A 144179-nucleotide genomic window follows, 5' to 3' on the forward strand; every position below is an offset into this window, starting at 1 on the left:
CAACTCTCTGCGTCTATCCCCAGAGGCAAAGACAAAGCCAGTCTCAACAGGCACTATCTCTAAGAGCTGCCCTGTCCGGAAGCTGGGGGAGGGAAAGTGGTTAGATTATTTTTAACATACTAGAACTTAGTAACTGCCTTGTTTTCTAGATAAAGGAATTTAATTTTAATGAAAGGAGTTACTTTTCATTTAAAAAAAAAAAAACACGATAGTGATCTTGGATTTTTCTCAGAATCACACCTGGTACGTGTGGCCTGCCCTAAAGAAATACTGATTAGAGAAGTACTGAAATCTGGCTTTCTATGATTTACGAAGGGTTGATGGTTCCACTTAGTTTTCATCTAGATTTTAGGATAGTGTGAGAGTATAATTCAGATGGTGGGTCATTCTCCTGCTACTGAGAGGCAGTGGATATTCTCATTCCCTCTAGTGTTTCTGGGCATCTGCTGCCAGTCTGGCTTCTACTCAGCCCAGCCGTCACCTGGGCAACCAGCAGCACCTCAATGGGTGGCCCCGTTAGGCTAGGAAGTGTGGTATTGGGGATCAGAAATGCTTTTTCATTTATGATGCTCTCGCTTTACGAGGGGGTTAATCCCACACAACCCCATCATAAAAGGAAGAGCAGCTGTATGATGATCATTTCTCTGTTTTTTAGTTATTTGGCAGGAGTAAAAGATGGGCTAGGCTTGAGGACCAAGTAGAAGGAGATAAGCAAGGGCGAAGTGGTCAGAAAATATTATGCTGTTATTCAAAACTTCTATAGCAATGAACATTAACTATGAGTAATTGCATAGGATACTTGGTTGCTGTATATTCACAATCTATTAATCCAATAACTCACTTCAATGAGTTATTTAAAAGAATATGTAATTCTGCAGTTAAATGATCTAAATTTTATAATATCTGAAGTTCAAAACATGAATAATATTTTAAAAATTGAAAATACTAGGAGCATCATTCCTTATCATATATAATAGAGTTCTTTATCAAAGATGATAGAAATTGTACTTGAAATCCATCAGAAGGTATTGAGGACCTTCTGATTTCCCAGTCAAGTTCTAATTTTTAAGAATTTGGGGGGCTGGGGATATAGCCTAGTGGCAAGAGTGCCTGCCTCGGATACACGAGGCCCTAGGTTCGATTCCCCAGCACCACATATACAGAAAACGGCCAGAAGCGGCGCTGTGGCTCAAGTGGCAGAGTGCTAGCCTTGAGCGGGAAGAAGCCAGGGACAGTGCTCAGGCCCTGAGTCCAAGGCCCAGGACTGGCAAAAAAAAAAAAAAAAAAAAAGAATTTGGGGCTGTAACTTGCCTAGCAAGTGCAAGGTCCTGAGTTTAAACACCAGTACTAGCAAAACAACAACAACAAAATAATTTCATACTGTTTTTCATTCCTATCACGTATTATTGCCTCATATATTATACTTACTTGTGCCTTTGGCTCTATTAGTTTTACTTTGAAGTTCTCAAATTTTCTTTTCACATGAATTTTGCCTATGTTTAATAATACTCTCACGGAGTATAATCTGGGCAATATGAAGGCTCTCTAATAACTGCATGCTTTGTTTCTAGAAAGTCGTGTTTGAAAAAGATCAGTGTAGTGGATTCTGCTGGTTATACCCAGAGAAAGCTTGTTTACTTGGCTGATCATATTTGTTCAGTCCACTACAAATGGTATCTGGAAATTACCCAAGAGTCATAAATGTGGAAATTAAGTTAAGTACTCTATGACATGCCTAGGCCAAACTTTGAGGTACTAACTTTCTTGGTCTCTTTACTTTCCCTGATAACCCCTTGTGTCATCAGCAAACCTTAGTTCTCTACCACTAAAATTTGATTCACAATCTGACTGACCTTTTTTATATTACTGGTACTTTTAACCATTTTGGTCTGAAGTACCAACCTTTTGCTAAATTACTGCTGTAGCCTTGTATAGGTAGAATGGATGGACAGTAGAAGGTAAAAATGTTCGTGAATGAGGGCTAACATTGTTTCATTTAGGGGAACAGATTGGGTCCAAATTTCTATCAGACCATCTGATTCCAAATTCAGAAACCCATTCAAACTGATTTACATGAAGAAATAAAGAAAATATAGAAGGTAGATGGTACAAGGCCTAGAAAAGTGACAAGTCAGAAATGGAGATCCTACTTTCTACCTTCCTAGAGTCACTGTAGGTCACTATTCTTTGGTCTCCGTGTGTCTACTCCTTTCTCCTATGTCTTATTTAAAAATGGTCACGCTTAGCTTCATTGAACAATAAGTAAGACTTGCTGCTCAACTCTACCTTTACGTGTTCCAATATTCTTATAGTTCAGCCCAATTAGCAACTTTATATCTCGATTTTAAATTCCCAGAATATTGATGGGCTTGGTTTATTTCAAATGTCTACCTCTGATGCAATAAGCTAGAATCTGGAAACAGAGTCACCTGATACAAATGCAGTTGCCCAGGGCCATTGCTTTAGTAAACCCAGTCAGAAAATGAACTAATTAACATGTGTACTACAACTCAGCAATCATTTAAATTCAATACTCTGTTAAATGGTACAGTGAATCAATTATTGTCATGCTCAGATCCTTTGGGATTCAATAAACTGAAATTAAGTCAATAAAAATGAATGCTAGCAATGATGTAGGTTTGGTCTACTTTCCAGAAACTTTTTGTCGATATACAATTTCTCATTAAAATATTTATTTTCAGTTTCTATTTTTAAAAGTGCATTCACTATCCAACTGCACCTGTGAGACTAAAACCAGAGCCTTCCTTAATATGATAACTTTTAAACAAGATAGTAAAGACTGGTAGATTCAGGAATTTTATGCATTTCTGATATTTTGGCCTTCCATATGTCATAATTTAGTGGGCTACCTTTCTGTGTGTGTGTGTGTGTGTGTGTGTGTGTGTATTTTGTCTTTAAAATTTGCTTTTCTTTTTTCCTTTTGCTCTATCTGTTAACAAAGTACTCTTTTGTATCACCTGACTCATCTAAATGTAATCTATCTAACTTGTCAGTGGTATATTAATACAACATCATGTTTTGGCACATTCTTCAATAAGCAAGTAAGAAAGATTCCATTTAGGAGACTATCACTTTCCCAAAGGCAAAAGCTACTAAATTCAACACAACTAAATATGAAAATTTTCCAAGATGTCATTGCAGAGGAAATTCTCTGTTAAATTTTTAAATGAATGATGTTTATTTATGCTCAATGTTTAAAATTTTTAATTAATTTTACTTTTCTTTCTTCAATTTTCAAGTTTAATTTTACGAAGTAACTGAAACTGGGAATACTGGGAATTACTGGAAATACCATGAGCTTGAGGATCTATTGTTTAATCTTTGCTATCATGAATGGATCTATTTGGGGGCATTGGTATTTTTCTTAACTACATTGATTTCTAGAAGTGCTTTACTGTCCCTGAGATCGAAAGGATATATACAGCATCCCAAATCAAAATCCATTCATTTTAAATCCTGAGCATTTTCTAAGAACTGTGTTGTGGGAATACTAAGAAAGGTCATAATCTCATGAAAATGATAAAAAAAATAATTTTAAAGGCAAAAACAGATATCTAAATTAAAAATGAAGACCAGGAATAACTTGGTGACCTCCTGAAGTTCCTGTCACCTTAAAATTCCAATACTGTGCCAGGAAATTCAATTTTTAGTACCTTTAGAATACTGAGCAATGTAGAAAGAACTTCATGCTCCACCCCTCAATCCTTTTCCCTTGGAAAAACCCGAGGTGGGAGGTAGTTTTAACCCCATTTCACACATGAGGCTTTTTACTCCTAGGAAAGTTAAGGAATTTGTCCAAGATTGCACTGATTACCCTGGCAAGGACTGAAGTTCATGTCTGACAGGTAAGCAAGTCTACGGTTTTTTCCACTACACAGCCTCTGGGCAAGACACTGTCACTTCACCAAAGTGTTGGGATTTTTGTTTGTTTAAAAATAATTCTATGATAATAAATATCAATTTATTTTAAACCTAGGTGAAAATGTAGATCATACAATTCTGAGAGTATATAATCTTCCTGTTTTGAAAATTTCCACTTGGAGTTTTTGTTTTGTTTTGTTTTGTTTTTGTCCAGTCCTGGACCTTGGAGTCAGGGCCTGAGCACTGTCCCTGGCTTCTTTTTGCTCAAGGTTAGCACTCTGCCACTTGAGCCACAGCGCCACTTCTGGCCATTTTCTATATATGTGGTGCTGGGGAGTCAAACCCAGGGATTCATGTATATGAGACAAGCACTCTTGCCACTAGGCCATATTCCCAGCCCCAACTTCAAGTTTTAAAAGGCTCTCTAGAAGCCTGGTGCTGGTGGCTCATGCCTTTGATCATCAGCTACTCAGGAGAATGAGATCTGAGGATCTGGATTCAAAGCCAGTTCTGACAGGAATGTCCATGAGACTCTTATCTCCAATTAACCACCAAAAATCTGGAAATGGAGCTGTGGCTCAAGTGGTAGAGGGCTAGCCTGGAGCAAACAAGTCTTAGAGACAGTGCTTAGGCTCTAGGCCCTGAGTTCAGGCCTCAAGGCCAACTCTCTCTTCTCTGTCTCCTCTCCCCTCTCTCCTCTCCCCTCTCCCCTCTCCCCCTCTCCCTTCTCCCTCCCCCTCTCACTCTGCCACCTTCCCTCTCCCTGCCCCCCCCCCCAGGTCATTGAAGCTCCACTTTAGACTGTGGTAAGCCCACTGAAAACAAGAATTTCATTTTTATGTACCATTTTTTATATGACACAGTACCAAGCACTGTGTCACACAGGACAAAATGTGTTGCAGAGAACTAAATTAGTAGAACAAAAATTCAGAGCCACTTGGAAAGTGTTTTGAAAAGTCTTCAAATATTACCTTAATGCTCCTTTCTCCAGCCAGTGAATTAACATTCTACTTCAATATATATTAAGCCACCCCCCCCCCCCCCCGCCCCAAAACTTGCAGGTTCCAAGTGGAAAGAATCTTCCAGGGATGCGGAAGATCGGTGTGGACTACATTTCCCGAAATGCAAGGGTTCCCGTTGCAGTGATTGGCTGCCTCTTTTTGAAGGCAAGTTATATTTACCAATAAGATAACGAGAACTCTCTGAAATGGGCTGGAGGCGGCCAATCACAAGGAAAAGGGAGAGAGCTTCTGACTTCAGTTCAGAACTCACAAACCCTGGGTAGCTTTATTACTGTCTCTGTCCTTGTCTGTCTCAGTGTGTGTGTGAGTGTGAGTGTGTGTGTCCTGTGAGGACCCTAGTGGGGAGGAGGAGGAGGAGGAGGGAAGTCACCAACCCAAGGACTGTCTTCTCCCCCACCTGCTGAATTTACTTGCTCTTTTTGCGCCTTGTTTCTTCCCATTTTTTCACATCTTCCCAAATCTGTGCCTCCTCGTCCCCGATGCCTTTTCTAGTTGAACAGAGAGGCTTTCCTCTAAGTCTCTGTCCCTCTCTCCCTCTCCCTCTCTCTGCCTTTGAAGACTTGAGCGAGTTATTTCTCATAAGCATCAGACAGGTCTGAGCAAAAACTTCACCCCAGTCTCCCGCTCCCCCCTCTACGGAGAGTGCAGAGGCGGGAGGCTCCGGGGCTGGCCGGCTGCGTGGCCGGTCAACACCGCAGAGCCTCCCGAGGGCTCGGGAGCCGGGGGCCGCTACCCCCCCCCCACAACCCCCCACCCCATCCCTACCCGTCTGGCCGGCCCACCAGATTCGGGGTGGTGTGTCACAGGCCGGATCGCGGGCCCCTTCCCCTCTGGCTGCCTACTCGGTTCTAGCAGCCACCGCTACCGACCGCCAGACTCGTTTTAAGAGCTCCGGGATCCAGAGTCTGGGCTCCCCTCTGGGGGCGTCTCGCCTCTTCTAGTACCTTTCCAGGTCTGTCTGTCATCCTGCTGTCGCTGACAGAATCCTTCTCAGTCTCTCCAATCCAAACAAATCCCCTACAAAGCCCATCAGTAACGCGATCGCAATAATGTACCACCGCAGCCCGCGGCTTCCAGACCGGGGTGAAAGCAATCGCGACACCCGCCTTCCCTCCTCCTCCCCACCCACTCCGCCTTGACGGCCGAATCCGAAGTCCAGCTTTCCCGCAGCCTGTGAGTCGTCAACATTATTATTATTTTTTTTTATTTTTTTACGATGCCAGCTGCAGGGAGAAGCAGCTGCACACTCTGGCAATGCGATCGGGGCGGGAGAAATTCTGCCCGGCGTCTGGGATTTTCGCAGAGGATAATTTAAGCCCCGGCTTCTCCCCAGGCGCCCGGGGAGAGGGGGCGGGGGGATGGGACTGGGGGAGGGGGTTGGCTGACGGGGGCGGGCTGCGGGCGCGCATGCGCACTCCCCGCAGGCTGCTCGGCGGAGGCCCAGCTGCCGCCACCGCCGCGGCCGGCGCTGTAACCGCGCTGCAGCCGCCACCGCTGCTGCTGCTCCGGCGGGGCGTCGAGTGCCGGGCGCGCCGAGTCGCCCCTGTCAGGCGAGAGGCGGAGCGGCTGAGGCGGGCGGGGAGAACCAGCGGCGGCGTCCGCCGGCGGGCAGCGAGGGCGGGCCCCGGCGGCGGAGGTAGGAGGCGGCCAGCAGCGCGGAGACCCACCCGGGCGCCCTGCGTGCGATGCCCGGCGGGCGGCGGCGCTGAGCGGCGGCCCGACGACGACGACGACGCCGACGAGGAGGAGGAGGAGGAGGAGGAGGCGGCCGCGCTGAGGGACTGCGGGCCGGGCCGGGCCGGGCCGGGGCGGGCGCGGAGCGGCGGGGGCCGCGGGGACATGGACGCGGCGGCGGCGGCGGCGCGGGCGAGCCGGGGCGGCAGCGCAGCGCGGAACCCGCGCGCGGCCAGGTGAGGCTGGGCAGAGCGGGCTCGGGGCGCCCCGCCACGGCTGCCGCCCCCCGGGGGCCGCGGGGCCCAGGCGGAAGCGGCGCCACTGCGGCCGCGGCGGCCTCGGAGGCGGCGAGGGGTCGCCGGCGGCGCCCGGTGGTGCTCGCGGCCGCCGTCGTCGCCGCTGCCGCCGCCGCCGCCGTCGTCGCAGTCTCTCCCGTGCGGATCGCCCGCGGCTCCTCCACCTCGGGGTCCTCGGGCTTCGGTTCGTCGGCCTCCCGTCCCCTCCCCAGCCTTCCGGCCCGGGGAGTCCCTACCCACCCCCGGCTCGTCGCCCGCATCCTCCCTCCCGGGGGCCGCCGGGGAGCCCCGCCGCGACCATGCGGAAATTCAACATTCGGAAGGTGCTGGACGGCCTGACCGCCGGCTCGGCCTCGGCCTCGCAGCAGCAGCCGCCGCCGGCGCAGCCGCAGCACCCGTCCGGGAACCGGGAGCCCGAGATCCAGGAGACGCTCCAGTCCGAGCACTTCCAGCTCTGCAAGGTGGGCGCCGCGCGCGCGACGCCCCCCACGGGGAGAGAAGCACACCTGGCGGGAGTTGGCGGGGGGGGGGGCGACATCCACCTCGCCACGAGTGGGGGGCCGTGCGGGCTTTCCCCGGGTGACAGGAGGTCAAGGCGCAGGGTTCCTGGACGGGCGATTTCGCAGATGGACACCCTCCTTTTTTTTTTTTTTTTTTTTTTTTTAGATTCCCTCCCTCTTCTTTTCACATGCAATCATCACAACCAGGCGGTGCCGGGCGCCTTCGCCTGTGTGTGTGTGTGTGCGTGTGTGTGTGTATTTGGCCTTTCGTTCGTACCCCGATACCGCTGTCCCCAACCGGAGAGCCTTTTCTAGAGTCAAGCGTGTTAGGATCATCCCCTAACTTCCCCAGATTTCCGTGGTGGGGGGGGGTGGGGGAGGGACACACCGGGTCCACGATGCAAGCTGTTTATCGGGGAGGCAAACCTGTTCTCCAGGTCTGAGCTCATCCCCCTGTTCGCTGCAAAGGCGATCGGGAGTTTGGAAATCTCCGGGTTCTCTCGATCATTGTGCGGGGCTGAAAAAGTTACCGCTGTGATCATTATTATGGTGATGATTATTATTTGGCCTGTTCGTGTCATCGTGATTGCTTGCCGGAGCGTTCTGTAATTCAGAAAGAATGATGCAGCGAATTAATTCAGCAGCTGCTTCAATGAGAAGTACGGGCTGGTCTTGGTTAATACCTGCCTTTCTCCGAAACGACCACAGTTCAGTTTCTTGAAAGTGTGTGGGTGCATGCGCTTGTTTTGGGGGTTTGTTTGTGTTTTTTTTAGCTCTAATGTCCCGAAATCATTATGGACTTAGTAGTGCATTGCAAAAAATAGTTTTCCTTCCTGTTAAAAATAGTAAAATGTTGCTATGTGAGGTTTGCTAAATGTTTTTGCTACATCCTTGACTAGAATAATTAATTATGTGGCAGCGACTCCTTAGAAGTAACTTGGATTTAACATTCAGATAAAGCAGTGCTGGAGTGATTACTCCTGAAATATGAGATGTGTTGCATTCTTATAAATGAATGTACGGAATTTTGGATCCCTACAAACTTCAGTAACTGGGTGTCAGACATAAGAATGTACATTGGTGAATAAGAAATTTTCATCTTTAGAGTACCAGTATTATGGAAAACAGAAATTATCTTGAAATGCATGCATAGATTGTGCAGGTCGATTTCATTATTTTTGTAAAGCAGTGTGTGCATGTGTATATGTTCTGTATGTAAAGTTCTCATCCTAATGCCTCTGTTGACATTTGTTTTGAAATTTCGCTTGCTGCCTGGTTGCTGTGATGTCACTTGTCCATCTCTAGACTGTTCGCCATGGATTCCCCTACCAGCCCTCAGCCCTGGCCTTTGATCCTGTGCAGAAGATCCTGGCAGTAGGAACTCAGACTGGTGCTTTAAGGCTGTATCCTTTAACTGTACTTTTTCTTTCATTTTATTTTTTCTAGTCTTTTTGTATTGCTAAACATTAAAAAATGTTGTTTAATCCCAAACAAATGGTGTAATCAGGTATTGTTATGAGCAATAGTGTGTTGTTGACTTTTCTCTTGATTATGCATATATTTGGTTCTCAGATCTTAGTTTATAGTACTGAAGCACCTATTAAAACATGGAGCTGAAGTTTTTTGTGGAACCTACTTTCCTGTAGAAGTTTCTAAAGGGAAATTTATCTGCCTATACTAGTGGTATGTTGAATGAGGAATGTTAGGGATGAGGTTTGAGTACAATATAGTATGGTGGGCTTTCTGATTGCTTTAAAAAATAGTGTGCATAGTAGACGCTGAACTTAAAATTTATTTAGTATCCTTATGAATTTGCGGTTGGATTCGAGTTTGAATTTTGTAGTTTTCCACACATCCACCTAAAAATTCATTAGCAGAAGGCAAATGCAGCAAATTATGAAGGGTTAATGTTTCTACAAGTTTTAGATGAAGAATTTTGTTTATAAAATGTGTAGTGATTGATTTTTATTTATTTATGAGTACATTAGTAATACATTAAAGTATTGGTACACAAAGAATTGCTTTATCATATGCATTTTTTCAAATATTCGAAAAGATTTTTTCAACAATATCCAATCTGAACAATGAAGACTTTCTACACTTCCTTTTATGTACTATTGAACTTTTGACAAAATTTGATTGTTTTTATTATGACCTTTAATCATACTAAACATGCTTACTTTCAATTTAAAATGTTTTTAAAAGAGAATACTTTGCTCATCTATGTATGTATATCTGTGTCTTACTGAGTATTTACTGTATCCACACATTTACTGAAAGATTCTAGGTCGGTAATAATCTGAAAACTACTAGATATCCTCGGGAGACTTGACAGTTTCCCAAGTGGGCTAGCAGGAGCTCTTGTTTACATTTTAGGTTTATGAACGTTTGATTTAAATATGTGCCTTACATTTTACTTAGAATTTAAAAAAATATATTTCATGCAGTATCTGGAAATGTCTTAAATTACATTCCTTCTTTAGTATGCTCTTTTCAAAATGCTATCTGGTGGGCTGTTGAACTTGGTTACTATACTAGTGAAAATGAACTCTCCTTTACATAGTAAATACCAGTAGTGCAATCCTTTCCATCTAAATGATGAAATCTGACCAGGCTCATCTGCATCTGTTAACTGCCAAGACAGTATATCTTAACTGCTCTTACCCAGAGGTTTAGATAGCTGAGACTCAAATATTTTTTGGCTTCTGTTTAGATATTTTTATTCCTGAGTCCTGTTATTTAAACTCTGCAGTTTAGACTTCCTATTTTGGTCTTATGAAGATAAGAATAGTTAATTTAGTTGATGTTCAGCAAAACTGGGTTGTATTAAGATTAGGGCGTTGTTCTAGAAGGCTTTTTGGAACTAAAAGCAATATTTTCTCCAATGGAAGAATTGCATCTAGGGAAAAAAAGGCAAACTTGAATTAACAAGTTTTTTTTTAAGGTTATTTTACTTGTAATTTATTTTACTTTTCTGTAAAATGAGTTTTTATTGTTTTTTTCATGTGTCCTTAACAGTTTCATGGTATAAAACTTTTTTTTAACATCCAACCTAGTCCTTTTATAATTTAATTATAAGTTCTATGAGCAAGGCTGAGTTTTATAAAACCAGCTGTTATTCTTCGGTACTACTTTTAACCCTTATGCACTTGAATAATTAGCAAATGTGCACAGAAGTACAGTTAAAATGCTAGGTGTCCAAAATTATCACTTGCATATGACTTTTAGTACTTACATTTTTGTAATTAGATGTTATATGAATGGAAGTGGGCTTGTAATTATAGTTTACAATTACCTTCTCATTGTTTGTTTAGAATCTCTGTACACTTAGGGTTTGAGAAATTGCTTTACTGAATCTCTGCTTTTCCTTCTTACGAGATTTGTGCAAACATTCCAGAGTGACAAATTGGCTTGCCTAGCAGTAATTCCATGTAGTCAGTTATTCCTTATGTTGGTTTAAGTAGATGAGCTTATAAGCTTTATTTGTTACGGCTCTGACTTATAGAAAATGACTAAGACCTTTTATTTTTATCTCTTTTTCCACATATTTGATTTAAGATACTCCTTAGATTCTTTGCTAATATTTGAAGCTAGACATTTAAATTTATAGGTTCTGATTTAAAGTTCCATATTGGTTTAACATGCATGTTTATGTCTGTTTGTTGATTTTTACAGTTGTATTTTTCCTTGTTGCAGCTTATTTCTTTTAATCTTCTCTCTTTTGTGCCCCTGTTAGACTCTTGCAGTCTGTAATGTATTTGCTCTAAAATATGTCTTTAGTGGAGCTACATACGTCTAGCTAAAATGTTTAAATCAAATTTACAGTAAAAAATAGGAAATGTTTTCAAAAGTACGTTTGGGCTAGCTATTAGAATTTCAAATGCATATATATTGTAGTTGCCTAATATACTTCTCTAACAGGAAGATATCTTAGCTTGATCTGCCTGTCTTGAATTCAAAACAAAATTAAATATAGCCCCCTCACAAACTAGACTATATTTGGTATTTGTTTACAGTGCTTAGTGAAATTTGAATCCTTAGAGAATACCTAACCAATAATCAGCCAAAATGGATTTAATCAGTTTACTATATTAATTTAAAGGAAATGAGTGATGGGATAATTATGTTTGGTACTCAACCTTTTTGCCTCCTGGAGAAAATATGAGGTTGGATTGTATGTCTTGATGTCAAACAGGAAAGCATTCTGGGTGCCTGCTATCCTAGCTGCTCAGGAGGCTGAGATCTGAGGACTACCTTTTGAAGCCATGCAGACCAATCTGAGAAGCTCTTAACCCCAAGAAACCAACAAAGAGCCAAAAGGGGAGGTGTGGCTCAAATGGTAGAGCTGCAGGCTTTAGTGAGAAAGCTAAGTGAGAGTGTGAGGCTCTGACTTCAAGCCCCAGTAATTGTACAGAAACTAAAAAATAGAGGAAGAAGAATCAGGAAAGCATAACTATATACCAAGTCATAAAGTGCTGATGTAATTAATTGTCCTATTTTTTGCTTTGTAGACGTACAATTTAATTTTTTAATGAATAATCTGGCAATCACCTTTGGGATAAACAAGACATTATCAATTTGTACATGGAAATAGAAAATAAAAAAAGAGTTGTATTGAAAAATGCAGGTAGCTTAGTCATGCTGTTGGTGTCTTTACCTAGACTTGTGCTTTACTAGTATAATTTCAGATTACTTCATGTTCTACATTAAAATGTGCTATCTTGCCCTTATTTTTTAATGTAAATTATTAATCTAAAATTAACAAGGAGATTTTACACATTCACATTTAAAGTAATAGGCAGCGAGAAAGAATATCTGATTTATTTAATTGGTCTAAACTTTTAAAGTTTTAAAAATCGTTAAGGAACATCATGTATTTTCTTTTTTGACTGTGCAAAATATAGACAGTGGAGTATGCAGTCTTTAATAAGATATGGACTCCTAAATTGCAAACTGTATTGCTTGATGCAAATTTATAAAATGAGTTTTATACTTGGAGTCCTTTACCAAGAACTTATTAAGAGCCACACAATGTTAGAATAAAACTGGTGGCCTGCATTTTGATTCTTGTCTTTTCATTAAGGATTTTTATGTCCTTGAATTATTTTTTTTTCTAGTTACAAAAATGAAAATGCTCTGTTAGATGATTATTTTCAGAGGCAAATCTTTGATTTCAAGTAGCTACATAGGATTCCAGGGGAGAAATGAAAATGTGATTCTTACCTCCTAAAAGTTTCCACAGGATTAGAATTAAATGGGGAAATCTGAAATTCCTGCACATCAGTGGAGGAATCAGAATGGCAGAGAGGAAGAAGTAGAAAAAATCATCTGGGCAAGCAGAAGTATATACAGTGATGAAGTCAACAAACAGGGATCCTAATTGGGTTTGGATAGAAATAGGGCTTGGTGAAGGGCCTTGAATGTTAACCTGAGTATCTACATGTTACTCGATTAGTAACCACAGTTTCATAAGCAAATACTTGATGGGCTGATAATGTGATTTTTTTTAAATGTATGATTACTGGAATAATGGTCATGGATGAAAGGATTGTAGAAGTGAAACCTCATGTTTGCTAGTCATCATGTAGGTAGTATAAAGTAGACCTTAAACAGGTGTGCTCTAATGAACTTGGAGGGTTTGATATCCTCTGTGTATAAGGTTCTCAGGAATAACTAAGGTTGATAAACATTTTTACATATAAACCATAGAGGAAATGACAACTCAGAAATGGAAAACTTGGCAAACAAGTGGCTGAGAAATGTTGAGTTTATGCCATCTTTTACTTTTATTATAATGCTGTTTTTAGACGGCGGCTTATACTTCTTACTTTGCAGAGAATTTGATACAGCCTACACTTGTGATTTCAACTACAAGCTTGTTATTGGTGATCTCCTTAATTTTGGTTTTGAATTTATGTTTAAAAACACTGTTAGCCCTTAGGTTTTGCCAGTTTATTATTCTGTGTTTCTCAATAGTTGGTAGTGTTTGGGGTAATTTAATTCTGTAAACTGTGGCAGCATATTTCTAGGTATTTAATATTTCTGGCTCCCACATTAAATGCCAGTGTTGCCTTCCCTTTCCCTGTGGCAATTGAAAGCCTCACACACTTCAAGGTGTGCCTAGTTGAGTTAAATACAGTGGACAACTCACCTCATGTGACTGTTGTTAGGAGTAAGCATCATAGAATGTGTGTTGCTTTTAAGACTATTCTCGGATATTTTGGTGAGTGCTCAGTATTATGATGAGTATTATGAGTTTTTCTCTGGCTTTAATTTTCAGGTCATTCATTCATATGTTTCTTTTTTTTTTTTTTTGGCCAGTCCTGGGCCTTGGACTCAGGGCCTGAGCACTGTCCCTGGCTTCTTCCCGCTCAAGGCTAGCACTCTGCCACTTGAGCCACAGCGCCGCTTCTGGCCGTTTTCTGTATATGTGGTGCTGGGGAATCGAACCTAGGGCCTCGTGTATCCCAGGCAGGCACTCTTGCCACTAGGCTATATCCCCAGCCCTCATTCATATGTTTCTGCAAGTACTTATTGCACTAGTTCATTTGCACTGTATAGGAAAGACTCTTGTATTTACTGCCATAGTTGATAGAGTCTTTGAAGAAAAGATTCTCAGAATTACTGTTTTCTTCTTTCGGTTTGTCTTTTAAATAGCTGTGTTGTTCTCACCCACAAGTTTACAAAACTGCTATTTAGATGCCATAAGATAATGGATATAAATTCCTTATATACAGTAATCCTCAGTAAATAATTATTTAATGGTTATTTGTACTTGGAAGATAGCATTAGATTGTTTTAACCTCTACATATTAATTCTATTTTATACAACTCGGTTTTTGCTATTGTAAAATGAATTGGAAATGACTTGTTTGACATAGTAAAAATTAGTTGAACTAGAATTTAGCTGTACTTATCCAGCCTCTTCCTCCATCATGCTTTTTGTTCCTAAGAGTTTCATCATTTGGCATTCTAACTGTAGAGAAGAAGGAAGGACCTTGAAATACTTTTAACTTCTCAACTCTTAGCTCTCCAAGAGTACTATACTAGCCGTTTAAGTTGTGCTTCTCTGCATGCAGTACTGCAGCAGAGGAACCAGCACAATGACTTCAGAACAAGTACAAGGATGAGCTTCCTGGAAGCACTTTATTTTGTAATGGGTCAAGTGGTAGAGTGCTGGCCTTGAGCAAAAAGAAGAAGCCAGGGACAGTGCTCAGGCCCTGAGTTCAAGCCCCAGCATTGGCAAAAAGAAAGCATATGGAATTGGAAAGGATATTTTAACTACTGAGGGAGTCAAAGCTGCCCTGTAAGCTTTGTTGCCTTATGTAAGATAGGTTTTATTTCCTTTTGGCATTCTGTTTCCCATTTGATTTGTAGTATAATTTGTTGGAAAATTAAAATGTGACCTTGCCATTCTGAAGTGAAGTTTTAGAGCAATTGCCCTATTAGATTTCTGTTCTAGTTTTCAGACTTTTTGTATAAATGAACTAAAAATCTCTGTGCTTCAGTTCCCCTTCCTATAACATGAGGAAACTGAGATCTTTTTTTTTTTTTTTCCCTAAGAGTTTGTCCATCTTGAGGATTTGGGAGTTCTTTGAACTATGTCTAGAGAATCTTCAGATTTCATGAGTACCTGTCAAAGGGGAGAAGTATTAGACTCCTGTCTAACTTGAATGTCACGACTGCATCACAATCTTAGTTTATTAAACAGTGCAAGGCTTTGTTTACAAAAGAGGTCAGGGAAGAGTATGTGAATACACTTTTCTTGAAACAGTAGGTTCTTATTGGATACTGCTAATCTGGTAGGTTATAGTGTTTTTATTTTCTTTCTTTTTTCAGTACTAGAGATTCAACTCAGGTCTGGGCTTGTTAGGTAATTGCTCTACCACAAGCATTTCCCTGGTATAACTGAGTCTCATGGAATAGGAAAGTAGGGTATATTTTAGTATCAGTCACAAAGCTTACCTTCCATGGGTATTAATGATTGAAATGAAAATTTAAAATATGTTCACATTATAAATAATACTGAGTTATTGATCACATGGTTTTATTAATGTTTATATAAAAGTTTAGTATAGAGACTTGCTGATGTGGTAATTCTAGTGCTGAATTTGGTATGTGTACAATAACACAAATAGTACAAACAGTACAATAGTGCTTAATTTGATATTTGTTTAATAGTGTGGAATATTTATAACTGGTAGGGTAAAAATTAATTAGTGGACTAGGATTAAGCATCACTGACTAAAAGTAAGTAAAAGATAAGCTTTTTTGTGTGTGCCAGTGGGCTTGAACTCAGCCTGGGTAGTGTCCCTTAGCTTTTTTGCTCAAAGCTATTGCTCTACCACTTGAGCCACATTTCTACTTCCGGCTTTTCAGTAGTTAATTGGAGATAAAAGTCTCCTGGATTTTTTTTGTCTAACTTGGCTGGCTTCAAGCCATGAGCCTTAGATCTCCGCTTCCTGACAGGCATGAGCCACTGGTATGCCAGGCTGAGCTTTTTATTTTTGCCATTAATGTCAAATTTAATTTTCGTGCATTGGAAGAGACACATTTCTAGGAAGGTAATAATCAGAATGTCAGTGTTGGTTTGTTTTGCAATGTTTACATGAGACTTTTCTAAATAGAGTTGGCATAGTAGTATCATCAGAAGGGATACTCAGTATCTTGGCAATGAAGATTAAAGGAGTAGCCTTTTTTATTTGTCCTATATAGATAAATACCTTGGAATGTTATGAAAAAGAGGCATTTTACTACATGCTAACTTTCAGATCTGAGTACCTTTTATTAAGATAAGGTTTTATACATGACATAGTACTATAAATCTTAGGAAGCAAACCAAAGTGATTGTTGACTGAATTTTCATGAGATAAATTTAGAGTTTATGAAATTGTTATCATAAAAGACTGCCAGAAAGTACTCGATGAATCTTTCCTTTAGGAACATGCAACTGAATTGTTCTAAGGGAGAGAAATGGCAACCTCTGATTTCTTTCTTCAGATTTCTGTAAAGACACTCAAGCATCTATATAATTGTTTTGGACTTTAGGTTAGTGATTTTTCATATAGCTACATTTTTGTTTTGTTCTTGAAGAATTTCAATGGTTAGCTTTTAGCCTGTTTAGACTTAACATTTCAAATTGCTTTAGACTCTCATTGCCCTTGTATTTTTGTTTTGTTTGTATTTTTGTTTTGTGTGGGTCATGGGGCTTGAACTCAGGGCCTAAGTGCTATTCTTGAGCTCTCTTGCTCAAGGCTAGTGCTCAAACACTTTGAGTCACAGCTCTACTTCTGGTTTTTGAGTGGTTAATTGTAGAAAAGAGTCACAAGGGTGCTTTTCTTTCCTAGACTGGCTTCTAACCACTGTCCTCAGATCTTAGCCTCCTTAGTAGCTAGGATTACAGGTGTGAGCCAGTTGTGCCCAGTGCCCTTATTTTTATTGTAAAGAACTTTTGGATACTAATTCTGTTGAGCATCTAACTTTCCAACTTTCCTTCCCGCGCTTCCCCACCCCCCCCACCCCGAACCAGGTATTGATAGAAGGTAAGCTGAGGGGAAAAGATAAGAGGTAGAATTGTTCACTAGTAACACTTGCTTGTTAAAATTATTTATTATAGTTTACTACTTGCTGCTTAATGTTCAACAGTGGGACATGTAGTTGGTGATTTCTTAGGCCTAGAATACTCTTTTCTCTCTTTTCATTAACTGTGTGTCTAAAGCCTAGTGTCCTTATGATGTATTTTCTCCTTGGTTGCATTCTGCTTCCAACTATATAGCCATTGTATTCTGAGTTACGAGTTGAAAGTCTAAATTTATACATTACCATTCTTTAAAAATAATATCATGTAAACACTTAAAAGCCTAACAATAAACCTTTTGTGAATTATATAGTATTCTGTGACATTTTCTCTTAAAAGAAATGCAGTACAGTCCAAATAATGCGCACCAGCAAAGTCACCCAGGAGTTACACAGAAGTTAGAAGTACTAATTGAGAACAACCTAGATTTTCTTAACATGGGGGACATGGGTAATATTTTTTTTGAAAAAAATTTTTGTTGTTATGAAGGCTACAGTTACATAAGTCAGATAATGAGGACACTTCTTTCCGGACCATGTCACTCCTTCCCTTACTCTCCCAAGGAACTAGTAGTTTGGGTTTTCATAATCTTTATTTGAAATGGTTTTTATTTAAGTATTTAAATAATTTTCAGTGTTGCTTCCCTTTTGAAAAGCGTAGCTTTAGGATTTTTTCTCCCCTGGCAAGTTTGTCTGCTGAGTGATTCATCCTATCCTTTCTTCAAAGTACAAATCTTTCCTTGTAAGAGCAGTAACTCTGATTTTTTTTTACGGCAGTTCTCTGCCAGAGGTCACCATAAATCTGGAGTTCTCAGCCCCTGTAGTACTTTCGGCTAAATTGCTTTCCTTTATGTGTTTTGTTTTTATTCTTTTGGTCTTTTGAAAAGGAGAGTGTTAGAACATTTTTTTCTGTCTATTGTGTCTTGATACTATATTTTTCATAGTATGTTGTACTTTTTAAAAAAATTCACTTTTACATAAAGAAATCCCTTACCTGTTGCACTATATTCCAGAGACCCCCGCCATAGGTGAAAATTTGTGAAGTAGCAGGGTTATATTTATTTTATTATTTACATATAAATGTAAAGCTTTATAAACCCTTTCCGTTCTCCTATAAACCTTCCCCACGCTCTTATTAACTTTAACATTTTTGTATAGTTTAAAAAATTTTAGGCAAAAATAATTACAATCATAGATATTATTAAAATACCTTTATGTCACAGAGTCCCATGATATAGTGAGGATGACTGTACTTGAAAAAAGAGCTTAACCATAGATATCTGAGAGTGAATGCTAGGATGAAAGACTGCTTTTACTTCTATGTGAGAACATACTTTCTTCTTGTTCATTTAACCAAAACCACTATTCGTGTTTTCATTCCATAATACACTGAATAAGTAGCTCATTTAAAAATATAAAAGTATATCAAAAGCTGTTCAAATGTCTTAGCTGTGACAAAATATAATCCATTTTGACCTCTGTAGAGATAATCATAACTGCAAAACAGTGAAGAATGAAAATGAACATATTCACCTGTTCTTAACTGGTTTATGAATTAAAAAAAAAATCTTACTCAAAATGGTAGAGGAAACTACCAGCTATTCAGGAGAGTGAGATCTGAAGATGGTGGTTCAAAGCTAGCCTGAGCCAGGAAAGTCCATAAGATTCTTATATCCAATTAGCTACAAAAACCTGGAAATAGAACTGTGACTCAAATGGTAGAGTGCTAGCCTTGAACAAGAACGACAACAAAAACATGCCAGGGACAGCGCCCAGGCCCTGAGGTAAAGCCCCATTATTGGCACAAATTAAAAAAGCGTGTTAGTGGAGAGGCAGCTAGAGGTTGCAGTAGCAGCCCTGCTACATTGTGACTGTACAACTGCATGCTGCAATTACTTTCTTGTGGCAATGCTTGTTTTATTCACATTAAAAGAAAGCACTTGACCTAATTATCAGATACTGTTGGATCTTTTCTAAATTGTTAAATTGTATTACATTAAGGAAGCCTTAAATATTTACCTATGAATCTTTCATTTCCTTTTTGGCATTATTAATTGTTTCCTGCAGAAATAATATGTTATAGCTTGACTTAAATGACAGATTAGCATGATGTTAATGTTGCGCATAAGCAGTAATTGTGAAGCTTACCCACCCTATCATCTTGAGAACGTTGTTTCTTTGCTACTTAGTGTACTATTTTTTCAACAAACTATTTTTATGAACTGTTTCAAGTTGAAAATGTCCATGTATTCCCTGCTCATGTAGTCTTTGGCATTTACCAGCATCTCTCACCAGGATGGTTTTATTACATTGAATGAACCCCCATTGCCATATCGTTTTTTTTTTCCCCAGTCCATGGTTTACATTAGGGTTTCTTCTCAGTGTTTTAGATTCTATAGGGTTTCTATAGGGTTGTAAAGAATTGCTCCAATAATGGAACAAGGGGAATGTTTTTCCATTCCTGGGGCTTGAACTCAGGGCCTAAGCACCGTCTCTGAGCTTCTTTTTGCTCAAGGCTAGCACTCTGCCACTTGAGCCACAGCGCCACTTCCGGTTTTTTCTATATATGTGGTGCTGAGGAATTGAACCCAGGGCTTCATGTATAGGAGGCGAGTACTTTACCACTAGGCCATATTCCCAGCCCCAATAGTGGAACAATTGGAATGGCAATTTGCTAGAATGATTTTCTTATTTCAAATTTGTGACAACAAGATGCATACCGTAGTGCCTGATATACCGAGAGTTCTATATGTGTTTTGCTCTTTACTCAGCATACTTACTAAGAGAGCAGTTCTGGGGATATATTGAGTAGATGCTTAGAATGCATGAGGTCCTGGGTTCAGTCCTCAACGCTGAAAAACTAAAAAACAAAAACAAAAACAGCTTCACTGGCGGCCAGTTGCTCACACCTGTAATCCTAGCAGCTCAGGAGACTGAGATGTGAGGATTGAGATTCAAAGCCAGACCCAGCAAGAAAGGCCGTGAGACTCTTCTTATTGTTTTGGGGCCTTGAACTCAGGACCTAGGCACTGTCCCTGAGCTTTTTCGCTCAAAGCAAGCACTCTACCACTTTGAGCACAGCACTACTTCCAGTTTTCTGGTAATTCATTGGAGATAAGAGTCTCATGGACTTTACTGCCTTGACTGGCTTCGAACTGTGTTCCTCAGATCTCTGCCTCCTGAGGAGCTAGGATTAAGGCACAGGTGTCTGTGTAACTCTTATCTCCAATTAACCACCAGAAAAATGGAAGTAGATCTGTAGCTTAAAGTGGTAGAGTGCTAGCCTTGAGCAAAAAGCTCAGGAACAAAGTGTAGGCCTTGAGTTCAAGCCCCACAACCCACAAAAACACCCAAAACGGGAGTGGATTCTGGAGCCAGAGTGAATGTTCAACTTCATCTTTGCTACTGGGAATAATAACATTCTTCATAGAGTTTGAGGACTGAGTTGATTTATACCACACATTTATAATGGTGCCTGACTCATGGAGAGGCTATGTGATTATTTGGTATTAATTGATAGTAAGGCCTGTTTAACACCTTGAAACGTTGCTTGTTTCTCTTCATTATATTGTTAGCTTATTTTAAAATATACTGTAAGAGTGTAAAGTGACAAAACGGCTTTCTAAAAACAATATTCTGAAATGACATTTGCCTATTCCTTGAGTTTGTTTACTGACATGTACAAAATTAGGTGCTCTGTAGATCAGCTACCTTTTTTCCCTTTTAAGAGGCAAACCAGTTGGGTCACAGTACAGTATATTAACTCTGAACAAAGTGAAAGTTTTAACAGTATATTAAATGATTTCTACCTCCAGTTGTGTTGCTTATTGATTCAAGTCATTGATGCCTTTACTTTTGCTAAGTGTGTGAAGTAGACTGTGCTAGAGGAAACATCATTTTATTAGCATAGAGTACCCTGCTTACTTTGGGCCAAAGTAAAGTATATGTTACCCTCCTTTCATGTATTGCTGATTTTAATATTTTAGTTTTTGTAGGAAGAATGGATTTTGTCTTTTAGACTTGTCATCTGTGAGATACTAGCTTTCATTAATGTGTAAGAGATCTAACTAAATTTCAGCTTGAGTAAGTGTTGTGAACTGAGTATCATATCACTGGAATATTTACTCTTTACATAACTTACAAGTTTCTTTAATGAAATACCCATACATACCATAAACTCCTTAATGGAACTCTAACAGCTTTGGTCGTCCAGGAGTAGAATGTTACTGCCAGCATGACAGTGGAGCTGCAGTGATCCAGCTCCAGTTCCTGATTAATGAGGTAAGCAGATTGTTTTCTTCCCTCTACTTGGAGCTGGAATTGGGCCATGTCTCCTCTCAGATTTCTCTGATGCATTCATATTTAAATATTTGAGCAAGAGTAATTATTTCTGGGTCAGAGATAATAGTAATTCATTTTAAGAATCACAGAGTTGTATTATATTTTCTCAAAACTATTGCAAATAGGATGGTATAAGTAAATATTTTTGGTACTAGATACTGCATTTAAGTTTTATTTCAGGGATACTGAAATGTATATATTCTAAGTGTATAATGTAAGATTTTATAAATTGAATTAAATATAGGTTACAGAATGCATTTTAGTAAATTGCTTTAATATACAGACAGGAAAACAGCTTCTATTAGAAAATGATTACTGCTTTCAGTTGTGATTATGGTTCAAGTCATTGATTCTTTTCTTTTTGCTAAAAGTGTGAGGTATAAACAGAGCTTGAGGAAACACCATTTTATTAGGAAACGCTGTGCTTACAGATTTAAAAAATATATACTCAGGGATAATGATGGGAGGGATGGCATTGATCAAGATGCATTTTATTCATAACCTGACTTATGGATTACAAACTCTTTGTATACCTGCTTAATAATAAATTATATATACCTATACACACATGCAACTTAGATAAATTTTTATTGTAGGTAGTGACAGGCATGGATGGTTAAGGAAGGAAGGAGGACAGAATACTCAAGAAAAAGGTTCGAAACTCTTTCTGGTTGAGGATAGCTGCAAAAAGTGATGTTTATTCCTAAATCCATAAGATTCATGGAATAAACTCATATAGGCATATGAAATAATACTGAATACTTCAGGCTTCTTAGGCACAATCAGTGTAAAATGCTAATGATGATAATAATAGGGACAAATTAAACAAAATCGTGATCCAAATAACTTTTGACATATGAGGATACTTCCTAGTGAAAAGGAGTGTGTATGTGTACTATCTATTTCTGCTCCAGTTGTTAAGCTGTATTGAAGTGGCTACACAGTAGATAGAGCAGTCCTTGTAGAACTTTGTACAACTTGGAGAGACCTTGTAAATCTTACTTTGGCAACTACTTTAATCTTCCTGGAGAGATGAACAATTATTTAAAACAGAGTTTACACATTTTTAACATTTTTTATAATAATTTAAAGGATTTTATTTTTTGAATTTTTAAATTAATGCAAATTCTTCATGCTTTAGCTCTTGTCCTATTCTTCTCTGAGTGTAGATAAAGGGTATCTGAACACTCTTGAGGAAAAACACCTAGATGTCTTACTAAGTCAACCTAAAGATACATCATCTTTGTCACAGTACCTCTTGAGATACTAAAATTTGCACCTGCATAGATCCTTGCTCTAAAAATTCTGACTTGTTGTGTCTGGTGAGACTGATTAATGATTACTCCTAATGATTTTCCATACTGCTGGCCATTTTCTTCATGAATAATAGTATTTAATTTAATTTAGTATCAGGTTTTTTTTTACTTTCTGAATTAGATATCCCAACTACTCAGACACTAAGTTACAGTATGCCAGATGCTGTCTTTGTCCTTAATACCCTCTAGTAGTTGGAAAAAAAATCTGGATATTAATCCTTAAAATTTTTTAATTGTAAAGATGATATACAGAGGGGTTACAGTTACACCAGTCAGGTAATGTGTACATTTCTGTTTGAACAGTCTCATCCCTCCTTCATTCCCTCCAAGTTTTTCCCCCACTTCCCTCCTCCGAAAGTTGTATAGTTCATTTCCAATGTAGTGTCTAGTGGGTTTCACTGCCGAATTGGTTCACCGAATTGGTTTCTGTGCTTCCCCTTCCCCTTCTCAAATCAGATAATCTTATATAGAAGACAGAGGTTACAAAAATCATAAACAGTGACAGAAGAGAATAAACCAAAGAAAAAAGGAAAGAAGAAAAGAAAAAAAAACTGCAAGCAATACAATTAAAAAAAAAAAAAACCTCTTGCTTCCATTTCTTGGAGTTCATTTTGATAATCATCATTTTATATGATCATATGTACATAGATAACTATTGAGCCCTTGCAATCCTCTCTTAAGAATAACCTCCTTCATTCACACTGTGTGAATGTTCAGACTACTGCTTAATTAATCATGTCCAGGTATAATTATTTGTCTTTTACTACCTACTGGGTTTACTTGAAGATTTATAGGCACATTCTGATGACTACAAATAAGGGAAACCATGCAGCCTGTTTCTTTGAGTATGGCTTACTTCACTTAGTATAAGTTTTTCCAAGTCTTTGCATTTCCTTATGAATAGGGCAATGCCATTCTTTCTGATGGAAAGAAATTATGATACTGTATATAAATACCACATTTTCTCGTCCATTGAGAGGTATCTGGGTTGATTCCATATCTTGGCTATGGTAAATAATATTGCAATGAACATGGTTGTGCTGGTGGCTTTAGTGTAGCCTGGTTTCTGGTCAGTTGGATGCCCAGCAGTGGGATTGCTGAGTCATAGGGAAGCTCTGTGTTTAGTCTTTTGAGGAACTTCCATACTGCTTTCCAGTGGTTGAACAAGTTACATTCTCACGAACAGTGTGGTAACACATCCTTTTGGTCACATCCCCACCAGCATCTGTTATTGTTAGTTTTCTTAATAATGGCTGTTCTAACGGGTGAAGTGGAATCTCAATGTTGTATAGATTTGAATTTCTTTTATGGCCAGAGATGTCAACATTTCTTCATGTGTCTATTGGTCATTCTTATTTCTTCAGAGACTTCTCTCTTTAAGTCTTTAGCCCACTTATTAATTGAGTTGTTTCTTTGAGAGTTTATTTTTTTGTGGGGTTAATTTTTTTGGGCTCTAAGTATGTTTTAGATGTGTGGCCCTTATCTGATGCATAGCTGGTAAAAATCTCCTCCCAGGAGCCCTAGTGTCTCCCTTATCCCTTCCTGCAATACTTTCAAGGTATCTGGTCTTACCTAGAGGTCTTTAATCCATTTGGAGTTGATTCCGGTGTCGTGTGATATATAAGGATCTGATTTCAGTTTTCTGCGTGTGTATAGTCAATGGGTATTAATATTTTTTTTTAACATTTTGTCTTAAATCAAGTACATTGGACATTATATCATTTTGCTTTAGTCAAAAATATGTGCAGTAGTGATTATGTAGTTTATGATCCTTTCTCTGGTTTTTAAATAGCTATCCCAGCCACACCATCTCACAGAGCTTAGCATACTTTTGGTTTATTAGATATCACATATTTTAGGTTTTGAAAACATTGATGCATTTTGTACATGTATAATACATTGTTCCACAGACTTTTTCAAATTTGCATAAGTGTTCTTAGAAATAAACGTATTGGCACTGACTTGAAATCTGAGATGGTGTTCTGGTAGCGAAATGAAACACCAGTGCTTGTAAACTGCGTAATGCATGCAATATCCTTTGTTTTCAAGGGAGCACTTGTGAGTGCCTTGGCTGATGACACCTTACACTTATGGAATCTACGTCAAAAAAGGCCTGCCATACTACATTCACTTAAATTTTGCAGAGAAAGGTAAGAACTATCTCAGTATTCCTCTGTATAAAATATTTTCTATTCTATTTTGATGTACTCTTTTTACTTTTTGTTTTGTTATGGGCTTCGTGTACAGTCTAAAAAATAATTACAGTATCAAAATATATAAAATGATAGCAAAATTCCTTCCTTTCCAAGCTTATGTTTTTCTTGGTTTACATGTTGCCTGAGGAAACAGATTATCTAAGAGACTTTATTTGAGTCATGTTTGTGCCTCTAGCCAGGCACATGTAAAGGTGGGATTCATAGGAGAGATGGATGGGGTAGGGAGGAAGAGTAGGTAAAAATAGGATTCAATTGTTTACCACCTCTGGGAGCCACTTAAATTTCTTTTGAATTTTCCAGAAATCACTTGTATCTGTATATAAAAACAAAAATATATAGCTCTCAGTACTTGTTTCTAAGGGAAACCATTACATGGTATTACTATATTACAGAGTAATGGTTTCAGTAAACAGAATATTCAATGAAGTTACTTTCGGGGCTGGGGATATAGCCTAGTGGCAAGAGTGCCTGCCTCGGGTACACGAAGCCCTAGGTTCGATTCCCCAGCACCACATATACAGAAAACGGCCAGAAGCGGCGCTGTGGCTCAAGTGGCAGAGTGCTAGCCTTGAGCGGGAAGAAGCCAGGGACAGTGCTCAGGCCCTGAGTCCAAGGCCCAGGACTGGCCAAAAAAAAATAAATAATTAAAATAAAGTTACTTTCACTGACATATTTAAGTTATCCTCAGTCATTTTTCACAGCTATGTACTATTCCATTGTATGCAAGAACCATAATTCATTTAGTCTTCATCAATGAACATTTATATCATTTTCTGCCATTTGTTTTGCTTTATTATGACATGTTACATGTCTATTTCCGCATGTACAAATAGATCTACAAAATAAATTTGTATGAGTGGAATAGCTTGGACAAATAAATCTCTCCTATTATGACTTGTGAACTTTTGGGTATTGATTGGAATGACTTTTTTATCCTAATTTTATTAAAACTTGTTTCACATAATTTTTCTTTGTTGTGTTTTGCTATGTTTTGTTTGTTATTTTTTACTAGGGTTTGAACTTGTTCTTCCACTTGAGCCATACCTCTAAGCTATTTTATATTTTGGAGAGTCTCATGCTTTTTGACATAGGCTTACTTACCATGGACTCTCATTCTTCTATGCCTCCTGTGTAGCTGCATTCGTGCCCAGTTTGCTTGTTGAAATGGAAACCTCTAGCTTTATGACATGGCTTATCTCAAACTGCAATCCTTCCAATTTCTGCCTTCTGAAGAGCTGGAAGTACAGGTGTGAGCCTTCTTGCCCAGCTTCCCATATGTTCTTACATTTTCATGTTGTGATGCTACACCTTTATTCATATTGGAATTTATTTGATGTGAAGTAAGAGTTAAGGATACTGTGTAGCAACCTTCCACAGCTTATGAGAGGTGTTTTTATTTTGTATATTATGTTTATATATTTAGCATTGGAGACATTTTTACTTTTGTCCAAGATCTTGCCATACTCCTGGTATGATAGCGTAAGTTAACCTGTCCAGGTATATGTACAGATTCATCAGTGATTCTCAGCTCTGCCTTCAGTGACCCTCCAAACTAGGCAAGTTAAAGAGGAAATAAATATAACAGTTCACGTTTTGTCAGTTAACTCCAGTTTCTGTCTACATTATATAGGAGTGAGTGAGCACATAGACCAGACCTGGAATGAGGGCAGTATTTGCTATGTGAGAAGATAAATTAAGGTAGTAGTAAATAAGGACTGCAGCAGGAGTGATATTGGAATAACTCCTCTGGATGAAATTTCTAGGGTGACTAGAAAGGTATGTGGCAGTAGTTGTCCTTAAAATGCCAGGGAATAGGCCCTGCTTTATGGGTGGAACTTGGTGTATATTTTCAAGGTGGAAGATTTCATCCAGTGGCCACAAGGATAGAAGAGGCATTTGGAAAATTGTAGTTTTCCTGTGTATTTGGCTGCTAGTGGTGAGGGAAGGTAGACTAAAGATTTTTTTCACACTTCTGGGGACTGGCCCACAGTAGGAGTACAACTCCCCCCAGCCCAAGCTCTGTATTAAATTACTTTTGTGTAGCCCTGGTGGAACTTTGCCAGAGCAGATTCCTTGGCAGGAGAAGGGAGAGAGTCCTGTCATTCCCGGTCCACCTTCCCATGCTTCATGTGTGGGAATCTCTCCTTTTCTTTGTACAGACACTATATCAATTGGGATATACTCTGGATTGGACTGTGGTACTATACTCAAAATCTCAATGACATTATATAATAATTTGGTCTAACCATGAATTAATATGACCAGTAGTCTTAATTTTGTTAAATTTTTCATGAGATTTTAAATAACAGTATAAAGCAATTTGAAACTGAAAACTAAATATGTGTATATGTAGACTTTCCTATTTAGTGTCTAATATTATTTTCCAAATGCTTATATCTCTTGATTATGTAGCTTTTTATTGGTTATGAAACTTTCACATAATTGTTATTTCTTCCCAGGAGTCAAAAATTTCCATATTGAAGTGTTATAGAATGTATTTATTTCCTGAGTATTGTAAACCCATCTGGTTAACTGAGTGTTGATACTGAGCTTATATATTTCTAAAGATGTTTTTATTACAGCTCTCAGATTTGTAATATATATGTATACCATATATAAAGGCACACATATGTATATAGATATGGATATAATTATATAGATGTATACACATACACAATATACAAATGGCTGTCTCATTTGGTGATTCACCCATTCTTAAAATTTTGAAAATAAACATGTATGCAGCTGAAAATAAAGGAAAATACATGGAATATATTAATAATCAAACATTTATTATATCTTAAATATCAGTAGAGCACTCTTTTCTTAAATCTTGAAAAAACAATTTGGGCCAGTAGAGTAGTACAGTAAGATAAACCAACAGTGACAGAGTGTGTTCTTGTAAGGTGATCAGGATCTGGCTTCTGTCCTAACATCAGATTTTCTTAACAACATAAATAACATAGAAACAAGAACTCATTTATTGCATTATACCATTTATTATATGATTATAATATATCTAAATACTGTGCTTTACATAGTTATAAGCTTCTAATTTGCTCAACAGGCACATGAATGGGGCAAAATTAAAATAGCAAAGAATATTTGGCCAAGTACCATTGCTAAAAATATCCATACAAATCTTCTGAAGACTTTGAATTAATTTACTGAACATATTAAGCAAGAAGAAAATCACAACATTGTAACAAATACCTGAGATTAGAGTTTGTGTCGAGATTACATCATATTCTCAAAATACCTTCCTTTGAAAACAGTATAATGAAAAGGGTACACGAATTACTGGTTTGATATGATGAATACAAAAGTAGAGGTATCCAGGGCTGGTAGGAAGACAGGACATACTCCTTTATTTGATCCGACAAAGAAAAGTGTTGACCGCTGTGGAAAGGATGAGTTATCTTGGAAATAATTTGTATTCAAATAAAATTTTAAAAGAAGAAAGAAAAAAATTAATGTTCAGAGAAAAGTCCTTGAAACTGGAAAAGAAAAGATGGTAAAGAAGTATTGGATAATTTCATGGAGTAATTGCCCATAATAACTAAAATATTTGGATATGGAAAGTGTTACTCCACATGTGGAGGCCGCTGCTGGTGAAAGCTCAGGAGCAAGTGAGGAACATGTTATTTAAAACTGGATAAAGTGCTCCCTTGCTGCGTAAGGGGCTGCATGCTAAACAGAACTTTCTCCTTCAAAATCTATGTGATTGTAGTTCAGATTTCCAAGGAAAATATTGAAGGTGTGATCTGGTATTTTTTTTCCTTTCTACGCTATGGTAAATTGCAAGAAACAGAGAGACATGACAGACAGGCAGACACAGACAGGAGAGCCAAAGAGGGAGGGAGGGAGGAAGAGAGAGAATGAAATTGAAGGAAAACTTGTGCTAGGAACCAAAACTTGATTTGGGGAATATTTTGCTATGAGGCTCTTGTCAAAAGAGAAATTACTTTTGAAAGTGTGATTTAGAAAAAAACTGTGAGAATTTTTATTAAAAATCTCTTAAAGACCATAAAGGCAGGGTATATGGTTGTACAGTAAGTCCTTTGGGTTTGCTTACATGGACCTCAACTGAAGTAGAAAGACTCTAGGAAGTTTAAAAATAGCCTACAGGCATCTCAGCAGGAGCCAAATCAGAGATTGTCCTGAAAGATTTGTGGGTGTGACTTTTGTCTAATGAAATTTTGTGTATTTATTTTAAAAACCACCAAGTTTCTTGAGAAAATGTTTCACTGACTTTAGTAGCTTCAGCCCCTCAGGGTAGAGGGAGTTCAAAAAGAAAGGAGTCTACAGCCAGAAATGTTGATAAAAAAGTACTCAGCCACCAAGTATTACTTTCCATGAAAAATAATACTCAGTTACTTTAGGCTTCATGGTTGGCAATTAATATTTTGTTTACTATTTTACTTTTAGCAGTGGTTCCCATGCCTCACATAGTAAATGCTCAAGAAAGGTTAATACATTTTTGCCTTTGAAAAAGAAGGGGATCCCTCACCTACAGAAGCCAGGGAACGGCACTGTAGTGTGGATTTCCCGGGAGACAGGTTTGGAAGAATAGCCTTCAAGCAAACAATGAAATGTATTGGCTTCAGGCCCATTCTTTATGTAACCTTCATTCCTCCAATCCAAAACTAGCTTGGTACTTGACTTTCCTTGGTTCTTGGTCCTATGATAAAGCTAATGTGTTTGTTCATTTGTTGGTTCATTCATTCATTCATTGTGTGTTTGTTTATAAAGTTAAGCTTGGAGAAAGGTTTGAGCAAAGTTTTTCTTTTTACTAATCTAGTATGTTTGGGAGGTATAACAGACTTTCATCTGGTAACAGTTTGTGGTGATTTGCAAGATGGAGATGAAAGCTTTACATATTCTTTTTTTTCCCTCTTACTGTCTTGATAAGAATTTGTAGGACAGTGTTTTTTAATATAGTTACAGATTTTAAGACTAGATTTTTTTGTATATGTAATTTTTGAAACATCTTCACTCATAGTTGTTGGTCATTTTCTTTCTTGTTTAAATTTTATAACTTCAAATGTCAATAATTTCAATAGGATTACATCATTATGTCCCATTGTATTATTGTATACTTGTGTTCAGTTTTATGCTTACTGAATTTTTTCACTCACTTTTTTACCTTATTTCCATTAATATGGTTTATCAGAGGTTGGTCCATTTATCTAAGATCAGTAGTTCATGGCTTGTTGTGGCTCATGTCTACAATCCCTACATATTCCCAGGTGGACTTTGGGAGAATCACTGCCGGAGGCCAGGATGGGTAGAAATTTAATGAGACTCATCTCAGCCAACAAACTAGGCATGGTGGTTTGCTTCTATAGTCCCAGCTACTCAGAAGCTAGAGAGAGGGTCCTGTTCTACTGTCTCCAGGCCAAATAAGCCTTTGAAAAAATAACTGAGTAAAAATGGCTAGAGGCATAGCTCAAGTGGTAGAGCACCAACCTAACAAGACAAGGCTCAGAGTTCAAACCTCCAGATCTTTCTCTCTCTCTCTCTTTCTCTCTCTCTCTCTCTCTCTCTCTCTCTCACACACACACACACACACACACACAGAGTTCAGACTTTATTAATTGTACTGTTCTTGGTACCTGTTTTTTTTTTTTTAGTGGAAACATTACTGTGTTTGAATTCAAGGCTTTTGCTTGCTACTAGGTGTTCTACCATTTGACCTATGACTCTTCCTTTGATATCAAATTTATTAATATTGATATTTACTTCTCTACTTTAAAAAAATTATAGTATTGGGGTTTGAACTCCAGACTTTATGCTTGCTGAGCAAGCTCTACAGCTTGAGCCAGACCCACAGCCCTATTTTTCTCTGGTTATTTTTAGATAGTGTTCTTTCCTGTTCAGGTGCCTAGCTGAGCCACCATCAATAATTCAGGCTCCCTATTGTTGCTGCCATGACAGGTGGGTGCTACCATATCCAGCTTTCCTCTGTTGAGATTGAGACTTGCAGAATGTTCTGTATGGACTGGTCTTAAAACATGATCCTCCAGCATTCTTCTAGGCTCACAGGCATGAGCTATGGGCACCTAGCTTACTTTTTAATTTTGACTCTGCCTTAAAATTTACTTAATTAAATTAAAATAAAAACTTTGGGGCATGGGAATGAATATGCTGAGAAAGCCAGTGGTAGAAAAGAAGGACAAATTATTTCTTCTGGATGGGGATACTTTTGGTGAGGAAAGCAGAACAATGGAGGTAAAAGTAATGATTAAAAACAAAACTGAAGACACTTTTGCAGAGCCAAGAAATCTTGACATTGAACAGGCCAATTCTTGACATTGTGTGTGTGTGTGTGCCCACAAGTGCGTGCACGCACACACACACGCAGGAGTGTGTGCTAGTAATGGAACTTGAACTGAAAGCCTGGTGCTGTCTCTGAACTCTTTTGCTCAAGGTTATAGCACTCTACCACTTGAGCCATAGCTCCACTTTGGGCTTTTTGTGGGTTAATTGGAGATAACAATCTCATGGACTTTCCTGCCTTGACTGGCTTGGAACAGCAGTTCTAGATCTAAGTCTTCTGAGTAGCTAGTGAGCCACAAGTACCCAGCAAGTTTGACATAATTTTATTGAATTAAAAAGGAACTTTACAGTTATATTCTGATTGTCATTCATTGCCAGATGCCATTGTCATCTGTGAAAGAATTTTAAGAAATATAACACATAGCTGACATTTCTGCCTTCCAATGCTCATTTTTGACCAAATGAAAGCTAAGTATATGTAAAGACATAAAAGATAATATCTAAAAGCACACACAATATGAAACAAAACCATTAGAATATGGGAAGTGAACAATGGAAAAGAAGAGTCAGTAATGATCAGGAAAGGAGTGATGGGACTCAATGTGCTCAACAGATGGAAAAAGCACCATTGGTAAACTGAATTGTGCCACATGTCTTTACTAAACGCTGAACATTTTCAGATTACACTGAAAGATGCTCCGCAGAATACACCATTTATTATAGTATCCTAAAATACATTTTCATAAAGTTAGAAGCAAATGGGAAGAAAAGATTGAAAAAAGGCAGATCATACAGAAGAATAAATATATTGGCTTACGTGGAGAAAATACTAAATGTTTATTGAGCAGTGAAAGAATATTTAAGCAATTAGTACTTTATATGAAAGAATAGTAAAAAATTTAATATCACCTCTCTACAGATTAATCTATAAGTTGAATAGTATTTCAGTCAAAAACTTGAAAAAGGTTCTTCACGGTTCTAAAATTTACATGACATATAGAAAGGCCTAATGTATCCAGGACAGTTTTGAAAAGAATGTGAGATTGTGTCACTAGTTTTATTGGCTATCAAAAAGTTTTGTGAAGCTGTAGAAATAAAAGTGATAATAGTAATTGCTAAGGGAAGAGGAAAAGACTAAAGTACAGTATGTGATATACACATCTGTGAAGAGAGCCACACCCTTGATGGAAGACAAAGCAGAGGGGCAGCTGGTCAAAGACCAGCTCCTATAAATGAGGAGTGAGAGCTATAGCACAACTAAAACTGTTCATCGTTTATCAACTTTATGGTGAAAACCCCACACAATAATGAAAAATAAAACTTGGAAAAGTGTTGCGGTGACAAGGAATGCTTAATTGGCAGGTACAGGGTGCAAACTGTGATAAAATATAAATTCTGTGCCAAAATGTTAAATTTCTGTACAGCAAAATTAACCATAAAGTTAAGAGACACTAAACCAGATGCTGAAGAACACAAGATTCAGAATAAATTCTATTATCTTCATTTCTTCTCCATCTACAGTTTCTCACATGTTAATTTGTACATTTTATAAACAGATGTTATAGAAACATATTCTACTTGTTAATAAGATTCATAAAGCAGATTTTGGGGGACAGAGAGGAAAACAGACTTAATTAAAAATCATTTAACATGGAAAGTTCATTTAAGTGCACAATTAGGTCATATTTTATATTTGTCTTTGTGCACATGTGCACAAATGAGAAACCTTTTTGATAAAAACATATGCCAATAGGTCATAAGATACTGAGTACACCTATTCAATAAAGTTCAGTAAAGCACATATAATAGAAAAATGGGTGAAGGATGGCATTTTTCCCGAAAAAGTGCAAATAAATGCTACTAATAAGTACCATGTAGCTACAGTTTATCCCAGCTTTTGTTGTAATGTAATACAGGCCCATGGAGTTTTCATTCCCCAAGGCCATTAACAAAAGAGTTTCCAGGAATGCAATATGAAAAAGGACAGTTTCTTCAGAAGTTGTCATTTATTATTTCTATATTACATTCCTGTTTGATATTCAGTGTTTTACATGTTGCTGTTTTGTTACTTTGGTAGTAATTGATGTTACACTAGGGCTTGTTTTGTTGTTTTGATTGCACCAGTTCTGGAGTGTGACATCAGGCCTCATGCTCTTGCTTGGCTTTTTCACTCAAGGCTGGGGCTCTGCCATTTGAGCCACACCTCCACTTCTAACTTTTTTTGGTTAATTGGAGATGAGGTTCTCTCAGATTTGTCTTCCCAGTCTGAATTCAAACCACGATTCTCAGATCTCAGCCTTCTGAGTAGTTTGGATTACAGGAGAGATCCAGAGGTGCAAGGCCAGCGTTGTTTTTGTTTCACAAGAAAGAGTAATGTTGTGACTTTCCTGGAACCTCTAATTTTTCAGCATTAAAAGTATTGATGTGTACGTATCAATAAAGAATATCTTCAGAGTAACATAAATATGAAAGTATGATTTTGGAAGTCTCTTAAGGAGTTCTAAAGCTTATTTTGTGAAACATTTACTTTAATGCTATTGAGTTATTGATAGGATGAAGACTTTTAAAATTGTAATATATTATCAGAAAAGATATATGGTGCTGTACTAAAATGGAAATCATTTTAGCAGATTTATAAATTCTTTCAATTTGATGCTGTTGCTTTTAGTATATTTCTATGCTCATTTATGCAGATGTAAATTTTTATTTATAACAAGGATAGTCAACAAACTGTACAGTTAAAGTGTATGCCAAAGAGTATGTACTGCTCTCCTACCTCTTGAACAAGTTTATTGTCCATACAAATATCGTGATAAATTCTGGATCTACGTAGATGTAATTGTCTAGGGAAGATGAAATGGCAAACAGCCACTGGCAAACAGAGGAAAGTACGATATGAATATAATGAAATTTGTTGTGTGAGATTTTAATGATTAAATTGAAAAGTATGCATCACTGTGTTTGGGAAATTTTAGGGGAAATATTTAAAAGCCTATAATACCTGTTTGAAAGATAAGTAGGATCTTACATTGAAAAACAATAGTGGAAGTGTATAAAATCATAAAATCATAGTGTATAAAAGCATAAAATCTCAAAGTTTTGTCAGGTATTTAGGGCACTGAAGTTAAGACATGGGTATATACTACAGAAAGAAAAAAATTGACAAGGTGAGAAAGGTGTAGTTCATAAAGAAGCTTTCTGTACAAACATGAGAAAAAATCTCAACATTTTACAGCTCTACATCATTAAGTAAATATTTTAACAAGATTCATTTCAAGATGACATTTGATGGTCACTAAATACCATAATTAAGTTGTCTGAATTAGATGCATTTCTTTGCTCTGTTGAGGTTCCAGTACAGGAACAGACACGAGTGCAGGTGTAATTAGCCTAAAGGTGTTTGATACAAAGACCTGGCTGTTTACAAAATGTTTGGGAAAATGCCATGTCTGGAATCCAGGGAGGAGGAAATGCTGCTTTTACTACCTCTCATCACCTGAGAGGCTCAGGAGCAACCTGGGAATAAATAACTGTGTGTGGCTCCATTGTTGACATGCATTTCTTTTACTACTTAAATTTTGATGAACATCCTTGTCAGCAAAAGAAAAAAAAAGCAGAAGGATGGTGTTGATTGCATTTGTTTACAAATCCCAGCACATCCAATTAGTATGAACCTAATCTCATCCTCAATCTTAGCTACTCCAGAGTCTAGGAAATAAGACTTTTAGCTTTTCTGCATTTGCAGTGTAGGAGTAAGCTGAGTACCTATTGACCATATCGAACATACCATATGTATATCTCTCCAGTCTTTTCTCAGCGGTATATACAAAATAGCACTAACCTTTGCTTTAGAAATAACATGGTAGAAAATAGGAAGCCATTAGAATTTCAACAAGATCTGTCTTGTCTTTGAAAAGATAACTCTGTGACAGTTTGGAATGCATTTGACAGTCAGCAGTTATGGTTTGAATTAGGCCCAGGTCAGGAGGGAAGAGAGGAAGTAAGTTTTATTTCTTATTTAGTTCATTTTCTTCTTAAATGTTTATTGAATACTTACTAGTAGGTGTAAAGATATTGTTATGTTTACTGAGAACAAAATATGGGAATAGATTTCCTGTTGAACTGATCTGATCATAATAAATTTGCATACATAGTGTAGAAAGCATATGTAATTATATAAAAAATTCAAAATACAAATGCATAAAGCTTTAATTCTCTGTAGAAGAATGAAAACATGTAACATGAGTTACATATGTGTTTACTTCTTAAGTATTTTCATCTTGAAACTTCTGTGTAATTATGTTTATATTAATGGGGATGGCAAATATTCTTCATATTCTATCCTGCCGAGTGGTAATATTAGAATTGATAGTCTAGCAGTGATGATTTTTGTTATGTATTGTTTGTATGCTTTTACCAAGGGTAATCTGTGTATTGAAATTAAAAGCTATGGCTGAAGAGTATATTTTTGATGTGCCCATGTTTACAGAGTAGATGACATACCCAGACTTAATTTCAAAACCCTCTCCCTTTCCATTCTACCACACTGTTTACTGTAAGGTCTTCGGTTTGACTTTTAAGTTGAGTTAGCATAGTTAAGTGTTAATCACATTGGATATACAAATCTGATGGTTGTCTATTATTTTTGCCTTTCCTGAATTACTTGTATTCTGACTACTTCTCCAATGCAGTTAGCAATATTTACAAGGCATTTTTCTAACTTCCTTTTGGGATGTCCTTTTTCCCACAGGGTTACCTTTTGCCATCTGCCTTTCCAGAGTAAGTGGCTCTATGTGGGCACAGAACGAGGTAATATTCACATCGTCAATGTGGAGTCCTTCACACTCTCAGGCTACGTCATTATGTGGAATAAAGCCATTGAACTGTGAGTGTGAACAAGTATTTCATCTCTGAAACTATCAGCACCTTATTTGGTAATAATATTATATAACAGTCTATTGGTAAATCCAGATGGAATTAATATGTATCAGACCTTCTTAATATTAAACTTAGATTTGTTGGTCTTTTGTAATTATTGTCCTGTTATGGTATTTTATAAATTTAAGTGCTTTATATTCATGCATAGAGATAAGTAGCCACCATTATGTATGTATATGTTCACATAGGCATAAACTTAAGTTTCTTTTTGCTAAGTACAGAAATGCTCAATTTTCTACTTCTTTTTTTTTTGGCCAGTCCTGGGCCTTGGACTCAGGGCCTGAGCACCAATTTTTCTACTTCTTTATCTTCTAATTATCTTTCTTTTAAATGTTGGTCCTAATCCACAGTGGTCTCCACTAGTGTTTAGAAAAAACTGATCTAAGCTACCCTTTCATTGAGATGGGGTGCATTGCTATGCATCTTAGGCTGGACTCAAAATTATAATCTGGTGTCAGTCTGTTGAGTGCTGGGATTATAGACATGAAACTGCACTCTTTGGTATGTTTTAATAATTAACGAATTGTGTATATGTGTTTGTATATATACATATATATTTGTTAAAATTAAAATGCTACAGAATTAATTTTAAAACCACTTCATTTTGATACAATGATAATTAATTTTGATAGAATGATAATTTTTTAAATTAACAAAAAATGAAATCCTAAGGATCTATAGTGCTAACTTTTCACTCTTTCTTAAAATGTTGTAGTACCTTATCTCTTTCTGCAATGGCTTTTTGGGTTTTTGTTTGTTTGTTCATTTGTTTTGTTTTGCTTTGCTATTGTTTGGTACCAGTACTGAGGCTTGAACTCAGGGCTTGGGCACTGACACTTAGCTCTTTTGTTCAAGGCTGGGGCACTTGAGCCATAGCTCTCCTTCCAGCTTTTTGGTGGTTAATAGGATATAAGTGCCTGGACTCGCTTCAAACTGTGATCCTCAGATCTCAGCCTCCTGAATAGCTAGGATTACAAGGAAGAACCAACAGCTCTCAGCTCTGCAAGTTTTTGTTTTATTATTTAAGCATAAAAATAAAAGTTTAAGGATATTGGCAAGAATCTTTTTAAATATTAATTTTTAAATAAGTAGTTTTCTGTTGGATTCCACAGTTTTCACATCCTTTGACAGAATAATTTTGTGACCTCTCATGTATGTATTGGTATAGCTGTAATAGTGTGTTCCTTTCTGTGGTAGGGATGTTATTATATCTATCAGTCAATAGGTAATGGAGGTTTTCAGTTTGCTGCTGAGTTGACCACAATATCTAGTGGGTCAGGCTGGTGCAAGTGGCTGTAGTTTTACCAACAATCCTCATGAAGTGAGATTTTAGCCTGCATAGACTATGAACAAGAGTATGCTTGTTTGCCACTTCATAGGTATCATTTCAGTGATGTTATTGTCTGTGATTCTTTTCCCTACAAAGGTATAAGTGACATTGCTTTCCTAATTTTTAAGATAATAAGTTAAGAATTATGAACTATACATTTGGTGAGATATTCCAAATGAAGGCTAGTAAAGTAAGATGCTGAAATCTTAAATGCTGAGTTATTTAAAGATACTAACTTCAAGAATTGTACAATGAAAATAGATTTGCTGTGCTGAATACATTGAAGATTCTTTCCTACACAGAAAATAGAATTTTTTCCAATTATTATATTGATGTATGTTAAGAACTGTATCTGCTCATGACTAGTTACTGAAATATTTCCTTTTGTTATAAATTATTCTTTATTTTTATTTTAGTGAATATGTACCTGTATTGAAAATTTTAAGGAAGAAAATCTTAATTTCTTTTTCAGGTCATCTAAATCCCATCCAGGACCTGTTGTCCATATAAGTGATAATCCAATGGATGAAGGAAAGGTAGAAATTTTTTCCAAGTAAATGTTTGTTATTTAAATGCATAGTATTTTCATTTTCAATATTCAAACAATCCTAGGACCACACCTGAGCCAAAAAGTTGAGATTGCTAATGAAGTTGGTATATCATATGTTCTTGCTGACTTGTTATTCCTTGTGAAGAATAATGAAAAGATTAGAATGATTTGTAATTGGAAGGACAAATTATGCTGAAGCATAAGTAAACTTTAATAAATATAATGATAAGTTATGAATCTTTATTTAACTTATTCAGAATGTTTCCCCTAATTTTGTTATAGTACTGACAAAAGATTTTTTAGCACTTTATGTAAACAATTTTTTAATGCTCATCATATGTTAGAATTACCAGTATATTTCATCTTTCTTGAGATTTCTTTGTAAGTAGTCCTAGTTAATAATGTGGAAGTTTTATTTGTTTGTTTTAGTGGTATTGAGGTTTAAACTTATGTCCTTATGCTTGCTAGGCAAGCATTCTCCCACTTGAGTCCACTCCCAGTCCTTTTGCTTTTAGTTTGTTTCTCAGATAAGGATCTCATGCTAAGGTTGCCTCAGCTCATCTAGACCACAGGTATCCTTTTATCTTCTCAGGTAGCTGGGATTACCAGTGTGTACCATCATCCCTGATCCTAAAGATTTTTGAAACATCATTCAATGTTTTTGTAATGTGAAACCATTTCATAGCCAATATCTGGCTATTGTTAGCTTAAGTTTGTTAGTACCTTTAAAATCATGAATTTTATTTTCTGTGAATCTTTTATTTCCTAATCCAAACTGTCTTTTAGGGAGTTCTACTAATGAAATATTTCTTAGCTGTGCAATATTGTGATGTGAATCTAAGTAAGTACCAGGAAGCTTATTGCTGAGAAATCATGGAGTAATGCTTTATTTTGTAAAGGGATTTATCTGAAGTCTTCATTTCAGTTAGTGGGAGAGGTCAACCTTATAAATTATTTAACACTTTGTTGGCACTTAGAAAAGAATAGGATCACTGGGCTATTTGCAGTTAACTTATAATCATGAAATTATATGACTTGAAAGCAACTTTACATAAAGCAAATATACAATCACCTGAATACCCATCTTTTTTTCTTTTTTCTTATTTATTGTCAAAGTGATGTACAGAGAGGTTACAGTTTCATACGTTAGGCCTTGGGTACATTTCTTGTGCTGTTTGTTACCTCCTCCCCTAGTGGCAAGAGTGCTTGCTCCACCTTTTTTTCTTTCATAGAAGATATATTTTTTTTAAGTTAAGCATTTTTTTTTTTTTTTTGGCCAGTCCTGGGCCTTGGACTCAGGGCCTGAGCACTGTCCCTGGCTTCCTTTTTTGCTCAAGGCTAGCACTCTGCCACTTGAGCCACAGCGCCACTTCTGGCCGTTTTTTTCTGTATATGTGGTGCTGGGGAATTGAACCCAGGGCCTCAGGTATACGAGGCAAGCTCTCTTGCCACTAGGCCATATCCCCAGCCCTTAAGTTAAGCATTTTGAGTGGAATGAAAACATTTCTTCTACTTGGGATTGCTCGCCAAGACATTTCTATACATCCTGCAAGAGAGTGTCCTTTCTCTGGTCAGCCGCCCAATGACCACCATAGTTCCAGTGCTGGTTCCAGCCAGCAGATTCTGGGGCAGTAGATGAAGAAATGTCCCTGCAGTCAAATCTCATATTTAATAGTTTTATTATTATATAAGTAATAATCCAGAACCTCCAGGGATGAGGAATGGTTTAATCAGTAGAAATAGTTAAACCCCTGAAGTGTCTCCCCAACCCCTCTTTTTGTAGGCTTAGATTGTCCCTGAGTAGCTTAAGGGAGTTCTGGGCACATTCCAAGAGGTAGATAACAAGAAATCAGGAAGAACTGAGGTAGGCAGTTTCAGTGACAGAGCCAGGAGACAAAAAATCACAGAGATAAGTAAACACAGAGACTTTTCCTGTCTTCTGACAGGATGATTGCAGAAGACCAAACACTCAAACACACAACCAGAGTTTTCCACTGGAATCCAAACACTAATCAGATCTCCTTCAGCCTGACTCAAATTCAGATCTTCTCCATCACAGTCCCCATAGGATTCTAGGGCTCCCACATCCAGACATTCAGTCCATTTTCAAAGCACTTCCAGATTTCAATGTTAATCTTTAATCACTTGCCATTTCAATCTTAAAGTTGCCCTCATGAGAAGTTTCCCACCAGTCTTCAGTATCTCACAGCTTAAATGAACATTTCCTAGGATGTAGCCCTGTCTTTCCTTACCTTTCAGAACTTCTTCAACCAAGTGATATGCTGAAGCAAATAGTTGTTTCTCAGATTTGAACTACTCTTTTTTGCCTCGATGCATTTGTAGTTCTCTTTCACCAGTCTCTCTTAGCTGAATTCCTACTCAAATGTAAAGTTCAGATTAAAAAGTTCTGTGTGATGTTTTTCCTCACAATCCTGAAAGTGTTTTCTCTCATGTCTTCATTCATTAGTACTTTAGTCATGCAAGTTTCATCTCATACTTTTTTAAAATCATTGCCTTTGTGAGAAATATGTACATATGTCAGCTCCTCTGAACTTGAAAGATTCTTAGCACAGAGGAAGTTTTTATGCAGGTCTATATGTTCCATAGTAGCCAATATATTATTAAAATAGTATTATTCATTATGTACTTAATTTATGCAGTGAATAAATTATGTGTAACTATTTTATTCTCAAATTTTTAATCTAGTTTTATATGCTTAATTCTAGGAGTTATTCTCATTGAAACATTTTTGAAATATTAGGATGTTAAATATATTTTCTAGTCATCAATTTCTTTTTTTTTTTTTTGCCAGTCCTGGGCCTTGGACTCAGGGCCTGAGCACTGTCCCTGGCTTCTTCCTGCTCAAGGCTAGCACTCTGCCACTTGAGCCACAGCGCCGCTTCTGGCCGTTTTCTGTATATGTGGTGCTGGGGAATCGAACCTAGGGCCTCGTGTATCCGAGGCAGGCACTCTTGCCGCTAGGCTATATCCCCAGCCCCTAGTCATCAATTTCTTATGGAAAAGCATTTTCAAAGATCTCTCTGACATTTTCCACTGTAACTCTGGAGGATGGTTTGTCACTTTTCTCATATGTGCAATATTCACCTAGGGAGAAATATGAATATGGTACAAGGTGAGAGAACACAGTCCTTCAAAGCCTTATTTGTGCCTTTCCCCACATGAAACAAATGTCTTGGCTAAGAAAGATTGTACATTAGTAGAAAATGACTTAAAATGGTAATAATTATGTAGTGAATTAATGTATCAGACCCTGTGCTACTTTATAGTAGCACAAGTTTCTTCAAGATTTGTATTACATATATATTAGTTTTAAACAGAGAACAATTGGGTTTTATTGATTTTTATTACACACATATTTAATACATTAATTTTAAACAGAACAACTGATTCTTGTTCAGTAGTTTTCAGTAGGTTCCCTTATGCCATCTTCATACATATATACAATGTTTTGTTATTATTTATCTTCATCATTCTCTTTCTCTCTTCTTTCTTCCTTTAGTTCCCATAAACACTCCCACAGTTGCATTCATTGTGTGTGGGGGGTTGGGTGGGGGGCGTGCACGCGCACGTGAGCCTACGTGGACATGAATATTCTGCAACTAAATGAAAACATTGAGATAATTAGTTTGGCATATCTAGCTTAACATGATGATATCCACTTGTATCTACTCTACTGTAAATGACATTTCATTTTTCTTTACAGCTTGATAGTCCATGGCATACAGATATTTTCCTTGTTTATTTAAATTCTTTCAACAGATTGTAAATTAGAACTTCTAGTTTTACTAAAGGCAAATTAGCCATTTTGTGTCCCACAGGTTGCATATGTGCTGTGCACACTGACTTCTCTGATTTCACCATTATGATATTTTTCTCTAATACAACTTGATTATTGATACTGTTGACAGCTGTGTCCATATACAGTGTACCTTCTGATGCTGCTTTCATTAAACCCATCTTAAGTACTGAGGACTAACTTTAGGAGCTTCCGTATGCTATGCAAATGTTATACCACTGAACTCCATAGCTCTTTTGTTTTTTTAAACAGGGTCTTACTACATAGCTTCGACTGGTACCCAAGTCAAGGTTCTCTTGCTTTTGCCTCCCATTATTTAGATCTTCAAAATAGTACTGTCTTCTTTTTTCAATATCAATTATATATATATATATATATATTTTTTTTTTTTTTTGGCCAGTCCTGGGCCTTGGACTCAGGGCCTGAGCACTGTCCCTGGCTTCTTCCCGCTCAAGGCTAGCACTCTGCCACTTGAGCCACAGCGCAGCTTCTGGCCGTTTTCTGTATATGTGGTGCTGGGGAATCGAACCTAGGGCCTCGTGTATCTGAGGCAGGCACTCTTGCCGCTAGGCTATATCCCCAGCCCCAATATCAATTATATTTTGAGTCCCTGAATATCAAAGGCATGTAGGTATGCAGTGAAATCCTATCATTTGTAATCTATGTGGGTTGCCTATAAAATTAGTTAGAATTTTATGCTTTTATCATATGAATGATAAGAATTAGCTTTATTGTTATCAATAACATATCTTGAATAGTAGTTATATTATTCTTAGGTAATGTGCCCTTTCTTTTATTACAGCTTTTGATTGGCTTTGAATCTGGAACAGTAGCCTTATGGGACCTCAAGTCAAAGAAAGCGGACTACAGATATACATATGATGAGGTAACAGCTCATAAAAGACCTGCCATTTCTGTAATTCAAAGTACCTTCTCTAAGAACTTAATTTTTAATTTCAGTGTAGGTATAGTTGAGGTTAAGACTGCTTTTAGCTTAGTTACATAGGTTTTGTAATGGCACTAAAAAAGCTTTAGTGTTTTTGTTCCAATTAATATATTCACAGTTCTTTAATCCCTCATATTTGTTCATCTAATTTCCTTACAGGTGTTATATTTCCAGACTTGGTTTTTCCTGAGAGATCTTGTGCATTTGAAAACAGATTCATAAATATATATTTTTTCATAGAAATGAGAGTATTCTGTAGACATTTATAGTTGCTTACTTTAAGATCCAAATAAAAATTCTGATCGGTAAATCTTACAATTGAAGCTTTTTTCTTACTCCTTACTTTCTTCCTTGCCTTACCCCTTTTTGGTTACAGATTTATTGAAGACAGAATCTCCTGGATATTTCTGTCTGTCTCTAGTATCTTTCTTCCTCAGAAGGCCTATAAATAAATTGGGTAGGTTACGAAGGGTTGATGAGATAGAGGTTTATTTTTCATTTATAGGAAGACTACTTCAAGATGCTTTTTATACTCTTCTGACAAATTGAACCAATTCTTCTTTCAGCTGTTACTGACACAGCCAGTAGTGCTCAAGACCTGGGTCTTTTAAGCATAGTAGTTGCAAAATATGTTCTATCACTCGTTGTCTGTAGCTGGGACACTTTACTGAATGGAAACTTCCTATTATATGCTTTGTGGTTGTACTTTGGCTGTGCAGTAATGCAGTTCATAAGCAAAGGCCGGACAAATGCTTGATTCTTTCAGAACAGTTAATTTGAAAATCTGAAGTCTAAAATGCTCTGAAATCTGAAACTTTGATCACTATTCAAAAGGTTTGGGATTTTTTTTTTTTTGATTAAGAATGTTCCATAGGAAAAATCTATGCAGGTATTTTGAACCTGGGAGATGGTGAAATCTAAAACACTTATGAATTCAAGTATTTCAAATAAAGGATACTCAATCTGCCTTCATTTCAGATTATTCCCTAGTAGTTTCTGAGACAAACAATGTATTCTTATTTTTTTCCCTCTCTGTGTACTCAATGATTTAAGCACATTTGATCCACTAAAGTTACTTACTTTCAAATTGTCCCATCTCCCACTGGTCAGCCTCCTCTAAATTAACTCCTGAGTCCTTTGTATAACCATATATTTTGGATAGCTTTCTTGTTATGTGATATAACATAATATGCCTACTAATAGTGTATATTCTCAACCAAACTTAGAATAAGATAGTTTGTTACAGGACTATGGCTTATTTCAATGTTAAATGGAATCTAGAAACGATTATTTTGGATAGTGGTAAGGTTTATACTTTCCAGTTTAGTGACTGAAACTGTTGCTAGGAAACATGTAAATTGTTTTTCCTGTTGGTTTAAGATAACATATGCTTTCACATTGAAGAATTTGGTAACTCAAATAGAAGATGCATTAGTAATTGCAGCAATATAAGCATAGTAATCCTGATCAAAAGGAGTGTTCATTTTCACTAAGCAAGATTATTTAATTAATTTATTTATTTTTGGAGACTTAAGTACATGGTTCTCCTGCTTCAGCTAGTATTACGGGCATTTACCACATGGCCACCTTTCAGGTTGAAGGTCAGTGATAAAAATGTATATCTCTTTAGAGGAATGAAAGGCATCAGAAATGATAGTAATGTGGCATATACAAACCCTTTCTTATTTTTTGAGTCTCTTTAAGAGATTATTATTCAAACAATAATAAAATGCATTGTAAGAGCTTGTAAAAACACATAGAATTAAAACATGGATAATTGCCTAAAGGGCAAAAGAGAATACTGTTAGAAGATTATCATATGGTTTGAATCACTATAATTGTATGTGAAGGCAAAATATGGTAAGATGAAGACTCCATTGCAAATCCTAAAGTAATCATAGCAGCAATCCAAAAAGATGAAGCAAAGAGGAAATAATTGTTTTTAATACCCAAAGCAAAGAAGCAGAAGAAAAAGCCATCAAGTAGGAGTACACTGAAGAAGTAAGGAACAAAACAGAACAATTTAGATGTTATTATATCTACAATCATATTCATATATTGCTTGTCCCCAGTACAAATGATCTGATATGAGAAATCCACTTTTAAGGATACATATGTCCTGTGTAAAGATAGAAAAATCAATATTAGCACTAATCAAAAATAGCTGAAAGGGTTATATCAGTAATAGAGTATGTATCAAAGTTGTTACTAATCAGCAATGTTACTAGAGATGGAACTCTCATGTTACAATTTTCTATTTTTTTATTATTTGATATCTAATTCTAACATAGTAAAAGAACCTATTAACTCCCTCATGATTCTTCCATAATCACAATATCTGTCAGGCATGGTGTCTTTTTCAGGACTTTTTAGGATTGTATTTACCATCTCTGTGAGTATTATGCCAGTAGCTCTATTATTGTCTTTCTTTTCATTTTTTTTCTGTATTCTGAATTCATCTTGCTCGTCCAAAACTTTTTTTCTCTTAAAATATTTCTGTTTTCCATCCATTGTGCCTTTTATTTCTTTCTCTGTGTTTTCTTTCATTCATCTGTGTTGATGAATCACACATTCATTCTCCTGTTTTGCTGGTTAATTTCAAGCTATGTCTTAGAAACTTTTTGCCCAAGCTGACTTTAAACTACAATCCCACCACATTCAGCCTTCTGAATAGCCAGCATGACAGATATGAATGATTACAACCTGGCAGTTTTCAAAAATTTTAAATCAAATAACTTCAATCTCCTGAATATTTTCTATCTTCTCCTTAGAAAAATAAATATACCAACCAACATGAAATTTCTTAAACCAAATTTATGTTTTCTATTTTATATTTCATATCTTCTTTAAATTTTTGAGGTTTGCTTTTAACTTACCTTGTCTATGATTAGTGAGACATTTTATCAGTAAGTTTTATGATTTTCACTTTAGTCATGTAAATTTCGACTTCATTTTCTCAAGACTAAAGAAATCATTAGTTTTATTTGTAGCTTCTCGGCTCTTCTCATATTTTTTGGAGTTATAGGTGAAAGCGTTACTAAAGGATTATTTTTATGAGGTTAAGTTCTTTTAGTGTCATATATACACTTGTAATCAGTTTATTATTTTTAAGATACTATTTAAAGTTTTGTTAGTTATACTTTGAATTGAAAACATTATGTTAATTACTGGAATTTAGAGGTCCAGCTAATTTGTTGTGCCCATCATCATTTGAAAGTTTTCATCTGATTCATATTAAATGCTTTATTACATTTAGCTTAAGTTTATAAAAGTACAACCCTATTTACTAGAAATTGAATGGACTGAAATAAAATGTTGACTTTGTATATAGGACTTTGTATAAAATTCATGTTTCTTTTTTTTTTTTTCTTTTGGAGTTTAAAATTAGACCCTCACACTTGTTAGGCTGCTGTTCTCCCACTTGAGCCACACCTCTAGCCCTTCTAGAGAGCTCCTAAAAGTTTTAGTTCCATGGTTTATGTGCTGTGTTCTTGCAGCTATAGTAGTTCAGTAGTACAGCCTCTTTTCAAGTCAAGTAACTGTTAATAATGAAAAGCATCAATGTGACTTAAAAAGTAGTAATTCAAAGCATAGTGATTTTTTTCTTTTCTTTTTTTTTTTTTTTTTTTTTTTGCTGGTCCTGTGGCTTGAACACAGGGCCCAGGCACTGTCCCTGAAATTTTTGCTCAAGGCTAGTGCTCTACCACTTGAGCTATCCTTTTCTGAGTAGTTATTGGAGATAAGAGTCTCATGGACTTTTCTGCCTAGGCTAGCTTAGACCCTGATCCTCAGATTTCAGCCTCCTAAGTAGCTAGAATTACAGGTGTGAGCCCCCAATAATCACCTTTTTATTTTCATTTTTTTACTTTTACAGTATTGAGGTTTGAACTACTTCTGAAGCTTGCTTTATTGACTGACACTTTTACTTTTTACCATTTATGCCCCTAGTCCTGCTTTTTTGCTGGCCAATTTAGAGATTGATTTTGGTGGGCTTTTTTTGTCCCAGCTATCCATACGCACCCATCCCCCCGATGACAGCCTCCCTAGTATCTAGCATTAAAGTGGAACCACTAGTGTCCAATAGGAGTAATGATTTATAAAAACAAAATTTGAAAGACAGAAAATATTAGAGAAAAAAATGGGAAGAATAATACATGCTAGCCATATTTTTTGATATACTTTTTTTTTTTTTATTGCCAAACTGATGTGCTAGCCATATTTTTAAAGTATTTTTCAGATTGTTTTTCTTCAGTTAGCTCAGAAGTATGATATAATTTCTGGTCTTCTTATCTGTCAGTGCATCTGATTTTTTGTTCCTAATGGGATGGATATTGGCTGTAATAACCTGGCCATTTATATTTAGGTATGATTTACTTTGAAAAAAATCTGTAAACATGCATTTTTTTTCCCTGAACTTGTCAATGCGACATAGCATTGTTCTGTCCTTGTACTGGCTTAAGGAGTCATATAGTTAAAAGGAATTAAAAATGGTCTCATTATGAAAAAAAATCTCCTTTATGTTATAGAATGCAAATGTAATGTTAATTTTAGCTTGGAAAGTACCACATTTATCAATTAACATTAATGAGAAAACCATTTACGGGTAGTTTAATAATGGAATCTCTACCCTTCTTCTGTAGGCTATTCACTCTGTGGCCTGGCACCATGAAGGAAAGCAGTTTATTTGCAGTCATTCAGATGGCACTTTGACCATATGGAATGTGAGGTCACCTGCCAAACCTGTGCAGACAATCACTCCGCATGGTAAGAATCCTCCATTGTATATGTAGACCAGTTTTCATGGACTGGAGACTGTTCTGTTTAGGTTTGCATTTGGGTTTGCCTCTGTGGTTTTAATGAATGAATATTATGTTCATTTAACGTAAGGAATGTAGTTGGACACTAGTGACTGACGACACCTGTAGTCCTAGCGACTCAGGGAACTGAGATATGAGGATTACAGAAGCCAACTAGGCAGTAAAGTCTATGAGAATATCTCCAGTTAACCACTGAAAAGCTAGAAGTGTAGCTGTGGCTCAAGTGGTAGAGAGCCTTGAGCAAAAAAGCTCAAGGAAAGCACCCAGGCCCTAAGTTCAAATATATATATATGTGTATATGTATTTATACACACATATACATACATATGTGTGTAAAAATACATACATATATATTTCAAATATGCATATGTGTATGTATAAACACATATACACACACATATGCATTTGACATTTGCTGCAAGACTATTTGAAGTGAATCTAGAGGATCCCTTAGGCTAGATTTCCAGTTTTGCTGAGTGTCTTTTCTTGTTTTCTATTAGTGCCAGGGCCCCTAACCTTGTTAGTACTCCAGAAAGTTCCTACCCCTCTCTCTCTTTAACAAATCCAGTGAACCAAGAAAGTGAGAAATGATCATTGGATAAACTTTCATTGTTAATTGCATAAGAAAATACAGCTAGTTGAATGATGGTATAAATTCATCAAGTTTTACATCTTTAAGTTCATTTGCTTTTATTTATTTTTTAATTATTAAAAAATCTTAATTAAGCAGAAAGGTTATTTACTTATTTTTAAATACTAGTACCAGGACTAGAGGTAGCTCAGTGACAGAGCACTTACTTGCCTAGAATGTGTGAAACCCTGGATTTATTCGCTGGCACCTTTAGAAAAAAAAAAAGATGAAAGAAAAGATCAAGGGTGTCTTTCTTTTAAACCATATGAGAATGAGTCTTCCACATGGTGCCAGTCACAGCAGATATTCATTGTCTATTTTCTTTATACTCAGGAAAATTTTCCTGTATCGTTTAAGTTTTGCCTTCTTTGAAGTCTGCATGTGAAGAGTCTGTCTCTTGAATCCTTAAAACTGTAATAGCACCTGAGCCTTTCTTGGCTTTCATATCTGGAAAATTATAAAAATTATAGGACAAGTATTTTGTATAGTGTTGCCTGTTTCTTCATAATTAAATTCAAGTTGCACTTTCCAGCTGGCCTATCCCAAAACAACTGATGTACTCCTCTTGCATCTCCTTGAACAGAACTTGTTTTTTATTTGTCTCATACTAGTGATTAAGAATCTGTGTGCTATATATCTCTATTACAAAGTTATTCTTTCTCTTTTAAAATTAATAAGCATTAGCAATAAATTCTTTAAACTGTGGGTATATTGTTCCTTTTGAGACTTTACCTTCTAGTTTTGACATCTGTTTATGTTTCTTGGCTGAATTAATTACTACTGTGATATTTCTAAATGAGGAAATATGGCTTAATCTTAATTTCTTTTTTGTGTTATAAAATTAAAATCTTTGAGAGAGCAGACTTTATGAAGTGATATAAGTAAGTTTCTATGGTGCTTTCATTGTGTTAGCTCTTAGCAGAAAGGAGTCACAGTTAAACCAGATAGACAACAATATTTGATTTACAATATTGTCTCAAAATTAGAAATTCAAGTGACATGTAAGTAATCTATTTTCCCCAGTGGCCAGTGTTAAAAAAAATAGCATGGCTTTTACATAAAATTTAGATAGAATTTTATTGAACATTTTATTTACATAAACTAATGCACACTTCATTTTACATAAATGATTAATATGAATTCTTTCCAAGAGTTAAAATGTTTTCTACTTACTCATTAGCTCACTGTTGGTGGTAGATAACTTTACTGAAGCTAAATTTATGTTGATAACTGTGTTCCATGAAAAAGTAATCCATTTTGGCACATCAAACTACAAAAAAATATATATATATTTTGCATACAACTATGAGGTGTTATATGTACTAGACATTTTTGTGTATCTTTAATTTTATTTAAACTTACCTAATGATTGTTCAAGTACCTTAATCTTATAAACAATTACAGTATTACTTTGATAGCCAGGAATGAATTGGATATTGAGTTCTACTAGTACTTTAGAGAATGTATAGTGTTTATGCTATTTCATGTTAATGTAGATTAGTAGGTTCTTGAAAAATATATTCTGAAGACATATGAGCCTAATGTGGAATTTTAAAATCAGAACACTTGTGACGTTTGGAATAACATTGCTAACTTTATTATTTTTATCTGTAAGTGGTGATAATATTGAAACATAATCTAGCTTCCTCTTGTGGCTTTAAAGGTTATATTTATTCATTCAACAAATATTTGTCAGTTCTATTGTTATAGGTATTATCTATGCTGTGCCACAATCAGACAAACAAAATGTATGTGAAGTACTTGGAAATTATTATTACTATATATATTTGATTCTAGTAAATACAAATTTGGGGATTAGTATTTACTTGGTAGAATAGTGTTTCTTCAAGATGTATTTCACAAGTATATTTTGGGTTTTTGTGTGTGTAGTTGATACATTGTAAGTATAAGAAGAGTGATAAGGCTTAAGAAGCACATTATGGTTTAAAACAATTTTGAAAATGTTGAGATAAAGTTGAACGTATTACAGTGCTAAAAGATTTTGGGCTACTTAAAGCAATTTATATCCTTTAATGTAATTTTTATTAGTATCAACCAACCATTCCCTGCCATCAGACAAACTTGGGTTCTAATTACAACTTTATGTTTGTGAAGAACCTTCTGGTGATAATTTCTGTTTTCTGGGACTTAATTTTTATCAAATTTAAAATGACAAGATTGGATAAGATGACTTCCTAAGTATCAAGGTTTGTGAATGTGCAAATGTAGTTGGATTCCAGTCTGTTCATTAACTGTCTGAAGTCATCTATCATGATTGACTGTGTAGATTCTGTTTTTTGTGGCAAATGTAGGGTAAGTTCTGCTTTTGTCATTTGGCCATTTCTTTCCAATGCCAGATAGGTGTTCATTATTTAGCAGGGAATAATAGTGGTAGGCATTACATCGAGGGTTACTGAAAAGAAAGTCTTTATAAGTGAAAGCCAATTTAAAATAGGATGAAGCATACAAAGAATTCCGTTTGTGTGCTTTTAAGATCTACCTGAAGCATAAAAATAAAAGTATGCCTATGAAAGGACGTTCTGTACATGCATACTTAAATAAGGCTTTTTCTTAAAGGTAGAAGAAAGAAAATTCAGGGCAACATTCTAAAACATCCCACCTGCAAACTCCCCTTGGGTGGGATTGTTCTGGATCTCCAGCTGCCACCACCAGTCTCTGGCTTCTGAGGACATCCAACAGAAACTCCCAGGAACACACACGTTTAGTGATTGAGCCAATCTACTCAGCCAGTGCATGGAGGTTACCCCAGGGGAGTTTGACCTTCAACATCCATCATAAACCTACTGGCAAAGAGTCTAATCCCCAGCTGTAAATGACTCTTATCTCCAACCTCACTAAGCAAAATACACTCTTTTTCACTTCAGACTGGTATTGTTCACATCAGCACTGTGGTGTTGCAGTTTTCATTTTATTTTTGTATAAAATTACTGTCCAAACAGAATATTATGTGAATCACGTGTAATTTTAAGTTGACTCAGCCATATAAGGACAGTAAAATAAATCAGGCAAATTAATTTGAATAGTAAAATTTATTTAACCCCAGATTTCCTGTGGTCAAACATACAAACTTGAAATACTTCGCTTTTTTTTACTTCTCATTTTTTGTACTCTGAAATTCAGTATATATTTTCCTCTCACATTTCCAGACACATTTTGAGTATTCAATAAGCACATGCAACTGGTGGTTGCTGTATTGGATAATTGCTCTGTTTGGAGAACATAAATGCAGTGAGTGTACCAGCTGTATTAGTTAGAAAATTCATCCTCTATTCTAAATGGCAAAATTAAAAGCTCAAGAGAGTTTTATTAATAATCATCATTTTTCAAATGAATCCTTAATCATTCCACAGACATTTATTGAGTACCTCATGACGCTTCTAGACCAGAAATTAAATGCTGGAAATACATTGTGCTTGAAAGAATTCAGAGCTTGGTTTTACTGAAGATGATCTGTTAACTGAAAACATTGCGGTGATTATTGATAAAGGCAAGCATATTATGATATGAAAATAGAGGAGTAGTGGGCTGGGGATATAGCCTAGTGGCAAGAGTGCCTGCCTCATATACACGAGGCCCTAGGTTCGATTCCCCAGCACCACATATACAGAAAACGGCCAGAAGCGGCGCTGTGGCTCAAGTGGCAGAGTGCTAGCCTTGAGCGGGAAGAAGCCAGGGACAGTGCTCAGGCCCTGAGTCCAAGGCCCAGGACTGGCCAAAAAAAAAAAAAAAAAAAAGAAAATAGAGGAGTAGTGGTTATGGTTTCAGGTGAAGTCTATAGGATGCTCCACAAATTTAGGACATCAGAGTTAAGTCTTAAATAAAGGAGCATGGTGCTTTAGAAAAACTTAGCAGGGGATTTTAGTGAGAAGCTACAAAAAGGCACAACAATGTACTTAAAAGCAGGTGTTGGGGGAAACTGCTAGTAGTGAATAATAGAATTTACATTTACTTTGGGCAAGTGACAAGAAATTAAAGCAGAGCCATGTAGCAGAGACAAGATTATATATCAGAGTATGCAAAAAATAAAAAGTGTGAACTTCGTCCAACCAGGAAGGTCCTTGAGACTCTTATGTGCAGTAATTCCCCCCTCCCGCCCCCCCCAAAGTACCAGAAGTGGTGCTCTGGCTCAAGTAGTAGAGTGCTAGCCTTGAGCAAAAGAAGTTCAGGTACAGTACCCTGGGCCTGAGTTACAGCCCCAGGACTGGCACACACACACACACACACACACACACACACACTTCATATTGGACACCTAGTAAATGAGTTGGCCGTGAGAAACATAAACATTACATCTCAAAAATACTACCCAATAGCGGTGTATCAGATGAGCTGAGGGCAGATGAGGGTGGCCAGATAGGAAGCTATGCCATTAACAGCATATGGCAGTTTCAGTTACACTGTAAATGGGAAAAGTAGATTTGCATGAGTGAAATTCTAGAATTTGTGTCAACAGGATTTTGACCAGTTCACTAAAGCTGAATGGTTAAGAGCAATAGGAACATAGTAATAGTAAACATCACTAAGAAAGCAGATGTGGCGTAGAGGCTTATGTGATTTGTTAAGCCAGGTTTTGTCATTAGTAAGATGTTTCTCAGTAATGTGTAAAGGGTCTTGTTCTTGTAGTGGCAAAGTATGAAGAAGTAAGATGACATCTAGTGGTGAAACCTGGTGATTCTCTAAGTATTTTTTAGATGTGCTATATGAAATCATAGCTAGTGTCTTTATTACTTAGTTCTATTTAGAAAACAATTAGTATAAGCTTAAAGATGAATAATTAACCTGTATCAAGAGCAGTAATCAGTAACATTAAAACACTAAAGTTGGAAGAGTACAGAATATGCAGATCAAAAGGACTTACTGTTTCTAAGCATAATTAAGGAATCATCACTGTGAACACATCAACAATTTTTATTTTTGCAAATAAGGAAATATTCTGTTAAAATACTTGCCGGGAGCAAAAAGAAGAGAAAAACTAGCATTTTTAAATGGGATCAGCAATACTGACTTTATTTTAAGCCAGTAATGTTGCAACACAATGAAAATACTGTCAAGACTATTGAACAAGATATAAACAGGATGTCAGTGGCACACACCTGTAATCCTAGGTCCTCAGGATGCTGAGAACTGAGAGGTGTGGTTCAAAATCAGCCTTGGCAAGAAAGTCTGTGAGTTATCTCTAACTAGCCACCAAAAAAACTGAGGCAGAACTATGGTTCAAGTGGTAGAGAACTAGCTTTGAGCAAAAGAAGCTCAGGGACAGTACCCAAGCTGAGTTCAAGCTCTTCTCTAAAACAAGATAAGAGGAATTTTTTTTTTTTTTTTTTTTTTTTTTTTTTTGGCCAGTCCTGGGCCTTGGACTCAGGGCCTGAGCAGTGTCCCTGGCTTCTTCCCGCTCAAGGCTAGCACTCTGCCACTTGAGCCACAGCGCCGCTTCTGGCCGTTTTCTGTATATGTGGTGCTGGGGAATTGAACCTAGGGCCTCGTGTATCTGAGGCAGGCACTCTTGCCACTAGGCTATATCTCCAGCCCAAGAGGAATTTTTTAATTTACCAGTTCTTACGCAAGATATATTCTTGTAAAAATAAACTATCCTGTGACTTTCTTCAGAATTTGTTCCAGCCTCTGAAAGACCATCTTTAATAAAAGACTGACATAAGTTAAAGGAGTTATATCCGAATGATTGCTTTACCTCATAAAATAATGCATATAACAAAACAGAAAACTAGGATCTGTAATGCCCAATTATACCACTTTAGCACTTCCATTAATGCTGTGCATGGAAGAAGAAAGGAAGTCCTTTACTAAAAGTTCTGTTATCTCTTAACAGATTGAAAAAGGTGGAGTAATTGTTTCTTGAAAAACAGGAGATAACTTTTCAAATTTAAGCTTCCCTTTGCTTTTTTCCCCTCATTTCTCCCTTCCATGTCAACAATCCAGTCCTCCCCTGTGGCCCCCCCCCCCTTGTTTCTAATTCTTTTATCTAGCTCTACTTTCTGTACTTGGTTCTTAAAAATTGGGCTACCAAAGATTCAAGATTCCACTGTACTATCATTTCTTCATAAAGAAAAGTGATAATCTTATATGAAGACAAGATTGGATGTTCCATTACTGGTTTGTAGACATGAATTTATTTTTTAAAATTCACATAATAAAGGTCACATTTCATCTCAATAGAGAAACAACTATGGTTCCATAAATTGTGCTGGTAAATGGATAATAGCGTCAGAACCCAAACTGTGTTGTTCTTCAGTGTGTTCACTTTACTGTCCACAGTTATAACTCAAGACTGTAGAAGTCCTACTAAGGTGACAGTTTATTAAGACAAAGATACATTCCCTGCCCAAAATATTCAGCAGAAATTAACAAATGAAACCATAAAACAAGTATGAAAAACTGAAAAAGATGGCATGTGATTTGGGTGGGAAAAATCTTATAAGCCTAAAACTAATGACAAGTACTAACTAAAAAAGCTTGTGTTTCTTATATATACACACACACATAATCATCATACATAAGTTAAATCTTAATACAATCTCTTCTCCTAGGACTTTACCATATTAGAGATGTACCAATGTAAGTTAGTCCAAAATTCCTACAGTTGTTCTTTCAAAATGTATGGATTTCTAAAATTAGTGTATATTAATATGCATACATGTAAACATGAGATTTGTCTTTTATGGTCATTGTTTATAAAATTTCAAGAAATCTATTTTTCATTCTGTTCTCCTGAATCCACTGTATTTTAAGAAAATCCCTTGAAGTCCCCTGGTGTAGCTTTAATTCTGTTATTTTAATGACTTTCATAGCTGGTGACTCGTGTCACTACCTTCCTTTTCAAACTAGTGGATGTTCACTTAATCCCTGGCTTTTTATCACTGAACATTATGCTACAGCACTGTCCTTGTATATGTTCCCTAGGAATAAATCCTTTTCTTTCTGTGGAGTAAATATATAGGGGTATAGTTGCTTCTATTTCTAATACATCTTAAACCATATGTAAAAAGCTGTTTTCTTCATAACCAGCAGGATTTTCTGTGTGGGTAGTGTTTATTTTTAAAAATACTTACATCTCTTTACTAGTTATATTTCTTTTCAGATTGTCTATTTCTTCTTAAATTGGTTCAATAATAATGCCTTTCTATTAATTTGCTGTTTTCCTCGAAGGTATCCCTTTGGTTGTTGTTCGCAGAGTCTTTTGTAATTGTTTTTTCTGGTTCTGAAGTTTTGAGTCTTAGCTCCTTGTTTCCTGAGCAATCTACATAAATAAGGATTACTTACTTTTTTTGTTCCCTTTTAAAGGGTCTTCTCATTTTTCTCTTGATACTGTCTTTTAATCCACTGGCTATTTAATAATGTTTCGTGTAATTTTCACTTTTTTTTTAGCATCTCCCATTTTTTCCCACTGTGTACTTCCAACTTCATTCTGTTTTGATTAGCACATTTGTTTTTTATATATTCTTTAAATTTTATTGAGATATATGTTATGGTCTAACATATAGTCTGCCTGATATGTTTTATCTATACTAAAAAGAATAGATGTCTATTAAGTGTAGTTAAAGTTGTTGTGTTTCCTTGTGGATCTTCTGTTCAGTTTCCTACATTATTGAAATTGAAGTCTTAAAGTTTCTAGCAATTGCGGTTGCATTTTCTCCTTATATTTCATCAGTTTTTGTTTTATGTGTTTTGATGCTTTGATATTAGCTACACAAATGTTCCAGATTGTTACATTTTCCTAATGTACTAGCCCTTGGCAAATTGACCTTCTAGACTCCTGATAGAAGTTCAAAGTGGTACAACCTTTCTCAGCATTATTTCATAGAAATAGCCATTAATTTATTCACTGACTAAGTAATTATTGGGTGATACTATATGTTAAGAGTGTTTTTCCGGGGCTGGGGATATGGCCTAGTGGCAAGAGTGCTTGCCTCCCGTACATGAAGCCCTAGGTTCGGTTCCCTAGCACCACGTATACAGAAAATGGCCAGAAGTGGCGCTGTGGCTCAAGTGGTAGAGTGCTAGCCTTGAGCAAAAAGAAGCCAGGGACAGTGCTCAGGCCCTGAGTCCAAAGCCCAGGACCGGCCAAAAAAAAAGAGTGTTTTTCCATGACAGTTACAACAGAACACACAGACATGTATTCAAAAAACTTTGCTTTCCTGGAAAGCAAAGCCAAACAATAAACAAACTAACTGAGCTATGAATGCTATTTGAATGTGATATGTGCTATGGAGAAGAAATAAATCTGTGAGAGGGAACAGGTGTGTTGGAGATTCTCAAAGTATCCTCATGTGTTGTGACTTGCCAGAATAAATAAATATAACAGTATTGAGAGTAGTAAATTTCTAAAACAAGCTTTTCTTTGTTTCAGACACATGTTATAAAGGTTGGCTTATTTTAAAGTCTTTTGGATAGTAAATGGGTAGAATTTACTTTGGGAGATAATAAATATATTAACAAAGGATTTCATCTTATAGCTTGTCATTTTGGTGGAAGTGAATATAAGTTTATTGTCTCAATTTTGCTGTATTAAAGTTTTTATTCATTTAGCAAAGTGAAATTCAATTTTACTTAGCTGTAATTAAGAACATTAGGAAGATTGTCATTTGTCATAGTAAGATTTTTATCACATAAATGTTAAATTATTCAGCAGTGGATTTTAATTTTTTGATTGTTACAAAATATTTTATACTCCGTACTATTACTGAATTGCTTTAAAATGTTTGATGGTAGATTTCATTATATTTCATTTTGATTTTGTAAATTACAAATGTAAGAATTTAAAGTGACTTAATGGAATGGTGGATTTAATTTCATTTCACTTTATGTGCACTGCTGATGTAAGAATGTAGAGTGACTTGGAATTTTAGAATCTAATAGAGGAAAATCTATTTTAGGAAAACAGTTAAAAGATGGGAAGAAGCCAGAGCCATGTAAACCTATCCTCAAGGTGGAATTCAAAACGACTCGATCTGGGTAAAATTTTCTTTCATTGTTAATATTTGTTGTTTGTAATTACTCAAATGGCATTTTACTATTAGTTTTAAAGACCTACTTTAAAATAGTCTGCCCTAATCTTGAGTTCACTGTATCTTTAAATAAAATAACATAAAACAGGTAAATTTAGGATGAAATACTTTGTTCTTGTTTTTAGTAGTCTTGGAAAGTTATACTTATTTTTTTTTGGTCAAACTTCATAGGTTTTGTTTAATTTTGGAAACAATATTTTTATTGTCTGATGAAAAAATGTAGCATAAACAGTAAAGGAAAGATTTATACTTTTGTTTACCTTTTCTATATATACTATTTCTAAAAGCTTTATTCTTTAGCAAGTAAATCCCATAAGAATACTTGGTGGTAGTCACTAAAATAAATGCACTTTAATGTAACAGGATGTTTTTCAGTCATTTGAAGACACTGTCACTATATTAATTAGGCATAAGAATGAATGAGATGGTTTTTACAATATAAATAAAATATTTTGTATGTACCCAATATTCTATTTAAGTGTAAATACATAAAATGTAACTTTTTTTAATTTTTATTTTTTTGCCAGTCCTGAGGCTTGGACTCAGGGCATGAGCACTGTCCGGTTGCTTCTTTTTTTGTTGTTCAAGTCTACCACTCTACCTCTTGAGCCACAGCACCACTTCCGGCTTTTTCTGGTGCTGAGGAATCAAACCAAGGACTTCGTGCAAGCACTCACCGCCACATCCCCAGCCCTGATGTAACTTTCAAAATTCTTCTTTAAAACTTCTACATGTCTTTAATCTTCAAAGAAACTTCATTCTTTCATTTCTGTTTTTAATTACCTTGGAAAAGTCTGTGTGAATTTATGTAGTATAGGGAAGTGACTCTCAAATTATGGTCACTAGACTATATTAGCATAGAAGAATGTTTTAGTTTATCTCCCATATTTAAAATATCCTTTTTTCCTCTCCTTTAAATTAGGATTCATTTTGTTTAGCTGCTGGATTTGGTTGTTCTATTTTTATATAATGGCTCCAAAAGCCTAGTAAAAAGAATGTATTAATAATTTTGAGTTTGCTTTTCAATGTAACCAATTGTTTTAGTCAGCATTCTGTCATTGTACCAAAAATCCCTGAATAATGAAGAAATAGAAGAAAGAAATAAAGAAAAATCCCTTCTTTATAAAGAAGAAAGGTTTATCTTTCCTCACAGTGTTGAGATTTTAGCCCATAGTTAATTGACCTAATGTTTTACAGCTTATGGCCCCAAAATGTGTGTGTGTGTGTACACATGTGTGGGTCTGTACATATACACACATATGTACGTATGTGTATATACGTATATATGTATATATATCCTCACCATGTATCTTAGTGAGAATGCATTGCAGAAGAAGCTGCTCATTTCAAAAGGAAATGAAGAGGGAAGAAAAGGTGTTGTGGTCCCAGTGTGTCCTTCCAAAAACGTCCCTTGCCCCTGATTGCACTGCTTCCCACTAGGCCCCAGCGCTTGAAGGTTCCACCACTTCCTTCATGGTACTGTAAGCTGGGTACTGAGCCTTCAACACATGGGACTTGGGAGACACTTAACAAACCGTAGAATCATGTGTGCACATGCACCTATTGAACTGACATATAACCAGCAAAATAAGCTTTTATCTTTTCAACAAAATTATCCATTTGATGCCAACTATGAGGGCACAGATTTCAAATTAGTTATTAGTCATTTACATTTAAAATTTGTCAAAATTGTGTTTCCTCTGAAATTGAATTGTAATTTTCTTCTGAAAAAAAAGGTGAATGTTTAGAAGATTATTCATACATGCAATAATGTAGATACTGACATTTGCGATTTTTCAGTTTAGAGCTTAATCCTCAACTTCCATTATATGTAGAGAAAGTGAATATTAGAAATACTAACAAGGTCCCATATTCTAGCATTTTCACTGAGATCCATAAGCTTTCATCTGCTTAGATGTAGATTTAGATGTGTTTATTGATTGTAACTTTTAAGGCAAAATGTCATTTTTTGATTGGCTTTTCTTATGATCTGACTTTCTCTAGTTTTGAGTTTTGGTCCTGGTTCAAAGGATCTGTGCTATAAGTTAAGGTTTGATAGTATATCTGCAAAAATACACAGAAAAAAAAAGTTTTCAGGTTAATAGGATATTACTTTAGTGGCCCTATGATCAGTTATCAGGAGTGATCTATAGCTAGAATAATTCTTGATGTGTCATGAAAAGTCAGTGTATTACATACATTTAGTAGATGCCTGAAGACATTAAGATTTTCTTTGTGAGCTTTGTTGACTAGTCTTGGGTAGGACTAGTGTAAAAGCTATGCATTCAAATCTAGCTGCAGAAACCCAGAGAACTTTTTTTTTTTTTAATGACTATTTTCTGTAGGGAATAAAAGAAAAAGTGATAGGGACCAAAAGGAAGTCTGAGAGTCAGATTGGGTCACCTATCATTTTTATTGCTGTTTACTTTTGAAGGAATTTACTTGGCTTTTATTTAATCCAGTGAGAAATTCTATATAGGAATTCCATATTCAACTATAAGGTGTGTAAAACTTTTAGATTTAAGATTTCATTATTTCACCATATTAAATTATAATGCATCAAAAATAATCTCCTTTATGCCATTTTATAATTCTAACTGCATTTTATTTTCAGGGAACCTTTTATTATTTTATCAGGAGGTTTATCATATGATACTGTAGGAAGAAGACCTTGCTTAACAGTGATGCATGGGAAAAGTACAGCTGTGCTGGAAATGGACTATTCAATTGTTGATTTCCTAACACTTTGTGAAACTCCATACCCCAATGGTAAGCTTTGTGAATTTTAATCTCATTCTCCATTGGTATTTAAAACAAAGACCTCAGTTGCCTTAAGTATTTTCCTTGTCCTGTTGTGCTAATTCTTTTAGGACAGAGATGCTACCTTAGCCTGCAGATTTTATTTCAACAGTTGATTTTTTTTTTTTTTTTTTTGGCCAGTCCTGGGCCTTGGACTCAGGGCCTGAGCACTGTCCCTGGCTTCCTTTTGCTCAAGGCTAGCACTCTGCCACTTGAGCCACAGCGCCACTTCTGGCTGTTTTCTGTATATGTGGTGCTGGGGAATCGAACCCAGGGCCTCATGTATACGAGGCAGGCTCTCTTGCCACTAGGCCATATCCCCAGCCCCAACAATTGATTTTGATTAGTAAACTTTATGTTTAATATCACATATTAGTAAGAGTAGACTTATTTCATCAAAAACTTAAGGGGCTGGGGATATAGCCTAGTGGCAAGAGTGCCTGCCTCGGATACACGAGGTCCTAGGTTCGATTCCCCAGCACCACATATACAGAAAACGACCAGAAGCGGCGCTGTGGCTCAAGTGGCAGAGTGCTAGCCTTGAGCGGGAAGAAGCCAGGGACAGTGCTCAGGCCCTGAGTCCAAGGCCCAGGACTGGCCAAAAAAAAAAAAAGACAAAAACAAAACAAAACAAAAAAACTTAAATTATTTCAAATATAGAATCAGGATGTTAAATACTTGAGAATGAGTAAAATAAAACCCAAGTAGCAAATTTTTATTCTGTTGTCCTCTTGCATACTAAAATTTTTGTTTGTGCATCATTTCCTTTTATAGATTTCCAGGAACCATATGCTGTGGTTGTTCTTCTAGAAAAGGATTTAGTACTAATAGACCTTGCACAGAATGGGTAAGAACATTGGGTGAGCGATTCCATTAGTATATAGTGGAAAAGATTTCTTTTACTGTAGGATTAACTATTTTATTTCTTTGAAAACTGCATTTATATCCATAACCTTGCTGTCTACTAAAACTCCAGACCCAGATCCTAATTAACTGTTAAATTTTTCTGTGATATTGAATCTCATATAATTTGCATTCTTTTTGTTGTTGTTGCCAGTCCTGGTGCTTAGACTCAGGGCTTGAGCACTGTCCCTGGCATATTTTTGCTCAAGGCTAGCACTCTACCTCTTGAGCCACAGCGCCACTTCTGGACGTTTTCTATATATGTGGTGCTGGGGAATCGAACCCAGGGCTTCGTGCATGCTAGGTATGCACTCTACTACTAAGCCAATTCCCAGCTAATTTGCATTCTTTTAGTCAGTTTTTGTTAAATTTCTGAAATTTCATGCTTCATCCTCATTGGGTATTGGTTTATTGAAAACTATATAACTTGATTATTAAGAGCAAAGCTTAAATTCTTCTGCAAGTGCTTTCTGGCATGCCTTTGGCACAATACTTTCTAAGCGTTTGTCCTTCAGAAAAATGTCTATATTACTATAAGTTTGGTGAAGTAAATAAATGAGAAGGAAAGATATATATGTAGTACTTGCAGGGAGGGAACCTTTTTATCTGCCAAGGACCATTTGGATATTTATAGCATCATTCATGGTACCTACAAAATTATTGTTACAGCAGATAACCATGGGCAGCCCTTGAGAAGCATATATAGCAGCTATATCCCATCCTGTACCAAATGATTTCTCAGGCATTACATGGCCCAAAGGCCAGAGGCTTCCTACCCCTGCTAGGGTATAATATGTGGAAGATAGCTGCAACTACAGATTCTTTGTGTTATAATTGAGCATCTTTTATTATTTAAAAAACTTGCTTATTAGTCTGTTCATATAAACTAAATATTTGTAGCAGAATGTATATTCGTAAAAAGTTTCCATGTCATGTTAATTACAAGTTATTGCTCATTAAATAAATGTTTTTCTTTTTCCTGTTGTTAAAGATATCCTATATTTGAAAATCCTTACCCTTTGAGTATACATGAATCCCCTGTTACATGTTGTGAATATTTTGCTGACTGTCCTGTGGACCTTATTCCTGCACTTTATTCTGTTGGAGCTAGACAGAAACGTCAAGGTTACAGCAAAAAGGTATTAACAGTGTTTTAAATTTATAACCTTGAGGTGTGATAAAAGTGATAAATCACTTTTGGAAGTAAAACATGTTTTCTGTCTTCAGTTATATATTATATAACACATGTTACAGTACATGAAAATATGCAGAACATGTTTGCAAGTGGATTTATACAGTGTCTTTTTTTTTTTTTAAAGGAATGGCCCATTAGTGGAGGTAATTGGGGCTTGGGTGCTCAAAGTTACCCAGAAATAATTATCACAGGGTAAGTATAAGTCTATTTTCACCAAGTAACTAAACGTAATTAAGACGACATGAGGTTTAGTTGATTTGGCAGGTAGAGCTTTCTGTTTTGTTATAGCATAATAAGAAATAAATATTGCCAGGAATCTGTCCATTTACTCAATTTTTACCTTTACTCATCTTGATGAATATCTTTTTAAATAACAATATATTTGCAGAATGAAGAAAGAATATTTTTTTCCCTTCCCTTCACATTTTCAACCCCTTTGTTTTTTATAGGCATGCTGACGGGTCAGTTAAATTCTGGGATGCTTCTGCAAGTAAGTACTTTGAGTATTTGTCGCATGGTCACACTTTATCACTTTCTTATATCCTGTTTTATAATAATTAACTAGTATTTAGCTGTTTTATAGTAATTAACTAGTATATGTTTTTTGAAATTTTTAGGCTGTAAATTTAATTTACTAATTTATCAAGTTATAAGTTTCAGGTTTTTAAGAATAACGATACTTTTGAAGTTATTAGTGAGTCAAGAATATTTCTCAATGAAGATACTCCAGTACTTTCTTCAAAATATCTTCAGACCTTCTCTTCAGTATCAGAAATAGAAGAATGTGTTTCAAATCTATGGAAATTTCCATATTTGATTCTAAACATAATACAAATGTTTGCACTGTTTTTGCGAAATACATGTAGTGATTCCGTAATATCAAAAAAGAATACCTTTGATGGTGTATGTAGACCATATATGACAAATACTCATAATAGTCCATTTATTCATGATACTTTGTTTTATTGTATTGTATGTTGTATATATGATAATACCACTATATTTTCTAGAGAAAATATATAGGAAATAAAATAGTCTTTTGGCATTTTTGTTGTATTTACCTATTTTTTCCAAAGTCTTTTGTTGCTCACTTTTTTTTTAGGTTGTCTAAATCCCTCATGATGGAGGATTTATTCTTTTAATAAATGTGATGAGTACATCTTTTTTCCTCATTGAGCAAATGCATGCATTGTTTAAATGTGTAGCTATAACAAGAGAAGTAAAACTGTGATTTAGGTAAAAATAGGCTATTTTTTACATACATTACTAATCTAACTAATTGATCCTTTATGCTAAAATGTGTAACAGGATATCATCTTTTTTCTAGTAACATTACAAGTACTATATAAACTAAAAACATCTAAAGTATTTGAAAAGTCAAGAAACAAAGACGACAGACCAAGCACAGACATTGTTGATGAAGATCCATATGCCATTCAGATCATCTCCTGGTGCCCAGAGAGTAGAATGCTGTGCATAGCTGGAGTTTCAGCTCATGTCATTATTTATAGATTCAGCAAGCAGGAAGTGATTACTGAAGTCATTCCGGTATTATTAATCTTTTAAATTGCTTTCCATGTCAACAGCCTCATATTTTTTAATTTGTGAATTATGTTTTGCACAGATATTTTGTAAATATCTTGGTACTTTTATCTCTTTTTTAAAAATATACACACTAGGACTGGGAATGTGGCTTAGTGGTAGAGTGCTTGCCTAGCATGCACAAATCCCTGGGTTCAATTCCTCAGCACCACATGAAGAGAAAAAAAGCTGGAAGTGGCACTTGTGGCTCATTGGCTCAAGAGGTAGAGTGCTAGCCTTGAGCATAAAAAACCAAACATATATGTGTATATATACATATATATACACACACACACACGTGTGGAAATACCACACTGAAATCCCACTTGTATAAATAATGTATGCAAGTAAAACAGAAAGAAAAATAGCATTTGAGGTATATATTTGAAGTGACTATTTCAGTTGTTAAGTATATTTTGTTTTATTTAAGAAAAACTAATAGTAGTATGAGTATTCACTAATTTGGTGTTCTTTACCTTGTAAAATCATATTTGTGTGTGTATGCTTTATTTTATTTTATTTTACTTTTTGCCTGTCCTGTGGCTTTTACTCAGGGCCTGAGTACTGTCTTTGGCTTCTTTTTGCTCAAGGCTAGCACTCTGCCAACTTGAGCCACAGCGCCACTTCTGGCCTTTGCTATATGTGTGGTGCTGAGGAATCGAACCCAGGGTTTCATGTATATGAGGCAAGCCCTCTACCACTAGGCCATATTCCCAGCCTCCCTCCTCCTTTTTTACTTTTAACTCTAGAAATTGTTAAATTTTTATCTTTAGGAATATTTTTTCACAGAATTTTAGGTTTGTGTGTGTGAATTATAGTAAGATGACTATTAGTAATTACTTTTATGACAGATGCTTGAGGTCCGATTGTTATATGAAATAAATGACATGGAAACTCCAGAGAGTGAGCAGCCACCACCCTTGTCAACACCTGTAGGAGGGTCCAATCCCATTCCCCCTCAGTCGCATCCGTCTACCAGTAGCAGTTCATCCGATGGGCTTCGTGACAATGTTCCTTGTTTAAAGTAAGTTATAAAAGAAACAAAACTGTTTTGCATTGGTCTTTTAATTTAGATAAATCGTGAGCACTTTTAAAGCTACAGTAAAAGTTTCTTAGTTAAATTTCTTAGTTAAATGATAAGTTTGAAGTCTCCTTTTCCAACTTATGCTTACATTTTTTTCCTCCTAATTTCTGTGCTGCTGCTTATCCTCATGCTGCTCCCCACCATTATTTGCTATTTTTCACTCCTCATTTTTGTCTCTCTTTGTTTTTGTTTGTTTGTAGGGTTTAGGTTTCTTCTTTTGGCAATGCTGATATTTGAAAACAAGGCTTTGTGCTTTCTAGGTAGGCTAGTCACATCTCCAACCCTTTCTGCTGTAGTTATTTTTCAGATAGGGCCTCACATCTTCACTCAGAGCTGGCCTTAGACTTGAACCTCCTACCTTCAACCTTCCAAGTACCTGGGATTACAATGAGCCACTATACCCAACCCTCTTCCAATTTCTTTATTCTTCTCTATTGCTGCCTTCTTTTCTTATATGTTGAATTGAGTATAATTTTTATATAGAATTATATCTTCATGTACATTTTAGTCTTTCTAACTACATAAAATGTTTCTAGAGGACAGAATTTTGATTTTTTTAACCTCTTAATCTAATGTACTTTCATATATAAAATTATTCTTATATGACATGTATGGCTTTCTATAATGTAGTCAGTTAATTGAAAAATGACTTTAAAAGGTAACACATTTTCTCTTTTTCAGAGTTAAAAATTCACCACTTAAACAGTCTCCAGGCTACCAGACAGAACTAGTTATTCAGTTGGTATGGGTAGGTGGAGAACCACCACAACAAATCACGAGCCTGGCAGTCAATTCTTCCTATGGACTGTAAGTATTAGGTGTTATTTTTCCATCTCTGTAGTAGTTCATCCATTATATTGCTTAAAAACAGAAGGGATGGTTTTTGTTCTGTCATTACCCAAAATATTACTCTGACTATAATTTCAAACTAAATTTAACATTTATTTGGAACCTAATTTCTGAATAATTTACTATGGGTATATATACTCTGCTTCCTGATAAAATAGCTCACAGACTAATAATCAGTAATAACTAAATGAAATATTTGAGGTAAACTTTTAAAATCAGTATATCCTCTCTGGGATGTCTGCCCAGAAATACAAATCATGAAAGTCTTAACAGCATGGACCTAGAAAACTGTTACAAAAAGCTTCTGTAAGTAACTGATCTATAACTCTGTCATTTGTTCAACTTTTAGGAAGTGCAAAGATAGTAGTAATGTACCAAAGTATTCTTCAATATAATGTTTGTTTTAAGATTAATGTTTGCCTTCGAATATGAAATGTATGGACACATGATTTTTGTTACAGTACTTGTGTAAGGCTTTTCTTATGTTTTCTTTCTCCAAACACTGCAGTCTTTGGTACTACATGCACAATGTTCCCTCCCAGCACTGGTCATCAAGTGCTGGTCCCTCTTATTCTCCTGGGTATAACCTTAGGAACTCTTATCTTTTTCTTGATTGCTGTCTCCACTTGCTCTATCTCCTGCACTTCATCTGGTATAGACTGTTACAGTCTGAAATAGTCTATTCTGCTCTCTTTTATCTGCTGCTTGTATGTAAAACCATACAACTGTTTGTTTAAAAATGTATTTCCCCAAAACAGTAAAGAAAACAATATGAAAAAGAGCCAATAGAAAATCTCAAAATGAAGTCAGGTGCTGGTGACTCATGGTTGTAATCTTAGTTATTCAGAAGGCTAGGATCTTAAGATCATGGTTTGAAGCCAGTCCGAACAGAAAAGTCTCCATAAGACTCCTATCTCCAATTAATCACTCCAAAACAGGAAGTGGAGCTGTGGCTCAAAGTGATAGAGTGCTGGCCTTGAGTAAAATTGCTCAGAGACAGAGCCCAGGCCCTCCTTGAGTTCAAGTCCCACAAACAACAAAAGCAAAAACAAAAATCAAAATGAATTGGAAGTCAATTGATTGCAGAAGTTATTAGCTAAGAGTTGTGTTTTGTTTGGTGCTTCTGTGCATTTAAAAAATCTGAATTCATTGCCAGTATTACATAATCCGAATCGAAGGTTTTCCTCTAGATACCCATACACTTTTCAAATCATTCAAAGAACCTTGCTTCTTTTACTACTCATAATGCTCCTTTGTGTGTATTAGTTTCCAACTTCTGGCATAAGAGATCTTGAGATCTTTTATTCATAGTAAATTCATTTGTCATTGATGATCCATAATTGAGGAGATATTTTGAATATTCAAGATGATGTCTTCCAAGACTTACACTTTTTTTATTCCTGAATATATGGATCATAAAACTTCCTCCAGCATATAATTCCTTATTCTCCTAGTTAGATGGGACTGTCTTCCTTTAAGGTGCTCCATACGATACATCCAGGGCACAAGAATACATACTTCATTGCCTTCTGTGGAGAATTCATACTTTTGATCAAGTTTCAACTTCTGTGTCCATTTTTTTATAAATGATGGTGATAATTATTTATTGATGCTAGATATGTAATGTATTCAGAAGATTTAAATAGCTACATGAGAGACAGATGTAATCTTTGTTTTCCTGTCTGCCTTTTGTTTTCAAAAGTTTTTTTTCCTGGAAGACTTTTCATGCTTCTTTCTTTGACCATCTGGACTATGTTACATTCTGTTAGATCACTTGTGGTAAATGTTTTACTTCTTTCCTATTTTCAGTGTGGTTTTTGGCAACTGCAATGGCATTGCTATGGTTGACTACCTGCAGAAAACAGTCTTACTGAACCTGGGGACTATCGAGTTATATGGCTCAAATGATCCTTACCGGAGAGAACCTCGGTCTCCTCGTAAATCTCGACAACCTTCTGGAGGTAAAATAAAAAGCACATCCTGAGTATTAGGATTTCCATAAATGCTGACTTCTGTAAATGCAAGTGATTCCATTAGAGAAGTAGCTTATCCGATAGTGCTTTTTTTAATAAGCAAACATCAACAGCTATGAGTCATATTTGCTTTGTATTACTGGTTTTTTCTTCTGTTTTAATATTCTAGGATTTTATTTAATGCCAGCAAAGAACTACAGTGTCATGGTTCTTCAGCGAAGTTATAATGGAAGGAATATTTGTCTAATTATTACACAACAGTTAATTTCAAAATTTTGCTTTTTATATTATTTGATCTCTGTGAGAGTAATAATTTCATTGTTTCAACCATGTAATTCATAGGAATCATTAACTTTTTTAATGTTGAAGCAAAAAGATTATAAATGTGTTATATATATGTCACATTCTCAGACTTGAGTCCATGTAAGCTCAGGCTTATTTAAAATTGTAGCAATGTTTATGTTTGCTAGATAATTAGTTTTCATTAACTCCTCATAGGACAAATGAGTATAGTTAGATATTTGTGTATTTCTTCTTGCACATTTTTTGTCATGATTCGCAGTACATGGCACACAGGGCATGCAGTAGCTGGCATGTGGCCTCAGTTTTTCCTGGGCCTACTCTTCCTCCAAGAATGAGGAGAGCCCTGTTTGTGGCTTTAGACTCACTTATAGAATACCTCTGTGCTTTTGAAGGGGAAAATGGTGTATAGTTTATAACTCAGTCTCTCTGAGTTAACATTCTCATAGCTCAAGGTGTATAGCTTAGTGATAGAATGCTTGCCTAGCATCTGTAAGGTCCTGAGATTAATACACAGGAGTATAGGAATATATACGTTCTTAAGTAAAATTTATTACAGTTGCTTTCAGTAATACATTAGTAGCTAGTGCTACTGGTTATTAACACGTGAGACAAGAAAAAAAGATGCTACAGACCTTTCTGTCATTTTTGGCTTGACAATTGAAATTTTCTTTTCAAAGTTTGTTTTGCATTTTTATTTGTGAGTCTGATCATTTGTCATATAATATCTTCAGCAGAGATTACTATACCCAGAATTCTAGTATCTCTGTCTCCTTTGTTTCCTTCCCCTTTTCATTACTTCACTAAGGTACGCTGAATGTGACTTCTTGCATGTGCGGCCTTTCTAGCTTATATTCTGGGTCTGTGAAAAAGCTTCGTTCTTCTGTTTTAAGTAAGTCATTCATGTCTTGGCATATTTGTTCTTTGTGCATTTATTGTTATTCCTTCATTAATTTTAACAGTATATTAACTAAAATATTTTATATCTAAAACACTATACTCATTACTTAAATTCATCTCATAACATGAATGTGAAAACAACTATTTTTGTTTGTCTTTCTTTCTGTGCTGGTACTGGGGCTTGAACTCAAGGCCTCGTACTTTTGATTGTTTTTTTGTCAATTAAGCGGGCTCTGTACCACTTAAGCCACACCTCCACTTCTGGCTTTTTGCTGGATTAGAAATAAAAATTTGAAGAACTCTTCTGGCCTGCTGGCTTCAAACAAGATTTTCAGATTTGAGACTCTTGAGTAGCTAGGATTATAGGCATGAGCCCTTGGCCCTAGATTCTGTTTGTTTTGTGTGTGTTTGTGCCAATACCAAGGCTTCAACTCAGGTTCTTGCACTCTCACTCAACTTTGTCTGTCACTGCTAATGCTCTACCACTTGAGCCACAGCTCCACTTCCAGCTTACTTGTGGTTAATTGGAGATAAGAGACTCATGGACTTTACTACCCAGGCTGGATTCAAAGCATCATCCTCCCATCTCAGCTACCTGGGTAGCTAGGATTATAGATGTGAGCCACCAGCAAGCAACTGTAAAAGTGCAGTGTTTCTACCCAATTTTTATAAGGCAAAAAAAGTAATATTTAGTATTAGAACATTAGAACAGATAAGTTCGAAAACTTCAGGCGTGGGGCTGGGAATGTGGCTCAGTGGTAGAGTGCTTGTCTAGCATGCCCTGTGCCCTGGGTTCGATTCCTCAGCACCACATAAACAGAAAAAAGTTGGAAGTGACTCTGTGGTTCAAGTGGCAGAGTGCTATCCTCAAGCAAAACGAAGCCAAGGACAGTGATCAGACCCTTAGTCCAAGCCCCAGGACTGGCAAAAAACAAACAAACAAGCAAGAAAAACACAGAAAAACAACAATAAACACTTCAGGCTTTTATAAATTTGTAAAAAAAAGTATTAGTCTTAAAATTAACTAATTGCTTTCTCCATTATACTTTATAGTAGCTAACATAAAATTGCTTATCTTTAGATAAAATTTACCATGCAATTAAATTTTTTTCTTATATTTCATTTCTTAAATTTCATTATTATTTGCTTTGTTTCATGTTGGCATACTAGATGTTAAACATACAACTGTTTGAATTTTCATTAGTTTAAGGTGTTTACCCATAGTGACTGTGCCTTAATATTTTAATATTTAGGATTTCGTCAGTAAACATTAAAAGACTTAGGGCTAAAGATTGACAGAACTTGGCTAACGTGCCAAGACCTGTGTTTGGTCCTAGCACTGAAAAAGTTTTTAAATAAGCTTTAAAATAACATTAAGAATATATGAGCCTTGGATCTAGATGATACTCTTTTATTAATTAATTGTAGGATAATTCATAGTAAAATTATTTAATTTCACTGATAAATGGTAGTCTTGCTGATAGGTATATATTTTTAGATACTCTTTTTGAAATATAGTATAAGCATCAAATTGTTCTTCAAATCTTAATTAGTCTCAGTGAAGAATTTTTTTTTACTGCTTATAGATAAGATTGTATTTTCGCTATGAATTTAGTGTCACTCATGAATTAATTTTATAATGTAAGTATTTACACCTGAGCTTAAACTGATGCCTAAAATATGGCCCGTGGCTTTATCATGAAAATTCTAGAACTGTCATTTAGCTGCTACAGTTCTTGTTTCTACTGAGAATGAATTTAGGATTATAAAGGTCTTGTTTTTTTGTTCATTTTTTTTTATTCAGAAAGAGAAGGGCAAAACAAAAGACGTTTCTATTCTATCATTGTAAATAAGATGTTAGAGAGCTTGAAATAAGACTTGTGAGAAAACTTTTGTTCTTGGAAATTAACAACTTAAAGAAATAAGCTACAGAAATCTATATCTAGATTTTAGGGAAATATTTTTTTCTTTTTCAAAGTCTATGAGTAGAATGGTGTGCAAATGAAATTTTAAGATCATAATTGCAATTATTTTGAAGTCTTCAGTGTTTTTGTGTTTTTAATAAAGTAGAAAAGGATGTATCACTAAGACACCAGAAATACAAGTTAAATTTTTCTGTGTGTATATAGTGTATTATGAGAAATAGAAAATACAATACAACAGCCCCCACCTGCAGGAGGGAGGTGTGCTACAAGAATTTTAGTGGATGTCTGAAGCCATGGATTGTTCCCAATTGTATATATACACACCTTTGATGAAGTTTATTGTAGAAATTAGGCACAGAAAGACTATACACAATAACTAATGATAAAGTGAACAATAGTGTTACAGTGTACTATAGTAAAAGTTTGTATGTTGCCTCTCTTATTCTTTTTGTGAGGATATGAACTGATCTTAAAAGAACTACCTTGTGGCTTTGTTTGCATACCAGAATCACTACTCTTGTCAATTACTTGTATTATACCTGCTGCTGTAATTTGATAATAGATCCCTGAATGAGACAGCTACTGAGGCAGTTTCTTTATTATGCTGATATAATGATTTACATTTTGTGTAAAACAGTGAGAGGCTTCATCACTCTACTCAGAATGGTGCCTAATTTAAAACTAATGAATTATTTGTCAAATTTTCCCTGTAACATTTTTTAGACTATGGTTGAATAATCAAAATTATAGAAAGGGCCACCACTGGTGCCTGGCAATTTATTAATTTAAAAGTACCCTAAGTGGAAAGAGGTCAGATATTTCACTAATCAGTTAATTTGATGTACAAAATAGTCATAATTCTAAGATGAGTTGGTATGTTCTGTATGCCTGCATGCATACAGAAAAGAAACACGATCGACAGATGGCAGCAGAGTCTCACTATGAGTTTTGTGAGCATAATCAATTTTACTTTTCTAATCTCATAACTATATTAGTGGGTTATTACTACTGACATAGTAGTTCCTGGAGTTTATATTTGATTTTAAAAAATTACATAATTCTGAATCAGACAGGTGATCGTAATCTTAATACTTAGTTTGCTTTGATAATTGCAGATTAATTAAACCTTGAGTTAGCAAAATACGACCCGTGGACCAAATCTGGGTCACAGCCTGGGTTTGTTAAATACAGTCTTATTGAAGCATGCCATTTTAATTTGTTGATGGATATATTGTGTTGAATAACACGTAGTTCTATATGTTGAGTATTTAAAAAATAAATTCAGATTCCTATCTAAATGAGATGGCATCAAAATTGGCCCCATTTAAAAGTTTTTTTTTTATTACATTCCATAGCAGACTAGATTCAGAAGGTTATTTATAGATTTTTCTATGCTGGTCTAAAGTCAGTGATACTAGGGGAATATTCTTCTGAGGCTTTGCCTCATTTGTGAAATGGACATGATCTCTCCTTCATCAAGTTAGTGTGACAGCTAGTGAGGCAGCACACCAGCCTGTTTGTGACTGGAGCATTGTTGTCACTCAAGTGGTAGTTCTCTTACTATTGCCTACAATTAAGTTTGTATTAAATGTCACAAACTGCTGACTACACTAGTATGACAAGTATGATACATTTCAAATCATTTTTCTGTTGTAGTAGTAATTCCTCTTTATTTTTAAAGCGGGTTTTTTTTCTTTTAAATTATTGTTTTTCTTAAGCAGTCATACAGAGATGTTGGCATTTAACAAAGCAGCATATGAATACAATACACCTTGATCAATGGCACCCCTTTCAACTGTCTTATCTTCAGCAGCACCTGTGTGTGTGTGTGTGTGTGTGTGTGTGTGCACGCGTGCGCACGTGTGCTTATGTATGCATGGTCCATGCCAGCACTAGGGCTTGAACCTGTGGCCTTGACACTGCCCCTTAGCCAGGCCAAACAAGTTATTTTTAAGTAAAATTTTGTATAATGTGTAAAGTACTTTCCACCAGTGTTTAAACAGTCTCAGATGTAATTTAATGTTTATCCTTGTATAAGACACCTTCTTCAGTTTCTCCTGTCAAATGAAGATAATATTGTCTTCCTAATTTGTTGCTGTGGATTAAACTACTAAAGAATTTAAAAGGCACCTGGATAGCTATACTGTTAGGAATATTTGTTGAACTGATTCTGGTTGTAAGAGTAGATGGATTATATTCACTCATTCAACAAATACTTATTGAATACTTGCCTTGTACTCAATTATATGTAATACATACTTTGTATTGCTATGTAAAGTATCACTATAATTAATAAAACAGACAAAACTAGTATTTTTCAAGATATATTTATTAGAGGAAATCACTTTGGGGTTTGAGTTGAGGGCCTTTATGATGTGAAAATTATCTCAGGCTTAGTAACAAGTACTTGTTCCTTCCTTGAAAATTCAAAATGTCTTCCACACTTCCAATTTTACACAAGTCTTGCATTATGTTTAATGTTCTTTGAGAATAATAATTTTTCTAATTTGGAAATCCTGTTTCTAAACTATGTTTTCATTAATTTTTTAGCTTATTATTTTGTTAGTTTGAGATGTTTTAGTATCAAAATATTCCTATCTCAAGCCTTATATAGCATCAGTACCAATAGTCCATTTATCTGCCTCAGTTTTTTATATGGATGGTAGTAAAAAGGCAGTGGATCCCACCTTCCCTTGTATACATATGTGTGGTATGATTTGATCTTTGTTCTTTCTTGTTTTTTTAGCAGGTCTGTGCGATATTACTGAAGGGACGGTCATCCCAGAGGATCGCTGCAAATCTCCAACTTCTGGTAATCTGTTTTTCATTTCACTAATAAGTAAGATTGTTATGAAAATGAACATGACATAACTTTTTTTAGACAAACATGTAAAATAAATCTATGAGAAACTTAGGTCATATGTAATCTTAAAATCATAACTGTTTTCCATGTTGATTAAGTGAAAAGAAACATAGCAGTTCATTCGTATAATTGTTGAGCTTTCATATTTATACTCTTATAAAAAATACATCTTACTCATGATCATTGGATCCGATGTTTTAGTTACCTATAATCTTTGCTCTTAGCACTCCTGGAATTATCTAGTAGAATTGAATAAAACAAAATAAAAGTTGATGTAATCTGCTTTTTATACTACTTGAATAATATTCATTTAAATGCCATGAAAGATTTTTATTTATTTATCTTTCTGTGTGGTGCTAAGGATCAAGCCCCAGTACTTTACACATGTTAGGAAAGTGCTCTGCCATGGAGCTCCACTTCAACTCCTAAATGCTGTAAAAAGATTTTTGAAGTTTATAATCTAAGAATGATTATAGTTAGGTTTGGTTTTGGCTTTCATCAATGTAGTTTCAGATGTATTTACAGTTTTATTAAAGTAATTCCCCTTATATATTTTAATGGCTCTTTTTATAAGTATTAATATTTCAAAAGAACATTATTTCTAGGAATTCTATAACACCTTAAGATTAAAAGTATATGAATCTTATTTAAATGGGTTAAACCATTGCTATTTTTCATAAGGTTGACTTAACAGGTATAGTTATATTCATTAAACTTTTCTAGCTGTAAATTTTCATCAGGTTTCCATGAAAGACAGTTCTTAACATAATACTGTTTTTATGTTTTCGTGTGGTTTTTATTTTCATATCAGAAAGAACTGTAAGAACAGGACATATTGAGAAAGATTTCTCTTTCCTTTTTCCTTTTGCATTTTAATAGATATAAGTCTGTAAAGTCATTTGTGATTCTTTTTACAGTTGCTTTTTCCTGATTTGCACAAACTGATCAAATATATCCACATTTTTTTCATAGTCTTTAAACTTCATGCTTAAGTTTGTTCTCTATTCCATAAACAAATGTAGGCACCAGAACCACATTAGTATCCAATGATAAATCTTAACACTGATGGATCAAATTCTCTTAAACTAGAGAAACCGTCCCTCTCAAACTAGAGAAACTCAAACACGGTCTAACATCTTAAAATGCATGTTGTTTTTTTGGTCCATGAGAAAAGGTAGTACAATTTTTTTTAGCAGTACTAAGATTTGAATTCAGAGCCTGGTTTTTACTAGGCAGTCTACCACTGAGCTATGTCTCTGTCCTTTTTTTACACTGGTTATTTTTTTAGATTGGATTTCAATTCTCGCCATGGCAAGTCTGGGCCACAATCCACTTGTTTAGGCTTCCCATAGTAGCTGGAATGACAGGCACATGTCCCTGCATCCCGCTTTGGGGAATTAGATTTTCTGTTTGAAAATATAAAGTGAAATTTGTGATTTCAAAAAAAATTAGCGATGAGTCAGGAATTCTTAATTATAGAACCACTAATTTGTTTAATTTAAACTTTTATTATGCTCTGAAAGATCTATGAATTCTCTGAGGCATTATGTCTATCCTTAGGAGAGATTCATTTTTAAAGAACTCAGTTTTAAGAGGATAATTGTACCTAAAAGTTTCAAATGTCACTCAAGCATAGGTACTGTGAGTATTACTGTAGAACCTAGAATGAGGTTTGAGCAGGCTATCCAACTCATGTCAACAAATGCAAATTCCACTAATGACCAAAAAAGTGAATGGATGAGCTTAAGGTGAAAGTAAAAAGCCACAATTTTATGTTTCTAGTAACATGAAAATTATTAAGACTAATGTAGTTAGCATTGTTAAAGTTTTTATTTTTAGGAAAGGCAAAAAATATAAAAATGGGTGAGAATTATGACACCATAAATATTAAGAAAATAACGCAATAGGCATATAAAGTAGTCACATGGCTATTATCAAAAGTGTTTTGTCAAGTGTTTACTGCAACTTAATTTATAGAAATGATGAATATTTTAAATAGATTTCAAACTGCAGAATCTAGAATTGGCCACATAATTTCAATTTGGCTACATAATTAATAGGAAAACTCTACAGAAAAATGAGAAAATAGAAATAAGTAGAGCTTATCTCTTTTTCTTTTTTCTTTTGTCTTTTCTTTTATTGGTACTGGGGATCAAACTCAGGACGTTGCACTTGCTAGGCAAGTGCTTTGCCACTGAGCTATATCCCAATTACTTTAAAATAAACCGATGATCTCTAAAAAGAACTTAATTCTGCCTACTAGACATACATGTTGTAAACAAGTAACATTGGTGGCCTCCATTTATCTTCATTTCATAGAACTCAGACTGGCACTGACCATTTCAGTAATGATGGAATTTGTAGTACATCTATATGTATGTGTGTAAGTGTATGTTCATATAAAAAGTTTCTTGAACAGAAATCTGTTAGGTTATTGTAAACTGAAGGACCATGTACATACAAAGGTTGCCTTATAGAGTTTGTATGTGACTTAGGAAAATCAATGACCCATGATATTTTTAGGATTTAGTTATATCAATTTAGTGATTTTATTCAAATGGACATGTTGAAAACCCTGTTATCACATTTTTGATAAGGTGCACATGAGTTATGACAACCAATGCTTGAAAATTTTAGTTAGGATACCTTTGATGGATATTTTTATTTTGAAAATGTGAGTCATTTTATAATTTTATCATACAGATACTATTGTGTTAATCCTCTAATATGAAACTTATTGGATAAAACCAGTTTTGAATATGTGGTTATTTAGTATACATAAGGATGGTAATATTTTCAAGTGTACAAAACATATCCTGACCATTAATACTTTAAGTGAAAATTATATTTATATATATAAAAACTTACTTGTCTCCCTTCCTGGAAATATTATCAAGTTCATTGTTACTTTTGTAATGTTTTTTATGTGAGACTTGTAAATACTATGTAGGAAAAGTAATATGGATTTTCAAAGAATAATCATTTAAAGCTAAATGGAAGTGGTTGTATTCTGTCAGTGTTGAGACTTTTCTTGAGCAGAGACTGTCAAGTTATTTGCAGTCACGCTAAAAGAAGGAAGTATGATTTGGGGAAGGAAAGCAGATAAGAATAAGTCAATTTTTTAATCTAATTTATTATGTTTCATTATTGATACAAGAATTGCTCTTAAGCACAGAAAAATAGCCTATAATTAACTCCCAGTTACACTTTCTGCATTTGTTTCTAGCTAGAAAACTTTATTCATTCAGCAAATACTTTTAGATGTCTACATGAAAAACACTTCATTGACCACAAAGGGGATACAAAAATGGCTCAGTTGTCTTACCCTGGTTTTCAGACATTCATTTAGGTGAGGATAGGCATATATACATAAATTCAAAATACAGGATGTTAAGAGTTGCTATAAAATATTACAGAAATTTGAAGGTGGGAAGAAATTCACAGCTGAGAAGATTATAAAAAGTGTAATGGATTATATATAATTTTAATAGGTCTTTGTAAGTTATATCTTTCTTTCTGTGTTATTTCATATATCATATACACTAAGATTTTTGCCAAATTATTGTTCCTTAAGGAAAAGCTGTTAGTTAATATTTGCATATATTGTGTGCCATGCTAGATATTGCCATTCTGTGTAATCAGAATTGATAAGAACTATATAAATGGCCTCTCTTTGTGGCCAAATATGTGAGTGCTTACTTTTGAAGTTGCCAGATCTTTTATTTGTACTTTTTCTTGTGACACCTCAATGTTTGTGACTGACTATGTGCCTGTTCCTTCCATTGTCTTCATTTGTGTAGGTTCTTCATCACCACACAATTCAGATGATGAACAAAAAATGAATAATTTTATAGAAAAGGGTATAGTATCTTTGTTTTTAAAATATTTTTATTTATGTTTAATTTCTTTAGTTTACTTTGAATAGTTTTTGACATTCTTATATCAAAATATTATTTTCAGTGAAGACCAAAAGCAGAAAGTTTTCCAAGATGGTAGCCAGTGATATAGGTAGGAAATAGAAATTTCTATTTTGTTTCTAATCCTTGCTATATGCAATGCTAACCATCAGCAGAAAATTATCCAGTGCATTGCATCTTGTATATATTAATTTATTATTCTTATGCTAAAAAATAATCTCTTGGGCTGTATTTCTTCTTAACTCATTGGGGCAATAATTATTCAAATCAGTTAAATTGGGAATGCATTTCTTTCTCTTGACTTACAGTGTGAATTGTTCTGTTAACTTTTATTTTTTGTTTTATTTTCAAATAAGACAGGGTTCAATTTATGCTATAAATAACACAACTTTATACTCTCAAGCTTTTAAGTCATATTTTCCTTTGGGTTTTATTTGTATTTTTTTCTGTCTTTACTCCATAATCCCTCACATTAGGAAGACTCCACATTTCAATCAAATAGTTTTCCAAAAGATTGACTTTTTTACTTTGTAATTTATACCAGTTTGGGTTTAAATGAGATTTTTTTTCACTTTCCCCACATATACAAGGAAAAATATTAACTGTACTCCTTCTAGTTATTTTTATGGATATGCTTTGGAATTAATTACTCAGTACATTCTGAAAATAGTTTATGTTTATGATTCTGAAGTTTAATACCAAAGAATAAAATATATAATAAAACTTGGAGGACATTATCAAACTAGAGTTTTTGGTTACAAAATTTTGAATATATTCTGAATTTTTAATGCCTAAAAAATATTATAGAAAGAGACAATATTTTTCATTTTCCCCAGGCCCTCTATCACATATGTATTGAACCCACCTCAATTAGATCCACTTCTAGACATATAGAAAACATTCCCTTTTTTCAGCTCCCAGTGTTCAGGACATTTCTGGAGTGACATCCATGTTGTCTGTGTGCAGTAAATTGAACCCTGTGTCTCCATGTTCACAGTGGTGGCGGTAGCCCCTCCACACATTTTTTTAAATGAGATGATTTGTTCTTTGGCAAAGGGCTTTTCATTTAAAGAGAATCAATTACTTACCTTTACATATTTGTGTGTTTTGGTTTTTTTTTTTAGTGAATCTTCTTGGAATAGTTAATTCATTTCAGTTATGTACTAGAACCATAGCACAGTACTTTTCAGCCAGTTTCCCTCTTGGCATTTTCTATCCTAAGAGTATGCAAAACATTATTTTATTATGACACAATACAAAAAAGTAAGACTTTCCTGCATATTTAAATGAGTTACCTAGGAATTTTACTGTAAATAAGAGGAACTTTTAATAATTAAATTTGTAAAATGATTTTCAGCATTTGCTATTCAGGTCGTCTTTATTTAATGCATTGGCCACCTTCCCATATTAGAATTGAAGTTTTTGAAGCACTACTAACAAATTTACTACCTCTGAGGACATTATTAGAAAGTTCTTTGGTAGCTTTCTTGATTATTTTTCTATATTATCAATTTTTAGACTCTATTAGTGTTTTCAAAGTTATGATAGGGTATAGGTATGTGTAGTAATTTTTAACCAATAATTTTATTGGTTTGTGTTGAAATCTTTCAGTATTACTTTTTAGGTGTGTTTGTGCTGGTTCTTGTACTTTTTTGCTGAAGGCTAGCACTCTACCACTTGAGCTACAACTCCACTTCTGGGGTGTGTGTGTGTGTGTGTGTGTGTGTAATTGGAGCTAAGTATCTCATGGACTTCTATTCCCTAAATGGCTTCCAACTGTTATTGTCAGATCTCAGCCTCTTGAGTAGGTAGAATTACAGATATGAACCATCAATGTCCAGCCTCACTATTCTTTCCTGCCTCACTATTCTTTTAAGCCTATGATTGTGGTATATAGAAGCAGAGCTAATGTCTCAACTTAGAATGTCTCTTTTCAAATGGAGGCTGCCCTATTTTTGCACTGTCAAAGTGATTCATAAACTTACACCTTAGTTTATTTCTCTATATTAGTATCCAATTTTATAATAAAAGTTAACATATAATCTACTATTGGAAAACGTAAATTGTCAATGAAACAAAAGAAACTTCATAGATCTCCTCAAGAGATTGGTGTCAGGATTGTGATTTCTGTGTGACATTATGTTGGAAGTACTAGGACTCCTTGGGCCTTCTAAATACTGTGTTCCCATCATCCATCCAATTCATAGTTGATTAAAAAAATCCTTCCTCATCACCATGTATAGTGGCTCATGGTTGTGGTCCTACACTGCTCAGGATGCAGAAGTAGATTGGAAAGACTATACTTGAAAGCCAATCCGTCAAAATGTTTGCTGGATGCCTATCTCAACCAGTACAAGCTGAGTACAGTAGTGTGCTTCTGTCATGCCAGCTATATGGAAAGCATAATTAGGATGATCTCAGTGCAAGTTGGCCCAGAGAAAAAAATGAGACCCTATCTGAAAAATAGTGAAAGGAAATGGGACTGGTATCGTGGCTTAACTGGTAGAGACCTGCCTCGAAGCATTAGGCCAACCCCAAGTTCAAACATCAGCTATCTCCCCCAAAAAAGAACAGCCCCCCCAAAAAATCACTTTAGTCTTCTCAGCCTCACAGCAAAAGTAAAATGGAGTGTAACCCAAGTACATCATCTGCTCATCTACAAAGCTACATGAGTATAATACATTAATTTCATTTGCCTATTTATTCTTTATGATAATATTGTTGGCATTTTCCATAAATCACATAGAAAGTAGGATCCGTTTTTTATTTGCTTTATTAGCAGATTTCTAAAGTAAAATTCTAGAAATTTTTTTTCATTTATATAAGATATTTTCAAAATGTCTTGGCTAAAAATATGGAAACAACCCAGATGCCCCTCCACAGATGAATGGATCCAAAAAATATGGTACCTATACACAATGGAATACTACATAGCGATTACGAATGGTGAAATATTGTTATTCACAGGGAAATGGTAAGAACTTGAACAAATAATGTTGAGCGAGACAAGCCTAGAACACAGAAAACAAAGGGGCATGATCTCCCTGATATATGAATGTTAAGAAAGGGAGACGGAGAGACAGTAGAGACCAGGTCTGTGAAGCCAAAAACTGCTTGTCAAATGGTATTTCCCACAGGATTGGAGCAGCGACCCAATAGTATGTAACTAAAACCAAACAACTACTCAACATATAAAGGTCAAAAATCAACCTCTCAGTGGAATACAATAGCTCAAAAGCTATGTATGTACGTTCATATAAGTCTACTGTCGACATATTGTCTAATACCGACATTACATTTAAAGCCCTAGGCGAATTTTCTTGGGCTTGGCCACGTGGCTACTGTATATGTTCTTGATAAATTGTATATTGTATATATGTCTACCTGACCTAGAGAAGGGAAAGAAAAACAGGGCATATGATATCACAAGAAATGTACACACTGCCCTACTATGTAACTGTACCCTTTTTGCACAACTTGTCAAAAAATTTTGTGTTCAATTAATAAATAAATTAAAATTTTAAAATAATAATAATAAAAAGAAAATGTCTTGGCTAAAATAAATGAATAATTTTTATGATATCCTTATGAGGAAAATATGGCCCAGATGCTAGCATTATTAGGAAAATATGAAAATAAATTTCTTTTATAAAGAGTTGTAACTATTTCATTGTTTTGTTTTCATGCTGAAAGTAGACTTTTAGTTCAATTACATGACCTGTGTCCTGGCCTATGTTTGATTTCCATATAGAAGGAATGATTGGTAGATGGTTCAAATACTTGATAAAGCAACTATGTAAGTGTTATACTAAACAAAACAAAAGGAAAAAACAGTATCTTGTAAGTTCTCGATGCTATACCATATAATTTTCACATGATTTTGGTTAGTATGGGGAAGATTATGCCCCCAGAGACCATTTATCTCAGTCCTGATACTATATTAATGATTAACCTTCCTCAGCAAAAAGCAAAATAATTTTTGAAGTCAGTTTACATGAAGATAATGTAGTTCATTACTCCAAGTGCTGAATTCACTAGTTTTTCTTATATACAATTCCCAGTGATTCCTTTTTAATTTATCTATTATAAGCTAAAAATCTATATTTGTCATTTTATTCCAAATCATTAATTAAATTACACCAAGTTATAATTCTTTTGTTTTTCAAGAAAAGAAATTGAAGTTATTGAAGCACATGCACAGGAATACTCAATACAGGTAATGAATGACCTACCCTGAAATATAGTTTAGGGTTCTACTCTCATGTCACAGTAGCATGTCCTCCCCACTGTCTTGTGACCCACTCAGGACTACAGTCTGGGGTCTATTCTCACATTATAATATCCTGTCCCCTATCATGTGACCCTCAGGACTACAGTCTCAGGTCTACTCTCACGTCACAATATCCTATCCCCACTGTGAGATGATGTACCCAGAACTACAGTCTAGTATCTACTCTCACATTGCAATATCTTGTTCCCCTGTCATGTGTCATTTGACTTACTCAGGACTACAGTCTGGGGTCAATTCTCGCATCATAATATCCTGTCCCCCTGTCATGTGACATACTCAGGACTACAGTGTAGCCTCTACTCTCATGTCACAATATGCTGTCCCCACTGTCTGGTGACCTATTTTTAAGGTCTACTCTTATGTTACTATAGCCCTTGTAACTTTCATGTTCCATACCTCATTCAGGCATCCACTTTTTCTTTCTTAGGTCATCTTTTTTCTGCTACTGTCTCTTCCCAAATCTTTGTATTTACAAATTTAAAAATAAAATTACAATGGTCCATTTAAAATTTCCCCCATAAGGATATATTTCAAGTTATATAACACTTTGTTATAAAATTATGAAACTCAAAATGTACTTGTACTTTTACATTATATTCCCCAATATTTAATCCAAAATGTGGCTTTCAAAACCCTACAAGTTTGTCATTGTATTCATTCAATAATGTTTATCTTTTCTATTGTTGGTACTATGGCTTGAACTTAGTGTCTCCTGCTTGTTAGAAAGAGAGGTGCTCTACTGCGTGAGCCACACCTTAGTCTTTTTTGTTTTAGTTATTTTTTCAATAGGATCCTGAATTTTTGCCAAGAACTGGCTTCAGGCTATAATCCCTCAAATCTCTGAGGTATAAACCACTATGCTCTAGAAGCCCATCTTAAAAGATGAGTATACAGTGATAGCCTTCTTACAGGTAATCTTAATGCTTTCTCTTTGAAAGAAAATAGTCAAGTAATACAATTGGTAGATATATACTTTAGAATCATCCTACAAGTTCAACTTCTAATAATCCTCAAACTAAAATCTAGAGGGTATTATCACATATTTAAATTTAATTTCTGCATGTATTTTCTGTATTCATAATGTACTCAAGTTTCTTTTGATTTCATATTCCAGTACTTACTGTGTTTTTTACTATGTCAACAAAACTATCTTTTTTAAAATGATAGAAGAATGTACAATGATCTTCCTACAGATAGCTTACTACTTGCTTTCTAAAAAAATTAATTACAATTAACATTACATTACTGAAAAGAAGTTTTTGTGCTCCGGGCCTTTTTTTTTTTTTTCAACTATTACTTGATTAGACTATAAATGTGACAGTTTAGGTTCTGTTACTACTTAATAGTTTGCTAAATGGCCACCACAGAATATCACAAAGTAGGAGGCTTAATCAACAGACATTTATTTTCTCTCAGTTCTGGAAAGTTAGAGGTTAAGGCCAGGTCAAGATCTGTGGGTATGATTTCTTCTAGAACTTTCTCTTTTGCTTATAGATGGTTGCCCTCTCACTGTATTTTCACCTGGTCTTCCTTCTGTGTCTGTGCTTTCTCCTGGACATAGGCAAATTAAATGACAATCCAACCTAACAATTTAACTTTAATTTAATCACTCCTTTATGACCCTGACTCCAAGTACAGGTACATTCTGAGGAATTGGAGGTTAGAAATTCCCCATATGAATTTTAAGGGAGGTGCAATTTAGCACTTACATGTGTAGTATTAGTAATTATTATATTAAAAGGTTTGTAACACCTTTTATTACATAGCATATTTTCTGTGATACTGCAGATATTAATTACAGTGTTATACAAGACAGTAAATTTTTAGTGGGAAAGAATTGATAAAAGTTTGAGTAAAGAGTATTTGTGAGAACTAAATCTGTACCAGATAAACATAAATATTTCTAAAGATCTCCCTCCATATTAGATAATGGATACAGGAACTGTCAGTATTTCTGAAAATATTCCTTTTAATTTAATTTTGCCCTCATTTCTCTGTTTTGTCTGTGAGTTAATTTAGCTTTTTTCTATAAAGGTCCAGTGACAGTTCTTGTTCATTTATTATTCATTTATTCCTATGATAGTTACTGGACTTACATTAATTTCTAGATTTAAGCATAGAATTCAGTTTCTGAACTCATGAGCTTTATCTTCTGCTGTAGATTATAGACACTGGTATTATTAGATTTAATGGCTATTAAAATAATTTCAACAACAACCTCTTCCTTTCAGTCTTACTTTCCCACCCTTTGGATTTTGCCATCCCACAAGCAGATTTTAGGTTAGGCTCAATACTGGCCTGATTGTTTATTTAATATGTATAAACTTGAAAATTATCACTCAAAAAGAACATCATTGAATCTCTGCATATAGTGAGAAAAATGATATTGTCATTTTATTCTAACAATTGAGTCTCAATGTAAGCAGATTCCTTTTCATTTTTCACTGCTTGATCTTGGGGAGTTCTTTTACCTTGTCAAAGTTATGCTTTTACTGTAAATGTCACATTTTTAAAAGTAGAAGTTATGATTGTTTTTCTTTTGAGGAACTGGCTTTAGAAAAAATGAAACGTGAATGCAATGGATAGAAAACCTGAAGGAAAATGTAAAGTAACTGTTTAATATCAAAGAAACGTTGATAATTTCCATAATTGAAAATGCAATAATGTATCCAGTTGCAAAAGACTAACAAGTAACAGTCACTTGTAATATAAGGTTAAGGCTCAAACAGTCCCCCTTGCCTGGAGATTTGCTTCTCCTGGACATCATATATCATTCCTTGGTAATTGCAGGAGTTTGAGTGTTTTTCCAAAGATCTTCAATATGGCAGTGTTGAAAGGCAGTAAAACCCTTCAAAGGCAGGGCTTACTGCAAGGTAATTAGGATATCACCCTCCCAGAGGGATTAATATAATTTTCATGGAACCCTGGTTTATTCCTATAAGACTAGGTTTTATAAAATAGAGAGTCTGAGCCGGGTGCTGGTGTCTCAACGCCTGTAATCATAGCTGTTCAGGAGGCCGATAGATCTAAAGAACATGGTTCAAAGCCAAACAGGGCAGACAAGTCCCTGTGAGATTCTTATCTCTAATTAACCACACAAAAAACAAAAGTGATGATGCTGTGGCTCAAAGTGGTAGAGCACTATCCTTGAGCAAAAGAGCTCAGGGACAGCGCCCATGAACAAAATCTTTTCTCAGAGGTTATATTTTCTAGTGACACAGCATTTCAAAACAGAAAAGATAGTTAATGTCATGAGCAAGAATTGAAGAAAAGAAAAACAAAGATAGTGTGATTTCTGGGAACGCTTAAATTCCACGTGTTCAGTCTGAAGGGAAAGTACAAGATGAGCAACTTCAAGGCAGGAACATAAGTCCCTTGACAAATACTGTGAAATCAGCCAATTTGACAAGTGCCTATGACCCCTGAGAAATAAAAATATGAGTATAATAAGCTACTAGATAAAATATGATGGCTCATCATCACAAATTATAGTGGAATGTAAGTACTGAGCCAGGAAGGCTGACAATGTTAGTCAGAGATATATTTGCCTTTTATGTGATATTAATTTTTTTATACTTATTTATTGTCAGAGTGATGTACAGAGAGGTTATAGTTTCATACGTTAGGCCTTGGGTACATTTCTTGTACTGTTACCTCCTCCCTCCTCCCTCCCCTCTCCCCCCATGAGTTGTTCAGTTGTTGTACACCAAATGGTTTTGCAAGTATTGCTTTTGGAGTTGTTTGTCTTTTTATCCTTTGTCTCTCGATTTTGATATTCCCTTTCACTTCCCTAGTTCCAATACCAGTATATACAGTATCCAGTGTACTCAGATGAGATACAGTGATAGCGTGGGTACAGCCACAGGAAGGGGATACAAAAGGATCATCAAGAAAAGAAACTATGGTTTCACATGGCATGTTGAAAGTAATTACAACAGTGATGTAATACTCATTTCCAGTAGACGAATGGATCAGGAAAATGTGGTGCATATACACAATGGAATTTTATGCCTCTATCATAAAGAATGACATTGCCCCATTCGTAAGGAAGTGGAAGAACTTGGAAAAAATTATACTAAGTGAAGTGAGCCAGATCCAAAGAAACATGGACTCTATGGTTTCCCTCATAGGGAATAATTAGCACAGATTTAGGCAAGTCACAGCAGAGGATCACAAGAGCCCAATAGCTATACCTTTATGAACACATAAGATGATGCTAAGTGAAATGAACTCCATGTTATATATTTGCCTTTGTGGGACCTGCTATCAGGAAAGCTGACTAAACCAAAAGCAAGTATATTCCTCAGAAGTCACAATAATGGAAAGATACAAACTTTTAGCCTCAACATAAACCTTTGACTGGGTGTAGAATTTAGCCTTCCACAAAAAAAAAAAAAAAAGAATCTGGTCAAATGAGATTACTGTTTCCTGGAATGTAAGACAGTTTTCCTTAAGAAAAATGAGAGCCTAAGGTGAGCCCAAAAGTCTTGTTTCACCTGTCCTTTTGAAACAGGGCAGGCCAAGCCCAAGTGGAATTGAAGTCCCAGCTAAGGAGACAGACCAGAACTTGAGGCTGCTAATAACTCAAATTTGTGGTGCAGAATACTGAAGAGGAAGAAACTGCTCAGGAAGAATTTGAAGTCTTTGTGGAGATTCAAGCCACGGCCTAGGAATTGTGCAATTTAAACATTTAAGTTGGAAAGAATTGTATTAAGCCAATGGTCTTAACTCTCAGGAGATTGGGAGAGAAATCTGAACCTAGATTTAATAGAGGGAGTGCAAAATCAATGAATGCTCATCGCTCTGTATCTATACAAAAAGATCCTAAAGGAATGTTCAGCTAATCTTTCTTCTATTTGGTGGGATGTTAATGTTTTAAAACATGTGCACTGTTTAAGTTCATTTTACTAGGAATGAATTCTTTTTACAAAAACAATTTTTGAAATGTACTTAAATTTTATCAGTGACATGTCTGGTTATCAACCAGTGCCTTGTTTAGTTACTTGAGCTATTACCATAGAATGAAAGAACATTAGGTTACTTGAAAGTATAATGGCAGCTTATTTGTGTAGTGTTTTGTCATTTATAAGAACCGTCCTCATTAATATTAATAACTAACATTCATTAAATAATTATGAGTCGAGTATTGACCTCAGTCATTTGTTTACATTCTTATATAATCTTCACAGTTATCTGCCCTTATTTGGCACATGATGACATTTGAGGTCTAGAAAGTTAAGCAGTTGGCCTAAGGTTGCACATCTAGTAATTGGTTTAAATGTATGAAACCCAGATTTAATGTTTCCAAACCCAATCGTAACCAGCATACTTGATATATCTACGTTTTTATCAAGCTAGATACTGAAGCTTAGCCATAAATTTGTTTGGGGCTTACTATGTGCATGCATATACACGCACACATATATGATTTAATATATTTGTCTTGGTTCCTACTCTGTAATTACTTGTAATCTAGGGATCCCTGTCACTTAAACCATGGCCCACAGACCAGCAACACCACCATCTGCATGGAGCTTATGAGAAGTTCCTCTGAGCCCCTAGTGCAGAACAGAGTCAGAAGATCCTTCAGTTATAGGTGTGTGCACATTCAGGTTTGAGAAGAACAGGTCCCATTGGCTCAAAATCACTTAATCAAAGCTGAGTAGGGTTTGAAGAAGTGGCATCCATATCTTCTGGTTCTGTAGATTGTGCCAAGTTGATTTGCCGCTGCTGATGCCATTCATATTGTATAGTTAACTACAAACCAATCTATGTGTGTTAGATGTATGAGATTTGGCACAAACAGTTTTGAATTCTTTCCATCTGTTAATATTGCTTGATAGAGGACTGTTTAGAGATATAATTCGGTGTTTAGTTTTAAGGATATTGCTTATCGAATACAATAGCAACCACATGTATGATTGAAATCAAGCTACCATAGATTTTATTTAGCTATTTTGTGCTGAATTTTATTTTTTAACCCAAATTTACTAAGTTGATGAAAACGGGGTGATTGATGCATAAATTTGACCCATTGTTGTTGTTAAAGGATACTAATTAGGTTAATGACGCTTGAGGTAACAAAGTGGTGTCACACCCCTGCCCCCATCCCTTCCCAATCTAATGCTTCATTCCTAATGCTGCATTTGTCATTTTTTTAGATGTGGAAGTTATGTACTATGACTGGATTTCTCTTTGTTTACATGGCGCCCTTATGGACTAGCAGGGTCTGTGCTTTAAATATCTCCTAACAGTCCAAAATTTAACTAAATATATGCATCCATGTATTAACAAATACTTTTTCAAAATTTCACATAAAGAGCACTATTCTGTTACGCATGCACTACCACTAACATAATAAATATAATGGAACAACTCCTAACTTTAAATCACTTACAGATTAAGACAATAGCTGATTTTAAGGATGGAAAGTGAATTATAGTAAATTTACACAGTAGCCTTTAGTTTTTCTAGTTCTATATAAAAATACCCATAGTTTATGTAAGTACCTTAATTTTTGTATTAAGCATGACTTGGTATTTCTTTGTTTTTCACTGCATTGTAAATGGAAGTGTGAACTTTTTCAAGTGATGGTAATAGTCAGATATTTCTATGATGTAATCAAGTGATTTGTAGATGTAGGTTTGCCCTGTCTTCTAAAAATTAACTTTAAAGAACAAGCCCAAGAGCTGTGAAGATGACAAGTTGGGGAGATCCTGTTACATACCCGAGCTTGGTCTCATGCCTCTGTTGCCTTACCTGCAACTCTATCTTTCTCTGACTTTTCTCTGGGAAAAGTCTCAACACTCTCCTGTAAGCCTAACCAGTAGTTCAGTGTTAACATTAAAAGGCACCCTTGAAGTAAGAGCTTCAAGACAGAAAGAGACTAATTACATCTAGTAAGTACAACTTTTTAAAAGTTGGAAGTAAGATTTACTTTCCACTCTTAATACTATTAATCATACTTTAGTTATTCTAGAATCTAGACTTAGTATAAAAAGTTATTCACTTCTGCCTGGGAAATTAGTTGGTGTAATAAGTGTGAATTAAATGTTTTTCCAATTTTTATTAAAGTGTATTTTATTTTTCAGCAAAGATGTCGAGGAAGTTAAGTTTGCCAACTGATCTAAAGCCTGATTTAGGTAAGTAAAATAGCTAACAAAGTTAATACAGAAAGTAAATGAACTCTTTATAACATAAGAACTAGGAATTATGCAAATTATATGATTTGTGTATGTAATTGTACAATATATAATGACATATTAATAACATAACAATATATAATTTTATAAAACAAATTCAAGCAAACTAAAATAATACCTTTTTCACCTCTTTCAGACTTTTTCATGTGAACATAAGTGATAGGATTAACATTTGTGCAGATTCAGATCTTGATCAAAAATATTATGTCCCATTCAACTTCCTTAAACCTATTTTGAAGTCTATAGCTTATAGACATAATTTTATACTAACAGACTATTTTTAAACTAAAGTACTAACTTTCTCCATTGCAGCAAGTCTCTCATGTTGAAAAGCATCATTAGTGATTCTGGAGTGATCATAATATAGGAACCATTTCTTCTTCCATGGCAGTCCTTCCATGCCACTTCTCTTTATTGCTACTGGGGCTTGAACACTTGTGAGGCAAACACACTGCCATACCACAATATGCGTTTACACAACTAATTCATTATATAAACACCGTAAATATATTCACGTTCATTTTGTTTTATATCCAATATTAAACAGTTTTATTATATCATACATTAAAAAATAGCATTTCAGTAAAAATAAAATTTCATGTAATAAAGCAGTGTTTCTTTTAAAATGCATTTTTGTTTTAGAAAGTTCTATTGCTTTTAATTAAATAAGAAGTATGAATAATTAAGGATGTTTTACCCACCGCAGTCTTAGAATAACTGTTCTTGCATTTTCCCATCATACCTTCCCACTATTTATTGTCTAAAATTTTTCACTGTCTTTTGTTGTTATTGTTTTTGCTTTGTTTTGTACCAGAACTGAGTCTTCAACTCAGGACCTCATGCTCTAGCTTGGCTTTCTTGCTCACAACTGGTGCTCTACCACTTGAGCGTAGCATTTTTCTGGCTAATTGGTGAGGTGTCTTTCCAACTTTTCTGCTTGGGCTGCTTTCAAACCATAATCCTCCAGGTCTCAGCCTCCTAAGTAGCTAGCATTACAGGTCTCATCTGGTGGTACCTTTGGTCTATGAATTAAGATTTAAAATAATTTATTTTAAGCCACCTGTAATTTTTAACAAGCATCACTAAGAATGTTCCCATAGTTAAGCTTACAGAAATTTGTGTTACCTTTTTAATATGCTTTTCTTTGAATATCTCTAAGCCACAACTAAAATCATTTTATGTGTATGCTTTATTTAAAAAAATAAAATGTTTGGCACTGGAAAATGAAAGTTAAGTTTATGGGGGCTGGGGATATGGCCTAGTGGCAAGAGTGCTTGCCTCATATACATGAAGCCCTGGGTTCAATTCCCCAGCACCAAATATACAGAAAACGGCCGGAAGTGGTGCTGTGGCTCAAGTGGCAGAGTGCTAGCCTTGAGCAAAAAAAGAAGCCAGGGACAGTGCTCAGGCCCTGAGTCCAAGCCCCAGGACTGGCCAAAAAAAAAAAAAAAAGAAAAAAAGTTAAGTTTATGTTTTTTACTAAAATAACTTTGAAAATTTTAGACATTAAATAAACATCTGGAATCAATAATTCTACAAATAAATCCATTGACAAGATGTTATGAAATGTTTTACTTACACTAAGTGTTTTAATCCATTTTCTGGGACTATAACAGTACCTATAGCTTTATACTTTATAAAGAGGTCACAGTTCTGGAGATTTCAAAAACATGGCACCAACATTTGATTGGCCATGATGAGGGCCTTCTAGGTATATCACATTGTGGTAGATGACATTGTAAACGTGTAAGAGAAGAAGGGATCATTCAGCAAGACTGATTTAAGGACCAGGTGTGCTCTTGTAACAACACTTTCTTGCTGCAAGTAATCAAAGTCTCTCAAGAGCTCCATATACATCTTCCAAGGGATATACCTCAGTAACCTAGTAGCTTTTCAGTGGGCATTTCCTTTTGAAGACTCTTACCTCCTCTCAGTATTTTTAAACTGAGGACCAAACTTGTAGCTTATGAACCGTGGAGGGAAATACTGATTCATATCCAGCTCATAGCAAATCCAAATATCCAAATCATAGCTGTAAGTCTTTTTTAACATGTCATAATCTATAACAGGATATCAAGTATTGAAGACATTTTTAGAAACTATAGTAATCTACAGTACGAACTGAGTCTTGCTCTTACTAGTGCAAGTAATTTTATTGTTTTCATATACTTCCTGTAATTTATATTACCTTGTAGGAAGAATATTTTCAGTGTATACATCTCAATTTGATTGTAAATGTCTAGTTACACTTTTTTTTTTTTTTTTTTTGGCCAGTCCTGGGCCTTGGACTCAGGGCCTGAGCACTGTCCCTGGCTTCTTCCCGCTCAAGGCTAGCACTCTGCCACCTGAGCCACAGCGCCCCTTCTGGCCATTTTCCATTTATGTGGTGCTGGGGAATCGAACCAAGAGCTTCGTGTGTAGGAGGCAAGCACTCTTGCCACTAGGCCATATTCCCAGCCCACACCTTTTTTTTTATTATTATTAAAATATAGCATAGGAAACATTTTTTCATTACATTACAAAGATACATTTCTTTCATAAAAGCATTGAATGCGTGTAGTTTGGGAAGTGATTAATTAGATATGAGTTGTAGACACTCCTGAGAATTTTAATATATCTGAATGGCTCAGCAGAAACGTTGGTTTTGATACTCTTAGTTACAAGCTCTCTTTTTCAAGTATTTATTTGAATACCTTTTGCAACCAAGGTACTGTGTATAATTCCACAGGTATCAAATGACACAATCCTTGCACTGGAGACACTTAGAGCCTTAGTGAAGGGAGTAAGGCAAGTCAAAAATAATTGTAAAGGGCTGGGGATATGGCCTAGTGGCAAGAGTGCCTGCCTCATATACATGAGGCCCTGGGTTCGATTCCCCAGCACCACATATACAGAAAATGGCCAGAAGTGGCGCTGTGGCTCAAGTGGCAGAGTGCTAGCCTTGAGCAAAAAGAAGCCAGGGACAGTGCTCAGCCCTGAGTCCAAGCCCCAGGACTGGCCAAAAAAATAAAAATAATAACTGTAAAGCAAATGCAGTGTGAGTGTAATGGGAGAGGTGGAATCTTCTGTAGCTGGAGCATCAAAAGGGAGGGAAACTGTGGTTGTGGGAGTCAGGATAAACTGAAGTGGAAAATACACACAACTTGGGAAAGGTTGAGAAGGGCTGATGCAGGGAAAATCAAAAGTAAAGGCCTAAATGTAGCCAAGTTCTGGGCATGTTTAGAGAAAATCAGATGGCTCTACTGAGATTCCACAATGAAGTGAAGTAGCGTAGCATTAGGAAATAGAGCCAGCAAGCGCATTAAAGATGTTTTGTGAAGTTTCTTAAAAGCCTGAGAATGAGCATGATGAAGTAGACAAATGGAAGCCCCTGAGGACTTTTTGAACAAGTCACAAAATTTTAACTATGCCATATAAAATATAATTGGATTGTGCTAGCTGTGAGAGACTAAAGGTGTGTCAATCTAGACATATGGCAGTGAGAACCTGAACTCAGACTAATCCAAGGCAATTGTTAATGGAAGAAATAAAGCAACATTGAAATAAAACAGCATACTGCTGGGCACTCAGTAGGTAAACTGGAAGAAAAGGATCACACCTGTTTCTTAAGAGAGCAGAAGTGTCATTAATGTAGTTGTTTATTAATATAGTTATTTGACAAATTCATGAAAAGAATCTAGCGTTTTGGTTATGGAAGTGACTTGATCGTGCTTAGTGAGGAAAAAAAAAAAAAACAGGGAAAATGTCCAGTAAGCATTTGGAATGCAGCCCCTAAAGAAACAAGGCCAGGACTTGACATAGGCTTGGCATTGGCCACAGAGGAAGTAGCTAAAGGGAGATTTATTATTGTAATTTTAAAATATGCACATTGTTACAGTCAAAACTGAGTAAAGGAAATAGGCCTTGTATATTGAAGTACCAGTTATTAATTTTTTTTTTGGCCAGTCCTGGGCCTTGAACTCAGGGCCTGAGCACTGTCCCTGGCTTGTTTTTGCTCAAGGCTAGCACTCTGCCACTTGAGCCACCGCACCACTTCTGGCTATTTTCTGTATATGTGGTGCTGGGGAATCGAACCCAGGGCCTCATGTATGCAAGGCAAGCACTCTTGCCACTAGGCCATATCCCCAGCCCCACCAGTTATTAATTTTGATGAGCAGTTTATTAAATGACTGTTGATTATAGTTTGACATTGAAGAAAACTGGAAGCTATGTTTTTACTGCTTGGACATTCACATGGACAGATTGGAAAAAATAAGTCCATTATTGCAGTACTTACACAAGTGCATTTTGTAATAAGCATGTAGACAATTGCTAGGACTTTCACTTTCCTAGTATTACCTAATGAGAAAAGCGAGAAGTAGCCAGGATGCCAAAGGTCATAGTCATTGAACAGTACCCTTTTCCATTCTAAGAACTGGATTTGTGTCATACATTTAAGCAAAAGGGAAATTCTAACAACATAAAAGTAAGTTTTTCTTTTTTGTTAAAAGAAATTAAAATCTAAGTATGTCACAAATTTTCATTTTTTACAGACTCAACTACTTGACAAAGTTTATACCAGAAACTGATTTTTGTTTAACTTGAGCAATCTCACAACATTTTAAATCATTTCAGATGTAAAGGATAATTCCTTCAGCAGATCACGGAGTTCAAGTGTAACCAGCATCGACAAAGAATCCCGAGAAGCCATTTCCGCTCTTCATTTCTGTGAAACTTATACTCGAAAGGCAGACTCCGCTCCATGCCCATGTCTTTGGGTTGGAACAACACTAGGAACAGTGCTGGTCATTGCCCTGAACCTTCCCCCAGGAGGAGAACAAAGACTTCTGCAGCCAGTGATTGTGTCTCCAAGTGGTATGTATGGTTGGTGCACAGTTAAAAGTTCTACATCTGTGACTTGCTGTGAGTTAACTAGAAGCCTCTGAATTCTAAAATAAAAATAAATAGAATTCTAAAGTAAAAGTAAAGCAGTAAAATCTTACGTGTGTGTGTGTGTGTCTGTGTGTCTGTGTCTGTGTCTGTGTCTGTGTCTGTGTCTGTGTGTGTCTGTGTGTTGGTGTTGGTCCTAGGGCTTCAATGAACTCAGGGCCTAGACACTGTCCTTTAGCTTTTCACTCAAGGCTGAAGTTCTACCACTTGAGCCTGATCTAGATCTTCACTTCTGGCCTTTTGGTGGTTAGTTGGAGATACGAGTCTTAAAAACTTTCCTGCCCAGATTGGCTTCAAACTGCAATCCTCAAACCTCAGCCTTCTGAATAACTAGGGTGATAGATGTTAGCCACCAGTGCCAGCTAATCTTATGCTTTAAATAGAGCAATACTTGGATTATGATTTCAGAATATCATTTACACAGCCATTCAATTTTTACACTTTTTAAACTCTAGGATCTAATATAAGTAGAACATAAGAAAATAACGGGGGAGGGGGGAAATAGTATAGTAATATATCCTAATACCTCAAATGTTCTTTTAAGCAAAAATATGCTTTATATTTAGGGGAAAACTGAAATGTTCATTTCTAAAATTCTGTACTTAGAAGTAGTTTTTATTAAAAATTTCAAGTGTGAAATCTGAGATTCTTTCAGGAAATAGTGGCTTTATCAACCTTCATGTTAAAAATAAGACAGGATTCTATCCAATGTGTATTGAGTTTGTTAGGTGTAGAAATAACTGAGATCTCTGGTTTCCATTACTATTCACTTGTGCTCATCCAAATGAAAGTAACCATGACTATAATGGATTTTAAGTGCATTTCTATAATAGACTTTTACAGTTCTTGAATTTTGGCATTTTAAGTGCACTTCAGTTTATTCAATTAATAGTTAAGTGGATACTGCCCATTTAGCTGTTATATTGAAAAAATGAGGTTACATAATGATGGCATTCTAAAAAATCTTATTCCTTGTTAGTAAGCAACCAATACATGTATAGGAACAGGAAAACAAAAAGAAAAGGAAAACCCTGGAAAGGTGAAACTCAGAATGTTAATACAAATTATCTCTTATTTGTAGGACTTAGTAATTTTTGTTTTTCCTCTTCATTAATTTGTTTCTAAATTTTGTACAGTTGACATCTGTTAGTTTTACGTAAATGAAAGGATTAAATCAGATAATCTACTCTTAACCATGTAAGAAGTAAGCTGTTTTCCAACTTGATATAAAATCAACTATAAAGTTACTTTGATACAAAAATAATCTATATTTATCACAGCTAAATGGAACTTTATAAATTCCTTCTCAACAGTGAAAGCTTTGAGGCTTGTTTTTCATGAGATGCCTACTGAAAAGTACATCAATGGCATTCATATCACATTTTCTGTAGTGGAACTGTGAGAAGAGATGGATATCTCAAGTAGATAGCTTACGGCACTTAAGAACCTAAAACCGTCAGGCATGATGATGTATATGTATAATCCCAGCTACTCAGGAGATGGAGATAGGAGAATTGAGATTCAAGTCTTTAAGTCCAGTCTGGGTAAAGATAGCCTAAGACTCTTATCTGGAAAAGAAACTCAAAAATCAGAAGGACTTAGTGCAGATCAAGTCTTAGAGCAGTTGCTTCTACCAAATTTAGACCCTGAATTCAATTTTGCCAGTACTTGGCAAAATTAAAACAGAAATAATCTTCTTTGTCACTCTTTTTTGTGGTTGTTTTTAGATACTGCCTTTTAGTTGCCACTGGGAAACATTCTTAAAAATCTTGCCAAATGTAGGACAATCATACATTGAAGTGTCATTTGGGGCCCTTGTTAGAAAATGGACATAATAGGTACATGTATGTGCTAAATAACTAACGTGGGTAATTCAGCTTGCCTCATCAAGATTTAAAGCCAGGACTCTGAGTAAACCAAATGAAAGAAAACTAGCTTTAAAATAGTTTTCAAGATTAATACTACTAAAAACAATAAGATTAAAATTGCTCTATATGTCTCATTTTTCTACCATATGGTGTTAAAATAGTTTATCTACTTGCCAAACCTAAAGTCTGTTATTACTAGCATTTAGGTCAATAAATATATAGCATGCCCAGTCAAATTTTTGTTGCAAGTAACAGATACTTTTCAATATAAATATTTTCTACATAGTATTCAAAAATGATATATCCCAGGTATACTTTTACTAAAGATATATTTATCTGAAATTCATATTTATATATTCTTGATTTTGTCTGGAAACCTTACATTAGAGAAAACAAGTTAAAAGAAGAATTTTTTTCTCAAAAAAAAAACACAATTATGATGGCCAGGTGCTAGTGACTCATGCCTGAAATACGAGCTGCTGAGAAGGCTGAGATCTGCCCGTTGCAGTTCAAAGCCAGCCAGGAAGAAAGTCCTTGAGACTCTTATGTCCAGTTAGCCACCAAAAAGTCAGAAGTGAAGCCCAAGTGGTAGACCGCTAGCTTTGAGCAAAAAAAAAAAAAAGCTCAGGGACAACACCAGAAGCCCCAGAACTGGAACATCAACAACAACAAAAAAATGACATGAAATTAAGAGAGCACATCGGGAACATTTCCTCTTAGAAATAAAAGGAAATAATATATGGAAATGTTGGATGCTACAGCAAATATATACGTATAAATAATAAAACATCAAGAATTGTTGAACTAGAAAGTTATATCCTTTTGGTAAATTTATGTCACTTAGCTTACTTAAAAATAAGTCTACATTTTTAATCATTAAAGGTACCATTAATGAAAGCAAACAAGTAAAACTGCAGACCTATTAAAATAATACCTGAGTATATCTAATATTTATTGGTGAATATTTTACAGAGCAGTTATGATTTTAGATGAATAGTTAAGGAATATCTAGGATTGTTTTTCTCATTGTTCCTCTGTATCAATACTACAAATGTAAGGTAGAAATTAGAAATGTAAGGTAATCTACATAGAGCATTTAAATTTTTCTAGTAGCCATCTAAAAAATATATGACTAATTTTAGGCAAGACTATCTTAGCCCTCAAAATTAACTTTAATGCTTTTTAAAATTTTGTTGTAGTTAAAGTACTGTCATTTCAAAAGACAATCATTTTTAAATCAGTGAGGGACGTTACATTTCACTGTTTTTTATTGAAGTGTTCGAATATAGCATGTGTTTTGCTGTCATGGTACACCACAGTTTCTACAAAGGACAGGAACATTTCCAACACTTAGGTCTAGTTGCTGTCATACTAGACAATGCCAGATGCCATCTTCTGTCTATGCAGGCTCGTACTCCTGGCAGTACACTCGCTGGCCATGAGAGGCAGTGTAGCTCCAGATGCCAGGACTTACTCAATTTGACCCTACTTAATTAAATTACCAAGTGTCAGTCAGTGGTATTTATCTGTTATAGGCATGTAATGTTATCTTTGCACACTGATAAATACTTGGCTTGAATTTTTAATCTTATCTATGACGCGATGTTTAAATTCAATTTAAAATGCAAAGGGGGTTGTGAAGGTAGGGTGACTGATCAGGAAACATTGTACATAGCCATGTTCAATTGAAATCCCTTTTGACAACTATTTGAAGATAATTAGAAAAAATAAGCCTATGATTTATAAAAATAAATGTTTTCAACTATAGAGTCTAGATTAGTGATAAACATTTATCTGGATTAAAATATTTTAGTTATGTACTAAATTTCTATATTTAGGTACTATATTGAGACTAAAAGGTGCAATCTTGAGGATGGCCTTTCTGGATGCCACAGGCTGCTTAATACCACCTGCCTATGAACCCTGGAAAGAACACAATGTTCCTGAAGAAAAAGATGAGAAGGAGAAATTGAAAAAGCGGCGACCTGTTTCAGTATCCCCTTCCTCTTCTCAGGAAATTAGTGAAAACCAGTATGCAGTGATATGTTCTGAAAAGCAGGCAAAAGTGATCACACTGCCATCACAAAACTGTGCTTATAAGCAGAACATTACTGAAACCTCGTTCGTACTACGAGGAGATATTGTAACATTGAGCAACAGCATCTGCCTTGCGTGTTTCTGTGCAAATGGTCATATTATGACTTTCAGGTAAGAATGAGATGTTCTTAAACACACACAGGTAGCCCTTCCTCCACAGAACACACACCACTTCCTTCTCCCCCACAACACTTTCTCAGATCACATAGCACTTCCTCCTTAGGTCACACACACACACACACACACACACACACACACACACACATCACTTCCTCCTTAGATCATGCAACACTTCCTCCTCAAATAACACAAAGAATTAAATCCAACTTAAGAAATGTTCTTTTGTCATAGCCTTATACACTGAAAATTCAGTTTCCTCCACCTAATAGTGAATGCTTGCATGAGAGACATAAATCCTTTTCTCTCTTTCACTAAGATATATCAATCATCTAAATCACAAAATCCCAGACATGCAATTTTAACTTTCATTAATAATTTATTTAAAACTAAAACTTACCATGTTTATTGTTAACAACTTTTTAACATTTTTCTCAAGTTTGCCAAGTTTAAGACCTCTGTTGGATGTGTATTACTTACCCCTTACCAATATGCGGATAGCCAGAACATTCTGCTTCACCAACAATGGACAAGCATTATATCTTGTTTCACCCACGGAAATCCAGAGGCTTACGTATAGTCAGGAGACATGTGAAAATCTCCAGGTAAATAAAAAATGATTCTTTTTTCAAAAGTGAAAGTGAAATCTGTACATTTAATTTTAATTCCAGTGGCATTTTTGTTGTTGCTAAAAGTTGACTAATTTTTAGCCAGGAACTGATATCTCATACTTATGATTATAAGCTAGGAGGCAGTGATCTGGGGACTCCAGTTTGAGTATAGCCTGGGGAAAAGGTTGTTAACACCCATCTCAGCAGAAATGACTGGGCATAGAAAGACATGCCTTCATCCCATCTGAGTCAGGAAGCATAAGGAGCAGAACTGTAATCAGAACAGCTTAGCACAAAGTGAGACCTTATCTCCAAAATAACCAGAGCAGTGTGGACTGAAGGCTCAAGTGACTGAGCTTACCTAACAAGTACAAGGCCCTGAGTTCAAAGGCCATACTGAAAAAAGGAAGAAAAAAAAAAGGCAATTTTTCGGAGTTTACTCTAAACTTAATATGTAAATAGCAGAAAACTAAAATAGTCAAAACTACTGAAAAGAGACAAAATTCAAGAGCCTTATTTTAAGAATCATAGTAAATAAAGCTAAAGTAATCAAAGGAACATGGTATTGGCATCATATGGACCATTAGGTCAATGGACCAGAATAGTGTATCCAAAAATAAATTATATATATATATATATGTTTGTATAATGTTTCTATGGACAACAGATTTTTGAAAAGGCATTGCAACAGAGAAATACTGCCTTTTCAATAAATGTTTCTGGAATTAATGGATACTGAAATTTAAAAAAAGCTTTCATCCAAACCTCATAATACATACAAAAATTTTCTTACAGTGGATCATAGATTTAAAAGAAAACTATAAAACTTCTGGAAGGAAACAGAAAATCTCTTGTTCTGTTGGATTATAATAGTTTCTTAGCTGAGATGCCAAAAGTGCCATTTGTGAAAGATAAATCAATAACCTCAACAAACTTGGAAACATCTGCTGTTCGTAATCACTTTTCGAAGAGCCAGATGTGATTATGCATTCCTATAATCCCAGCTACTCAAGACAGGAGACAGGAGGAGGAGGGTAGTGTGAGGCCAGCCAGGACAAGAGGTCAGTGAAATGCTGTCCCCAAAATAAGCTGGGTATGGTGGTTCACTCCAATAATCCAACCTCCTTGGCAGGTGAATGTTGGAGGACTTAACACAAACACAAAGCAAAAACACAAGACTGTACTTCCCAAAAACAAACACACAACAACCACAAAAAATAACACTGAGAGCAAAAGGACAGGAGCATGGCTCAAGAAAAGAGAGGAGAGGGGAAGAGAGGAGAAGGAGAAAAGGAAGAAGGGGAAGAGAGAAGAAAAAGAGAAGAGAAGGGAAGGAAAAGAAAGGAGTTCATTAAGTACCTAATTAAGTAAATATGAATGATAGTTTTAAGTGGAGTGAATAAAGCTTTGTGTTTCACCATGACTATTTGTGTATCATATTACTCTGTGATTTAGCATGACTAACTCCAAAATATGGCAGTATGGAAGGAGCTCTTTCCAGCTTCCTGCCAGATTTCTGAAATCCCAGATATGTTTGTGTAATTCTCTTCCTAGTAGTACTTATGGAAAAGGAAGTTAGTGTGTCTAAAGTATTGACTTTCTGATTCAATGTAACTCTAAAACTGTACATTATCATAACTACATTGAACTACTTGACCTGCTAATACAAAATGTTCTTCTTGATGTAAGAAGACATAATCTAATTATCAATTCTTGATAAGTTATGTGAATATTTTCTTGAAAAATTTAAATCTTTGTAGGCCTAGTGCCACACATTTGTAATTAGGATTACAAGTACTCGAGAAAGAGACAATAAGATCAAGTTCCAAACTAGCCTGTGCTAAAAAAATACCAGCAACAAGAACATTGTCCTCACAGTCTAAGTAAAAGTCTGTCTTTGCCTTCACTGCAAAGAAATTCCTCCAGTGAAAGAAGAAGGCAGCAAGTTAACCCTCAATCTCAACATGTAATGTTACAAACTCACATGAAAGATTTTAGAATGGTTATTTTGTTACTGATGGATTAGTTTCCCTGCAGCTTTAACAACTACAATTTCTTTTGATTTTAAAGGAGATGTTGGGTGAACTCTTCACTCCTGTGGAAACACCTGAGGCACCCAACAGGGGGTTCTTTAAAGGCCTGTTTGGAGGTGGTGCTCAGTCTCTTGACAGAGAAGAACTATGTGAGTTCATTTATTTGATTCAACTGATATATATCTTTAAGAAAGAAACGTTCCAGTGCTGTAAACTTCTTACATGTGTAAATTTTGTTCACTTTTTTCTTCTTTGTCACAGCAAGTCACATCAAACAATTTAAAGATACCTTTATAGATACATAGGTATGTAGAAATATTCTAATACATACACAAGTACTAATATAACACATAAAATTATTTTGTCATTCTATTCCTAGTCAGGAAAGTATTTTTCTCAAGGAACCAAAAGTAAAATTACTTCAAGGAGCTTAAAAGGGAGTATTCACAACTATAAATGAATTATTTAGGAAGTATCTTCTTTGTGCTACATGTTATCTTATTATTTTTATTTCTGTGATTACCTTTAATTGATGACTATCTTAGATGTATGTCACTTTCACAGAATACCTGAGAAAACCAACCATAAAAGTAGGGAAGGTTTATTTTGGTTCTTGGCTTCAGTCAATGGTCAGTCTATGACTCTGGTTTCTGCGTCTGTGGCAAATTAGACCATTACAGGTAGGAGCACTTGATGAAGCGCAGCTGCCCCTCACGGCAGCCAGAAAGCAGAATGGGGTAGGGAAAGAACTTCTTCCCTCTCCTAGGCCCTGTGGCCTAAAAGTTCCACCAGCTTCCAAGTGTGCCATCAGCTGGGACCAAACCTGCAGCACATGACACCATAAAGGACCCCGAGAATCAAGCTATGACTTCAACTTCTCAAACATCTTCAGTACTTAATCCATCCTATGTAACCTCCAAAAATACTGGCAAGGATGTGGAGAAGTTAGAAAGCTCGTACATTACTATAAGCAATAAAAAATGGTGCATCAACCTTTCAAAACTAGCAGTTTCACTCTTGGAAATAAAAGTCCACTGTTCACACAAAATCTACAAGTGCTCATTGATACCCTTATTCATAATAGCTAAAAAGTGGAAATTAACCAAATACTTATCACCTGATGAGCTGTGACATTGTTCTCAGTGAAAATCCAGCCACATATGGCAACATGCTGTATAAATTGATTTGCATGAAATGGTCAGAATAGGCAAATTTATAGAGAAAGAATTAATTAGTGGTAGGAAGAGAATGACTGGAAAATGATTGCTAACAGGTATGCACTTCTTTTGAATTAATGAAGTGCCCTAGAATTAGACAGTGGCAGTGGTTGCACAGCTTTGTGAGTTGTTTACCTGAAGAGACAGTTTTATGGCATACTGGTTATATTGTTTTATCAAAGAAAGAAATGTAAGCTTTAAAAAAAAGGGAATGGATCAGAATAAGCTTTTAGTGAATGAAGACTTGCAGTGATCCAGCTGTTAGATACTCAGAGACTGAATTATGAAGTAAAAGGAAACAATCCTAAGGCCCGTTGAAGGGAAAGCCTGACCTATTTGGCAAGTGAAAGATAAATGGAGACAGATACCACATACCTACAGATTTTAGAGACTAATATGAAATACTTTTAACTTTGAGGATAGTATTTTCACAAAGCCAGGAGTAGGCTGGATGTATAGGTGGCATATGCCTGTAATCCCAGGACTCAGAAGGCTGAGGAAGAAGGATCCAGCCTTTGATACCTGGTGATATTTTTTCCTCAAAGAAAAGAGAGAATAAATAAATTTAAACAAATCTGTATATTTAAATTTAAATGCATATTTGAAGTAAAATGTCTTCTAAGTTAATCTTTACTTATGTAAATTTTTATTTACATGCAATTACTCACTTAAATAATTACCAGCTTGCTTTGCAGTTCAAATACTAGTTTAAAGAGAAGTCTTGGGGCTGGGGATATAGCCTAGTGGCAAGAGTGCCTGCCTCGGATACACGAGGCCCTAGGTTCGATTCCCCAGCACCACATATACAGAAAAACGGCCAGAAGCGGCGCTGTGGCTCAAGTGGCAGAGTGCTAGCCTTGAGCGGGAAGAAGCCAGGGACAGTGCTCAGGCCCTGAGTCCAAGGCCCAGGACTGGCCAAAAAAAAAAAAAAAAAAAAAGAGAAGTCTTGCTGTTTGAAGTAGTATAGAGGAAAATATTTGTTAATGGACATTGTATTTTTGTATGCTTGAAAAGTACCTAGAAATTATTAAAACCATCATGACAAAAGTATACTAATTATAAAATTAAATATATATTTTCAATTGTATTGACACTCAGTCCAAAAATTATATTTTAATACTGTCATGTAGAAGGATTTTTTTTTTATTTTTGTTAATCCTGGGTTTTGAACTCTGAGCCTGGATGCTGTCCCTGGGATTTTATTTATTTCTTATTTTTTGCTCAAAGCTAGTGCTCTATCACTTTGAGCCACAGCACCACTTTCAGCTTTTTCTCTGATTAATTGGAGCTAATAGACTCACGGACTCTCCTGTTAGAGCTGGCTTCAAACCATGATTCTCAGATCTCAGCCTCCTGAGGAGATAGAATTACAGGCGTGTGCCACCAGCACCCAGCCAGAAGGATTTTATGTAATAAAACTTTCACTTTTTCTTTTTATTTTTTTTTAATAATACTTTTGAGCTCAGGGCCTCACTCATACTTGTTACAAGGCAGGCACTCTGCCAGTTGAACCATGTTCCTTCACTCTTTGCCTTACTCTTTGGTTGTTCAAATCCTTTCAGTTGGAGAGTCATCCTCTGGGAAGGCTTCAAGGAGTCTTGCACAGCACATCCCTGGTCCTGGTGGCATAGAAGGGGTGAAAGGAGCAGCATCCGGAGTTGTCGGAGAATTAGCAAGAGCCAGGTTGGCACTGGATGAAAGAGGGCAGAAACTTAGTGACTTGGAAGAAAGAACTGCAGCTATGTTATCAAGTGCAGATTCATTTTCTAAACATGCTCATGAGGTATGTCTGTCAGCAGATTCTTAAAAGACCTTGGAAAGGCAAACATTAGAGTGGATGTATTTGTATATGGCTGTTGTATTTCTATACAGATGAACTTTCTTATGTCATTTGTACAATTGCAGATTCCTGTGTTTTGCCACCAGAGGGAACCATTACAAGGACATCTTAGTAATCCTTTGATCTTAGTAAAGTACACGTTGAAGAACCTGCTCCCCTTGAGAGTCTTTATAAACAATATTAGCAGCTTTGTAACTGTTTCTTCCAAACAGCAATGAAAATACCAATTTTCCTTAAATTCCTCAAAATTTTATCCTAGAGAAGAAAATAATCGTCCCTTTGATTCCCCCCCCCCATCAAAATAGATTAAATTGACAAGCATTTTGACTGAAATAAAGAGTAATGCTAGTCCATGTTCCAGGTTGGACTTTCACATGGAGGGTTAGAGAGTGTTCTGCAATGTGTTTGTCTTGATGGACCTCAGAAATTATGAGCTCAGAAACAGGTGCTGTAAAATAGGGATCCCTAAATAACCTGTTGACAAACATAATGCTCTTTAAAAACTGAACTCTTGAAAGCGTTTGTGTAAAATGCACATTTTTAACATGGGCACAAGTCTCCACTCCTTTATTCTTTGCACTGGCTTACTTTCCATCTTAGTTCCTAGTCTGGTCATTGAGGGAATTTTGAATTTGTTGTCTGAATCAGCCATATGAAGGTGATTTTTACACTTGAGAACCTAATTATAGCAATACTCTTTAAGTTGTTCAAACAGAAATCTCTTTACTCAAGAATTATGAAAATTGCAATTCGTGACAGAGAAAACTTTATCTGGGAGATATCCAGGGCTCCAGAGGAATTCAGAGATCCTTCTTAAATACTTGTTAAATACTTATACTGTGCCCATAGGCATCTCAGCTGAAAGGGCGGGAATTCTGTGGTTCTAACCCTGTATTTTGCTGTGTGATCCATAAGGCACATAGCACTTCATTTAATTTTGCAATGTATCTATACGCTAAGTAACAAAGAGCTTTTCCCTTCTATCAAATATTCCAGGGTCTAAGGAAAACAAGACATTGTAGCAGTAACAGTCATAGTGATGGGTAATGGAATCAGTATTCAAATGTGAAATTCTTCAGTTTACTTTAAATTAGAGACCTGAAAATTAACTTATTTGTGGATCACTATCTTAGTCACCAAATTACATCACTTCATGCTGTCATGTATTATGTCACATCTACAAAAGAATTTGGACCTGTTGACATATGTTTTGTTGGCTTGGAGTGACATAATTGTGCGTATAGTTATTTTTCCTCATAAAACTATTTTTACTTACTGTTTTCACTAAACTGATTTGAAGTAACCAGCATAGTGATTTTATAGGATATTTCAGAGTGATAGAATGTTTTGGAAAAGTATAAATGCTAGTTATAAATACTGTTGTTCTTGCATTTTCAAAACATGTTTCTTTTCTCTTTTTCTTCTTTAGATGATGTTGAAATACAAAGATAAGAAGTGGTACCAGTTCTGACCACCAGAATTCATTAAGTCCAACTCATCCATTCATTGATTTACATAGGAAAGTTAACATTCATGGGGTGTTCATCACTGAAAAGTCTTCTTTCCTAGCACAATCATGCACTGTTTTACCTCAGTCATGTGGCTTTGCCTGGGGAGTGTTCACACACACTCACACTGGAGCACTTTGTGTGTGCCAGCCATGAGCTGACAGATGAAGACACGAAGAGGGATGTTGAGGAGACGTGCAGGGACTATTTCTTGGATCATTCCTGTATTAAACTTTCATATGCCAAAAGATTTTGTGCCGTTGTATCTGCCATCAGTGTTTGACCTGTTTCAGGGGAGAGGCAATAAGTCAGAAGTCCTGAGCTGAAATGGTTAGATTTGTTTCACTGCATTGGATTATAACAGCTGTCTTGGACTCTCCTTTCCTTAAACTGACTGGGCATCAGTATCATTTGTGAAAAAGAAACAAACTTTGTTACCATATCTTTAGATTAAGCTGAATGGTGGGCTTTAAATAATCAAAACATACACATAGTTGATTTGTGTATGAGCTTCTCTTGGATTCTTGTTATTATATACTTGTGTTTAGTTTATATTTTGTCAAAAACAAAACAAAGTGATATGTCACTTTTCATTGAAAAGAAAAGTGTGGAGCATGATGGACGGAACTGGTCATCATTCTGGAAGTTTCCGTGTAGTGACCATTCAGTGTGGGAAGTGGGAAAACCTCCATTGTGGTGAGGAGACTACTTCAACATCCTTTGTTCTTTTTCTCATTCATTCAGCTAAAGGTAAATTTGACCAAAACAGTTATTGGTTAAATTTGTAGAAGAGTTGAAATTGGCTAAGTTTTTAATTTTGCTTGGATTTTTATAAAATGTTTAACCAAATGTATCTTTGCATTACTTAATTAAAATTGCTAAAACAACACGGTTTCTTTATTTCAGTGAATTGCTGAGCTCCCTCTTTAAAAATGCCCTATATTTGCTGATAGTTCTGATGATTCCCTCAGGTGATGAGCAAATTCATTCTCAGTGAACATGGGGTGGTATGGGAAATTACAACTGTTTGTTGTCAATCATTCTAGAAGATGACCCACAAATTATTTTCTATAGAAATATACTATAAATCTGTACATACCCTTTCAAGATTTTCATAAGCTGAAAGAAAGGAAAATATGTACACCTTGGTATCTAAATTATTTCTGTAATGGATTATAATGCTAATTGCTGCAGCAGTGAACAGTGCATGATTGACTACTATAATAGCAGTTCAGACAGAAAAGAAACCACTCGTAGATCTGGAAGAAGCAATCTTTCATATAGGTTATTCTGAGATAATATTTATTGGTGTTAAAACCACAAAGAAAGAGCAAAATAAAGCATTAAGATTAATGTTAATGACATTAAGTAGTCTTATGAAAAATTGCTTAAAATCATTACAAAATAATCAGCACAATTGATAGCTAACATGGTTGCTTTTCTATTCCACATGATTGTTAAAGGTATGTGTAAAACATTTTAACTTTTTCACATAATCTGTTATGCATCTTTTTCTCTTTACTCTTTTCATTAATAAAGTGTTTGTTTACATTTTATAATGTGCACTACTGGATATAAAAGTTTACATTTAAGTTTATTTTAGGAATCATTGGGTAGAGAGTAAATATATGTGATAAAGGTAATTGACTAAGCCAAAAGAAATATTTTAAAGATGAAAACCTTTTCAAAAATTTTTGAATTTGTAGAAAGTACCAATGAATAACATTTCTGTTTGTTTAATGTCAGCTTTCTGATGAGAATTGGCAGTTTACCAATTGCTTAATGTGTATATATATATATTGTCCAATAAACTCATTGTTCCATGATGTGTTTCAGGAAGTATTAGGTCCTTTTTATAAATGTGTAGTTTTTTTTAATATGAAAATCAAATTACAGATTTTTAAAGTTGAGAAATATTAAGTGAGTTAATATACTGATTGATACTGACTGATTGTAGAAGGCCATATTAGCTTCAGTTAATTCGCTGTTATTTTTTGTTATTTGTATGAAAGTTTATCTTCACTGTCGTTTTTTCCTATTGTATATAAATGGGTCAACTTGTAAATTGCTTCCAAATAGGGATATGGATACTTATGCCTGAGATGGATTTTATAAGAAAATCTGAATGTGTTAAATTATTTTATTTTGTTGTTAATCCACAAAGTGTGCTCAACTTCCTGGAGACTCTAAGACTAGAAAGCTTAAAAGTATTTTTGAGTATAACAAATAAGCTTCCTCAGGCTGGGAATATGGCCTAGTGGTCAAGTGTTCGCCTCGTATACATGAAGCCCTGGGTTCGATTCCTCAGCACCACATACACAGAAAAGGCCAGAAGTGAGTGGCACTGGGGCTCAAGTGGCAGAGTGCTAGCCTTGAGCAAAAAGAAGCCAGGGACAGTGCTCAGGCCCTGAGAGTTCAAGCCCCAGGACTGGCCAAAAAAAAAAAAAAAAAAAAAAATACCAAAAGAAATAAGCCTCCTCAGAGCTAGACTTAATTCAGTATATAAATAAGAGACAGTAACTAACCCAGGAATTTATTGTAATTTGAGAGATGACTCCCCCCGCCTCATTCTTTTGTTTGTTTGTTAAATTCAAAAAGTAATAGTCACCATTAAGACAAGACTTCAGGAAAAATAACACCCAAAATAATCCACTAAATAGCATATACCAGAAAATGTAAGATGAAAGATATGTTTTCCCCACATCATCAACATTCTTTTTTTCCCCTTTGTCTTTAACTGAAAAACTGAAGTGGAACAAGCCATGTACAATTAGGAAGTGATTTCCCCAGGTGGACCATATGCCCAGTAGAGGTCTCTTTGCAAATTAGAATCCATTTGTATTTGCTCAGAATGTTGTTTGGAAACTTACATTCTGACAAATTCTTCATGTGCATTTCAATCATGCAAAGTGTTCAAAGTGGTCATGGATTCAACTCAATTATTAGTAACTTCCTTACTTGAGGATTTTGTGGATGTGAAATAATGCTGCTCCTTGTTTATATTATTGTCTGTAAGTATAAATCCTTTCTTTTCATTGTAGAGTCCTCTGAGGTTACTTCTATAGATAGGTGAGGATTTGAAACCAGTCTGAAAGTGTTCCTTCTAGGTCACAGAGGTCAGCGGGGAGTGTACAGAGGAAAGGGAGGGCGTGGAGAAGACACCGCAGGCTTCCAAGTTCTGCCCTGAGTTCTATTTTCCACATACGTTTTGCTTATGGCATTTCTCATGTGACATCAGACAAGCTATATCCAAAGGCAAATTTTTCGGTGGCAAAGATTTATTTTACATCTAACATTGGGGTTTTGGTTTTTGCAGAATAAAGAGCACTGAACTTAAAACTTGAATTTTTCTGCACTTTTTTAGGCAATGAAAACTTTTTATGATTTAATCCACATTGTTCGGTTTAAACCAAGTGACAGACATGTGTATAACGCCAAAATCATGAATATGCTGCTAGCTGCACCTTATTCGTGTTTTAAAACTTTGCATAGGGTTTTATGTAGTATTCAAAGGTTAAAAAAATGGATTATTTGCAATATCTTTCAATGTTCTTGGTCTTAAATTATTGCAACGCTTTCAGATTTGTTTTCCAATCATGCAGTAACATGTTATATTTATAATACATACTGCTAAAAATATACTTTTAGTTTTAAAGTGGAATTTTTATAAATGTAATCATTAATTTTAAAAATGGTGAACTTGTTAAGTTATAAGTCAAAGTACTTAAAAAGTATGTATATTATCCATACAAGAAGTTATGTTTTATGCTTATAATAAGAAATACTAGTATCTCATATCGAGATACAACTAATTTTTAAAAATCATGCATCATTCAAAAGTCTTCACACACAACAGGAAAGACACCATTATTATGGTTGGGAGAAAAAAAACCTATTGAGCATTTTCAAATATTAATCTTACTTTGGGGGCAAATGCCCATAACAATTATTTCAAGCTCTTTCTTAATAGCTACAGCTTGCTGTTAGATGCCTATCTTAACTATTGTTTTAAAATATAGATATATTTAAAATAGTTTTTGAGGTATTTTCTTCTACCTTTTTTAAAAAATAAATTTCCAAAAATGAAAACAGAGTTTATGTATTTTTGTCAATGAAGGTTTTCATTTGTAATTTATAGAATTTGTTCTTCATCAGTTTGATACTTGATCAATATTCCTAGACTTTTTAACCTGTATTTCCTTTAAAAAAAAAAAAAAAGAATGCTCCTATATTTTAAATGGCCTTTTTTCTTTTCCCTTTTAGGGCATTTATTCTCTTGGATTGAAATTTATGCCCACAATTTTTTCCTTTTGAAAATGAATGTGAAGAAGGTGTTTACAGCTTTTGTTAATTGTTCTTTTCATCAGTCTGATCAACTTCCTGTACAGTGTTATGGATATTAATGATATTACTACTGCCTTAGAGGTCCTGAAGGTTCTGTGAACAGGAAATATAATTGTTGCAACCAAAAAAGCGTATTAAAGGAAAAACTTTAGCTTACCTCTCTCATCTGAATTCAGTGATTATTAATAGCTTCCCAAGTACCAGGGTTAGAGCATTGCTTTGTTCAGTCATCAATACAGACTTGAATTATTAGGCACAATTTGTTTTTAAATTGCATATAGTAGTCTGGAGGTAGTTGTAAGTGCTATCTTTTTCTCTAATGCAGAAAAATGAATGTTGGTTTTGTCAGCATTTTGCAATGAGGTTCATCATTTAAATTAGAATATTAGCATACATAAGATGTAAATAATACTGATTTATTACAGGTCATTTGACTCAGCCATTTAAAATGGGTATAGGTTAATTACAATGGGGTCTCTTTTTTTAGTGTTTGCTATTTTCTGTGGAATAAATTTTGCTTCAATTGAAGACAATGTAAAAAGTGACAAGCAGATTTAACAGAATAAATAGCAGTTACAAGCAGATTCTCAAAGAGGATAAATTATGTTTGTTTTATTTTGTAAATAATACAATGATACTTTAGGTGTGATCTCTGCCCAACATGGTAGTTAGATGAGAAAAAACATTTTGCTTTAGTTATAGTATTGGTTTGTTGTAATTGCATTACCAAAAGACAATATTTAAAAAAAAAAAAAAAAGAAGCAAGGTTTAATTTCCCTAAATGTCCGTGTCCTGAGCAAGCATGCTAGGTATAGAGCTGTAGTTTATGTATACTTTAAATTGTACCTGCAGATCTTGTTCAGGTTCTGCACTTTTTAAAATTCTTGCTCAGTCCCAGTAACTATCACAAAGTAATTGCTGGACATGCATTTGAAATGCAGTCTAATAAGAAAATGTCTGTGTGCTGTTGCAGGGCTGGGAGGGGGTGGGGAAGCACTGTTGCAAACCCTAAAAACATGTGTTCAGACTTTGTAGTTATTTTGCATCCCTGTACTTTATCAGCGAAAACCTGTTATCACAGCAAAAGGTTTAAAATTAGGTAATGAAATATTTTTGTAAATAAATACCTTAAGCTGGTATTTTTTTAAAAGTGTGTTATAAATTGTTTCTGGAAAATGTTCATATATATGTATATGAATGTCTCTTTTTGCTGAAGGGCTCTGATTGGGCAAAATAAAATACACTAATCTCTCCTGAAACTAAACAACCCCTTTTTTCTGGAAAAATTTTGTTTCACTGTTTCTGAATTGTAAAATTAACCCATTATTTTAACCTAAGAAGATATATGACTTTTTTAAAAAAATGTATTGCTTTATTTCCAAGGGGAAACACAAGTGAATTGGATGATTCAAATAAGGTCAGCTGTGTACTTACCTATCTGGAATTGTTGGTGAGGTGCCCCAGTGGTATGGGGCAGGAGCCAGGACGCAAAGTGGAGGCAAGGAGACAGGAACTGGATCTATGCACAGTCACCATATGGTCTTGCTTAAATGAGGTATCTCTAGCAAGCTTCAACTCATACAATGCTACTGGTCTTACAGAGCATACTTCAAATCGCAAGGGTTATGGTATGGGTAATTTCCATAGCTGGCTTCTTGCTAGTTGGTCCGTCAGTAGGAGTGTGCAACTACTTGTACCAAAAAAAATGGACAGCCTATTAATGAATCTATTTTAATAAAGGAGACATAGGTGCTTGTTACTGTTTCCACTGTGTTTTAGAATGAAGGATACAGCATTTCTCTTCTCAAATTGAGATAGGCCCCTACGGTGGTGTCTGTGTGTACCACATGGTGGCAGTCGTGTCTCACTATTGTGTGAGCTGAACAAGTGCCTACAGTATTCGTATTTAGGAGGGAAAAATTGGACGGGCTTACCAAGTTAATTTTTGTGAATCAGACAATTTCTGACATACTGTAATATAGATCATTTGATAGTGGTCTGGTTTACTTTCAAAAGAAATCTTTAGCACTTTTGTAGAAGTATGGGCATAAAGTGATACAATTTTGAAAACTGAAGACTGAGTTCATGTCTGGCCATGCCTTTTTAAAGATCATTACTTTTGAATATGTCCCGTGTCACTGGTACATTGCTATTCACTTCTTTACACAAAAATATCTTGTATTTTTACTTCTTAAAATGAATTTACAGATTCTGATTTTCTTCCATTAATTTGAAGATGTGTTTGTCACTATTCTTTTATGACTGTTTTGTCATAAGTACCTTAATTAAAGCTTTTAAAGTATTTATTAGACTAATATTATTTAAACAAAAAAGTTTTCTAAATCTTTTTTCCAAGTTTTATTCATCTTACCTATACTTTATGATCTAATCTCACAAAACTTAAAATAGTCTCATCTTTAATTTGGGCTACTTTGTATTTATAATCTTATGGTATTAAAAATAAAGTCCCATTTTTTAAAGAACTGATTTTTAACACTTTAAAAGTAGGATACCACACATTTAATTCATAAAAGCAAGGTTTCAGATAAGAGAACATTTGTTTCTAAGCAAAGGAAAGATGTCTGAGAATTTCATTGAAATACCAAGCTGGAGTTTTATGTAATAAGTATGCACGTCTTCCCAAGTAAGAAGTCTCTTTGTCATCTCTCTTCAGTGGGGCTTCTCTGAATTTCTCTCCCTGGTCCCAACATTTTGTTCGGTCCCAGATCAGACTTGCCTGTCACACAAGTTGCCTTCACATCAGTGCGTTTTATCTTACTCAGATACCTCCTTGCCATGGAAAAGGAAATACTGTAAATTGTTGTTTCTCAGGATCATCTAATATTAAGTAAATTTGTAAGTAGTTTTTATAAACACAGTAATGCCATCCTTATTCCTTGTACTTTTCAGACAATTTCCACAGCTAAAATAACTAAGCACACAAAAGAACTGTGCTGAAGCAGAGATGGTAAAAGGTAAGTACAGAAAGGGTGAGGGTATAGAAAGCCCCTCGCCTTGTCCTTGCCTTTAAGGTGCTGCACAGACTGCATTGGGGCTTTCAAGATAAAAGATACCAAGAAACCATAGCGTCCCATGAGTGCTAACGTTGAAAAACCAAATTTCATCTGAGTAATTCCTCTCCCTGTGCTTTAACAACTTGATATTAGATGCTATGCCATTCTGCTCAAGGGACTGGAGACATCTGTTAAATGTAGATTGCTGGTCCATTTCCCCAGAATTTCTGATAACCTGGAAGGATTTTTTTTTCCAGTTCTGGGGCTTGAACTCAGGATTTTGAACTCCCTCAATATTGCCCACAGCTGGTGCTCTACCACTTTAGCCACATTTCCAGGCTAGCAGTTTGGTAGTAAATAGGAGATGGAGTCTTTCAGACTTTTCTGCCCAGGCTGGCTTTAAGCTTTCACCCTTCGGTTCTTGGCCTCCTGAGTAAGTAGGATTGTAGGTGTGAACTATCGGGATTTATATTTTTAAGGAGTTAGGTGAGCAGATACTGCTGGTCCAGGACCACACGAGAGCCCTGATCTAGACGCATGCCCCCACTCCCATTTCTTCTCCTTACCTAGGTATTTTGGTTATCTCTACTCGTCTGGAGCTTCATAGCCAGTATCTTGTAGATGGATTTAATTTTTTTTAATTGACTTCTGAAGTAATACCAGATATACGATGGAAAAACAGTCGATTACGTATTTCAATTTGTAAATATGGAAACTACACACTACAACAAAAACAAGTCCCTACAAATTGGAAAATACTCCCAAGAGGTAACTTCCTCAGATTGCCCTCCCCCACCAGCACAAGGCCCTTCCTCCTTCCAACCCCACCCACCTCACCCTCAGACACTTGAACCTTTGTGTGAGAAAGTCCCACGATAGATCCCACCCTTTTAAAAAAGTAGGAGGTAACAAGTTGGATGAGAAATGTACTCACTACTTTACATATGTAATTGTAACCCTCTATACATTATCACCTTGACAATATTTTTTAAAAAGATATTCACGTTCAGTGATAGTATCATAAATCTTATGTTGTGACACATACCTGAAAAGTGTAGGAAAAAACTAGAATTAACTCAAAATTACTTAAATTCTAGTTTGGATTTTGCATTAATTCCTCCTACAAATTCATATTCTCTTTTTCGTTCCGTGTGGAAAATGGTTAAATAAGAGTCTGTCTTTGTATATTTGTAGCTAAAGTCCATAAATCAATTGGTGCTAGTATGTGATCTGCTTCTAACAAAAATGCTTCTTTATAAATACATCAGTGGATTTACTGTATGAAGATTCTCATAAACTTAAATCACATAACCTTATGAACATTGGAAACGTCCATATTTTCCCAATGACTAAGATTCAAATCATGATTACTAGTCAGTAAGCAAGTTAGTAGGCAAAAAGTGAGCAATATACAGAATGCATTTCAAATGACAGCACATTAGCCAGCATGCTCTTCCTACGTTTATCAGCTATATTAATAACTTTCCAAGTCATTCAACTACTCTTCTGAGTTTTGTCATTTCTAAAATTGGGATCTAAACATTGTCCTTACCTACTTCAGATGAACTATATAACCTCTGAAAAGTATTAGAACAACAATTAACATACAAATAGATGGCTTTATGATTTCACAAATAATAGTCCCATGCTGGGCACTAGTGACTCATGCCTATAATCTTAGCTACTGAGGAGGCTGAGATCTGAGGATTGCAGTTGGAAGCCAGCCCGCCCTGGCAGGAAAGTACATGAGACTCTTTTCTCCAACTAACCACCAAAAGAAAAAGCCAGAAGGGGAGCTGTGGCTTAAGTGGTAGAGCCTTGAACCTAAGGGACAGTGCTCAGGACCACCCCCACCCCCCAAAAAAGAAAGAAAAGCTCCTTAAATACGTTGTAAATCAGAAGCATATTTAAATATGGAAAGACACAAGTAGCAGGTAAGTAATTAGTGAAGATCAACGAGGTCACCTTGGTTTCAACTGAATTTCTTATTTGTTCTGTCTTACTCTAGGGAGCCAGTTGAACTGACATTTACTGTCAACTTATCAGGGTATAAAAGTGTTCTAAAATCCATATATGGTTGTTGTTGTTTAAATGGAACTGTAACAAAATCCCAGTCATTGGCAATTATTTTTTAAAAAGAAATATACTCCGTGTTATCAGTGTTGAGTTTTTGCTGTTATAGAGAACCAATACTTTTGGGTGTTTAGTCATAGGTCAGCTATCTCTAAATACCAAAGGAGTCTAGGTTTATAATGTTGCTTTAAGCGATCTTGAAGTCAGACCAAAATCAGAGGTCTTTCTAGTTAACAAACACATTAAGATTCTCAATGGAAATTGGCTGTTATGAGAAGTAGGAAATAAAACTTCCTTCTGCCTACTCAGTCGAGTGCAGTCCTAGCGTCTGCTTTGTAGAGGGGTCAGGACTGAACTCCTAAGGATTTGTGTCTTAAGTGGTTAGCTAAGTACTGGTTATTTTCCATGGGATGCCGCTAAGTCTAGCCCTCACCCGGCTATGTCTCAGGTAAGGTGGTTTGGGGAAGCGCAATTCAAAATTCATGTTGTCTTATCCTTTGTCTGTCATTTTTTTGGTAGGGGGAGAAGGGGAGCATGAGTTGATATGGGGTTGTGGTAGGTAGCCTAGGCAGGCCTGGAACTCTGGTTTCTGCCTCTAGAATGCTATCATTGCAGGCATGTTCTACCAAAGTCTCTCCAGCCCTTAGAAATGCAAAAAGGATTCCAGCGCCCAACACAGTTCTAGCCTTTTCCCTTTTGAATTTTAATTCCCAAATCCTTTCTGGAGGCTTCTCAAGTGCCCAAGGCTTCAATATGCTCCCTCCTTTTCTGCCCTTACACCGGCTTCCCAGCTGGGATCCAAGCTATCTCCTGAGTCTCAGGTAAGTGTGCTTGGGTCACTCCTGGCTAGCAGACACTCGGGGAGTTGTCAGTCCCCCTGTAGAGCCATACCATTATGATATGGGGGCCTTGTCTTGATTCCAAAATAGAATATAGCAGTATGACAAAGAAATAAGAACACTGGCAGCTTAACATTGTCTCAAAGCTAGAAACTTGCTAGGGGACTCCATCATTTCTCTGTGCTCCACGGAGCTAACCCTTGGGAAAGAAGAGGGCTCAGGCTCGGAGCCCTGTTCTCTTTCTTCACTACCTAATCTGAACAAACACAAGACAATCATCTGTATACTTCACCGCAGCTCCTGATGTTTAAACTCAAGCTGCCATTTACTGAGAAGCCATTTTTGCCTCTAAGTTGATGTATCATAAACTCTAAAATTCCATTTTAAAATTAAAAATTACTCATTTTTGTTGTTATTTTTGAGATATGAACTTGCTATAGAGCCCAAGTTGGCCTTGAAGTCATAATTCTTCTGCCTCAGCTTCCAAATTTCTGGGATAATAAGCTTATACTATCATTCTTGACCCTAAGCTAAATGTTTTAATTATATAAATATTTACTGGATATCAGGATGTTTCACACTGTCATTAGTATTGGAAATAGAAAAGTGAACAAAGCCAAGACCTACCACTGGAAGGTACATTCAGTGACAGTAACATTTTTTCTTTCTGTCCTTTTCATCAGAAAAATAAGTCCCCTCAGTACCACACAAGGGGTGAAGTGCCCTAGCCATCTGAGCAAGAGGGAAATGAGGAATCCATGTGGGGACTGGGGGAAGGTGAGGAAACACAAAACAGAAAACTCGATCCCACAGCAAGCATGGGCTAAGCATAAGGCAATGAGTCAGTTTACAATGTCAAGATCAGATAATACTGGAAGAAAGTGTCCTTTCCTATGTCTACAAGTCCTGTGAAAACTGGGAGCATCTTTATTCTGCATTTATTATTATTACCATCACCAATATCTTTATAGTGCCTTATTTCCTACATTTCATGTGTTATTTATAAAAGATTGTCTAGTGCTGGGTGCCTGTGGCTCACACCTTAAATCACAGGTACTGGGGAGGCTGAGATCTGAGGATCACAGCTCCGGCAGGAAAATATGTGAGATTTTTATCTTCAGTTAGCCATCATAAAACTGGATGTGGCACTATGGCTCAAAGTGGTAGATCTCAAGCCTTGAGCAAAAGAGCTCAGGGACCTGAGTTCAAACCTCAGAACCCACCAAAAAAAAAAAAGTAGAAGAAAATATTAGTGTTCTCAGAGGAACATTAACACACAGCTTTATAGATAAGAATTTAAAAACCCATGGGAGAATCATTTGAGTATTCTTTCTCCTATTGTCTTCATTCACCCTCATTTGTCTATAGAAATACTTAAGATCATCACTTGGGACTTCTGTGTAGGGAAATATAGAAACTATAATGATATAAACTGATAAGAACAGGATTTTGGGTATGTGGTTAAAGATAAATAGCTTTTACCTTGTCTTTAACAAGCAACTACATTCAATTGTGTCTTTGAATTGGGAAGAGAGTACTTTAATATTTGATAACTTTAGTTGACTAGAAGAATTTTCCATAATCTTAGGTATCTAAAAACTATCTAGTAAGAGTTTCCTAGGTAGATCATGCTTTGTTTCCACCTGTAATACTAAGGCTTTCTATTGAGATTATAAATGATACTAAACAAAGTTGTTTCAAGATGTGATTGCCTCTGCTGTGAAAGGAACAGATCACCGAGCAACCACATGTGAACAGAGCTCTGAGCCTCCTCCTGCAGCAGTCCCGGAGGCCCAAAGAAATCACACGAAATGTGCTCAGAATCACAGAGGCACAGAGTGGCAAGGTAAGAGCAGCACTGCTTCGTGTACATCCCAAATCTCCATGGACCGTGGGCTCCCCAGGTGATAGCCTCTTCCTACCCCATCCTTTCCCCTCAACCTTACCAATATGTCCCTGTACTTGCAGCTCCTCCCTTCATCAAGAACATTCTTTCCGGGCTGGGGATATGGCCTAGTGGCAAGACTGCTTGCCTCGTATACATGAGGCCCTGGGTTCAATTCCCCAGCACCACATATACAGAAAACGGCCAGAAGTGGCGCTGTTGGCTCAAGTGGTAGAGTGCTAGCCTTGAGCAAAAAGAAGCCAGGGACAGTGCTCAGGCCCTGAGTCCAAGCCCCAGGACTGGCCAAAAAAAAAAAGAACACTCTTTCCCTGCCCTTCACACAGCTGCCTTCTCATCTTTCAGGCCTCAGTGTAACTGGAAACCTCCTCAGAGAAGCCTTTTCTGACTTTGGTGTCTGACTGTAAGATTATAAACGGACCTCACCCACCTCCATTTATATCATATTCCTTTCTATTACAGACATTTAATTTCTTCAGACCAGTCTCACACGCATAATTATCATGTTCATTCATTTCTTTATGTGTCCCCTTTCTTAAATCCCCTGACAGCAGGAGTCTTGCCCATGTTGTTCCGTGCTATGTGTGAAAATCAAGCACAGGGTCAGACACAGGCAGTGGTCAGTGATGAGATGGACCCAAGTCTCCTGAGATCTGCTGCTCTTCCATGGGGATCGCGAAAGAATGTAGATTCGGAGTGAGAAGAAGCTTTGACTTTTAGCAAGTCACAAATGATGCAATGCCTTCTTTTGGATCAGGGAAGATAATGCCTCTTTTGAAGCTGTTGAGAGGAAAAAAATAAATAATGCACATGAAAGTACTTTATGAAATAGAAGTATATCACTTTACAAGTAAGTGGCCCAGAGAAAATAAGTCCTTGTGTCTCAATTCCCTTGACTGCAAAAATATAGTTAAATTAATAACACTGTTCTAGTTTTAAAAGTTTCTATTCTCTGGTATCTGATAGAACAACAACAACAAAAGAAAAAACCTGAGACTCTTTCCCATTGGTTTATGTGTCACTGCAAGTGCTGTCGCCTCTTCTTATTTTCTTAGCTGACATTTCTGGTTAGCTCCTTTATTCAATGGGTAATTATACAGTCATGAGAGAGGCGACAGTGCATTCAGTATATAGGAAAGAGATCTGAAAGTATTTTAAACCATACTCAAAAATAACCAAATAGGTTAGATGCACCATCCTACCAGAGCTGGCGGATCAGATCAGAAGCCAGGCATAAACACCTGTAACAGTGGTACCAACCTGCAGCCAAGTAAGCAGAAGGCAATGCTTTAGCAATATGCAGACTGAACATTCACGTCCCTCTGAATGGCACTAGCCTGAGTTGTTCACTTGTTGCAATTTGTGGGAATCCAGTTATCCCCCAAAGTTGCTTGTATTCTGAAGATCAGCCCTCTGTTGCTCCTGTCAGTGAACCTGTTTCAGGGACTCAGCCTTTAAATGTCATCCGGGAGATAGAGCTTGCCTAGTACAGCTCTAGAAGGCCGTGCTGCGTAGCTTCATGTGCAGGTGGCCATTTCCACTGCCAGAGTGTTTCACTGCTAGTGCACAAGAAGAGCAAAGTTCTGCTACTGAGGCCACAGTAGGCATCAGGACAGGTTCCTGCAATAATGGTCATTTCTCTTGACATAAGTCTTCTCTGTGTTTCTTTAATCCTCACTTCCAAATCCAGGCTCCAAGTTTCCATATGGCCCCTTTTGCCTCATGCCCACCCTCCCTCTTCCCTGAGACCTATAATGAGCATGCTCTCTCTGCTCTTCCTGAACTGCCATACTTCCATCCTCTCCTTTTCTAGCCCTTGGATTCACTCCTAGGAGAGTTAAAATAACATGTTTCCCTCCAAGAAAATCTCTAACCTAATATTCAAGATATACACTTGTCTACATAGCTGCAAAAGTACAGCATAGTCATCCTCCCCGCCCCCAGCTCTGAGCTATTAGATTTTATCCACAAAGATCATAATTATATCGGAGTAAGTTAGTACTGGGCTTAGCACACATAAGTGTTAGAAGACAAGAGATAAAAATAAGAAAATATTAACTAGGAATGATCATTTCAAAGAAGCTCTGTTTTTTTCTTTACAGTATACTAAATTAAATGCATCCACCATGACCTTGGGTTAAGTGTGGGAATTCAAATATGAGTCAGTGCTAAATGTGATGCACGGATCACTTTCTTGTATCTTTACAAAGATGATGAGAATTTGTGAACAGCCTATGAGGAAAACAAATCATGTTAAACTGGATGAAGTGATATGTAGAAAAAGTCAAGGGGAGCCAACAAAGGAGGCAAGAAACCTCCTAAATGCCCATTAACAGAAGAATGGATAAACAAAACATGGGCTATCTAAACAATGAAATGTTCTTCTCCAATAAAAATGACGTAGTGATGTGTTACAACATGGATAAACTTTGAAATCATTATGCTAAGTGGAAGGAGTTAAATATAAGGGTCACTTATTTATGTTATTCCATTTCTATCAAACATTCCAAAAAGGAAGCTCCATAGAGAACATTCTTGTTGTTTTGCAGTTGCTGGGTGGAGGAAATAATAAAAAGTGATTGCTAATGGGGACCAGGTTCCTTTGGGAGATGACTTAAATATTTTAGAATTAGATCATAGTAATGATCGGAAAATGTATAAATATACAAAAAGTCACTTAAGGAGATAAAATTTATGGTAAATTATTTTTAAAAAGTGGATCAAGGAAACTGTAGAACTACAAGAGACCTTAAATAACCAAAATAATCTTTAACAAGAAGAGCAAAGCTGGAAGCATCATGGTGTATGATTTCAACATACACAAAAGCACTACAGTAATCAGCATATTCTAGTCCTGGCATACAAGTCAACACAGAGCAATGCAAGCAAAGGTACCAAAAATAAGTCGGCCACTTTACTGCCAAGTAGTACCAACCACCCCATGTACAAAAATCCACTCAAAATGGATTAGAATTAAATCTAAGACCTAAAACTGTAAAACTTCTGGAAGAAACTTTAGACATGTATAAATTGAGGCATTTAAGGAAAGATTCAAAGGCATGGGAAGTAAACAAGTGGGGCTGAGGGGCTGGGGATATGGCCTAGTGGCTAGAGTGCTTGCCTCCTATACATGAAGCCCTGGGTTCGATTCCCCAGCACCACATATACAGAAAACGGCCAGAAGTGGCGCTGTGGCTCAAGTGGCAGAGTGCTAGCCTTGAGCAAAAAGAAGCCAGGAACAGGGCTCAGGCCCTGAGTCCAAGCCCCAGGACTGGCAAAAAAAAAAAAAAAAAAAAAAAAAACAAGTGGAGCTGAACATCTTTGTTACACTGTGCAATATGGAATTGGATGATGTGCCTGATAATTCTACAAGAAGAAATCGTGTAGGTGTAGAGAAGCTGAAAGCTGTGTACAACCTCCCATTGCTGGCTCGGTAAGTGTTAGTTTAGCAATGATAAAAATCCCACTTGGAAGATACTTGTACTGAAATATACACCATGTTCATATAGGGTTTTTATCACAAACTTACAATCACAAAAAGTTAACTGTGCCCCAGACTTGACCATCTCAAACCTGGAAAAGCAGATGTGAGGAGGAACATCATCAACCCAACCTTGGTTTATGAGAAGGGTTTTTGTTATTTTAAAGATCTGTTGGTCTAGGCAGTTTGGTGTCAACTGGCCTGGGAGATACTGATCAAAGGATTTGAATTATCAGTGATGCAGGATGAGCAAATTCTAGAGAGCTAATGTGCAGCATGATGACTTCAGTTAATAATCACATATTATGTACTTCATATCTGCTGAGAGATCTTCAACATTCTTACCACACACACCAAGTAGTAATTATGTGAAAAGGTAGTTTATCTGATGGTGGCGATTTCAGTGTTTGCATATATTGAGACATTACTATATGCACATTACATACATATAATTTTTATTTGACAGTTATGTCTCAATACACCAGAAAAGAAAACAGTCTTGAAGTAAAACAGTTGCTGCTACTTAGGAGGCAGAGACAGAAGGACTGCATTTTGAGCTCAGCACAAAGTTACCATGAGACTCTATCTCAAAAACAATGTGGTGATTCACACCTGTGGTCCCACCTACTTGGTAAGCAAAAAGTAGAAGGATCATGGTTGGAGGCCAGCTAAACAAAGTCAGCAAGAGGTCCTACCTGAAAAAACAAACTACAAGCAAAAGAACTAGGGGTGGTGAAGCACTTGGCAAACAAAAAGCCTTCAGTTCAACCCTCAGTTCTGCCACACAAAACAAGAACAGTAACACAAATAAAAACGTCTTCTGTGGGCCTTGTTAAGAGACTCCGGTCAGGAAAGCAGCCAATGAACTTAAAGATGGGTAAGTACACAGATTAGGAAAAGATCTTTACCGGCCATACAACAAACAAAGGTCTCATATCTAAAATATATGCAGAACTAAAAAAATTACATTCCTCCAAAACAAAACCGCAAAGAACCAATAGCCCCCTCAACAAGTGGGCTAAAGACTTAAAAAGAGACTTCTCTGATGAGGAAATAAGAATGGCCAAGAGACATATGAAAAAGTGCTCTACATCACTGGCCATAAAAGAAGTACAAATCAAAACAACATTGAGATTCCATCTCACCCCAATAAGAATGTCCTATATCAAGAAAACTAACAATAACAAATGTTAGAGGGGATATGGCCAAAAGGGAACCCTACTTCATGGTTGGTGGGAATGTAAACTGGTTCAGCCACTCTGGAAAGCAGTATGGAGATTCCTCAGAAAGCTAAACATAGAGCTACCCTATGACCCAGCAGCCCCACTTTTAGGCATCTACCCAAAAGACCACAAACAAGAACACACTAAAGCCACCAGCACAACAATGTTCATTGCAGCACAATTTGTCATAGCTAGAATATGGAACCAATCCAGATGCCTCTCAGTAGGCGAATGGATCAGGAAAATGTGGTATATATGTAATGGAATTTTATGCCTCTATCAGAAAGAATGACATTGCCCCATTCGTAAGGAAATGGAAGGACTTGGAAAAAATTATACTGAGTGAAGTGAGCCAGACCCAAAGAAATATGGACTCTATGGTCTCCCTCACAGTGAATAATTAGCACAGGTTTAGGCTAGTCACAGCAGAGGATCACAAGAGTCCAATATCTATACCTTTATGAACACATAAGATGATGCTAAGTGAAATGAACTCCATGTTATGGAAACGACTGTTATATTACTGTTGTAATTACTTTCAACATGTGATGTGAAACCGTAGCTTCTACTATTGATGATCTTGTATCCCCTTCCTGTGGTTGTACCTGCACTATCCCTGTATCTTATCTGAGTACATTGGAAAGCGTGTATTCTGGTATTAGAACTAGGAAACTGAAAGGGAATACTAAAATCAAGAGACACAGGGTAAAAAGACAAATGACTACAAAAGCAATACTTGCAAAACTGTTTGGTGTAAATCAACTGAACAATTCATGGGGGGAAAGGAAAGGGGGAGGGGGAGGGGGAAGAGGGAGGAGGTAACAAACAGTACAAGAAATGAATCCAATGCCTAACGTATGAAACTATAGCCTCTCTGTACATCAGTTTGATAACAAAAATTTTTGTAAAGGTGGGTAAGTAGAAATTACCAAAACAAGGAAGGGATAAACAACAGCTTCCCAATATGTAACTTTTAAATAATGAAAAATTCTCTTTAACAAAATAAAACACCAAAAAACAAAAGAAAGTCATTCCCTGAAAAATTGCACTCAACAAAAGTTTGGGTTTTTATACAAGTACATTATCTAGCCGAAAAGCACTGGAAAGAATGAAAAGACAGGTAAGTATAAATTTGTTCAACTTACATGCTGTAAGAGATGATACTGTCTTCTGACGCTAGGAAAGTGAAGTAAGTTTACCCCTCCTGTCTCTTCAATTACATAGAAACATAAACAAGGAATGAAATGTATGAACCACCAGACTATGAGAACTCTGAAAATGTAACAGTCATACCATGTAAGAAGAGAATTTAAGGTACTACCAATCTAGGCTGAATGAAGTGGAATCCTGAAAGCTGGAGTGGGCACTGGGATTAAGAGCAGAAGAGGAAAGAAAAATGCCCAGAGAACATGCAACTGTTGATTTGCTTTTCCCTGCTGTCTGGTCTCTTATCCCACAGCTTTCCAGAAACACTGTGCCAAAAAAAAAAAAATGGCTTGGACCAAATCTTCAAGGAAAGAAACCTTCTCTAATCAAAGAATCCCAATTTTTCCTTTCTCTTGCTTCCCACCACTTGACCCCAGATGTGGACATAATTGCAAAAGTTGGTGAAAGAATAAATAAGCGGGGCACCAGTGGCTCACATCTGTAATCTTAGCTACTCAGGAGGCTGAGATCTGAGGATCACAGTTCAAAGCCAGCCCAGGCAGGAAAGTCCATGCGACTCTTATCTCCCATAAACTGTTCAGATGAACGCTGGAAGTGGCACTGTGGCTCAAGTCGTCCAGTGCTCACCTTGAGCATAGAGAGGCTCAGGGACACAGCTCAGGCCCTGAGCTAAAGCCCCAGGACCAGCAGCAGCAACAACATCAAAAAGAATAATGTAAATAAAGTCCTAGCTTTCTATCTGTAAGATAGAACTAGTGGAACTCCAGAAAATCAGAAACTGCTAGAAAAGGAGAAGCCCAAAAATAAATAAATAAAACAACCCTAGAAGTTTATTTACAAACTTTTATGCTCACTCCTGAATTGTACATCCATGAATTAATTTGATCATATTCAACATAAATGCAATTCAATTCTCATGGTACTCAGACAGGGTAAAAATCTAAGAGCAATAGTGACCAGGATAACTCTCTTCCTTTGCAGATAAACTCAAAGCTACGTTCCAATCCTAATGTTTAAATCAACTATTGAGCAGGTTTACTTATTCAGCATCAGGAATTTGGTTCCTCTCAGCGATTCCATTGGAACCCAGATGCCACCTCTTGTCACCCCATCGCTCACTGGAGAGTGTTGCACCTGCATGCAAACCTAAGGCGTTTTCTCTCAGCCTTGTTCCCAATCTTCCCCAGTGGCACGACTCAGGCTGACTTGGAACTCAAGTCTGTCTCCTCCTCGGACCTCGCTTTTCACAGGGGTCACTTCAGCCTTCAGCTCTTGTACAGAGCCTGCTTCAATTTTACTTTCTGAACTGAGTTGCCATGATTTGAAAGATATGTGTATGTTTAGCTTCCTCTGCACAATTACCTCCACAATGCCTCTCCCTTCATGCTTCCCTGGGCCTATCACTCATCCTCCACCTCTGTCCTGGCCGAGCCTTGAGAGCTCCCCCCGCCCCCTTTCAACCTCATTTCAGAAGGCCCCCGTGGCTCTTTAGAAACAAACAAAAAACAACTCCTTTTGTATGGCTGGCTCTGTATTTTCAGCCTGTCTTTGTAGACTTCCATATTTACCACAGAGAAGGCAAGCAAATTCATCCTGGTTGTATTCCAAGTGCTGTCCAACGTTCTCCCTGATTTTATAGGAGGGAAATTATTGGGTGGATAAGGGATAAGGGAATGGTAGGGTTTAGGGGAAAGGATTTAGTGACAGGCCAAATGTTGTAGGGATAAAATGGACAGGATTTAGATGTGAAGACAGACCTCCACAATTCCTAAATTCCTGCAGTGTTTCCAGCACAATTCCTCCCAAACATTACCCATATGCAACCCTCTAAGTAGAAGCTAATTTCCTCCCCAGATTCCACGTCCTTAAGGGCCCAGAAAGCAAAAGGCATCCATCCTACTTAACCCTCTCACTCCCAGGAAAAGTCAATGTAACAATTAGCTAGAGTGCCCAGCTCCCCAGTGGCATACCTACACCACCACCCCCCATCCCTGGCCACCTCTTCTGCCTCCAGAGGCACATGCAGGCTCTGGCTATGTTGCTGATCCCACTGGGACTGGGTTCTGTTTCTTCATCTCCTGAAGTAAATTGTCCCCAATGTCTCCCTCTCCCTCCTCCCTCAGTATCTCTCTTTTCACACAGACTTGAGTGTCTCCTACATTTAATATAGATTCCCTCCCCACCCCAGGACACAGCTTCCATGCCTTTGATGTCTTTTTTATTTTGGGCAGTACTTGGGTTTGAACTCTGGGCTTCACTTTTGCTAGTCTGGTGCTCTACCACTTGAGCCATGTCTCCAGCCTAGATTTTGTTGGACATTTTGGAAATGGAGTTTAACAAAACTTCTTGTCCTGGCTGGCCTTGAACTATGATCTTCCACATTTCAGCCCACTGAGTAAAGGAATGATCCATAAGTGCCAACCAAAAATGTCTCTTTGTACAATGTCCTCTCAGCAATGAGTTCAGACTAACGGGTCCACTTAAAGTTGGATTTTAGTTAATCCTGAAATAATAAGCAAAATTAAATACATTAGAAAAAATGTTAAGTATATAATTGTAGAGTGGCTGAGATTTTCGTAAGCTTAAAAGAAAATTAAAGTCATTAATAGGCACTTATCTCTTTATACACATAAAATTTTCTTAGCCTAAAACAACATGAAATTTTTAAATATCTATAGAGAAAAACAAGATTTTAAAACATAACTTTTCTAGTAAGAGAAATTAAGAAAACAATGTATAGCTCAAAATAAGCAAATATTTAATATATATTTCTTACAAGAGGTGGTACTGATATTTACCTTATAAGAAGATTTCCTGTTCACCTGTATACCAGTCATTGTAAAATTTGACAGTGAATTGCTGGTTTTCACCTGTCAAGTTAATGATACTTTCAAAGATTGATCTAACTGAGAAATAAGGATTCTGCCATTGCGATTTCTGGTTGAGCTAACTACTCATCCTTTCTGGAAACGTGGCTATAGCTAAGTGACTTTCCTGACAGAATATGGATCGAGTGACTGCTTATGAATCCAAAGGCAAAGTTATAAAGTTCCTGGCATCTTTCACCGGAGCACTAAGGCTGCTGTTTTGGAAAGACTCCTTTGTTGAAGGTGACATGGAGGACTTGAGAGTTCTCAGATGGACAGATGTCTGGCCAGTCCTCAACTGTTTGTTGCCTGGCCATCCAGGTCATTCCAGCTTGGACCCAGATAGCATGTTCAGCCAAAACCAGCCAGACCCACCAAATTATGCTCCAATTACAGATTCTTGTTGATTGTTGTCTTTAGCCATTAAAGTCTTAGGGTTGTTTGTGAAGTAGCAATATGTCACCCGAACAGAAATGGATTGCTATAACCATTACCTAAAGTAACCTGATAACACTATTAAAAGAAAACACACACACACACACACACACACACACACACACACACACACACACACACACCACTCTTTAGGCCTGAAATACCACTCCTTGGATCCTGGTTGGGAAGTGAAAGCACTGGTGCACTGGATATATGAACAAAGGGGTTTACTGTGGCATTTCTATTTCAGGAAGAAAAGAGACAAAGTCAGATAGAGGTCTCCTTGCTAGAAGAATATTGAATGTAGCATGACACAAGTCAGAAAAGGATTAACTATTTGGGTATGGTAACTTAGGTCTGTAATCATAGCTACTTGAGAAGTAAAGATTAAGGAATCATGGTTCGAGGCCAGCCTGGGAAAAATCAGCTCATGAGACTCCCTTTCAACCAATAACTGGGTTTTCCTGCTATCCCAGGTATGAGGGAAGCACAATGGCTGAGTACAGTGACATTCACCTGTCATTCCCAAAGAAGGCGATCAGAGTCCCAATCTGCCTAGACATAAAATGAGATTCTACCTCAAAAATAACTAATGTAAGACAGGCTGGCAGAATGGCTCAAGTAGTAGAGCACCTGCCTAGCAAGCTCAAGAATATTCAAACCCTAGTACCACTCCAAAAAATACTTCTTAAAGCATTAATGTACAATCAGTGGTCTTGGAGAGATCTCCATAAAGAAAAGGAGAAAGTAAAATGAAGAAAATCAGCAAAAAATGCTCATTTTTATATAGCAAAGAATGAAGGAAAAGGCCCACAACATACATCTGTAGGCCATGTTTCATTTACTCAGAGTGCAGTAAAAAGTTGGATAAAAAATGTACTCACTGCCTTACATATAAAACTGTATCCCCTCTGTACTTCACTTTGACAATAAAGAAAAAATACATGTAGCAATTTCAGAGATGTTTAAGTGTATAATGTGTGGAGAGAATAAAAACAGACAAGCCAGTTGCTGGTGGCTCATGCTTGTAATCCTAGCTACTCAGGGAGCTGAGATCAGAGGATCATGGTTCAACAGCAGCTTAGGCAGGAAAGTCTGTGAGACTTTTATTACCCCTATCAAGTTAATGATACTTTCAAAGAGTGATCTAACTGAGAAATTACCCCCCAGAAAGCCATAAGTGGAGCTATGGGTCCAAGTTGTAGAGTGCTAGCCTCGAACAAAAAGAGCTCAGAGGCAGTGCCCAGGCCCTGAGTTCAAGCCTACAACTGACACACAAACACACACACACACACACACACACACACACACACACACACACACACACATACGTAGACAAAGGCACAGGTTTTTTTCCCAGACAACTTGTAATGTCTTGTGTTTGGAGTAAAGGAGAAAAAATGCAAAATGGGGAAAAGAGATTGAACTTAGAACACACAATTCCATTCCTATAGGATGTATGCATTTTCAAAGAAATTAGTCTGGGAGCAAGATCTCTGTCTAAGATTAACTTGTAGGAATGCATATGAAAATTTCTCAAGTAAAAAAATGAAATTCTAGATAATTCGTACCATAAGATTCTCTGTGGGAAAACCAAACCAAGCACCTACGAGCGTCCCTGTTTTAATGAGCATGGAAAAGGATGCAGAAAACTCTACCCCAGACCTGGTATGATAATTTTTTTATGGTATCTAACTTGTCACCAGCGTTATCACGTTATGATTAAAAAAAACACCAAACACCCCAAGCTAAAGAAAATTAAAATGAGCAAAGTTGAGAGAAGTGTCGACATAAATGAAATAAATATAATATCTTTGTTTCACTTATATTTATATGATTATGCATAGCTATTATTATCTCAGGTCCAAAATAAAGGAACAAGAAATCCACTGATTCCTTGGTGATCATTGGCAATTTTTTTTTAAAGAAAGTAGTTGTACAAAGAGGTTACAATTCCCTAAGTCAGGTTATCAGTACAATGCTTCTTGCTCAAAGTCACCCCTTCCGCTGTTCTCCTTTATTTCCCCCTTCCTATCCCTACCCTCAAGTTACGCATTGGGAAAATTCAATTCGACAGTCTACCTATCATTGATCTTACAAAAATTAAAGATTTTATTCAGATCTTACCATTGAAAAGGCAAGCACTGTGTTACCAGCCAGAAAAGATTAACATTAAGTTTGTCCCCATGTAGAGTAAACATTTTCCCCTCAGTCATGACAGATCACTAAGAGACCATTAAAACTAGAGTCAACAGAACTAGCTGACTTTCCATTGTGGCTGGCCAGTTCTATATGCAATAAACAAATTCATTGTCTGTCTGTCTGTCTCTCTCTCTCCCCCTCCCCCCACTCTCTACTTCCCTCCCTCCATCGGTCTGTCTGTCTGAAGTCCCACACCTACTTCAGGCATCATTTCAAAGACTACATGAGAAAATACATCCAACAATGTGTAGATTGTTCCTGGGACATGAGGATATTTGCTGCATCCCAGAAGTCTTATGGAAGATACAATACAGAGAAAAGGTGTGAGAATCTGCCATGGTCTTAATCAAATGACTTGAGGATTCTAGGTCACTTCTGTGAACTTCGGGTCTTTGTAAAATAAGAGGATTGGATATGGTGATCTTCTCTAGAATTTATTTTATAATATAGCAAGGTATCCACTTCTCAAATATATACACTTCGAAAATTCCTACAGAGTTATCAATCTGTAGTTCTCTTTGAGAAAAGAAGAGCTCTTAAATTCTTTAATCATCCACATAGCGCCAAATATTATTTCAGTTGAATTACTTCACGTGCAGAAAGGCATAGAAACTAGTTTTTTCTTTTTGCTAAATGATAATGAAAAGTATTTCACAAGGTCCAGATAACAAATGAAGACAAATGTGTCTATAATCCTTTTTCCATAAAAATACACAGTCTTCATTTATCTTCTGGGATGACATCTATTCCTTTAAAAATATTTCCTTTATTAGATGTGTTTTAATGTCTGACTGGGCCTTGCCACGATTCTTACATCTATTATAAACTGTCAGGCCCTCAAATCTCTCAGCTGAGACTGGGTTCTGCTGACTTCCTGCATTCCCAATGCTGATTGATGGGCTTCCCTCCTAATGGAGCTGCCAAAAGAGCAAAATGCACAAATTGTGCTTTGCCCCATTGTGATTGTGGCCCAATAGGATTCTTGTCAAATACTGTAATTCACATCTTCTCTGCCCACGGAAATGCATGATGTATTTCATAATGGTGTGTTTTAAAATAAATATAAATAAAATATAATTGCATTCAGGCAGACTTCAGAGTTTTAGGTTTGGTTTTGTTTCTAACTGATTCAACATCTTTTTAACATGGGTTTCAATATATCACTTATCTCTACCAACATAAAAGAAAAACAAAGAGATAATGGTTAGACAGAGAGCTCTGCAAGGGCTGATTTGCTGTCATTTTGGCTGCGTCATGAAGTGTCCAGGTATCTGGTCGAACATTAGTCTGCGTGCGTCTGAGGGGCTCTCCTAGACGGGACTGATGTTGGAGTTGGTAATCTGAGTAATGCAAATGGTTCCTCCTCATGTCAGTGGGCTCATCCAATCAGTTGACAACTTGAGGAAAACAAAAAGGCTGAGTTTGAGGACACCTGACCTACCTGACCACTTGAGCTGGACCGTCAGTCATCTTCTGCAGTGGGACTGGACATGACCCCCTCTGCTCTCCTTTGAACTTGGACTGGAATTCTACATCTCTAGCTCACCTGGGGCTCCAGCTTGCCGACTGCTGACCTTTGTACTGTTCAGGCTCTTAAGTCATATGACCAGTTTTATGGTAGGTTAATATGTATACATGATCACCTATTGTTTTTCTGGATCATTCCACATCTACCACATGTATCTAGATTTCAAGGCCTTCTTTAATTTGACCCCACTCTAATACCTGGTCTTACTTTTAAATAGCATTACTATGTTAACATTACAGCATACCAAGCCCTGCATTAGGAGCTTTATTTCAATTAATATAGCAATTACATTGACCTGTTTTTTTTTTTGTTTTTTTTTGCATATAAGAACTCTGATTCTGAGTAATTCTGGGAATTTAGCCTAGGTCTTTCTGAATCCTAAATCTATGTTCTTAATGAGGGGGGGGAGGGGGAGAAAGAGAAGGGAGGCAGAGAGGGAGGGAGGGAGAGAGAGAGAGAAGAGAGGGGGAATGGGGGAGAGCGAGAAGAAAGAGGAGAGGGGGGAGGGGGAGAGAGAGAAGAGGAGAGGGGGGAATGGGGGAGAGAGAGAAGAAAGAGGAGAGGGGGGAGGGGGAGAGAGAGAGAGAGACTCTTCAGTGACTCAGCAAACAACCTGTGATTGGTGCAATGTGAGGCTTTTGATTGGTGGAACTAGAAGACTTGCCCCTGCAAGGCTGTGATTGGTAGAATTGCAATCTGAGCACAAATATGCCACACCCATCCAGAGAACTGCTAAGAGTGAAGGATTCCTAATTGGTGAAGCTCTGAGCTGTTCCACACTGTTCCACAGTGTCTTGGGGCTCTCACTATAAAAGCATCACAGGAGTATTGAAAAGGCAACAGGCAGCAAGGAAGCTGAGAATACAGAAGGCTGTGAAAAGACGAAGGCGAGAGTCCAGATTATGAGTTGCCACCTATTACAGCCAAGGCTCGAAAGCTGTAACTCAAGCACTAAGTGTTGGCATTCTCAACCCAGAGCAATGAGCCTCCACCATGAGCACTAACGGCAGCCAGCCTCTAGCTTTGAAATCTTATAGACATAAAAACCTGTAGCTCTCAAGTCTTAGAGCTATATAACCTTTGTGCCTAGAAGTCCAACTTAGAAGACTCTGGAACTCAAGCATTAACAGAAGACAGCTGCTTCTTGCCGAATTGGTCCAGCTAGTGCAAAATATCCGCAGCCTGCTGGGCACCTGTCACTCATGCCTGTTATCCTAGCTACTCAGGAGGCTGAGAGGTGAGGGTCCTGATTGGAAGCCAGCTATGGCAAAAAAGGACCTGAAACTCTTATCTCCAATTAACAACCAGAAAAACAGAAGCAGTGCTATGGGTCAAAGTGGTAGCATGCTAGCCTTGAGTGAAAAAGCTCAAGGATAGCACCCAGGCCCTGGCCCTGAATTCAAGCCCCACAGCTGAAGAAGAAAAAAAAAAAAGAAAAAGAATCCATAGCCACCTGTTTCTGACACTGGAATGGCCTTGAGCTCAGAAACTTCCGGATGAGGTCAGAGGGTTGAATCAAGTCTGAGAAAATATTCACTTTCTTCTCAATTACCCCAGGAAATATTTTAGGAGCAAGCCCGCTGCCATTCCTGGCTACCACTCCCTCATCCCCCACTCTCCAGAACCTTAGCTTGGGACCAGGTATTTTAACCTTCATACCCTTATTTGATCTCATAACTGAGATTGAAATTTCTTTTTGAATAGGAACCTCAGACACTCAAAATAACTGCCAGCATTGCCAGAAATACACCTCTCACCACAGACCTATAAAAGAATTTTAATCCATTTTACAAGATATATGAACTAGTTTTGCACACATCTTACCAACACAAGTCGATCCATATTATTTCTATATATGTATACATAGAAAGCATGTATGTGTGTGTATACACAATAGCCAAACATTCAGTGCATTCATTATTCTTTGTGGTATTAGACAGAATATAGTAATCTTTCTTTCTTTCTTTCTTCTTTCTTTCTTTCTTTCTTTCTTTCTTTCTTTCTTTCTTTCTTTCTCTCTCTCTCTCTCTCTCTTTCTTTCTTTCTTTCTTTCTTTTCTTTCTTTCTTTCTTTCTTTCTTTCTTTCTTTCTTTTTGCAGGTCCTGGGACTTGAACTCTGGGCCTGGATGCTGTCCCTGAGCCTCTTTGTGCTCATGGCTAGCACTCTACTACTTGAGCCACAGCGCCACTTCTGGCTTTTTCTTGGACATAAGAGTCCTGCAGACTTTCCTGTCTGGGATGGCTTTGAACTCTGATTCTCAAATCTCAGCCTCCTGAGTAGCTAAGATTGCAGGCATGAGCCATTGGGCCCCCAGATTAAAAACTATTCTTTCAAATGGAATTAGGTGACGTAAGTTTAACTTGGGGCATTGCACATGCTAGGCAAATGCTTCATCACTAAAGCCAAGCCTCTTATCTTATTTTTCTTAACACAGCCTCAGTTTGGGGACTAATAACTATATCAAGTCATTAGATTTAGACTATGCATATTTGTATTGTCTTTCTTATTCTATAATCATGCTTTGTTTCTCTTTAGACTTAGGCATCTATTTGTTCTGTAACAGTTTTTTAATTCACGGTTTTATTATTTTCAATATGATTCTAAATTTAAGAATCTCTTTCATCATTCTCAGAATTCAGAGCCAGTAACTGAAGACTTACTAGGAAGAATTACAAACACAAATATCCGAGGTGTTCTTTGTTTTTTTTTCCATCCTCATTCCACTTGACTGTAGCAGAGATTGGATGAAGAATGACACCAGATCTCACTCATAAAATAGGCTAGGAATTCAGAGAGTGTGAATTCTAGCTTTGGCTTTGACACTCACATATTTATAACCCCAGGGAAATTACTTAAGCTTTTCTCTGGCCCACGACACACTTGTCAACTCGTATAGGATATATGAGGAATGTCATGTTTGATCTATGATAAATACTGAAACCCAAACATGGGGTTTTTCTCTGCAGCCAGATAAAGTAATTATCAAATTTATTTACTCGATTCTAAACTTTAAAAATGGAATTATCTTTTAGCTCTGTGAAAAGATTCAGATATCTGAGGTAAACCATTGATCTGCTGCACTTGATTTTGGAGTACTTCTATGCATACATTTCTGGGTCTGGAGAACTGAGAATTCTAAGTCAAACTAGAGAACCACTTTTGCAATGAAACGCCAGCCCCCATCTCTAAGGGAAATTAATCAAACTTTCATGTTCCTGTCTACTTTCTTACTAATTAATGCAAGATGATCCTGTTTCAATTATCAGAGACATGTCATGTTTGACTCCATGTAATTCACAGGAATATCTAGGCTGTAGCATCGTCTCACATATTCTCATAGAATCAGACATGAAAGGTCATTGTGTAAGGACGCTTTATTAAAAAAATAACTAACTAAGTGGAGTAGAATAGAGTCAGTGTCTCCCATTGTATACATTTGTTTTGTATTGTTTTATGTTTCAAGACCACAGAAGTTTTAGGTGTAATAAAATTTAGCAAAGCTATTACCCTAACCAAAAGGAGAACTTTTGGGGAAAAAAATTTGTAAAGGTCTTGGATGCTGTGGTAGGTTTTGTCTCAACGACAAATATTTGAGGGAAACAATTTAAAAAGGGAAAGGATTTTTTTTTGGCTTACAGTTTCAGAGGTGTCAGCCCACAGTTGGTTGAGTTCATTATTTTTAACATGTGGCAGGAAAGAAATATCATGGAGGAAGGGCATGATGGGGGCAGAGCTACTCACCTCATGGCAGCCAGGAAGCAGAGAGGAGATGCAAGAACGGTCAGGGAACAAGATATAACAGGGAACAAGATATAACAGGTCTGTTCTGGTGACTCGCTTCCTTCAACTAGGCCCACCTTCCACAATTCCCCCAGCTCCCATGATTCTAATCAAGTTTTGCATCTATCAGTGGATTAAACCATTGGTTAAGTCTCGTGATCTAATTGTCTCTGGAAACACCTGTACAGACACTCAGAAGTATGCTTTATGAATCCCTTAGATTTCTCACAATCCGCTGAAGCTGACCATCAAGATGTTTACCATAACAGGTTTGTAAGCGTACCTTTGATTACTGGCATATGATGCATCTTCTCCTCACATGTACTAGCTTGTAAGTAACTCTCTATCGCCCAAACCCAAACTGCTACTTCCTGAGCACAATTTTTTCCCCAGAAATATATATTCTAAACATTTTTCACCAGAAAGTATGATCACCCCCCCCACACACACACACACACTAGCCTCCACCTGCTATTTTCTGTGGTCATGTTTTTCCTCCCTCTCAAAGTAGTACTCCAAGTTGTTGGCCTAAAGGCCATCAATATTTTTATCTCTTTCAATGCAATAGAATCATGGATTGTGTGTGTATACACAATCATATGTATATATATCACATATATACATATAACATGCGTGTGTGTGTGTGTGTGTGTATGTATAATTTTCTGGGCTAGTCCAGGCAAGAAAATTTGGCCTGCCATATTTCAACTAATAACTGAATGTGGTAGTGTGTGCTAATCTTCCTAGCTACCCAGGGGGCTGAGATTGGAAGGATTATGTTTGGAGGCCAATCTCAGCACAAAAAGTCCATGAAGCCCTATCTCACCAGATACATCTAGGCATGGTAATATACTCCATGGTCTGGGAGAATCATGGTCCAGGCTAGCCCGTACAAAAAGTGAAATGCTATCTCAAAAATAAACAGAGATAAATGGCTAGAGGCAAGTGATAGAGTTCCTGCTTGAACAACACCAAGCTCTGGTTTCAATTACCAGTAATGCCCACTCCCAAAAAAAGTTCCACTTTGAACAATCCTTTTTTTTATAGCACTCTCTCAAAGTCTTTTCCTATACCCTTCAAGTATACATTTTTGCTCTCAATAAATCTGTGCTTCTACTGCTGCTTGCTATGTCCTGCTCAATTCTTCTATCAGAATTGAACAGATTGGGAGTCAAGATCTAAAAAGAAGACCCTCATCCTTGGGATCCGTACCCAGTAACACTAGGAGACTCTCACAATGAGACTTACTCAGGAGCAAGTAAGTTTATTGTTCTGTGATTCTGCTAAGCTTCCAAAGGCTGTAGACCATGCTGTCTCCCTTCTGCTTTCTTGCTTGTACTAAGAAAGTTTTGGCTGTTCAAAGTCATATGGGAGACTTTTAAAATTAGTGCTAGTGAAATGTAAATTCTCTGAATCATGAGAGACCCAGGAGAAGGAAATGTGTAAAGGCATCCTTTTGGAAATCCAAACAGCCATCAACCGAGTGCAGTACAGCCCGGGTATCATCTATGGTGCTGCATGTCATCTCCTCTGCTCTGTTCAAGTCCTCTCTGAAATAAGTTTAGTTTCTCAATTCCAACTATTTTAATCTGTTCCCTAGTTTCTGCTTCGGGCAGCTACACTGGGTCTTTGAAGCAACCTTGACTTGGGTTTGATGCTGGAAATCATTCTCCCAAAGACTTCCAGAAGATCAACAGAATAATTCAAGATGGGGGTTGGAGGATTTATTCTGGGATCCGGAATGGGTCTCATGTGAAGTCACTGGAGGTGTAGCAAGAAGAGGATGCACTTTGCTAGGGAATTGTTCCTTTCCCCCCAATTTTCCACCAAAATAAAGGATTTGGGAACCAGAAAATTCTAATATGAAAACTGAAGTAAAACAATGATAGCCAAAGATAAAAGAAAAGAGCTTAAACATCCTAACAGATAATGTTCAGCCCTGCCCTTACAAGCTGATTGAAATGCTTAAATTTCCCAGTAACTGCTCTGAGAGGTAGAAGTGACTTGAGCGTGATGCTGATTCAGTGTGGAGAGTGGGTACTTCTTGTTGCTCCTGATTTCTTATATTTATACCTTCTAGGTACAACTATTTGAATAGTGCTGGAAGCTAAACTTGACCTAACACCCATGTGACCACATGCAGACAAATGTGGCCTCTTCCTTTCCCAGCACAATGATATACTTCTGGAAATGACTCTGTCTGTTGAATATACTTTCCACGTCACCAGATGTTATCAGGCCCAGGGAGTGCTGGGAACTGCAGGAGCAAGTTTAATACCAGATGGCACAGGTGGTAGGTATGACAAGTGCACCTGTTAGCTGTGTTTCATTCTTTGTGATGATTGGGTCAGGAACTATGCAGCCCAGGCTTGCAAGGGCCAGGCCTCCAGCGAAAGAGGCTCTTCACAAGAGCAAACGTTGTCCTTCAGGAATCAAGATCATTTTTTTTTTGTCTTAGATTTTCATTCTAGACCTCTTAGTATGATTTCTATGAAAGACTATCACAAAAGCAATTGCCTGCCACTCAGTGAGCCAGGAAATATGTTTGGCATTGTCCATATTTAATTCAATTTAAACCTCTCAATAACTGTAGAAGGTAGGACATTATTATTCTTCGCATAGAAATGGCCCCAAACAGTCACTCAAGTTCCAACCGGATCACAGATGTGTTTACCTTACATGAAACCACAGGATATTCAGAATATGTAAGGACACCTTTATTGTGTTCAAATGTTTTCCTCTTTTATTTATTTATTTGTTTGTTTGTTTGTTTGTTTGTTTGTTTGTTTTTTGTCGGTTGTGGGGCTTGAACTCAGGTCCTGGGTGCTGTCCCTGAGCTATGTTGCTCAAGGTTTGTGCTCTGCATTGGAGCCACAGCTCTACTTCTGGTTTTTGGTGGTCATTGGAGATGAGTATCATGGACTTTCCTTCCTGGGCCAGCTTTGAACTACAACCCTCAGATTTCAGTAACGCCAGTAGATAGGATTACAGTCATGAGCCACTGGCACTCAGCTTTGTTTTTCGCCTTAATATCACCTGTTTAAACGCTTAGCTAAAATTCAGGCTAGTATTTACATTTTCATGAAGAATAGGCTTACAGTTTCTGATGTATGGGCTTTTCCTGGTTTGGTCATTTAATGACATGAAAAAGGGCTTTATTATATAACTGAGCCAAAGAACTTGTTACGGATAGAGTATTTGTCCCTTCTTTCCCCCAAAACTCATATGCAGCAACCGCAACCCCCAGTGTGTGATATTTAAATATGCAGCCTTTAGAAAGAATGAGATTTAGATGAGATGGATAGTGTGCTGCTCACATGATAGGATGAGTAGTTTTAGAGGAAGCAGAGAAGGTGGCCACCGGTAAACCCTGGAGAGAGCCCTCACCACTAGATAGGTAGGCACCTTGTTCTTGTACTGGTGGGTAATACATCCATGCTATTAAGACACCCAGCAAATGGCATTTCTTTATGGTGACTCAAACTAACTCAGACAGAATCCCAGCCTCCCAAGAGCATTTCCTAGCATTTTTCATCAGTGATGAAGATGGGATTCAAGGTTACCAGTAAACACTGGTTCTACAATTTCTGCTATGGACCAGGGCAGGCCAGCTGGGACAGGTGAGAACTGAGAATTCCTTGTGCAATTAGGAATTCCAGGGTTTCATATTTCTTCCTCAAGTGAACGTCTACTTGTTGTCATCAACTAAAAAGATGCAGCTTACTCCGTGTATCTAAAATGGCACAGTGGGTCTTCAACAAACATACTGAGAAATCTTGAAACTAGTTCCTGAAGTTTGGCTGTAGAATGCTTTTTATTTTCCCCCAGCAGGACAGATCAGTCCTTTCCTGGTTGGTGTCAGTACAGTGACGGAAGAATGCTGCCAAGGGAAGCAACTGAAAGAGGGGTTCTATTAGGTATTCATCCCTTGCTTCTTAGCAGGCTCAGATGGGTTGTGAACATCATGCTGGTCATAATCAGCTTGTCAACAGAACTTAGAAGACAGACCTTTGATAGTTGGATCAATTATGAATACACCCCATCCAGAGTCTATTTCCATCCTGCCCCTTCTGCTTCTAGAGAGTGCTTCGTATAAATAGTACAGTACACAGAGCGGCATCGGATTCTGAATCTTCTAGTGTGTGAATGATTAATATCACCTGAAACCAGAGGATTTCAGTTACTCTGACAGGCAGTACTTGGGACCATACCTGGGCTCCATCTGAATGGGAAAAAAAAAAAAAAACAGCTTAGTTCCTCAAGGAGAACTTTCTTCATCTTCAACAGCACCACCACCACCAAAAAGAAACCCCACCAGCTTGTATAGAACTCTCCACAAGGCAGGGTAGGTTTTAGAACGTGTCTAACATTTAAAACGACAATAACAGAAAGAAACTTGTAATAGTTGGGACATAGAGAATGAGGAGATTGGATGGTTTTAGTATGTTTTTCACTTTGTTTTGTGACATTGAGGATTGAGCCCAAGGCCCTGTGTGTGCTTGGCAGAAGCGTTTGAGCTGTGTCTGCAGTCCTGCGTGATTTAATAGAGGAGTTCTTACCAGCGAAAGCTCCTGGTTCCCTGGGAGAAGGTGGTGTGAATGGGGCTGGTAGTAGCGCCGACCTTGTGGACACTCGTCCAGCACCTTGGGGCTCTGTACTGAACCTTAGCCGGTATAGAATGACTACCTCATCCATCACACTGCTGCATGCTAGATTCCCATCTGCTCAGCTCTTGTAGCCAGTTTTAGACCTCAATCCCCCAAACTTGATTCTGGTGGTTTCTACATTTATCTTTCCTATACCCCTAAAACATTAATTTAGTTCATACACAGAAATGAGAACTTGGAACTCCTTGTTTTTAAAAAAAATGAGAAATCTTCAGCACAACTGAACATCACAAAACTCTACAAACTTCTAGTCATCTTCAACTAGAAAACGAACCACACAGTTCTCAGCAAGCTTTGGCTGAAGTTCTTTCAGCAAGACCTATTGAGAAGAAACGTTGAGTGGTCAGGAAAGAAAACAATATAGAAGAGTGGAGAGGGAATGGTGTGGAAATCATCTTCCCAAAGAGAAAGTTCTACTCTTTAAATAGTAAAATAACAACAACAAAAAGAGGAAGGAGTCATAAGCATGGAAGATCAGCATGCACTCTAGGAACATATTAGAATTAAACTGAAGATATGAGAATGAGCTCAGGGTTTTTCATGAATAAATACACGAAGGAGAAAAGGACAGAGATACACACACGCAGAGAGAGAGAGAGAGAGAGAGAGAGAGAGAGAGAGAGAGAGAGAGAGAGACGTATCTATAAGCTGTGTTTATTTGTGTCTTCTGTGCTAGGAGAGGCCCTCTTAGCCACACTAGTAGTTACAGATGTGCTTTCTGGTTTGAAACACTGTGGCTACTAAGAAGAGTCAATATTCTCAGTAACATAATTAAGTAGGGCATCCCTGGAAAAGGACAGACGAATCTGGAATATGTCTGTACGGAAGTGCTCAGAAAAGGATAGAAAACTGTGCAAAAGAAAGAATAACAGTTGAAAATCAAATCTTGGATAAATCAGGTATCAAAATAAATGTCCAAATTAATAGCACTGATTAAAACAGGAAGTCATGAGTTCAAATTAATGGCAACAAATGAATAAGTAAATGTATGGAGGAAGAAGAAAGCTCTTGTTCCTAACCAATAAATACAAAGGAAATGATGAGTTATAAGCTAACCATTTGATACTCACTATAGTAAAAATTGGTTGGATTACAAAGCACGACTGACCCCAGGTACAAGGATGACAGAGATGCCCCAGGCAAAAGCATAAGACCCTATCTACAAAACACATGAGAGCAAAAAGGTTTAGGGGCTTAAGTTTGCATAGAAGCCTTGAAGATGTGATTTCAATCCCCAGTAGGGTGAAGGGAGAAAGGGGGGGGTGGGGGGAGGAGGAGGAGGGAGAGGAAGGGGAGGGGAAGAAGGAGGGGTGGAGGAGGAGGTGGGATGGGGAGGAGGAGGAGTTAAAGAAGAAGATATAAAAACTAGTATGTAAAGTTTGATGGGACAGAAAAACACATCATATCAGAAATATTTCCCTACAAATCCTTATTAATTATAAAAATAATTTTATGGTGGAGTAATGGAGCTGATAGACGCCATCTTAGACCGCTGATCCAAGCATTATTTCTGAGACACTCTTGGTGGGAGTAAACAAGCAAAATCAAGAGGAAATTGAGTCACTATGAGTTTATAAATGAAAACAGATTTTGCGTGGAGACAGGTACCCAACTGTTTATTGATCATGATAAGTGATTTCACAAAACAAAAACAGGTCTACACTATTGACTGTAAAGACATTTTGATTAATAGCATGCATTTCCAATCTCCAAACCTTGGCCACATTCACCATGTTTCTCCTGTGAGGCTCTGCCCCTTGGGCTCCTGGGCTGCCTGAGTCTTGGGCGGGACCCTAGCACCCTTCCACGTGTGTTTAGTGCTCGCTGTTGAGGCTCTGAGAAGCAGCAGCTGCAATGCATAGGCCCAGCCTCGGGCTTCAGGACCCTTGCTAGGGAGGAGGAACTGTTGATTTAAATGAGAATGACACAGAGAGGCCTATAATTAGTAGAAATGGAAATTGTTAATTAAAACGCCATCATATTATTATTCCCTCATGTGATCTCTATAAGCCACATGGTTTTAATTAAACTCAAACTATTAGCAGGGATCTTTCATCCAAAGAAACATTTTAAAAGGAGCTAAAGACATACAATAGAAAAAACAGAGCCTCTTCAACTACTGGTGCTGGGAAAACTGGGCAGCCATATGTAGAAAACTCAAAGTAGACCCAAGCCTATCACCATGCACCAAGATCAACTCAAAATGGATCAAGGACCTCAACATCAGACCAGAATCTTTGAAACTACTGAAGGACAGAGTAGGAAAGACGCTAGAACTTATAGGCACAGGAAGGAACTTCCTGAATATAGTCCCAGGGCACAACAGATAGGGGAGAGACTCGACAAATGGGACTACTACAAAATAAAAAGTTTCTGCACAGCTAAAGACATAGCCACCAAACTAGAAAGACAGCCAACCATATGGGAAAGGATCTTTACCAGCACAACAACATACAAAGGCCTAATATCTGTCATCTACAGAGAACTCAAAAAACTAACCCCCTCCAAGCCCAGTAAACCAATTATTAAATGGGCAAAGGAGCTAAAGAGAGACTTCAGAAGAGAAAAGATAAAAATGGCAAAGAAACATATGAGGAAATGTTCAACATCCCTGGTAGTAAAGGAAATGCAAATAAAAACAACCCTGAGATACCACCTCAGTCCAGTTAGAATGGCCTATACTCTGAACAACAAATGCTGGAGGGGGTGCGGGGAAAGAGGAACCCTTCTCCACTGTTGGTGGGAGCGCAAATTAGTACAACCACTTTGAAGAACAGTATGGGGGTTCCTCAAAAAGCTCAGCATAGACCTACCCTATGACCCAGCCTTACCACTCCTAGGCATCTATCTTGAACAACAGGTCTCAGGATACCAAAAAGACATCTGCACATCCATGTTTATTGCTGCACAATTCACAATAGCCAAAATATGGAAACAACTCAGATGCCCCTCCACAGATGAATGGATCCAAAATATGTGGTACCTATACACAATGGAATACTACATAGCAATTAGAAATGATAAAATATTGGTATTCACAGGGAAATTGTCAGCACTTGAACAAACAATGTTGAGCGAGACAAGCCTAGAACACAGAAAACAAAGGGGCATGATCTCCTTGATATATGACTGTTAAGGTGGAGGGGCGGGGAGGGACAGTAGAGACCAGGTCTGCGAAACCAAAAACTCCTTGTCAAATGGTATTTCCCACAGGTTTGGGTCAGCGACTGTACATTATGTAACTAAAAACCAAACAACTCCTAAACATAAAAAGGTCTAAAATAGACCTCTCAGTGGATCACAATAGCTCAACAGCTATGTACATATGATCATATAAGACAAGGATAAGCAAACTCTATTGTTGAGGTTATATTTAAAGTTCTAGCTGAATTTCCTTTGGCGTATGCCACATGGCTACTGTATATGATTTTGGTACACTAGGTATTGTATATATGCCTACCTGATCTAGGGAAGCGAAAGAAAAACGAGGGTGTAAGATATCACAAGAAATGTACTCAGTGCCCTATTATGTAATTGTACCCCTTTTGCACAACACCTTGTCAACAAAATTTAATTAATAAAAAAAGTTTGTACAAAAAAAAGTAGGGGAAAAATAGTTTCACTTCCTAAGATGAGTCTGCTAATAGCAAGCCACTTTGGTAGCTCACATTCAAATTAGCTTAAAATGGGTTGACTTTTTAAATTTATTAAAACTTTTTTTTTTTTGCACCAGTCCTGGGGCTTGAACTCAGGGCCTGAGCACTGTCCATGGCATCTTTTTGTTCAAGGCTAGCACTCTACTTCTTGAGCCACAGTACCACTTCTGGCTTTTTCTGTTTATGTGGTGCTGAGGAATCGAACCCAGGGCTTCATGCATGCTAGGCAAGCGCTCTACCGCTAAGCCACATTCCCAGCCCTATCAAAACTTTTTGACTGCCAGTTATTATGGACTGAATCATGCATTCTTCTCTGATTCAGAAACATACAAAATAAATATTTCATTCCACTTAACAGGTACCTTTAAATAGGACAATAACAATTGTTTAAAAATGAACACTTTTCTTTGGATAAGAAACTTACACTGTCCAACACATGAGACAAGAGTGAGGCTTCCTTGCTCAAACAGAGAGAGGAAAGTCCTTGCACTCTGGTAGCCCCTTGCAATCTTGCATGGGCCTGGGGAAGTGACTCCAAGGTACTTAGTTTAAAGTAAACAAAAATACAAATAATAATAAAAACGTATGACAAACTAATAGAGATTAATTAAGGTTGGGAGTGTGTCTTGTAAACTGTATATATTTGACTACATTGGCCCTGCTGATTCCCTACTGTGTGATAGCAGCTAAGCATATGCCCCCACTTAGGCAATCCTGGGATTTCAATTCAGGGCCCCCAGCTTGCTAGGCAGGCAGTCTTTTACTAGATCTACACTCCCAGCTCTTTTTGCTTGTGTTTATTTCTCAGATCATACATTTGCCAGAGTTGGCCTCAGACTGAGATCCACCTACCTCCACTTCCCACATAGCTGGGAGAACTGGCATATACCAACTAGGTGTTCTTATGAAGGTGGGAACTACTATTTGGTTGCCTTAGCAACAATACCGAAGAGGGATGTCATAGGAACTACAGAACCCCTTGAAAGTCTGAAAGGGCCAGAAACCTGGAATGAATGCACCACATTAGAGATAAAGAATGATGACGATGATAATGTGTGGCGTGAACCACCCCACCATCCCAATTTGACCAACTAGCAATGGGACCTGTAATTTACCACCCCATCAAATATGTTTCTGCGACCAAAAAGGTTCAATTACTTAGCTAATTCTTTGCCATGGGTGGCTTGTGGATATAGTGGTATCGCTCTTAGCTCCACAGATGCCCTCTTCCCATAAAGATTCCTCCTCACTAGGCCCAAACCTTGCATTCTCTGCTGCCAGCCCTGACATTCAGCTCTGTACCAGGGGAATGTTTATAACTTTTAGTAGTTAATACTGTAATGAGTTGTCAAAACTTCCTGAATGAATCATAGACACAAAAGCCGTTCTCTCAATAAAAAAGCTGACCAGACACTACATTCAGTGACTGCTATGAAAGCATTATATAATGAAGGCACTCTCGGGTCAAATGGACTTTCATTTTTTTCTCCAGAACAGGATTTAGAAATCTCTGCAGGACATTCAGGTTTTCTAAGAAAGGTGACCGGGGTGTTGGACCATCTATTAAATTCATTAAATGATTCCCAAGGTTTTCTTTTCCTTGGCTCACTCATCTCTGAATGCTTTGCTTTATTTGATTGCTTTTCAGAACGTTTTGCCAGTTTATTTAGATAGGTAATAGGTGTGAGTTCTTTTTTGGACTGCTTTTGATACTGTTTTTAAGAACAATTTTCACTCTTTTTTCCAACAAACAGCAAAAGCTCATTTCCTGAGCATTTTCACCTCAGCTACTCTATTGTTTAACGCTTAAATTTCTCAAATC

General features: G+C 36.6%; 1 protein-coding gene across 5 annotated transcripts; it reads left to right on the plus strand.

Annotated features, from left to right (window-relative positions):
* The first annotated feature begins 7104 nt into the window (after window positions 1-7104).
* On the plus strand, window positions 7105-107003 carry Stxbp5 (syntaxin binding protein 5). 5 transcript variants are annotated; one of them, XM_048354254.1, is made up of 28 exons: window positions 7105-7335; window positions 8680-8777; window positions 21150-21231; window positions 24657-24757; window positions 35853-35987; window positions 37843-37906; window positions 42540-42623; window positions 47324-47447; window positions 57044-57122; window positions 59790-59944; window positions 60749-60821; window positions 61869-62016; window positions 62197-62264; window positions 62522-62562; window positions 63400-63620; window positions 64505-64677; window positions 65419-65544; window positions 67396-67547; window positions 73434-73496; window positions 77348-77407; window positions 77508-77555; window positions 88847-88897; window positions 93572-93811; window positions 97593-97962; window positions 98408-98573; window positions 100650-100761; window positions 103392-103612; window positions 105099-107003. In XM_048354254.1, exons 1-28 carry the CDS (start codon window positions 7174-7176, stop codon window positions 105138-105140), a joined length of 3459 nt encoding a protein of 1152 aa, XP_048210211.1. In that variant the 5' UTR covers window positions 7105-7173; the 3' UTR covers window positions 105141-107003. The 5 variants fall into 5 exon arrangements, with proteins under 5 accessions (XP_048210211.1, XP_048210210.1, XP_048210212.1 ...); XM_048354253.1 differs by having other exon boundaries at window positions 7106-7335; window positions 73431-73496; XM_048354255.1 differs by lacking the exon at window positions 77508-77555 and having other exon boundaries at window positions 7106-7335; window positions 73431-73496.
* Window positions 107004-144179: the final 37176 nt, after the last annotated feature.

Source organism: Perognathus longimembris, chromosome 9 (assembly GCF_023159225.1).
Source record: "Perognathus longimembris pacificus isolate PPM17 chromosome 9, ASM2315922v1, whole genome shotgun sequence".
In the NCBI taxonomy this organism is placed as follows: domain Eukaryota; kingdom Metazoa; phylum Chordata; class Mammalia; order Rodentia; family Heteromyidae; genus Perognathus; species Perognathus longimembris.

What these genes read in the sequence shown, in the direction of transcription:
- Stxbp5 (XM_048354253.1), top strand. Translation starts at nt 7,174, where the DNA reads ATGCGGAAATTCAACATTCGGAAGGTGCTGGACGGCCTGACCGCCGGC. An exon ending in GTCAAGGTTACAGCAAAAAG is followed by an intron (nt 62,017 to 62,196) that starts GTATTAACAGTG and finishes TTTTTTTTAAAG; the next exon opens with GAATGGCCCATTAGTGGAGG. An exon ending in GTCAATTCTTCCTATGGACT is followed by an intron (nt 65,545 to 67,395) that starts GTAAGTATTAGG and finishes TCCTATTTTCAG; the next exon opens with TGTGGTTTTTGGCAACTGCA.